Here is a 144,179-nt window from a genome sequence, read left to right on the forward strand (position 1 = left end):
ATATAGGGTGAGAAGCTTGACCATCTGGGAGGAGCTCGAGTAGAGTCCCTGCTCCTTCCCATGAAGAGGAGTCAGATGACGTGACTTGGGTATATGGCCAGGATGCCTCCTGGACGCCTCCCGACGGAGATATTCTGGCCATGTCCATCTGCGAGGAGGGCATGAGGAAGACCCAGGACACGCTGGAGAGACAAAGTCTCGAGACTTGGGCTCCCCCCAGAGGAGCTGGACCATGTGGCCGGGGAGAGGGAGGTCCGGGCCTCACTACTCCGGCTGCTGCCCCCATGACCCGACTGGATAAGCAGTGGAAGATGGATAGATGGATAGACGCCTTCATGAAGAGGTTTATTTATACAAGTTATCCCCATGGACAGCTCTATACATTGAATAGGAACTAGTGAAATAAAGAAAGGAATCTATGTGAGCCAATCATCCAGAGGCTGCATGTATACATCGCATTTATTGAAAATGAATGAAAGTCGGTTGAATTTATTTCACAAGGCTATTCTGAGCTCTGGCTCCACCGAGTCACAGCAGAAGGGGACAAAATGCCAAAGTCACTTGTGAGGTAAGGCCACTTTCTGAAACCATCTGTCATATTTGCGTTGTCACTTTTCCATGTGAAAGATCAAGTTCACTGCCCTATGTAAGTGCCTAGATGGCTGGCGAGATGGTTGCAAATGGTTCTCATGAATATAGTCGAATCGACTGTTCCCTTTTCTCTGATCATGCAACGTGTCTTCCTCAGTTAATGTTTACAGAGGAAATGGAAATGGTGTGAATGCGATGTGGTGGAGGTGCAACAACAACAACAAACCCCTTTTTGGGTCCAAACACTTTCCTTCCGTGTGAAAGGATGAAAAATAGAACCAACCAGGGTGCTGGAAACACTGAGGATGGATGGACCAGATCGCCCCAAACGCTGCAGATAAACGGTTGGGCCTTTTACACTTTATAGATTGTGTTATACAATTATGAGAAATACTTTGTGTGTGTGTGTGTCCGTCTGTGTGTGTGTGTGTTAATGTGTGTGTGAATCCAGCAATCTGCAATACAGCTGACATTGACATTTTTTAGCATTGTGGTGGGGGCCTTTTCTACTGCTGGATTCAAAACATGTTTCCAGCTCCACCTCATCCCCACAGCAGCCACCAAACTAATGCTTCAACCTTTAGTATGGTCATTTAGTCCAACTTAATTATCAAATCCATCATCCAATTTGTTTGTAGTCCTGAGGCAAACCGTTACCTAAAGATAAAAGTTTTACATCTGGGTTTGAAGTTCCATTGTTTTCTTTTTCTCTTGGCATTTTACTTGAGGCATTTTAAAACGTCAAATGTTTCAACACACAGATGAGGGTTATTCTACAAACAGTGGATTACTCCTTTTTCCAAGAATATCTATCTCATAGCTGCCCATTTATTTTCAATAATCTGAAAATATGTATAGCTCAATGAGTACCTCCTATTGAGAAATATTGGTTTATCCTTATTTTTAAACAGCAGCTCAGTGCTCCTGGCCTCTGTATTATGTGGTTTTCACACAAGCTTTTATTTTTTTAACTTTAAATTGTGCTCTGGATTCAGGTCATTACAACAATTTTTTCACCCCACAGAGGACCAGATAAATCATGGTGGCAGTTCCAGAATTGAGACTCAAAATTTGCTGTGACCAGTGTGTTCCCACCCTTATGTTTTTTTTTCATCTTTGACTTTGCTATTCTATCACAAAACATCCCTTTTCTCTGAAGGGCCTGTGAGTTTATCGGTTTCCCTGGCAATGCCGAAAGATACAACGCCCACCCTTGTCAGCCTATCATTAATTCCAACTGTGCTAATGAGTTGGACCTTGAACATAATGGAGAAGAGGTGTGCATAATAATTGGACTTCCTATAATACTTGTGTGCGCGCGTGTGTGTGTGTGTGTGTGTGTGTTAGAGTGTGCGCGGGTCTAGGAGATCGAAAGCAATTAAACAAGGGGGTGTCACACTTTGGTGTCAACTTTTACAGAAAGGAAAAAAAGGCAGAGCAGTTGGTTTGCTTTTCTTTAAAACTTCAAAACTGAAGTTGAGATTGAATTCTCGAGGCTGTGTCCGAAGAGCATTATTTTTTCAACACACAACCATTACATGCACAATGATTGCACGCAAAACGTGATGCACTAATATCAAGGAGAGGGTTTCCAGAACAAGAAACAGAAATGAATGCAACATCAAATCTCTTATACCCATGCTCTCAAGCTTTTATGGAAAGTCAAAATTTTAACATGCAGGAGGCTACTTTAGCTGCTATTGGGCAATAGACAGGGTGCACCCTGGTCGCCAGATAACCCTTGTGTTGTCTTGCGGGTCAAAAGTGACCCACTACCATGTTTACCTGTAGAAAAAACACCGTAACCTATTTTTTTCCAACTTGAAATTTTATGACTTTTATGACTAAAGAGACCCCATAATTAGAAAAAGTGATACTTCTTTTTTGTTTATGTTTCCATGTGGGCTGTACACCACTAGGGTACAAAGATTGTCTTATGGGTCATTTTTGACCCGTAGGACAAGGGGAGTAAACACAATGTTAAGATCGCAGGAGGGTTAATCACAGAGCCACATGTAGAGACAAACATTCATTTACTGCCTCATTCACACATCTGGGTTTTTTGACATTTTCCAATTAATGTACTGCATGTTTTTGGACTGTGGGAGGAAACCCACGCAGACATTTGGAAAAACATGCTATCTCCACGCAGAATGGTCCCCTGTTGGATCTGAACCGGGTCCATTGTGTTGTTTAGGCCCTTATGTTTAGACTATGGGATCCTGAAAATCAAATGTTTTTTATTTACCTTTTTCATTCATTCAATCATTATAATACTTATTCTGCATTCAGGGCTGTGGAGGGATGTGATTCTTCCTCAGTCATATATTTGACTATGTCTTCATGCTGTTGATGTTTTCTTTGCAAGATCTTCAAGGACGATCATTGTCAAACTCTCCTTGTCGTAAAGACCTCAGGATGACTAACATGCATTTGTGTTTGAAAGGCAAGACTGATGATGCCAGAAAAAAAGGCTTCAGTTCTTCTCAGTACTATTTGTTCCAATCTAACATCAGATAATTGAGATTTTCTACTTCATGTTTTCAAACAGCTGCTGAACTGGCCACATTGCCAGCCACAAAGTTTTTTCTTTTAAACCACAGGCCTACAAGACAACACGGTATTAATCTGTCAGTGGTTCAGCTGAGGGGTGCAGGATGATCCATTTGTAGTACCTCATTTCAATGTCGCCAAGGCAACGAGTGCTCATAAATTCTCAACAAAGGCGAATTAAGGGCAAACTTAGTATATTTTTTGTAACTGAATTACATTCTTAACCATGATGGTGAGACGGGAATCCGCTGCTCCTTAATGGTCATAATTTCGTTACAATGTTTTCCGTCCCATAAATACCACTTTTGCCGATTATTTTCAGCGCAGATGATTTACCGCCTAAATTTATCACTTGGAAATTGATGATGATTTTGCAATAAATATGAATTGTTAATTGCGTCGACAAGGACATGGTGTTCCTGACCATAGAGCTGATTTGTAGTTCAGTATATTGAAAGGGGCCTTTCAGGAATTTATTTGTAAGAGAAACGTCCGTCTCTGCAGCCAAAGTGCTTGACTTTGTGACTTTAAGACTTTAAGAATTGGAGTAGATGAGTGTTGGTGTATGGATGAAATCCTCACTTGAGTGTCAGGAACATGTTAGAGTCCCGAACATGGCTGGTATCTCACCAGTGCCAGGCTGCTGCCCCTGACTCATCCTTACGGTCAAGACTCCTGTCAGCGGTTTCGTTTCAAAGCAATTTACACTCTTATATTCACCAATTCACAGACACTCATACACCGATGGCGGCGGAGTTGCAATGCAAGGTACTAACCAGACTATCAGGAGCAAATGGGGGTTCATCTGACCGAAGTACAATTTGACATGCAGGCAGGAAGAGTTGGGAATCGCCCATCTTCTTCTGATTGGAGGGAGGCCCGGTCTATCAGCTGAGCCCTGCTGTGTAAGATTTCAGGGCTCAAAAGAAATCACATGAATGACACTAAAGCTAATGATCCAACTGACAGTCCTCAGCAAAAAAAAAAAAAGAAAACAAAACAAAAACTGAAATTTATGAGTTAATACTTTATGGATGATTCTGGCGGAGTGATGCGTTTTTAAATTGAGCTCACTATGCAGACATAAATGAAAATGCAAGATTCATATATAGCAAAAATATAGCAATAAATATGCACATATCCAAGCCCGAGCCAGCATGAAACAAAGCAGACTGCTGGAGGGAATTCAAGATGTGCCTGACAAGAAACAAGAATCATTTTGATTATTCCACTATTAGTACTATTTGGGTAGTTGACCTGTCAATCACAGGGCCACATATAGAGACACCCAAACATGCGCCACCCCATCCACAACTATGGGCGATTTAGAATCTTCAAGGAACCTACCGACATTTTTTGGACTATGAGAGGATGACAGAGACCATGGTGAGTACCAAGGCAGAGAGAAAACCTGGGGAAAACCCAGGAGAACCCGGGCAGATGGAGAACCTGGTCCTCAAAACAGAAAGGCTACGATCTGAATTGAACCAAAAAGTGTACTTGCTGTGAGGTGCTGCTTTAAATCAAAGAAGTACTGATTTTTGAAACATATCACTTGTAAGCTGCCCGGTGATTGGACCATAATGAGCCCCTAAAGTAAACAAAATAAAGTCTTTTAACTAATTAAAAAAATCACTGTATCAATAAATTACTCACTTAGAACAGAACAAAAAGACTCCAGCATGCCCAGTCTTTTGACTATCAGATCCCACAGCAGCCGGCGTGAAACACCCACACAGGAAACCATTGCCATGTGTTACATGTACATGTAACCATGTATTTAACAGGATCATGTCAGTGAACGCACCACTGTCTACAATCAAGTACACAGACCTACAACTGAACATTGGGGACTTTATTCAATTACGTTTCAGCCCTGAACTCTTGCCTGCAAAAACATTGAGGTGCCCTGGATAAAGCGACCAGACCACCTCCCTCCAGCTACTGCTTTCAAAATTAAAGCCTTTTGACCAGGCACTGTTGGATCTGTGGACTCCTTTGAAAAACAAAACACCTCTGATTGAGTTCTTGCAGAATAACCTCCATAACCGAACCCTTTCACAGTAAATACTGATATATTTAATCATTTAAACTGCTGGATAAATAGCTGTTTTGTCACTGGAAAGCTCTGACCATGAAGCAGAATTGGCAGAACGGTTTGACAAGGGATCAAGGAAACCAGGCTTACTTTCTATATATACAAACAAGACAACAGGACAAACAGCATAAGCCGAAGTCAACTTCACAAGGAAGCAGGATGTGGCAGCATAGATTACTATGTTTATCTGCAACTAATACACTGTAAGGTAAATTAGGGGAAATGGATAAGCTATAAACACTAATTAATAATAGTGGAACTGCATTTAGACTAAATCAGTCACAGCAACAGTCCATTATTTCCAATGACTACATGGGCAATGGGATAGGGGCATGGGATATTTCATTTATTAATAGAGATGCTTGAATGTCTCAGCAAAAGAAAAAAAAAGGGCCAATTTATTGATCAGCGACAGAACTCTAAAGCCTTCACTCTGGAAAATCAGAGGTTGGAAAATCAGATGCTGGGTGAAAATCATACATCTCCCATGCTCTCTGTGCATGAACCCTCCGGTGCACTTCAACTCTGCGAACTGTTCATAAGCTTAACAATCTGCTTTTGTTATTACTATACAGGCAAAAAACTTTGCTTTTGAAGGGATTTTATTTTTTAATGACAAGAGATAAAAAATAACCTCAAGATAGTTTTGATGCACGTATTGTAGCATGAAATGGGCGAATCATAGATTAACAGGGAACATCCCTTATGAAATGTGATGAATGAGCCTGAAGCCCAACGCTTTGGGAAGCATAGGAGTGTCTGCAGGACACAATGAGGCTCTGGTGATTTAAAATGAAATAGTAAGATCACATTTACAGAGATGACACACACAAACAGACCTGATTATCTAGAGCAGGGGTCGGCAACCCGCGGCTCAACCCATGAGCCGTATGCGGCTCTTTCATCCTTACACTGCGGCTCGGAATGGCTTGGGAAAATAAATTATGAGTATTAAATTGAAGTGTGTTTTATTTGTGTTAGTTCCCTTTTTAAATTTTAGTTCTGAATTGGAAGATTATTGTGATCTTGAAATATTAAAATAAAATTATATTTATTATTTTTCGACGCTCAAAATATACATCACACACAATACCCGCCAAAATGCCATCAATTTGTCGAGACTTTCAACCCCAGGTAGCCAAAATATGAAAAAGACAAAAAGTAATGGCGGCTCCCAGTGTTTTCTTTTCAGTGGAAACCAGGTCCAAATGGCTCTTTGGGTGTTATAGGTTGCCGACCCCTGATCTAGAGCCACCAAGGAACCTGTTCCTGTCACAGATCAACCAGTGCTTGTGATCTGAAATGACGATATTATCAGTGAAGCCTGATTGGTCTAATTTCTAACATGAAACTGTAAAGTATCGCCAGTAACCATGTGTTCAATAGGTTTATATGCTGAAAATACGCAGTGTTTTCAAAGACAGTTGGCAATGAACATCAACAATGCGACAAATAAATCAACTTAAATATAATACAAGATGCTCTTTGAATTACAGCAAGTCAATACTCTTTTCTCTTTCAGTATAAATATGATATATCCTGTTGGTTGATTTTGTAAAACATGGTACAAACCTTTTACCTTTTACTGCAATAAATCAATGCAAGTTTCTAGTGTATAATGTTTGTCTTCTCTCCAAATGGTTACTTGAATGGTTACTGGAAAAGAAAAGGTCGAAAAGGGGGTGAATGGCAGCTTTTTCCTCAAAGGCTCCACCATCGAACTAAATAAAGTGGTTGCACAACTGACCCGCAGGCCCAGACACCACGTGATTCTGATGCAACTTTTCATTGGCTGTTACATTCATCAAACAGGAAATTCAATTTGACTCCACAAAAACAGCTGCATCATTTAGTTAAGACTGTAAACACATTTTGAAATATGAAAAACGGATTACGGTTTTATTCCCGTTCCCACAAAGCAGTCGACATGGCTTGCAACCTCTTCATATGCAGAACCATTTTTACCATCACAGAGAAACTAAGCTTTGCGAAAACCCACATAGGTGAAGAATGGGAAGGTAACAGTTTTAGTGGACTCATTATTGGACAAGATGTAATATGTGCTTAACTAAATTAATCATGTAAACCCGAAGTTATGAGACAGTAGGGTAGAGGTCAAAGATAGTAATTAAGCTGTTATAATTTACTCCAGCCAATGCCTTCACCAGTATTAATCACTGTGATACAATGACGCTAGCTGTGCAGCTTCTGAGGCTGGAGATATATTCACGTGCTATTTGACGACAAGCTGACAGTATTTCAGTGTTCCGTGGAGATATTTATATCTTCATTTGTATGTTGTTTTACATCCCTTTGTCAAAGAGACAAAACAAGACAATGGCAAGTCATGGTTACCCTTTACTAGAACCGCAAAATCATGAATAACCGCCGAAGGTTAATCACTGCTCCTTACCTCTCTGCCCACTTTAACCTCAGATATTCTGGACTGCATATTGCTTTCATTCAAACGCTGCGTTGCATCTGATAAAAAAACAAAACGTTCCTTGAACCTCTTCAATCTGCACAATGGTCCCACATCTTCAAAATGCACAGCATTCTATCATATCAAATTCATTTCTTATCATCCTAGGACATCAGATTAATTCAGATTTTTTTTCATTCAGCTTGTTTTGAAGAAGCTTTACTTCACTACGACTGTGACTTTAACTCTCAATCTAACATGTAAAGTAAGCATATGTAGTAAACTATAAATGTAGGACAGGCAGATCCATGCACTGCGTCCTTGGACTCCTAGGAATTTGCGGACTGCATAGGTGAATAGCCACATAGAACATCTCGGAAGCAGCTAAGAAACCTCGAAAGCGTGGTGACAACTGGAGACAGAGGACAGCTTGGAGAGGCGGCAACTGGGGCAGGGAGGGGTATTATTCTGAGCTGCAGCTCCAGCAAAGGAGCATGCGAACAACTCTCAAAGAACCCTAAAGAGTCATACCCCCAGGGGTGCCCAAGAGGGGGGGGGGAATGCGCGCCCCAAACAGACAGATTTTTTGGTAACAACCCTTGCAAATCGACCATGAGTGCAGTCTGTAAATGTGGCGAGGTCTGCAAAAATTGGACAGGTCTAAAGATACATCAGACCAAGATGCCCTGCCTAAGAAGTCCAGTGGTGACACACAGTGCCAGTACCTAATACAGCATCTGGTGAGACAAAGGAGGATGCAGGCCCGGAGAAACCCCACAGTGCCCACAGCATCGGCGCACTACCGGCAGCACCCCAAAGCAGACCATCAGAACATTGTCAGATTTTGTGACCCGCTGCCAACAAGGAGTCTGAGCGGCAACAATTTGATGAAGATGTTGATTCAGCCCTGGAAGTAACAGCAAAGGGTAGAGCGGACCAGAGCCTGAAGACAATGAGCACGTTCATAATAGACATCACATCAGACAGGTTTGGCATCAAAGAACTTCAAGCCACCAAGACTACAATGTTCCAGCAGGCAGGTAGTGCTCTACGACCTAACAGTTCCCTGGGAGGACAGAATGGTGGAAGCCCAGGAGAGGAAGTGTGTGAAATACACAGAGCTCTTGGCTGAGTGCCGAAGGAACGGTTGGAATATCCACTATGGGCCTATTGAGGTGGGCTGCAAGGGCTTCGCAGGCAGGTCCCTACATCTTGTCCCTGGACTCCGAGGAATTTCTGGTTCTGGTCGAGGAGGGGTCTGGTTGAGGAGGGGGAGGCGTGGCGTGGTGCGCTACCTGGACACAAGTCGGGGGACTTATCACCCCTGGTTGAGTCGCCCAAGTGACGGTATATGACTAAGATGCGAAACACCCAGTGATCTCAGGAGAGTCACTGAAGATGTGTCCAGTTTGGACCACCAGGTGTATTGCACATCTAGGACACATTTTCTTCATTTTTGCAAATACAGAATTAGAAATACAAAACAAAAGTGCAAACACAGATTGATAAAGAGGAACTGGTATACTGATTCTTATAACTTTAGTAAATACACATTTCCGTTCAAAATACAGGACTCAGGTGCAGTCAGAATTAACTGATTTCCCAAAGGTCTCAAAATAGTGAGTGGACCCAATGATGCTTGCATCAGCAAATCATCAAAATAAACAGCTTGATTCATTCCAAAATAATGTAAAGTCTTCACATAAACTGCAAAGACATACATAAAACATGTAAAGATGCGATTCCACTGAATATATAGGGGCAAATTTAAACATTGATTCCCAATGGTAGCTAAAGAAAAGAAATGGATAGGAAACCTTGCATCAAGCTGAAAGTCAGAGTTGTTGGTAAATACACAGTGGGCAGGTGTACTGTGTGTGTGTGTGTGTGTGCACACATGGTCGCCATTGCTGAACTACTAAGAGCATTAGAGAATCAGGTAACTATACATTAAGACCATGAGAGTAATATAGAGGAAACCTATGACTGTGAGTGGAAGTGAAACAAGAAAAAAAATATGAAATGTCATTAGGGCAGGTTAGGTTCAAACTAGAATAATGGTAAACCTCCTTCCTCCTCCTGAAATGGAGCTTTAAATTTGGTTTATTGCAAGCAGCGTAACCCTTGACAATGATATCCATCTCCGTAGATAGCCATGGGTCTCATTTCCTACCAGTGGGAATGAAAGCTGTGCTTTCCCAGTCCGCCTGAAAAAAAATGGCTGCGGTATTTGAATCAGGCTTTGTGAAAGGTGGCAAAAGTCTGGATAAATCATTTGCGTCCCAGTAGGAGTCTGGTTCACTGTATACGATATCATATGAGGGGTCTGGGAACAGCAGCTTTTCTTTGGCACAAGACGAATGGGTGGGGCTCATTGTCGCAGGCACCGTGTGACAACATGAGCCATCTTGTGCACAAACCCAGCGTGTCCCCGCGGTGACCTCAAGATTATCACTGTGTTTCACTGCACATTTCGATCACAATCCTTCAATTTGCACTTTTCGTAAACCCACATCAGAAAATAAATTTCAACATTGGGTTTCTTTCTTAATCTGCAGTTGTATGTCCCTGCTGCTGCACCCCTCTGGCCCAGATTACCATTCAGATATTCATGGGATCTGAGAGAGATGAGTTGATATTTAACGCAATATTTTGAGATGCCTCGGCAAACTGGACCATTGAGTGTGACGCACTGAAATCCAATGAAGTGAATGTCAAAATCTGCACATGTAATAAATGAAATAGATACAAGTCCACAAACGGGTCAGCAAAAAAAATAAAGATATTTTTGGGGTATCTTCTTGGTTTAGTTATTTAGTTGGTGATCAAAATGCCTTTATGCATTTGTGTGAAAGGTTCAAGTGATGTGATTTTGGACCTTTGGGGGGGAAAAGAGCAAGATGAGGTCATCCAGGATCCAATGGGTTCAAAGATGAATTAACTTGCAAAAAAAAAAAAAAAAATTGAAACAGGAAAAATATTACAAAATGACACAACAAGAGACAAGTACAAAATCAGGGGGCACGACATGGCTTGCACAGATGAGGATGGGTCCAGGAGTGCATTGTTAGCAATATATTGTATCACTGAGCAATGGCAAAGAAGCCTGTCAAAGTAATGAAGTGTCAGGTAAATTTCCAGAAGACCTGGCTAGAACATACAGAGACAACATGGTTGATCATCATGGTCAAACCTGCAGTACCTTCAGCGATGTAATCATTTGTTATTAATAATCTATCCTTAATTAATCCCTGTGGAGAAATTTGTACGCCGCTATTAACCCATTATGGATGAAGTATGAGCAGTAGGTATTCCGTCCTCTAGCGCCAGGGGAGCAGTTGACACACGCGTAGGAGCTGGGAATCAAACCGCGAATGTTGGGTTCCAAAGATACTTTCTCTCCCTCCTGTGCCACGCTGCTCCCAAAGGGCATGTATATAATACTGTATGCTTTGTTACCGCTGTGTTTATAGTAACTTCGCATAAATGGCTAAAAGTAAAAGCACTGTGTCCTTAAAGTTGGAGACATCCCAAGTCACTTGAAGTAAAATGATTCAGTGGCAAGTTTATGGGGAAGCTGGTGGAATTTGTTGTAAAGAAAAGAAGATAAATATAGCAAAGGATATTGATGGGGTGATATCCTGACAGAGGGCCAGGTGGAGGATCGATGGACGCCATTGGGCTGAAGAATGGACGCGCGAAGTTGGGCTGATACGGTGGTAAAATGTTAGGCTCACTCTTCAATGTCCCGCAGGATAAAGTGCAGTAAAAGCCTCACCAGGGAAGCAACTGTCAGAAAGGGATGTGCTGTTGATGCACGATGCCTTCAAACAGCCCAGGACTCTCAGGTGGCGGTTTGAGGATAAATTATGCCTCTTGGACGAAAGTTGCTTCTCAGGTTAGGTGATATAATCTACCAGATCTACCTGTCAGAGCATCTGAGAAGAGGGTGGACGGGTCAGGAACGGGTCCCTGTCAAGGTCCACCTTTGATCACTGTAGAATATTAAGAGCTTCATTGTCCCAAATTATTCTCATTCTTTTAATTTCCACTCCTAATGTTCACTCAAGTGACATATGAATACAGTGTAATTCCATTAAATGAATTAAAAATGCAAGGTAAATGCATATGAGTGTGTTCACACTTAAAAGTAATCATTACCACCACTCTAAAATGAAAGGGCCATGAGATGCACCAGGTAGGGAGCATCATGTTGATGTAGCTGGAAGGAAACTCTGGTTATTGAAAATGTGAGTGGTTGTGGGAGGCTCTTCAGCCACCCAAAGTGAGACATTGTCATCCTCACTTTTGGATTTGGTCATGAATGCAGTCTGAGTGTTCCTTTACCAGTGTTGTAAAATTCAGTTTCTTGGAAAAACAACAATCAAGATTGCAAAATCTCAAGCAGTATCGATTTTTTCCCAATTTTTTTTTCACTTTTTTACAGCGCTGACGTGCACCTGAGAAGAAAAACACTGCAAGTGATAACTGATTCATCATACATATCTAACAGTCCAGTTGAAAGGGTTTGGAGCAGCAGGGCTCAGTGATAAAGATAATTATGTCACCCCCATGTTTGAAGAACTGTGAGAGATGTTTGAGATGGGACACTGTGTTTGTGTGTGTGTGCACGCGTGTGTGTAAGAGTCAGAGCTACACATGGAACCCAGTTTGGCTCATTGCTCAGCAGTGATAAGTGCAGGCTTAGTATTCCAAAGTATTTAATTTGTTTATAGCATCTTGGAGGATAAGACAATCCCGGCAGGTTGACAAAAATGCTCCTACGTTGTTTGCGTGCAAAGTCAACAATTCCTGCTTGGAAACAAGAGAATTTAAATGTTTGTCCAGGAAAAGAGCCCAGAGAGTTTTTTTTTCAGCCTGGTGAAAATTCCGTGAACATACAAGCGTTTTGGTTAACTTTTGCGCATTTATTCCAGTTTGCTCCTCCCGGCTTTCGGGGAGAGTGGACGTTAAAGACAAATCTGAATGTTGCTGTCATTACTGCAGCCAAATGACACTGAAATGCAATTCATTTTTTATTTGAGTAATAAAAAGAAGAATAATAAAACCCACTGGCGGAGAGTAAAACTGTCAGAAAAAAAAGAAATATCAATATTGGCACATTTTTTGGCATTTGAAGATATATGTGAAACAACAGTGAAACTACACTCCTTGTGTTGCTCCTTTTTGCTTCATGTGTGATTCATGGTCAAAGAAAAGAAAATGGCTCTGAGTGTGAAACTAATCCAGGGGCTCAAGGATCAGCAGCTCTCAGTCTGTGTTTCCAGCAGACCTTTTTATATGAGGACCACCGGCATCAATTTGATGGCTTCCTACAGCAGCAGCAGCCGGGCTAAATCAAGGTTAAACTCCAAAGGAGGAACAATGATAAAGTGGCACTCTCAACACCAGTGACGTGCAGTCAGTAGAGGCAGGTGAGGCTGGCATAATGGAAAGAAAAAAAAGGAAAATGAAAAAATAATTTGAATGGTTCTATTTATTCAGTGATTCGTACTATAAAGTTATTTTCAACTTAACTTCACCATTTTTAGTCATTTTTTTCAAAATAAAAAAAAATCACATTTAGCGTTTAAATATGAAGAAAAGATGTGCGGTGACGCGGCAGCCAGCGGAGCCCGCTATGGATTGTGCAATAACTGCGCTGCCATCCTATGCGGCTGAGACCGTATTGCCGTCTCTGTGGATGTCACTATTAAATTTTCAAACACTTCAAGCACTAATACATGAACTAAATTTCCATACTTTAGCATATGTGTATAATTTTTTTCGTCAACAACTGTAACATGTTTCTCGTGCCGAGCGATCGTACATCGGCAGCAAAGACACACTAAGTGAGGCACGCAGTGACAGTGCCTCATGGTAGGGGGCACCGGTGATCCCAGGGATCCTTTTTACTTTTACTATTCTTACCAAAGAATAATAGAATTTTCAATAGCAAGCTACTGTAAACAGTTAGCAAGTGAAGTGCAGCCATCCAGTTATTTTTTCCTCTGGCGTGGCTTTATTTCCAAAATGGAGGATTACATAAATAAACTGAAAGAATTTTCTAAACTGGACTTTCAGTCGAAGCAAGAGATAATAAGTAAGGGAAGACCGACACCGGCCCTAATGGATTTGCTTCAGACTAGGAGAGTGGTGCACTCGAAAAGGCTGGCTGTGTGGATGTCCAGTAAGAAAGCGCCTTTTCTGCTTTTCCTGCATTCTTTTCTCAACTTCTGACAATCAAACATGAGCAGTCGGCCACTCACAATCAAAGTCAAATTGCGCTAAAACATTCGAGATGCCAAGGATAGATTCGGCTTTGAATGTACAGCAAAGACTCAACATCAGCATCCACAATTCTAAGCTAAAGGAAAACCACTCAGCGCCGCTCAGCGGCACATGGACTTCCTTTATAAAAGTAAAGGTAAGAGATAACAATGTTTTTTTTAATGTGCTTATTTCTATGTTACAGTTTGTATATGTAAAGAATGCTGATATGATATTTTAAACAAAGCACGTTAACTGCTGCCAATAAAATGTTGAATAAGCTGCTCCGTAGGGTTCATATGTTTGTAAATCCGACTGATGACGTCAGTGCCTCACCAGCCATGAACCTCACCGCACGTCACTGCTCAACACGGACATTAGGGAAACATCCTTGCAACAGCAACAAGGTGAAGACAAGTCAAGTCAAGTCATTTCTATTGCTAACTGGGAGAAGGACTGATTCTCCCGAATTCTACATTCATTGTCAAACATGCATGATCAAAATTTTTCAGTGTTTGAAATGCTGCATCCTCACCCGAATGCCCCTAACACTTAATTAATGTTTTACCGGAAAAAAAACAAAGAAAGAACTCTCGGTTTGACACAGATATGGGTCATCAATGAGAAAACATGGTATCCTTGGAGACAACGGCCTGCGTGGAGAACACAAAGCTACATCTGTATTTCTGCTTTATCGTCACAAATGACGCATTATTCCAAACACGGTTTTGCTTCTGAGTGGTCAGATGGCACAAAACAAAACCTTGAAGATCCCTGATAACAGCTTTATTTCTTTCCTCGATTACGAAACAGTCTATCTGTAAGCAGTTGTTCTTCTGCTTTCATCACACTAACTTGACTGTGGGACTCAGCAGACAGCAAACACACCCAAACGACAAGAAGATGTCATTCCTGGAGCCTTTACATGCAGTTTCAGGATTTAATTTCAAGATTTTCTAGATTTGCAACACCAAAGTATCATTCACTCATTAGGTAGATACTTGAGAAAAGTAGTGAAAATGTATGGTAACTGAATACTTGAGTATTTACAAGAGTAACCCCTCTTGGGATACAAAGGTAAGCATTTTTTATTGTTATTACACCATGTTTGTTTATTAACTGAAAAAATGACGGTGAGTGCACACTACTACAAGTAGTATGCACGTTGTCCGCCATCGAGCTCTATGCTTGTTCCGTCTCTGCTTGGTAGTTATTCTACAACCGTAACACACATAATGGAGTGTATAACCCATAATTAACTGTGCCTTTTCATACTCTCAATAAATGATGAGAGAGATGGATCACAGATCGGACCCGGAGGGCAAGAAGCCAGTGTTTTTATTAGATGAAGCGCAGTTTTACATTTAACCAGACATAAGAACCTGCTCTGTTCTATAGTCATAGATATGTCTGCGGAGGTTCCCAGTCATCCAAGTCATGCTGTTTTCCTGTTGTAATATTATTGTTGTGACAACTTGACTTGAATCTCTTCATTTGAAGGTTTTTAACCCCTCAGTTGAGAGGCTTCTTCAGTTCTAATGACCTATGGGGAGTTTCCAAATATAACTGCCAGGGTTTTGGGCAGGTCTAAGTTATGGTGGCTTGTTATGTAAATGTTCAAAGCATTTATTGTCACATGCACAGTGTAGAAACGTGTTTCCCTGTACAGTGGAATTCCTGCTTTGCTTTGCATTTTGATATGAATTGAGGAGAAATAATGATAGTAAACATTATTAAAACTATGAACAGTGTAGCAGTGCAATAAGATATTTGAGTGCAGCTTAGTGTGCAACTCACAAAGTGCAGGTGCAAGGTTGAGTGCAGTTTGAATGGGCGGTGATTACATGTGCAAATGAGCGTAGCACTGGCAATGCTGCATGTAAAGTACAAAAAAGAAGAATGAATGTCAGCTGTTTAGGAGTCTGATGGCAGTCGGGTAGAACGAACGTTGTTCTACATTTCACACTCCTGTACCTCCGTCCGGAGGGTAAGTGTGGGAAGAATTAGTGTTGAGGGTGGGCATGGTCTTTGGGGATGGAGGCAGCTCTCCTGTGGACTCTGTGGTGGTAGATGCTCTGCAGAGAAGGCAGTAGTGCTCTGGTGATCCCCTCTGCAGTTTTTAACCACTCTGCGATCCAGAGCAGTGGTGCTCCTGCACCACACAGTGATGCAGCTGATCAGGATGCTCTTGACAATGGTTATGCTGACTGAGGTCCTATTCCTTATCCTGACAGACTGGGATCTGCCAGTCAGGAAGTCTCAGAGCCACTGACAGAGGGTCAGGTGCAGGCAAAGGGTGGAAGTTTTGTTTGTTAGTTTGTGGCGTATGATGGTGTTTAACGCAGAGCTGTAGTCCACAAAGAGCAGCCTGATGTAGGAGTCTGTTTTCTAGGTGGGAGAGGGAGTAATGAAGTGTCGTGGCTATGGGGTATGAGGTGGACCTTTTGGACTGGTAAGCAAATTGAAGGCGTCAAGGGTTTCCGGAATGTTGTGCTGAAAGTGGGCCAGCACCACTCTCTCGAAGCACTTCATGGTGATCGGAGTGAGTGCTACTGGCCTGTAGTCATTCAGCCAGGTGCGGGAGCTCTTCTTGGGCAGGAGGATGATAGTTGTGTTCTTTAAGCAGGTGGGGATGGAGCTCTCCATCTGGAGAGAAGCTTTGAGAACACAGTCGCAGGTCCTTAGGAAGTTGTGTGCATCCACAAGCAATTTCCCACTTTCTTCTCTTGTCCCTCAGAAAGCTGTGTGGACCAGCAACAGTCTCTTTGTTTCCGTTGGGCCGGTAACTACATCCAAAAGCAGCACAATGTGGCATTATTATTGTATGTACCAGACCGAGCAAACACCAACATTAAGAAAGCTGAAATTAACTTGAGCAACCTCTATAAGTCATCAACCCAGCATGAATTGCACCAGTAGAACAATGTTTGCACCCTTCGGTTAACAAATTTAGATTTTTAAAGAAATAATTCCTCACGCTTTCCATGCATAGTCTAGTATGAGACAAACTGCATATTTATGCCTATTAGTCCTACAGGTGGGGTTCCCCTTAAAAGTTGGCATTCTGATACAGATTTCCTTATCCGTTTGACTTCTTCTCTTTTTGGTTTTTCCCTTCATGGGTCGCCACAACGAATTAACTCTCTCCATTCAACCCTATATTCTCTGTATCATCCTCTCTAACTCCATCCATAAATCTTCTCTTTGGTCTTCCTCTAGACCTCCTGCCTGATAGCTCCAATTCCAGCATCTGTCTACCAATATATTCACTATCCTTCCTCTGTAAATGGCCGAACCATCTCAGTCTGGCTTCTCTGACTTCCTGATCCTATCCATCCTGGTCACTCCAAAAGAGAACCTTAGCATCTTCATCTCTGTGACGTCTAGCTTTTTCCCCATGTCTTTTTGTCATTCAACGTTTTCTAATCCATGCAGCATCGCTAGTCTCACCACCGTCTTATACACCTTTCTTTTTACTCTGTCTTCTATGTCATAATACTCCTGACACTTTCCTCAACCCATTCCAACCTGCTTGAACCTGTCTCTTCACCTCTTTTCCACAATATCCGCTACTCTGGACTGTTGACCCCAAGTACCTGAAATCCTCCAACTTCTTGATCTCCTCTCCCTGTAGCCTTATCGTTCCACCCGTGTTCCTCTTCCTGTTCGTATTCACACACACATACGCTGTCTTGCTGTGACTAACTTTCATTCCTTTCCACAGCATACCTCCACCTCTCTAGATTTTCCTCAACCTGTTCCCTGCTCTCACTACAGCTCACAATGCCATCTGCAAACATCATGGTCCATGGAGATTCCTTTTAGCCTGTCCATCACCAATACAAACATGAAGGGCCTTCGAGCTGGTCCCTGATGGCGACCCACCTCCACCTTGAACTTCTCTGTTACCCCTACAGTACACTTCAACATTGTCTCACAGCCAGCATACATGTCCTACAACAGTCTAACATAATTCTCTGCAACTCCAGACTTCCTCATGCGATACCAGAGTTTCTCTATTGGCACCCTGTCATATGCTTTTTCTAAGTGTACAAAAATGCAATTCAGCTCCTTCTGGCCTTCTCTGTACTTCCCTATTGGCACTCTGAAAGCAATTACTGCATCTGTAGTACTCTCTCTAGGTATGAAGCCATACTGCTGTTTACAAATGCTGACTTCTGCTCTCAGCCTAGTTTCCACTACTCTCTCCCATAACTTCATTGTATGGCTCATCAACTTTATCCCTCTATTGTTGCCACAATTCTGCATATCCCCCTTTTTCTTAAAAATGGGCACCATCACACTTCTTCTCCATTCCTCAGGCATTTTCTCTCTCTCTAAGATCCTGTTAAATAAGCTAACCAAAAACTCTACTGCTGCCTCTCCTAGACACTTTCACACCTTCACCTCTTCAATGTCTTCCTCACTTCACTTCTACTAATCTCTCCTACCTTAGGGTCTACAATAGTCACCTCTTCTACCCTTGCCTCTTTTGTTTTTGTGGGTAAATTCACTCTCTGCAATTAATCCATCATGAATGAACCATGAGCAGTAGGCTGCCATCCACCAGCTCCAGGGGAACAGTTAGGGGTTCAGTGTCTTGCTCAAAAAGCAGGAAATTGAACCAGGAATGTTCGGTTCCAAAGATGATTGTTCTACCTCCTGCGCCACGCTGCCCCAAAGATAACTCCTACTCCATTTCTCTTCCTGTCAGTACCATGATAGTAGAACTTAAAGCCTGCTCCTAAGCTTCTAGCCTTACTACCTTTCCACCTGGTCTCCTGGACACACAGTATATCCACCTTCCTTCTCTGCATCGTGTCGACCAAAATTTCTAACTTTTCCTGTCATAGTCCCGATATTCAAAGTCCCTACTCCCAGTCCCACTCTCTTGCCTTTCCTCTTCTCTCTCTGCTTCCAAACACACCTTCCTCCTCTCCGTCTTCGACCCGAAGTAGCCCAGTTTCCACTGGTACCCTGTAGGTCATTGGTACCAGTGGCGGTTGTTGTTAACCTGGGCCTCCTGAGATTGTTCGGTTTAATTTGCATGTTTTGTTTTGGCACAAGATTTACTTCGGATGCCCTTCCTGACGCAACCCTCTACATTTACATGGGCTTGGGACCGGCTCAAGGAGACACTGGGCTGTGCCCCCCTGAGGCCGCATTATCTGTGTGACTATCTGCTGATTTGAGCTAATTCTTGTCTCTTTTCTCCAGGGCCCCCATAGATTCATAACACGAGCATCACAGTGGAGCCCATATCTGCCATGACGCACGGTTATATTATCTTTATATGAAGGAAAGGCTTTAGCACTGAATTGACAATTTATTTCCCCCAGAATAACTTCCATATTCATTAAAGCAAAGATAAACATCTTTTTTCCACAGGACTTCCGGTGAGGATTTGTGAGCCACAGATAACCAACTGTGGGCTTAGCAGTGTGCCGTATTTATTTTGACAATGGTTTCGTTCTCCAGCAGCGAGGACTTGAGTACAATTTTGCTGGATGACTGGCAAAAGGAGATGCAATGCAGTGCCCTCAGGCTCTAACACAGTACTTTATTGACTGCGCATGTATGCCGCCTGCAACCCACCTCCCATCAGATGTTCATTTTTCATTCTTGTCTGCCCCAGACACCTTGCACGATGTTTCTCATCATCAGCCCTTTATCAATCTGCCTTTGTTTTTCTATTCGCCTCAAACCACACTCATTTGGACTTCTGTTGCAAAGAAACATGGCATCTCAGATCCAGGGATTAGACAAGTTTAGCAGACAACAAGAGGCCTGATGCTCCATCAGTCTTCCTCCACATGTTTCATCACTGTCCATCACTTCTATCATCTTCACTTGCTCACAATGCCTATCACCTTCATTGATATCCGACATGGATATCTTTGGATTTTCATCATAGCTGTGGAGAAAAGCTGCTGTATATTGAATGTAACGTGGCAGACATGCAAAGTGCAGTTCTTCTTATCTATCTATCTATCTATCTATCTATCTATCTATTACCAAGACCCACTGCCACAGGAGGTCTTTCCTACCTGAGGCTGTCAGACTCCTCTTCTCTTAGCCGCAGGGAATCTTCAATCTTTGTAGTTACAGCTAACAGTTAAGACAATTCATATTTCATTGTATTTTTTATTCTTCCTCCTTTCTACTATTATCTATTACTGTTATGTTTTTTACTTGAAACTCTGGCACAACAATTTCCTTCGGGATTAATAAAGTTGTTCTCATCTCATCTCATCTCATCTCATCCCTTTCTGTCCAACCTGATCAAGACATAAAGGCACCCACATTGACCGAGGATCTGTCCAAGGTTTCTGCCCAGTAAGAGGCAGTGTTTCCGTGCACTGGCCAACATTACCTCAACCACAAAACTTGTGGGAATGTTTGCTTTCTTAAAATCCTTTTTAATACTGTGGTTCAGACTTGCCTTACATGGAAAGTGTCATTAGACAACTGCATTTTGATTTGGCACAAGATAAATAAAGTAATGCTTGACTGACTTCCACCAACACAGTGCTATCTGATCAGTACAAAACAGGGAATTGTCCCTGAATGTGATGAAATAAACTGATTTATTGTTCTCTCACATGTGCCTTCACAACTAATCAGCAGACCTTGAGGATAAGCCACAACAGATAGAACATACAAATCCTCTGACCTCACTGAAAAATACATTGGAGGTTGATGTTTGAATTTATTTTTTTTTCTTTGTCCTAAAAGTTGTTTGAAAACAACAGTGAAAATCGCTGACCTAGTGGTTCTCTTCAGCTCTTGCAGTGACGCCCATTTGAACAGCATCTATAATAAGAGAGAGGGTATGCACTGTGTTTTGACACTGATCCAAAAGATAATTGCCCTCCTGCTTCCAATTAATTCTGATTGAAATGATGTGTGAATCATGTTGTGTTGGCATAGCCTAGCTCTAATTGGGCACCTGCAACACCACGTTGTGTCTGTCAAGGAGGAAAACGCTCTGCTGAAATCTGCAGTAAAAACACCCATGAAAATATTTACCTGTAGTTTTTCAGCTATAGTAGAGAGTTATAACAGGCTTCTTACATTCTAGTACATCAGGATTGACTCAATTCATTGGTTAATATCAGTGGCCTTTTTATAAAATCTTCTCATTTGTATGCATACCAGTTTAAGATATGAGCTCAAGTACAGGAGGGTCATCCCCAGAGTTTATCCACCGTATCACATAACCAAAGAAGTTTTTACATTTTTTTATGACATGCTGCTCCTGACCTCTGCTCAATGTATATTCCCCGTGTGCAATATGTCATTTATTACACCTGTAGAAACGGGCGTCGTCTGTTGTGAGGACAAATGATTGATTCTTAATGTTCTGTAGATGCATAGTTTTCTTACAATAATTTCATCTTTTCCTTAACTGGTCGGCTGGACAGAGAACATGAACACAACAAACCCAGTCCTTTAACCAGAGGTGTTCAGTGATGGCCTAATCTAATAAAAACAAAGAGGAGTTGAACGCAGGTTGAAACACAGTTGAAACACAGAGTTTAAGAGGGAAGAAAAATGAATTCTTGGAAAACTTCTACCATATCCTAGATCGCTCTGCATGCATCCTCCCCCGTGGCAATCTCTGGGGCGGCACTGAGCGCACTCCAGCTCAATGACTCTCTTGGGTTAAATAAAGGTTGTGCTGAGGAAAGTGCCATCGTTTGTTGATGCATTCCAGTCTGTATAGACTTTCTATACATTTGAAATGCCTATGAGGTCTTTGCAGTGGAGGGGGGTAGGGTGGGGGGGCGTGAGCAGTGACTTTACTGTACAATTTAAACTTAAACAAGGCAAAATGCCAAATCAATACAAGGCGGAAAGAGAGACCTTGAGTGTTACAAGGCATCCCAATGCTGTCTGAGTGAAATCCTTGGAGAAACCCCTTCAATGTTACCCAGCAGCGACAGCTCAGGGAAAGAACCAGAAAAATTGAAAAGCGGAAAAGGCTGCAAGATGTATTAAGGTAGTTAAGACGTGGTAAGATTGGAGAATAAATGGCTTTGTGATGAAGTGTGAATCAGAGCTTGACAGTTCACTGTATCTGTGATATGACAAGGTATTCTGACAGTGACAAAATGCTGCTTTGTATCTGGACCTGTGGCTCATGATATATCCATCAAATATTCAAGGTTCTCCCGTGATTCTCTCAAAGCCCCCCCCCCCCCATCCTCCAACAGCATCTTGATGATTCTCCTTTTCTCAGGGGTTCCTCGCTTGTCAGCTTTCTGAGAGCCTGTCATTTGATCCCCCCTCTCTGGGGGTGTCCATGGCAGAACCACATGACGCTGCTTCCATGGATCCGGATCTTTCACTGGATTTTCACCATCTATCAACTAACCCACAATCCTAAATCACAACTTTAGTACATTCAGTTTCTCCGTTTGTTCTGCCACACTCCCCTGACCCATACAGAAACTGTGCATTTGATAACATCTGTGTGTGAGACACACTGTGAAAGACACAAACTCATTGTACAACTCAAGCCTGTTAACTCAGAGAATAATAACGCTGTGGTTTTGTGTAAATAAACTACATTGTGTAAGAAATTTAAAAATGAAATGTATTAAACTGAATTGATTATGGTTGTACAAGAACAGCATTGTGTTGTTGTCAATCTTTTTCTCAACCTTTTTTTGATCATGTCACAGCTATACGTTCCCAAGAATGGCTAATAAACGTAATTAATGCCTTGGAATTATCATTATAATATCAGGCCCCCGGCCCACCTGGGGTATCCGTCTGACAGCTCTGAGATTAGAACCGAGCAAAACAACAGTAATACCTTCAGACGGGACATTGAAGACGCTGAGAAGCCGGGAGATGGAACAACAGAAGTTTCATAAATAATAAACCATTTTTCTCTGGATAATAGACAGAGCAAATGGCACTTGGTTGTCACTGATGATATGTCTCACTTAGAACAATATGTTTCCTTCATATCTCTATAATGATGGTTAGTGCTGGTGAGTGTTGGCCACCTTTGCAGTTTGCACTCACACTGCCATACGATTCCAGACAAGGTCTCTGACTTGTTGTGACTAACACTGCAATCCTTTTCACCCCTTCCCGTATCCTAAACACGTCTCCCAAAAGTGCTCAGACAGGGCGATAATCTTCTGCCATCCCCTAACATGATAACAGCCCCCCCCCCAGATGGAGTGTGTGACTTTGGCCGTACTCTGGGGGAATGTGGTGTTTGGGTGGGTGCTGGTAGGAGCACTGCTTATGTTAAAAAGTCAGGAGATACAATTGAATGAAATGAAATAGCTCCCATATAAAGCTGTGCTGGCAGTGATCTAATATTGACGCACTGAAACACACTCTGATACAGAAATTGAGCTGCTGGGTCAAAATGCTCCAGGTGAAATCCTGGTTGGAGCCAGGGGCATCTGCAGAAAATTTTCTTTTCTCTAGCTGATGTATCATCATTGATATATTTATAGTTGTGTGGCAATGTGGCGCAGTGGTTAGCACTTCTGCCTCCATTCCCACTCCCATTCTCTCTGTCTTTGTGGAGTTTGTATATTCTCCCCCGTGTCTTTGGTTTCCTCCCATAATTTAAATTGTCCAGATATGTGAATGAGAGAATTAATGGTTATTTGTCTCTATAAGTGACCCTTCGATTGACAGGCGAGTGGTTCAAGGTGATCCCAAGCTACTGTCCAGTGGCACCTGGTATATGTTACGGCAGCCCAGTGACCCAGAGTGCAGAACAAGCGTTATAGATAATGAATTAATGTTTACCAACGATCTAGAAACGTCTGCACATCACCCAGGCTTGTGATGAGATGAAGCACAAATTTAATTTTTGTATACCATAATATTTCATTCAGTTAATGAACCAAATTTACTGAATAGAATACTTTTCTGTTGTTTGGTTTTGTGTGACAAAAACCAAGAGATTAAGCTGAGTTCCCTAAAGTTTAAAAAAAAAAAAAAACTTTCACATTCTTTGGATGAAAGACTGAAGCCGATAGAATGGCTTCTTAGCTCATATTTCTATGACAAATGTGTATTTTCACATAAAACAAGAGAAATTGCTTCAGCTTACAAAGCATGAACAGTTTTACAAAAAAAACTCTTTTTATACAAAGGATAATAAACTGGGGAAGAAGTAAGTGGCATATCACTCCGATTAGGACTTAATAAATGGGGATTCAATGTATTCATTCAATTTGTGGTCACAGTGGTTCAGACGGGATTTAATAATAGGATCACTTCACCAATCCTCACCTTTACTGACTAAAATAGATCAGTGAAAGCTTATGCTTTCATTCCCATGCAATATTCAAATGTCTAATTTGTAAAATATTGGTTAAGACTAACATTCATTTGTGTTTTAATGGTAAGACTGTGAAAATTGTTGGGAGAGAGTTTGGCAAGGCAGTGATATAAAAGACAACCAGAATGTTCTCAAGACTTTGTTTTGACTAGACTTTGCATTATAGAACAATGAAGGGATATTGTTTACCTGGCTGATGACCAGTAAAGGGGCACGCATGAGAATCTGTCGCCAGAGGTCTCGGTAATCTGACACTTGATCAATCGCAGCTCGGACCACCTGCCAGTCTGTGTTTGTTCGCACCACACACCCTTTGTAGCCACGGGTTGTCATTATACAGCAGAAGGCAAGAGATGAGGTTTTCAAATCAAGTAAGCACACGGAATGGGCATCGGTGCGGAGGGAAATCAAGCTCATTGTTGGGATCCGGGGCTCGGGCTCTGGGTAAAGCCCCCGGCACCAATGAGCCTGATTGACCAGGTGAGTGATTCTAGCTGGGGGTGCGGCTGATCAGGCCTCGAAAAGCGGAGGATAAGAGGAGCCGGCTGCCAGCCCTTCGGTGCCAGATTTTTCGTTCTCCCTCGCTTGTTTATTACCCCTTGCATTCTTTGGCTTGCGCTTTCTCACCAGCTCCTAGTTCCTGACACCCCCCAAGAGGCAACCTAGTCCCTGCACATCTCCCCATTCACCTCCCTTGCCAAATAAACTCCTTAAGACGCTCTATCTCCTGAGAATCCTTGGGTCAGGCTTCCTTCCTCAACATTGACACTCATCTCTTGGATCAATAATTCTGATCTTAAACTCGGTTGTGCCAGAGGCTTAAACTCCCCTGCCTGCTCTATTCCAAGTCAATGGAAAAACATGGATGAAGGTACTAGTGTACCAGTACCACAGCAGACTGCAGCTAAGACTCATTCTGATGCTATTTACAGGATTCTTTCTCTGCTGGAAAACATCATTATGTCGAAATTGAAAATTGAAAAGTGGCCATGTGTAAACAAACAGCAACAAAAAAAATGAACAATTTTAACTTGTTGCTTGTTTTTGGACGGCAGGCGGAAACCCACACAGGGATACTAACATACAAACATACAAACTCCAAACAGAAACATCCCCTGTAGGAATTGAACCTGGGTCTTTCTTGATGCAAGGAGTAACCACTGTGCAATTGTTACCACCCAAAAAAAAAAGAATATTAAAGTAAATTAGAACGCTCACAGGGTTATTTCCTCAGACGGATCGTTCCAGACCCTCTTTGCTGGGAGCGGAAACGCAGTATTGCCTGTCGTTTTTGGCTCTGGATCAAACAAAAGATCTCTTTGTGGGGATCTCAGAGTTCTTATTGGCTACAGTAGCTGGGAGAGACACAATGAAGGAGCTTAAAAGATATCAGCATGACCTTTTAGTCAAATCCTTAACATACCTGTGGCTGCTGCAGAGGGTTGGCTACTTATAAAAGTGTCAGGACCCTGATAAGACGATGGAGATGATTGATAAACTTAATACACTGGTGCATGTAGCATGATGAAAGGGTGTAAAATTGTCTCTATCTCTTAGTGTGAAGACAAATATGTTTCCAGAATGATGCCACAAGGTTTTTATTCTGTCATATGCTGGTATCCAGTGAAGAGGATGTCTAATCTCTACCGGGGAAAAAATACAATGTTTTATGTTGTGAATGTAGTGGTCCTGGGCAGGCGGAGGCTGATACAGCTGTTTTCTGTCAGAATAAAGACCAGAAGAGACTACATATCTCTCACTGATGTGCCAAAGGGTGTAACTAAGGTGAGACACACAGATGAGAAGAGGAGCAATTGACATGTTGACCAGAATGCCGCCAAAACAAGATGCAGTGACAGACAGTCTCTTCGTCGTCGGTCATTCCAAGGTCATGTTAACCTTGAGCAAGGCCAAGCCGAACACTGATAACTCGGGCTCTCTCATTTTGCAGGTTCCCAGGTTTGATCCACGATCATTTCGGCCATTCCAAGGCAGGCAAAAGCTAAATCTATACTTTTCTTGTCTGAACATGACTGTCCCCACTCCTAAACACTGCTTCCTTATTAGACCTTAACTGTGATTATTTGATCTCCTTGGTATGTCATTTATGTTAATTTGGATTTTTGTATGTATTTGGAGTATCTGGGAATGCAATTTCTCCATTTGTGTATGCAGTATCTATATCTGTCCGGGCTTCTATTATCTCTGTCCTTGAATTGAATTGCAGTACTTTCGCATTGCATATAAATATATATGAATATTTTTTTTACATTTTTATCTTTTTGCCGGTGTTCTCTGCTGCATTGTAAGAGTTACCGAGACACACACACACACACACAAACATGACTTCTATGTGTAGCGCTAACTAGCAATTAAGGGTGAAGTATTTTTCTCAAAGAGGAGGTGAGTGTTACTTGCGCAATTTAAGATGTTGAGTTACTCAGGGTGGCTGCTCACACATTAAGGCAAACTAGAATTTGTACTTTTGAGATACATAATTGTATCAGTTGTATATGCGGAGAGGTTTTATGAACATGCCCGAGGTCTCGTTTTTTCTGAACTGCAATTGCTTTTTTTTCTGGTCGGTCACGCTCACCTCGATCTTGTTGTTAATCACTTTGAAAAATGAGTCTGCTAATCATTTCTTACTCTCTTCAATTTCTGTTGCAGCCAACAGTAAACAGGATTTAGACGGAGCTGAGGTGCGGAATACAAACAACCTAGATGTTGGGATCCGGTGCCAGGAGTCTGTGTGCGGTTCCTCTTACCTCAGTTCTTGTAGTTCTCCACCAGAGGGCTTTATAGAGCAGCAGCCGTGCACGAGGGTGGACTTCAGCAGGTGTGCAGAGCACACCTGTAGATTATCTTGTCTCCTCTGACTGAGGATAAGAGGAGTCTGTTACCATCCTTTCAGAGGCCTGATCTACAGTGGTTATTGCTTGAGCTCTCTGCGTGGAGTCAGCTGTTTCTTCTCCCTTAACACTCCTCTGAGCCACCTCCAATGAACTCCATGGCTTAACTCTCTGAGTACAGGATTTGGCTGTCTCCTCTCACTAGACACCTCCGAGCTACCTCCACATGGATTCATTCTCCTGCATTCCATTCATCCCTGCCTCGCGGGTCTTCATTATCTCCACAGAACAATCTTTTATCTCCCTATTTTTCCCAAGTCCAGAAATCCATCACCTTTCCTTGCAAGTTCCTGAGACTCCTGCAACTCCTATTGTTCCCAATTCCAGGAATCATCTCCACATTCCTGTGACTCAGGGAACAACCCGGACCCACCACAATCATCATTCTTTACTTTGTAAATAAACTCCTTAAAACAACATACCTCCTAAGTGTTCTGCCTTTGAGTCAGGTACTTTCCAGAAAAACATGACATAAGGGACATCAAGTATCTCCACGGACAGTCAATTTATCTTTTAAATATGTAAACATTCAAGTTGTGAACCCAAATCCGGTAAAAAATAATTTACAGCTGAACAGAAGCCAAACCCTCTGACTTTTGTCCTTTATTTACTTGCTTTTTTTTTGCATGTACTGTATTTCTCATGGACCCAATTTAGTTCTGAGCCGACCTATGTGGTGACTTTTGTCCCCCCCTTCCCGCAAACGATTTTAAACATTTTGAGAAACATTTGTAAGGCTGCCTGCTGCATCCATCACGATCTCTGGTCTACTGGGACATCTGGTTGACTGATCAAAACAAACGTAACCAGTTCTATAAGGGTTTCTCATTTATTCCCCTGCATAATATAACCTCACCCACTATGTGTTGATTTGGTTTGGACCAGCTTGTCCTCCTTGATGCATCTCAGAAACCCATTGGTTCTGCAATGCGTTGTTTGATCAATAGAATGAGCAAAGTTCCCATGAGGTCGGTCATCACTGGCCAAGATATTTTGTCTCTTACTTGCATCGCTGACTCTGTGGCACGAGGATCAGTGTATTGTTGTCACGCCCAGTATCAGTGGCTGCACCTGCCTGTAACCTATTGATTATTGAAGATGAGAACACGGACTATTGAGTTGATCTCTTGATAAAGAAAACACGGTATGACGCGGAAGGAGGGTGAATACATTTGAATTAGCTCTTGTTTTTAGTCAGCCTTTGTTACAAATAATTGAAGCACTGCCCTCAATCAGTGACAAGAAGAATCCATGAACAGAAACTATTGATGCCAGTTCGGCTTCATGTGAGGCTGCGTGTGTGGATTTTTTTTTCTCTGCATGTGCATAATTCACAGTTCTAAACAAACATTTTGTCAAGGTTAGCATTCACCTTCAAACACTGGTTTCCCTTGGGTGTGTTTCTTAGTCTATATTCTTTCTGAAATTTATGCTCATTTGTAAACATCCTTCACATATGGTGTAAAAGTTTTTTTTTTACTCAAGACTTTGGAGATGATGGTGGACTTCAGGAGAAGCCCCACGCCGTTGCCCCCCATCTCTATCCTAAATTGCACTGTGGCTTCTGCAGACACCTGCAAGTTTCTGGGAACCATCATCTACCAGAACCAGGAACAGATTTTCACCCACAAGCCATCAATCTGCTAAATGCATAAATCCCAACAGCACCTTACATACTATCTAATGCACTAAGAATATCCACACATGATTGTAATAGGTTATCTGATTGCTTCATCTTTGTGATAGTTTGTCACTGACCGTAATATTCATGTAGATCATCAACCTATTACTTAAAGAGACAATACACTCTGTATTTTGTATATTTTTTGTCCAGTCAGTGTTCATCTCCACCTCAGTACGAGCTGTAACTGTCAACTGGTGCCAAATTCCTTCTGTATGTCAACATACTTGGTCAATAAACTTGATTCTGATTTCAGTGACACTCTTTAGGAGATTTCATTATATATTATTCTTTCAGGTTTTTGAATGCTCTTAATTTGGGATAAGATTAACAGTCAAAACACTAAACCCATTCATTCAATATACCTGTTATTTGATTGTAGCCAGCTCCGAGGCAGTTGTGGTGTAGTCAATTATTACACATTTAGCAACTTATGACTTTAACTCTGCAATCAGTACAAGATCACAAAACACTTTTTTTTTCCTCTGGTCAATTAACTTATGTCTTGCAATTCACACAGATAGAGTAATAGGTCTCATGAAGAACATAGTCTTGCTACCGACGACTAGCAACACTAGTGAACAGGTCAACTAAAGGAGACTAGAAAATCTAGTGAACAGGCTAACTAACTGAAGGCGACTAGCTTTAATGCTAGTGAACAGACCTAAGTGGCGATACAAACAAACGTTATCAATTATCGAACGGGCTACGAACAAACAGGCGAATGAACAAACTAGCAAATTTAGTAAGACAAGGATTCCTAATCTAAACGATCCTACGGTACTCAACTGGTGGGAAAGGAGTGAGTCAAGCAGGGTGTTCCAGGCAGGCAGAGCACGGTGTGTGGCGGTGGAGTTGGATGACGGTGTAGCAGACCGGTGGAATGATCCAGGGGTTCTGACGGACAGAAGCTGAGCTGGCGAGGGGGAACTAACAAATCTAGTGGGTGAACAGTCCAGGTAGTTGCATGTGTGGCCCAGTGGTCATCGTTGTGGAGTGTGACGTTCCAGCGATTAGACATCCGGTGTGTGCGGCTTTTAAGCTGCACAAGAAGGGTGTGGCCAATCAGCTGCGCCTTGTTTATTGATTGTCAATTGCTTCCACCTGTCTGTCTCACCGCCACACAACGTCACATGCCCACCTGGAATCAGAGAAGGGGGAGGGAGGAACAGGGAGAACACAACAGACATTGCTTCTAGCGAACATTCCTAGTGGACGTAACAGCTATGCACTGAGCCAGATGTTTGTTGTCGAAAAGTTTGTCACTCCATTACAACTTTAACTTTGGGTAAGAGGTGTTTCTCCAGCACTGTTATATTGACCTAAAAACTTGTGCCTGTGTCCGGCAGTGAGCAGAAAATCCTCTGCCCCTCATAGGTGGGGTTGGAGGAACGTGCACAGGCATCTTGTCGGAAAAAATTGAAATCTTTGTCACCAGATTGTGGTTTAGTCAGTGATAAGGACAAACCTAGCAACTTATAATATATTTATTATATCCATCCATCTTCTGCTGCTTATCTTGCACTCGGGCCACATACAAAGACAGACAACATTTACTCACTCACTCACTCATTCGGGGCAATTTTTCCCCATTTTTTTCCCAGGTAACCTGCTTCATGTTTCTCGAATGTGGGAGGAAACCATAGAGCCCAGGAGAAACCCAGGTGTGCTGAAAACATACCTCTTTACTAAGCATTACTCTACTTATCGCACTTACCCCCGACCCCCTTGGAAAAAAAGAAAAAAAAAGACGAACCTTAAAGTTTAAATTCATGTATGTATGTATATGTTTCTGAGATGGCTTTTTGGTTGAGTGGTCACTTTTGACATCCGACTACTGGTACTTTGGATCTTCGGTGACTGAATTGCACTTTTTGTAAGTCGCTTTGGATAAAAGTGTCAAATGCCATATGACTGTAATGTAATGTAATGGAAACCCACACAGACACAGGGAAAACATACACACTCCACACAGAAAGGTTCCCTTGTCGGAATAAAACCAGGGTCCTTCGTGAGTAAATATATTTACTCTGCACATCTGCTTGTATGTCATCGCAACACACTTCCCTCTCTTTTTGTGCATACCTACATGTCCCTGTATTATTCAATGGTGTCTCATAGCAGCATTTTGTTCTATTCTATTCTATTCACTCCAAAATAACAGCATTCCGGAACATTACACCTATCACAGCTGTCATTGGGCTTGAAGCAGGGTTCACCTTAGATTTGTTGCTAGTCGATCAGAGGGCCAAATATTAAATGGATACAAACAACCGTCAGTTCTATCATTCATGCGTCTGGGCAATTTACCTCCTGCATATATTTGGACTGTGAGAGAAAAACTCATGGGGAGAACAAGCAGACTCCAGAGTGACTCCATGTAAAATCAAACCAGGGACCTTTTTGCTGTTAGGCAGAACTGCTGACCACTGTGTCACTGCTGCCCACAAAACACTTTATTCGCAAAAATAATGTCAAAGCAATGGTCCTTTTACACACGCTGTCCACCATGCCCTTGCATTGTCCTCAACATTAAGGTGGTGGTGGGAGTCATTATTAAATATTGATTTTAACCACAGCCCACAGAATGACCGGCCAAGGGTTTTCAGTGCACCTGCCTCCTCCTATCCCGCTCTCATTCACCTGTCAGAGATTTCATGCCCGACAAAGACTCAAGTGTAGTTTCCAGCCAATATGCAGGTCATTAAAATACAAATTAGTTGGCAGAAAAGCCCATTGAAGGCTGGGAGACTTTGACGGCTTGGAAAGCCGCAACAGCAACCCCTCACTGGTGAGTCAAGGACATGCTGTCTCAGACTTGGTTGCTCATGTGTTTCTGCTTGACTCCAGGTGTATTCCAATGTCTCTGTGATGCATCATGGCAGATTTTTGGGATTTGATAGTCCTTGTTAAAAATCGGCCCAGCGAGATCTGGCCTGGCTGGGAGCTGTCAGGATGACCCTGTAAACTGTCTGCAGGGTGAATGAGGTTCTTGCTGCACGGCTGAAAGAAGGAAATGTTTGGGGAAAACAAAGCTGGAGGGGAGGCATCTTCAAGGAAATGGACATATAAAAGCTTTTTGATTCTGAAAAAAACTAAACAAACAAACAAAAACATTAACTCAGTGCTCACCAAAGATAAGCAAACAAAATGAGAAACAAAGAAATATTAATGTGGAAAAAGACAATGGCACTCACATTGCGATCGCAGTCGAAAATGATTATGGGGATACACGGAGTTCACATCACCACATAGAAATACAAACACAACACTAATACACAGTAAAGTGTCACCATGGACTTCCCTAACTCATCAAAATCAAAATAACAATTCTTGTAATTACATATATTTAAAAGGACAACGAGTGCTTAGAATTTGCCTGAATGAGCCATGCGGTTGCAGCATTTTGGACCAGTAAGTGTTGCCGTGCCGGTCCTTTTCATGCAAATCACAACTTTGATTGACAGAATCATCGGCTTGTCCAACGTTGCCGAATTCCAAATAAAGCCACACTTGAGAGGAAGACTTACATCAAGCTGAGTGGGTTTATTTGTAACGAGAGTGAATGTCAGTTATTTTGATATTTGCTAAGTACTTTGAATTAGTGGGATTAATAAATCAAATAGTTTGTATTGTGTTCTTTTTGCATTTGATTTCTAGATATAAAGGGAAGTCACACGTTAAATCATTTCAAAAAGCTTATCACTGTGCTGTTTATAGACACCGTGGAAGACTGAATAACTGACACATTATTCTAACTGAGTAGAAGGCACTCGGAAGCTAATAGCGGGCCCCTTACTGGAATTATAGCAAAAGACTGCGGAACACATTATTGTGTAAACTTTTATGTTTTAGTGTGACTGCAATCAGTTATTCAAAGGAAGGTCTGACGATGCAAAGTAAAGCCGCCTCATTTGCATCCTATAACAGTGAGCCTCATCATCCAGTTACTGCAGGTTAAAGTTTGTCACAACGGGGCTTTACATGACCGCCTCCATGGGAACAGAATTCATCGACACTATCAGCAGCAGGGTAAGCACAAGATGGCACTTTTGGCTCTATCCCATATTATTATTGTCCATTGTTGTTTTTATTGTAATAATGACATTGCGTTATTAATTGTTACTGAGTATGTTAGCAGGCCTGTTTTGTCTGTCTCAGCTCATAGTAGAATATGCTTCACATTATGATTTTCAACCCCAAAGTGTGCTATGGAAAGACAGGCGCTCAGGAATTTAGTTTTGTGATCAAATGGATCTTTTTTTGATGGTAAAAAAAGAGTTGAAGAAGAGCTGATTCATCTTGAAAAATGCCTTATGAATTCTGTTGAACAAAGATCAAATGAAGTGAAGCTCACTGGAGCTTGTGACAGCATACAGAACCATTGTGTTAATAAATGGTATAAATTGAATAAATATTTAATTGCTGCAAAGAAAGTTCTTCTTGAATCATGAGTTCAATTCTCTTACATATTCAGTGAAAAATGGAAACTGGGATACACAGTGGGAAGGCAACTTAACAAAAATACACATGCCAAGTTGAGAAACGAGAGAGCAGCAAGTGTGAACAGACCATAATTAGATTCGCTGCAGGATTACAACAGCCCGTCATCAATAACCAATTATGTAAATCTGATTGTTGGGTCATTGATCAGATGCTGGGGTTCTGAACTTGTTTCTGACATGCTGTGTAACTCAGCAGGCCACAGCGGATCTACTGGTCCTCAGAGTTCCTGATAATGATCACAAAATACAGGGTATGAGGAATTATCTGTGGAGATGATAGACAGAGATTTAAGTTCTCCTTCTTCTTCTCCTTTCAGCTTTTCCCTTCAGGGGTCGACACAGCGAATCAACTTTCTCCATCTAACCCTATTTTCTGCATCCTCCTCTCTCACACCAACTTTCTTCATATCTTCTCTTGACTCATTCCTGATCCAATCCATCCTTGTCACTCCCAAAGAGAACCTCTACAACTTCTTCTCTACGACCTCTAGCTCTGCCTCCTGTCTTCTGGTCATTGTAACTGTTTCTAGTCCATACAGCATCGCTGGTCTCACCACTTTCTTGTACACCTTCCCTTTCATTCTGGCTGATAGTCTTCTATCACTCAGTATCCCTGACACTTTTTTCCATCCATTCCAACCTGCTTGAACCTGTCTCTTCACCTCTTTTCCACACTCTCCGTTGCTCTGGACTGATGACCCCAAGTACCTGAAATCCTCTAACTTCCTGATCTCCACTCCTTGGAGCCTCAACATTCCACCTGAGTTCCTCTCATTAACACACATATGCTCTGCCTGGCTGCGAGTTACTTTCATTCCTCTCCTTTCAAGCGGATACTTCTGCCTTGAGATTTTCCTCAACCTGTTCTCTGCTTTCACTACAGATCGCAATGTCATCTGCAAACATCTTGTTCCGTGGAGATTCCTGTCTGACCTCATCTGTCAGCCTGTCCATCACCACTGCAAACAAGAAGGGCCTCACGGCTGATTCCTGATGGACTCCCACCTCCACCGTGAACTTCTCTGTTATCCCTACAGCACACCGCAATACTGTGTCACAGCTAGCATACATGTCCTGAACCAGTCTAACATACTTCTATGCCCCTCCAGATTTCCTCATACAATACCAGAGCTCCTCTCTTGGCACCCTGTCATATGCTTTTTTCTAGATCTACAAAAGCACAATGGATGTCCCTTTGGCCTTCTCTGAAGTTCCCTATCAGCATTCTCAAAGCAAATGCTGCATCTGTTAGTGATGCGCAGTCAGTAGAGGCTGGGGAGGCCGGCCCTCACCTGTCATCATGGGAAAAAACAAATGCAAAATGAAAAAATTAATTAGATGGTGATGTTTATTCAGTGATTTGTAATATAAAGTTATTTTTCACGTAGCATCACCATTTTTAGTTTTTTTTTTTTTCAAAATTGTTAAAAAAAAAATCACGTTTTCCATTCAAACATGAAGAAGAGACGTGCGGTGACGCGGCAACCAGCTGAGCCAACTATGGATTGCGCGGTGGTTCTGCTAACTGTGCTGTCATGCTGTGCTCTGAGACCGTATTGCTGTCTCTGTGGATGTCACTATTAAAAAAACACTTTTAATATATGAACTAAATTCCCATAGTTTAGCTGATGTGTCTAATGTTTTTCGTCAACAACTGTAACGTGTTTCTCATGCTTCTTGTAATCATAAACGAGCGTGAAGAGACATTACCAACATCACCAACATGCCCATTGAAGTCTGCACCAATTACTACTCTCTCATCTCTGGGGATATTCTACATAACTTCTACATCTACATCACCTCATTCCAGAACCTCTTCTCCTCAAAGTCACATCCCACCTGTGGTTATAGCCACTAACAACAGTGAGCATCACACCTTCAATTTCCAGTTTCAGACACAAGTCTATCCGATATTCTTTTCACCTCCAAAACGTTCCTAACAAACTCATCCTTCCAGACAACTCCCAATCCATTTCCCCCTCTTGTCGGTACCGTGATAGTACAACTTAAAGCCTGCTCCTAGGGTTCTAGCCTCACTACCTTTCCGCCTGGTCTCCTAGACGCACAGTATATTCACTTTCCTTCTCTGCATCATGTCGACCAACTCTCGACCAACTCCCGACCATGTCATAGTCCCAATATTCATAGTCCCGACTCGCAGTCCCAGACTCTTGCCTTTCCTCTTCTCTCTCTGTTTCCGAACACGCCTTCATCCTCTCCTTTGACCTACAGTAGCCCAGTTTCAATTGGATCCCGGCGGGTCATCGGTACCAATGGCGGTCGTTGTTAACCTGGGCCTTGACCGAGCCGGTATAATCTGGTTATTATGGTTGATTCACATGTTTGGTTTCGGCAAAAGTTTTATGCTCTTCCTGATGCAACCCTCCGCATTTATCTGAGCTTGGGACCGGCTCAGGGAGACACTGCCAGTGCCGCCCCAAGGCTGCATTAGACAGAGATTTAAAATATTGCAGCATTTTCTTTTCTCCCCCCAATTATCACCTCTTTCCTCTCAGAAAGACTCTATTAACCAAGTTAATCCTGAAATTAAGTATTGTGGGCTTTTTCTTGTTCGTTTGCTGGTTATTTCAGTGATATAACAGGACAAGTCTGCACAAGAAGGTAAGGAGATTCAAGGATGGAGTCAAAGAAGACATGAAGTTAGTTGATGGTGGAACAGAGGATACAGAGAATAAGGTTAAATGGAGAAGGTGATAGGCTGTGGCGGCCCCCGAAGGGAACAGCTGAAAGTAATGCAAACTCAAACGATAAAGTTTACACATTTAACCACTGAAGTGAAAAACATTGACTTTGGTATTTGAAATTTGAGATTATGAAACAGACTTATCTTCATTAAAAGGCATTGTCGTGAACATTTGTTGTTGGAGGTAGTATCATAGATTTTCCATTTGTCTTTTGTACTGCTGGAGTTTAGCCTTAGTTAAACAAGCTGTTAAAAGATGTGGTTTGTAGAAAAGACCACAACATCTGGTGGCAGAAACGCAGAGAGAGAGGGAGTCAATGTCTCAATGTTGGAGTTTCCATTTTTCATCACAGGACTTTCTTGACGCGGCATCATAGAAACAAAATACAATTAGCCGTCTGGCAACAGATGTGCAAATTAGCTCTTGCCACATTCATATAAGTAATCGTGGCTTAAACTGATCTGCACTTTTTCAAGACAGGCTAATGGTGTGACATATGAAAGCCTGTGAAGATTGCATTGGACATTATATGATCTTTAAATATCAGCTCCCCAGCGTGATATCTGATTGTACCATAGCACATCTTTAGATTCAGAAAGGGGTGTGCACTTACGTTTTAATGAGTCTATCATTCAACCGGTGGAAAATAAAAAATGACATTTACAGTCAGAGGAGGAAAAAGATGTGGAAAATATCTCACTGGAGAAATTACAAGAACCAGGAAATGCTTATGGTGCCTATAAACAAAACCGTGTTCGGGTCCCTTCCTGTCCCAATGGCACTGCTCTTTTTATCTGACAAACAAAATCTACCGCTGTGTTCTACATGTGTGAAAGATCAACACCGGCCCATGCTTGGGCTTGATTTTCCGTGCATTGATCGAAGTTTATTTTTTAAAGGGGCTGAACAATGTCACCGCTTCCTTTCACATCCAGCTAATGAATGACCACCGAGTCATCCCATCTGCAGGCCACAGTGACCTGGATGGTGTGTAGACGGGCAACTGCCCAGAGCGGCTACTGAGGTTTGTTTGGGACCATCTGTTGGCAGGAGAGACAATAACCACCCTGCTCGCAGAAAACACTTCGGTTTGTTGAAGTAGGAGAACTGCAGATGGAATTAATTCATTTAGTGAATAGTGATTTTGGTGCCACGGCGCCAGACCTAGTCCTCTGGTGCTGTAGAGTCGCTGTCTAACAAGGCCCATTAAGACAGCTAATGGAATGCATCCATGTTAGAGCGGCACCATGTTTTACCTGCTCCTCGAATCGCACACATCGGAGACGGCCCTAAACTTAAATGAATGACATATTATACAATACTAAGTGATGCTTTTATTTTGTCAAGCTATGCATTGAAAAACAGATTTCATGTGACCGATGTTGCTTAACAGATGAAATAAAAGAAGGGCCGAATGGATTTCCTGCCCTGTTTTGATGACTGGCAAAAACACTGACAAAAATGGCAAAGGCATTAGGAGGATTCAAATGCACAAATTCAAATACTAACTTGACTTATGGTAAAGATGTTCAGAGGGTAGGGAGTTGACTCATTGGGGTAGAGAACCTGAGACATAAGCAATTGCAGGAAAATAAAAGGGAAACAAAACAAAGATGGAGAGTTAAATAGAATATGGCACAAAAGAAATAAGCAGTTGAAGTGAAAGACGGAACTCAACAAAACGAGGAGCGACACAGAAACACAAAGGGAATTACACCGCAGCAGAAAACATGGGGTGACAACGCACGGAAAGTCACGGCTGCCACAAACACATGCTCAATGACGTAAATGGGGTTTGACGCCCGATGTTGCAGGGCAGACACGCTGAGAAACACCAATATCACGACAAGCTACAGCATAGAAATGTACATAAAGGAAGGAGAAACAGGCATGGTTTTGAGCGCCATAGTGTGTGGCATTTATCCCCCAGAGGCCTTTGCGTCAACTTTCCATACAATGTGGAAGACAATGCCAGTTGGCAGTTAGCAGTTGGTCCAATTTTCTGAAGTCGCATTCGTTCCAGAACAGCTCGATATCGTTTGTGTTCTGTGATCTGAATGAATAAGTAAACAGCTTCTTGTAGATATTCCACATTTGTCTGCGGTCAGGCACTCTTCGCCCAGCTGCTGGTCCAGTGAGTGTGTGGAAAGTTCACTACGGTGAAGCAATTACTATCAATGAGGATTGGTGTTCGCTCTCCCTCCCTTACCAACTCAGTGACAGAGACTACAGGGAACTTCATGGATTGAAATTCCCAGTGGATGTAGAGCTACTTTGGAAGGGTAACTGTACCCCATTGCTGTCTGGATGTGATGGGGTGCAGATAATGATGGGATATTTGAACTTGGGTTGTGTGATTTGTATGAAATAATGCGGGAATGGTTCTGTCACTGTAGGCATCCGCTACCCACACACACACACAGAACGGCTGTCATTTATACATGTCATTCAGGGGGAAAGGATATAAAAAGGAAATGTTTCCTGATGACTTGTGCCAATATTCTACTATCATTTTTCTGTTCTGTTTGTCTGTTCCTTTTTTGGCATTAAGGAGGAGATAATCACTTTTATTTTCATAAGGTTAGTGAAGCGTATGGATTATGAGGGGCCTTCTATCATCTACTATTTGAGTTTTTGGAGGAAGTCATGCAGAAAATGGAAATATCAGCTATGGTTACATTCCATCTCATATAATGAGTTTTCGAGAAAATAAGATTTGACAAAGCAAATTAAAATTCTGACACACGACTTTTTGGACTTTTGCAGAGTAATTGTCAGCAACATCAAAGTCTTGGTTTGCTTTCTCTGCTTTCAGACGGAGTGAAAACTTGTCCAGTACACATCGAACTGTTGTGTTCCAGGCCGACTCATGAAAACGCTCTTCTGCAGTCTGTATAGACCAGTTAGAAATGTTCTTTTGTTCGTGACCGGACCTTTCTATCCGACCGCTTTCCCTCATCTGTCCGACTGCAGTTAATGAGTGTGACGGCTCCCTCATGGAAACCTGTGGGAAAGCCATCGCTAAGCGCCTGTGTTGGCTCTAAAAACAATCTGCTGTGCAAATTCCCAGAGATTGGATGTTGGTTACCTCCTGTGTTGGTTTACCTACCTCCAGTGACTGGGCAGTAACATACTGTTCATACGCATGACCAAAAACATCCCTCGCTCTCTCTTTGTCCCACTTTCTGTCTCTCCCCCACTGTCTGGTTCTCTTCCTTTCTGTTTATCTGTCCATCTTTCCTCTTTAAAGACCCACCCATGATTTTCTTTATACATTAGCCCCGAGCCCTTTCTCTGCTAGAATTTTTGCCTGAACGACATACACACTTGTGTCTCTACAGAATTTTGCACTTTTCCACTTTATATTGTAACTGTAGGGAGTCAGTCACAATTTAAATGGCATACTGGGGAGAAGATAATGGACCCTGTGTTCCTAGGGTGTTTGTTTCTGTACCCACGCTGTCCTATGATCCTGTGTTAGCAAGCTTTACATCAGATAAAGGACACAATTTCCAGCACTAGCAATTCACAGAGGGCTAGATTTGGACCAAGCATAGGTTCAGAGAAGCGTGTCTCTTTCACCGCCAACGGTTGCTTCCATACTGAATCAGACATGGAAATTACAGTTTGTGTCAAAATTTACTCGCGCTGTAACTGATCTAACTGAACATTTGCGGCTGCCCGCAATCTCAATGCCAAGTGACACTTCAAACTTTTATCAGCTGTGAGGAGATGGAATGATGTCTCTTAAAATTGTATGTAAAATGTATTGGATACATTATACATGATTAATTTGCACCCGTAAGAATATATATATATATATATATATATATATATATATATATATATATGTATAAATAAAACAAATGTCAAAAAATGGAAAGTAGTTATGTCTCTATTTCTTAGGATTATGTGACTGGAAAACCTGTCAAATTAACATTAAAATATCCCATTGCCTTTTTAAAGGCGAGGGGTCTTGATGGGCATTGATGATGGACAAGTTGACAGATGAGGTTAGACCGCAATCTCCAAGGGCCATGATGTTGATGATGTTGTGATCTGTAGTGAGAGCAGGAAGCAGAAGGAGGAAAATCTTGAGAGGTGGAAGTATGCCCAGGAAAAGAGAGGAATGAAGAATTGCGGCAGCAAGACAGAATACTTGTGTGACTGAGAGGAACTTGAGTCGAATGGTGAGGTTACAGGGCGGGGAGATGAAGATGGTGGAGGATTTTAAGTATTTAGGCTCAACAGGGAACAGAAAGAACAGAAAGTGTGGAAAACAAGTGAGGAAATGTGTGCAGGAAACATGGTATGGTTGGAGAACGTAACAGGATACTGTTAGATAAAAGAGTATCAGCCACATTGAATGGAAAGGTGTGGAAGACAGTGGTGAGCTGATAAACTATATAGTTTAGAGAAAGTGGCACCGAGGAAAAAAACAGGACGAGCTGAATGTAACCGATAAAATTGTCTTCAGGGAGTAAGGAGGAAGGATAGGATCGGAACTTAGTCAAACAGAAGAGCGGCACATTTTAGATGTTTTGGAGATAAAGTCAGAGAAGCCAGACGGAGATAGTTTGGTCATGCACAGAGGAGGGATAGTAAATATATTGGTAGAAGTAGTCTGAACCAAAAAGGAAAAGAAGGAGGATGGTGTGCAATCAGGCATGTACTCATTGAAAATGCTATTAGGGTTTATCATTATGCAAATGAGTAAAACATTAAATGGATGTGGACATTTTTGATAATAAATTCACTCAGTACACTAAGAAATTTCTCTTACCTGTTTAAACTCCATGAATTCCTACATAGTCTGAATTTTTGTAACTACACCATAACCACAGTTATGCCATATTTTATTTTGCCCCTCTTACAATGTGTTTTTGACACATTTGATAGTCAAAAAGTCATCCTCCGAGTTGTACAAGCAACTTCTACAAACCAGGGCTACATTTCAATACCCTGATTTGATCTGATTCTGTCACTTTGTTTCAGGAAATGAAAATCACATTCATGTAATAATTTTTGACAGCAGCTGATAAGATAATAAAGACATTCTCATTTAATTCATTCCTCAATTTCTCAGGAAACCCAGCCTTTACTTCAGAGTAACCTTGCCGCCGGGACGACGGAGAGAAAGAGGAGTGTTACGGCTCATTTTGTCAGCAAATGGAGAGGGAATACAGCCTCCAGCTAGTGCAACCAGGTATGCATCCCTGAGTTTGAGTGCAGCATCTCAATTAACATTAATTTGGATAAATTACCCAAACAGTGGCTTCAGTGAGAAGGTATTTTGATTTTGAATATGTAGAACTATTACGAATTGACTGTGGGGAAACACAGACACGGGGAAATCAAAGAATGTGAAATTGCTGCATCGAAAGCAATCATGGGGATTTTTTTTTGTTCGAGTTTGATTCCGGTACAAGGTTTGGATGGAAAATTGATTATGCGGGAAAACTAAAGCAGGGGTCACGTAAGCCTGCAGGAGTTTGAGGAACAAGTGTTGCACTTAAAGTTTTCTTCAGGCCTGGGTGTAAACCAGTCCTGTCTTTTCACAGCACGAGTCTCCGTGTCCAGATTGGTGCCGCTGCAGGGTCCCCGATATCCTGAGTTAGCCGTATCTGCTGCCTTTGGAGTGCTTCATTCTTCAGTTTAATGAATTTCCTCGGCAGCAGATGTTTTTATTTGCTTCCTGTTGCATCATAAATAATCAACAGGCAACATCACCACAAAAGAGTGGGGAAACATCAACTCCAGTACAGCTGGCTACAGACTTTGTACAGCTGGTTACTTTTTGCAGATTTTTCCGATTTGCATACTACTGGTGTTGAATTTCTTGTCCCCAAAAGAATGTGGATGACTCACTGACATCTTTTTTAGCAGAAAAGCCGCATTACTAATTGGTGTGAGGTTTGATGATTCGTTTGAGACATTTACTCAAATAACGTTTGCCCTCTTCTAACAGATCAGCCACCTTTAGGTCAAGTCAAGTAAGAGAGATAGCAACATATCCCAACATCGATGTCTCATGACACTGGACTACACTCTTTAAAATGATTAGCAGTAACCCCCCCTCAATGAGCAAGCATTTGGTGACAGTGTCAAGGAAAAACTTACTGGGCAAAAATTTTGGATGGATCCCAGCTCAATGCGGATGGCCTTCGATTGCAGGGACATGAGTGCAGACTGGAGATGTTGGAGGAATGAGAAAGGTGCATCATGTGAAAACACTCCGAAATATTGTTCATGATCAGCTTCATTTTCACGTTGCACTCTTTCTGAATTTTTCAGGATTCATCTGGTTAGTCTGTGGAGAATTTCCTGATTTACTGCCATAGTTTCTTGAGTTTCAACTGTTGAATTGCTTCATGTCTGCATTCTGTGTTTTCCTACATTCTGTCAAGCCCGGCCTGCCTGGCAAGTACAAGTGCATGATCTACCAACACAGCCTGCTTCCGAGACTCAAGTGGCTTTTCACTGTGTATGAAGTGCCTCTGTCAGCTGTTGAAGGAATGGAGAGGAAGTTCAACAAGCCCCTTCATAGATGGTTGAGAATGCATCACGTTCTTGGGGCTCCACATAAAGTTGGGCCAGCTCCTGCCTCCCCAGTCATCGGTGGTGGAGTTCAAAGTTACCAGTTGCAGACTGTCCCTGACATATCGGGACTCTCAAGACCACTGCACTGGGGAAGCTGCAGTCAGAACAAGAGCTAGCTGCAAAAGAGCCACCATGATGGCAATCAACCAGGCAAAAATGTTCTCTCAGGACCATGGAACATGGAAACATTGGAAACCCGAACTGAAGAAGCCTCTCGGATGAGGGGTGAAACGTCTTCAAGTGAAGACATTCAAGTCCAGTTGCCAAGACAAGAAGATTTCAGCAAGGATTCACCATGACCTGGATGACTGAGAACCTCCACAGACAACATTTGAAACCCTTGCACTGGAAGATAGGGGCTGGAAAAAGCAAATTTCCTGCAGTGGTCTAAGTCCCCCGTAAGGAGAAAAGAAACTTGTTGATTGAGGAAGTTTGAAACTGTGAAGAAGAAGAGAAAGAGAAGAGCAAAATCCCTTGAGCTTGCGACTCAAAAAGCCTGGGTGAGGTGGAACCACCCCAAGAGATCATCACATGGATCACATGTCCATTCTATTACGAGCAGTGTATGACTCCTTACCGAACCAGGCTTTTTGCATTGGTAATGTAACATTGCACACACTTTGTTAGGGTGCTCGCAGGCGTCCTGGAGCAAATGAGGAGTAAACATCCAGCCAAAGGAAGACCATTGCTGAGCACCATTGCATTTGTGAAAGGGCCAAAGACCTGGCAAATGTGAGGAAACTACAGAGAGGAAACTAGAGAGGAAACTCTTATTCCCAGAGGCAGTGCTGTCCATTACTCGAGGACCTGACATCATCATGTGGTCTCCTGAAGGGAAAAATATACAGTCATGGCCAAAAATTTTGAGAATGACACTTTCACAAAGTCTGTTCCTTCAGCGTTTTTAGGTGTTTGCCAGATGTTTCTATGGTTGTGTCATTCTCAAAACTTTTGGCCATGACTGTACTGGTGGAGTTGACGATGCCATGGGAGGAGGGGTGTAAGAAGCTGCAGAGAGGGAAAAAAACAAATGCCAGCAACTTGTTCAAGATTGTTGCGATATAAGGGTTGGACAACACGGTTGATGACTGTGGAAATGGGATGTCGAGGATTCCCAGCCTGATCTGTGTGGAATCTAGTGACAAAGGTTGGACTGAGAGGCGACTTGTGGAAAGCAGGGGTTCGTAAGCTGGGAGAGGTGCCTGAGAGAGCCTCATATTGCCTCTGGCATAAGAGAGCATAGATTGGAAGTCTGGAGGACCCTCCCGGCCTGGCTTCGTGTTGCCTCCAAACATTGCATTTGTACTTAGGAACCCCTCTCCGATGACAACGTAGTCCCCCTGAGTTTCACATCTGGTTTGTTCATTTTCCAAGAATGTTTCCCCTGTTTCATTGGTCCTCAGAAAAGGATTTGTAACCTCTTCCTGTGACCTAGTTTGGTTTTGTTTTGTTTTATAGTGAATCTGTGTTCTCAAAATGTCTTGCCTACTGATGTTTTCCTGCATCGAGGCCTCATTTTGTACACACACCCGTCCTGACACAGGAAAGGGGTTGGAGAGAGGAAGGGTGGAATGCAAGCAGGATCCAGGAAATGTTTGGGAACAGCTAAGAATTAAGAGTTAGACCAGTGGATTTCTAGTTTCCCTCCCAGGATATTGCTGTGTGCTATAGGTAGTGCGACATTCTTGGGTGTTTCTTTGACTTGATTTATATATAGCAAGTGACACACAAGTCACACACTTCAGGCTACATCATCGGAGAGCCCCGGTCATGGCTGACCATCGATCCATAAGTAATGCCTTGTAGAAGAAATATATAGAGGTGAACCATTGTCCAAGAATTGATTTTAGACATCTAGATCCCATATTTACCTCTTCTTTTATCTGGCTGAGATATGAAGGTATATTGTTCCTCAAGAGAACAGACTTGAGGAAATTCCACTATTTAGATTTTAGATTTTTAGAACAAGACTGTAAATCTCTGATTTGAAATTTGAACAAGTTCACAAAAAAGTCATCTTCAGTAATTTTCTATCATGGGATGAAAAGTTTCACTTCAGCTACTCATGAATATAAATCAAATTTTGTGTGTTGAAAGTGCTATAATGGTCATGGTTCACAATTTCTTAAGCAATCGATTTTGTTGTGGTTTAACTGGCGGTGCAGTGGTTAGGTTTCCCACCTAAAAGCATGAATTCCCACTGTGGAGTTTGTATAGTCAAAAAACAGGCAGATGATTAGTTTGTAAAATTGCCCACATGTGTGAATGAGAAAGTATATGATGCTATATATCATCTCCCCGCTGGAATGGGCTGCAGTATCCCTGCAACCCTGCATGCAGGACAGAAGGTAGATAATGACAAATGTTTGCTATTACCAGGCTCACTGTTTGGTTCCTGGTGGCCACATTTTGTGGGAGCTTTCTTCTAATCAAGGTGGTCATGCAGCATGTAGCCATATTGCTTTAGTTGCCGACAACACATGGCCATATTTATATTGTTTACTAGTTTGCTACTGGTAATATAAGTTTATATTTCAATCTCCAGTTGGGTGAGATCACTTCCTGTGCTGGCTGAGATTGCACTTGCATGTTCCTGGTCCCGTTTCACTGCCAGTCAACATATTCAGTTCAAGGTTCCTTCATCCATTCTTTAATTACTGTATGAAAATATTGTGAACCGCAGCTGGTAAAATACAAAATATCCCGCAAGTCTAACTTGGACCCTGTGTCACTTGGATGGATGAGGTTGACTAAACAACGCCACTCTGCCTTGCAGGCTGCAATGCATCGTGAGGCTCCCATCTCATTGTCTGCCGGGCGACAACCAGCTGTGCCCCCCCACCCACTCGACCAAGGGAACTGCAGAATAGCTCTCCCACAAAGGCGATGTGTTCAGGTGAGTGACAGACCAAGGAGGGAGGGATTACAGATTAGCCTATCCAGATTTATGAGAAATTGGGTTCTTCCCAAGGCTTCAAAATCCTCAATTCCAATTTTCCCTTAGTCTGGATGATTCAAAATTTTCTTGATGGGGTAAATTGAATGCCACTGCTTTTATTCCACGGCTGGTCATTAAAGGGAATATTTTCACAGATTTAGGTGATGCATGGCCTAGTTGGTTGTTCTGCCATGTGCTTACTTTTCCACTGTGTGTAATAGAACAGTAATGGCAGGGACAAATAAGCATAGATGTTTCTACCATATGCCACAGGTCCATCGACAGGCTTTATGGAATTTTTCTTTCTGTCCATTAAATATATAAAACACACTTTCTAACATGATGGAACATTCTTGAATTATAATACTGGAATAAAAACAAATATGCCTGCTTGTGGGAATGTTCGTTGAATATGACCTCTTGCATATTCAGAATTTGCTGCTGCATCTGTTGTGGCCAGGACTCACAAATCTACCACAGCATAACCTGCATTGTATTCAAGGTATTTTCAGCATTTTGGATGAAATGTTTAACATTAAGGTATTTTAATGAATGTTGAATGCTATGAATGATGAAGATGTTCTTAATGAGCTGTTTACTTTGGCTGCATCATGATGACTGGTGATGGCGGTTTGTCATCAACGCTTTATGTTACCAGATTACCAGATATGTTACCAGATTATTCAACATTAAACTACTAAGATATTCATTAAAGCACAGAGTGAAGCAAATTTAAAGTAGAGTGAGGCAAATTTGTAAGTCGAAGAGAGCTGAGGTCATGAGGATTTAGAAGTGGACCCACTCTCTCCCTAAACATTTCATTGTTTCTCTAACAACACACCCCTTCAATATTGATTTTCTTGACTGTCCGAGACCGCACGCCTAAACCATATATCTTCCCCTAACACCAGCCAAAGTCTTTCCTTCACTTTTTTATTTATGAGTAAACTCTCCGTCAGGTTTGTGCCTCTCTGGACAATCGTAGGTCACAGTGGATAAAATACAGCTGCTGCTTTTCGTGCCCCTGAGGCAGCGAGATTCCCCAAATTAGGCTGCCGATTCTCTTCGTTTTCTTCCCCTCCTCAAAAGAATTCTGTGGAGGTGTTTAATTTTCCATTTTTTTTTTCCCTGCGGCAACTGATGGGATTTGACAAGGAGTTAATTACAATGTAATGAAAACAATTCACAAAAGATTGAGTAATCTTTTTCTTACAGCAAAAATGATAAACTACAGTAGTGCAAGTACTGTAAAAATAAAGCCCACTGTCAAATAAATCCTTGTCTTTTCAAATTGAACATGAATAATATGCCAATTCATTATCAAGAAGAATTTATATTTGAAAGGTACAAAAACTAAACTCTAAACTTGTATAATTACAAATGTCGTTTGAACTGACGGTAACCGGCCCTGTCCTCCCATCACATATCGCCTCCTTTTGGTTTTGTGTGCAAGCCAAGCTAAAAAGTCTCCAGCTAATATCAGAAGTGTATTTATGTGCTACATTGCTTCCCAGACACGCACAGTATGTGCCAAAACAATCTGAAATTATCCACCTGCACCAAGCTGATGAACTGTGCTCGACCCTGATATTTATTCCAGTCAAACCCGTCCACCGCAGGAGTTGGAACCTTCACTGGCCAACATGCCGTGTCCCCAATCCAGGCTGATATACAGACAAACAGCCACCGAAATGCTGTATGTATTATGGTCTGTCATGGGGTCTGATTTCCTGCGTCACAAAGGAGGACAGTTTTACTCCAGATTATTTCTCAGTAAACGATGTAAGTAAGACAAAGGGGTGGTTTTATGAGGGTTTCTGTGCTAGATGCGCCTGTGACTGACATTTATCTTTAAACCCGCAGCTATCAATTGACATGGGTGTACATTAGAAAAAGGTCAAGCATGGTTCTGTTAAGTGCTGTGCCGTATGTGTGTGTGTGTAAGTGTGCGTGTAATCATTTCATTGTCTGAATATTCCTGGATGGTTGTGAAACAGCTTTTGTGTAAAACTCAGAGGAGGACAGACAGAGGAGACACATGGCTCAACCAAAATATCACAGTATAATACATCTTTTATTTATTTTCTTTTTCTGTAATGAATTAAAATCAGGAGGAACACTAGCCGTATGTTTAAACAGCAGATGTATCATCAGGTAAAATGAATTAAATTAATTTACATACAGTAAACATTCAACACATTCATGGTATAATACCTCCATTCACAGACTGTACTGCAAAGCACAAAAAACAGAGATTTTACAGTAAATGCCCTTAGGAAAAGTTGGAAAAATGAAAGGGCTATAGGCTTGAATTTTTTGTTCAATATTTTGCAGCCTGTTTGCACTTCATCAAATCTGATGTTTAGCCAAATGAAGGCTATATTACACATACATGACTTAATAACAACAAGACCAAATCTATAGAATTGCAGAATATTTGATACAAAGCACAGCTACTCATTGTCAATCAACACATAATACATTCTTTGACTTTTTTTTAAAGAACAATCATAGTCACATGAAAATAACAGACTTTTACCGAGTTCATAGTTTTCTGCTATGATATGTGATGAAGAAGAGCGTCAAGTGGTCTGATACAGTTAACAGTAACTAACAAAACTAAACAGTACTGCGACATTGTTGTTTGTTTCAAATTTTGAATGAAATAAGATATTTCATATTTTTTCTCTCAACCTGAAGATTATAACTGTATTGACATATCACCAGTTTTTTCAGTGTATATAATGGATAAATAATGACTGTAATGTCCTGTTGTTTTTTTCCCGATCACTGCACGACTGGTAAGTGTTCTCATCTGAGTGTGTATTCTAGCTGAAACTGTGATGTAACTGAGCGATGCATTGTTTTGTTCCTCACCAGTGGAAAACAGTATCCCGGGGAAAAAAGGGGTTACAAATCTCACTTGAAAACACAGAAATGCACACTAAAGCAATGCCATTAGCAGAAACACGTCTGTGACCAGCACAAGTCATGTGAGTCCTCACGCTGTACAAGCTGTGCACATTGACGGCCACAGAAACAGCCATTTATTAGCTTGAGAACATAGCATTTTAGCAATTTTGCTAAGAAAAATCTGATACTTTTTGCTTGTAGAGTGATCAATACTGGCAGAAAATGGGAACAAAGACTGAAGCAACGATGACAAATAGAAAAATGAAAAACAACAAAACACGCACAAACATTTTTTTACTTCAGGTGTTCATAAACCCTCAGGAGTATGTTTGTGACTTGTGTAACATGAGAGAGCATGGAAAATAAAATCACAGTTCGGGGAAAAAAAAACTGCAGTAAAGGCAAAATTATGGTTCAAGATCTCTAGACAAATGTATGCATTGTATAAAAATACTAATAAATATAACATCAGAATATTGTGTGTTAAGAAGTTGTTGAGAAGACAAAACAAAGATTACCACATTCAAACCCTTTACCACCTGCCCCAACTTTTTCCCTTACAATTCAATATCTATATGAATATGAAAGTATTCAGAGGTATGTACTTTAACTGCTGAGCACAAGATGTCCCCAGCTTCGCTTCAAAGTTCCTTCTAAGTCCCTGTGACCTGGAGGCTTTGAGTCTCCACATCTTAGTTGATTGCCAAATACCAGACTGGGATTAACTTTCGGAGCATGATGTTGCATATCCTAGATGTAGGTCCGTCGTAAGCGCAAGAGGAACATTCCGCTTTCATTGAATTTGAAAGCCCCCTTTCGTCGAACTCTGCATTCATTTAGTACACGGTGAAGCTCAACCATTTAGCTACAGGGATGAGTAGGAAAACACTGGGAGGTGCTTTAAGGCATCAGTATGCTTCAAGTGTGGCTCTTGTCAGATCACTGAACAGCATGTGCCCACCTCCACATCGTTCCTTCATCATAATTTGGTGGGCTGCATCTGACAGTTCCTTTTCAGAGAAAAAAATGACAATGACAGGCATGTCAAGAAGTCATTGGAGAGGTTTACTGAGGTAAGTTGTCCATGTTTGAAATATGACCCGTTTTACTATTTGAAAGAATTCCTATCCTTTCTATATTGAAATACTGCCAAATCAGGGCTTTTGATGAAAGAAAATAGTTTGCCTTTATCGCTATTTGACCCCTATTTCTCCCCACCTCTAACTCCAGCAGGTCTTGGAGACCATAAGCAAACACCATGCACACTTGCACAGTGCAGAACTTACTGGCCTGCCATCAGCTCACACCCCTGGGTAAATTTAAGGTATGCTCAAGTTGAGGGAGCGTGGATTATACCAAACGCGGCAGGTCTGCTTCGTTGCATCTCAACATCATGCAAAAGTACAAGACGACAATGGCAACCAGACCCAGTGGAGATGTTGCTGTTGTTGATTAAGTTATGTTTTTAGATGAGACTTATTTACTTCATGTTCAGGTTGGTTATTACATAAGGCTAGGGATGAGGCTCAGATTGTTTACAATGCATTTTAAAAAAGGTAAATGTAGTCGTCATCGCACCAAAGTTCAATGGTTCAATTCTTCGAAGTGTCTGTCTCCCCCGAATGAATTATTTGTCAATTTTCAGCAGCATTTATGTTACCCGATGACTCAGACTTCCAGCCATAGAGTTAATACACAGTGCAAAAGATACACTGCTTTCTGTGTTGGTATTTTGACATTGGTCATCATTTTCAAGGGGACAATCCAGTATTGACAAATCAATTGCAACCGGCTAATATTAGCTGGGTGAATAGCGTGAAAATGCCCAAAGGTAGTGGATTCAGATTATTTTCTGTGAATATTTCATGCAATAACAGCCTATTGGTCCATCTATCAGGGAGAAACATCTCACCCACTTTATAAAACCCAGTGTGCAGTGAGTGTGATGTTTTATTTTAGATTCTTATCGCTTAAGATGATGTTGGAATCTCCTGATTACCTGTTAACTTGGATATTAAGCATGGAAATATGAAAAAGACCCTGACAGGAAGGCTTAAAGGGCGATGTTTACCATGGTAACCATGCATGGGTTAGTCATGTCAAGCCAAATGATAACCACTTTCCAAATAATCACTTTGAGCTATGATTGAAAGTCTGCACTGTTTTCACACTCCACGGACATTCATGTTTTGCAGGTACAAGGTTTTACGCGATTATTCTGGCTTTCTCTGTACACACATTTTGTACAATGAATGTTAACAAAGCCTTCAATGGAGGCTGAAGAGGCAGTGAAGGAGAACGGGCTTCCACCTGACGACTAAAAAAAGACTCGATCTTGCAAGACACCACAGCTATGGACTGACCTTTTGGCTTTTAAGGGGCGAATAGATAAAAACGCAGCAACAGGAGAACCATGTACACCATTTTAAAGCACCAGTCCCACATCTAGAAACAATATAAAAAGCATTTACACTTCAGCTATGTTAAAATGACCACATTTTCTCCACATATTTCCATCATCGTGTTTCTTTGTTTTCTTGATTGCACAACTTGAGGTTAATTCGTATACACGGGAAACAATAACTCTCGATCACACTGGGCTTTTAGCCTCCCCTTTTAAAATAATCGGATAACCGATCACCCAACCCACAGAAAAATTTCCTATCTGTTTTGAGTTGTTGAAGCCCAACCGTCCCCCCCCTGCAGTCTGCTGCAATTAGTACGCTGTCTCCTTGATGATGTTGGTAGAGAGGGTGTGGTTGCTGGAGATGCTGACTGAGTGGCGGTTCAGTGGATGGGGGTGTCTCCTCGGCGAGCGACGACAGGGGATGCAGATGTAGCGCAGCATGGAGAAGAAGATCTGGCGGTAGGTGGTGGACACCAGGTTGTAGAGGAGCGGGTTAATGGCTGAGCTGACATAAAATAGCACATTGGTCAGCATGTAGAAGTAGTGGTAGAAGTCATACAGGTCACTGCAAGAGAGGAGAGGAAGTGTGGTTGAATCCCAGGACTCATTCTATCTTTGATAAATTTGAAGTTGATGGTGAATGTTTTTATCAGAGGACCATTGTCCAATGTTATTGCAACATGTAAAGACGTAAACCATGTGCACAGTTCAGTTGTGCCGGCTAACAGTGGTATAAGGCGGCCATCTATGAGAGGGGCTTACCACCCCTTGATTAATGAAAGGTTTGACCACCATTTCACTGCTTGTGTCTTTCGCTGGTCCATGAATATTTATAGCAACCATATTTAATTTTGGTTGAGCGTCGGCCATTAAACGATCGGGCCGAATCACCGATCAGAACATTTACAAATGACAAATTGAAGAACCCTTCATTTCTCTCCATGTATAAAATAGATTGATAGGCTTTTATGAAGTCACACGCTCACCCGTGGCACAGAATCTTAATGACATTTGTTCTATTGAGGCAAACATTTGAAAAATATAAATCAGTTTCCATGCAGGTTTTTGGAGCCTTGCTTTCACTGGCCTTGCTGACTTGTGTTTCACAATTTGCTCAAGCGAATGTTTCTCCATGTAGTAAAATTTATAAAAGTACAACTTAGGGATGAATAACTCACTTCACCATCTGTGATTGGCTCCGGGATTCATTATGCATATATGTATTTTTACATATTATATTATATTATATTATATTATATTATATTATATTATATTATATTATATTATATTATATTATATTATATTATATTATATTATTGGTACTGTGGTTGGCACTTCTGCCTCACAGCACAAAGGACCCTGGTTCAACTCCGACTAAAGAACCTTTCTGTGTGGAGTGTGCACGTGTTCCCCTTGTCTGTGTGGGTTTCCCCCCACCGTCCAAATGCATACAGCAGGTTATTTGGGAAAATTACCCAGATGTGTGAATGAAAAAGTGATGGTTGTCTGACTGTGCTTGTGTCCCTGACTGGTCCAGGGTTGCCCAGTGAAAAGAAGATGAAAGAGTTTCCATCTGTTAAATCCACTGTAAAACTTAAAAAATATACCTCTCTCTTTTCAAGCTCTCGGAAGGATAAACTTGATTAATTAATATCTGTCTGGCAGATCAATGAGCCCATAATATCCATGCTAACAATTCATTGATGTGATCAGCCCTTATTTATAAAATTCAAACCCAAATCTTTAAAGAAATTTTATAGCCACAAGCACAGAGGGAAATGCTGTGACGTAGAATTTTTTCAATTAATTCATTCTGGAAAAAAAAAAGGCAGAGGAAATTGTTTAAACCACTTAGGCAGTCAGACAAATTTTTATTCTCGTGGACATAATCATACTGAATCACCCATCAGTAAGTTAAATCTGAAAGTTTAGAGTTGGGTGTTACATAAAGAATGACAGTGTGCCCTTACGTAGGGTTTTTCTTGGAAAAAGCAGCTACGCCATCTGCAAAGCCATTCTGAGGAGCTTTATTCCGGGATGCCTTAATGGATGTGGCAGCTGATTGCGGTCTGTTTAAATGTCGGTGGTTCGTAAATCAATTGCCATCGTTCGCTCGCCTCCTAATCCTTCTTCAAATCTGACCACCCTATGAATCCCCATAGAATCATGTAACCTTACACCCAGACTTAAAATCTTTTTTTCCAACCTGTAATAGCATCTGAACTCCCCCCACAGCACCCTAATAAAATCCTTCATTATTGTATTTGTGAAGAATATCATTACTATTTGTGGACGATGAAATCAATGGGCTTGCAAAAGCACATGTTCAGACTCACCACACTGGAACTGACCTGAAGAAATACACCTCCAAAAAATATTGTATTTGCCTTGCAAACCCATCCTTGCAGGCAGAAGGACAACATTACTAAATGAATCCTTCAAAAGAAAGGGGTTTTAGGTAGAACGTGAAGGTGGGATGAATTGAAAGGGAGTGATAAGAAGGTCACAGGCCTGTTTGGGAGCATATTACTGGGTTGACCCTCAAGAGACTGCGTCGGCCAGAAAACGCCTCTGTCTGCACGAGGAAATAACCTCGCCTGCCTTGAAACATCTGAAACAAATAGTTCACTTACCCGCTAGGTAGTACAAGGCCCCTGTTTGAACCCCCCCAACTGAGCCAGCTGTGGAGTAAGGTCCACGCACACACACACACACACACCAGTTTAAATTAACTGCATGGTGTGATGGAATAAAGACTGCAATAAAACTGGATATTGTCTTCCTTTGAATAACATTTCGGCTGTCTGTATTTCCCAGTATAAATCATCTGATATAATGAGATTGCCAATCATATACTGTGTTTTTTCATGTTTTTTTTTCCAGTAAACAGACACTTAAGGCAGGCTAAGGAGATTTGTCTGGCCTGCCACCGAGCGGGACGCCTGATGTGCACTAATGAGTGGAGAACATGATTTACGCTAACCCACTAATCTTTTCTCGGGATGTCACTGCTCATTTTAGGTCTTGTTTTGCACGGACAGAGAAACATGAACGTCATCAATGCACCCTAATGCTGAGGGTCTGCCGGGTGGCGAGCCAGGACCTCGGCCAGTTTGTTAATGCTGGAGAAGCTACAGTAAAAGGTAGCTGGCATTTAAGGGTAAATAGATGAAGTGTGCGGAGGGAATTGAAGTAATAAGGGCTAAGCAAGCTTTAAAAGAGAGGGTGAGCACTCAGGGAGGGGAAAAAATATAGTGGAGGATAAGACGAAAGCCAAGAGGTATATATACCGAGCATTCTGGGTTCAATTCCCAGCTCCTCCTGGTGTGTCGATGTGTTGTTGAGCAAGTCACTGACCCCCCAAATGCTCCCCAGGTGCTGGTGGATGATAGCCTACTGCTCATGGTTCATCCATGATGAGTTAGTAGCAGAGAATGGATTTACCCACGGGGATTTACAAATTTTTACTATTATTCATATTATTATTATTATATATACACCTGCTGTAATATGAATATATGAGATGATTATGCTCCAAAAAGGCATAACATCTCAACCCGATGTATCTTTATGATGCTGGTTGCTGTACTCCTGACAGTTGGTTATCGACTCCCTAGCCTGAAGAGCTAATGAAATGAGCCAGCCCCTTGTATTAATGACTGATGAAATTACTTTTTTTTAAAGTAATCCATATTCTAAGGAGGTTGTGTCACTGCAACCTAGGAAGAAATATTGCCTGGTATTTTTGTATATCAGCTAACTGACAGATTTTTCCATGTACAATAAAAAAAATTGCATTATCAAAACCTGGTGGTGATAAATTGTATCTGTAGATCATTTACCCCAATATACCCTGTACACCAATACAACATCAAAATACTTACAGACGCTGACTGTGTGCTGGACATATAAGAACACATTGACATCAGTACAGCGTATCGATATGTCACGTTGAAATTACGGGTCGTTTTCCAACACATCGTCTGTAATATTCATAAATCTTTTACTACTGCACTGTGGGCCTTACAGAAATGCAATTTCAATCGTCTGTATGTGTGAAACATATGGCAGTATTGATAATAAAGTTGACTTTGTCTCTATTTGAAAAAATAAAATAAAGATGACGCACTGTCATAGGAATTCAGAGTTAGTTCCCATGATGTGCAGGCAATTCTGTTTATCTCACCCCTCAAATAGATTTGGTTTCTTTCAGCCTGGAATGTGTTTGTAATGAAATTGACCACAAAAGTGGCCATACTCAGACAGGCTGTCAGATGGTTGCATAAGTCTGGCAGGATAAAAACACTTAAGTGTACAACATATTACCCAAATCAGCTTAATGAAGGCACTTCTTTCCACAGCTCACAAACATGCAATTGGGTGATGGACAGCTCCAAACTGTTCAAAAGTATAAATATGAGGCTGGATGGTTATGTGCGTCAACATGTGGGCCTGTGATCGAAAGGTAACCAGTGCACGCTCAAACCTGCGTCTTGGCCAATGTCTGCTGGGATTGGCTTCAGGCCCTTGCTTCCAAACCGGATAAGCTCTATAGAAAGTGAAGACTGAACAAATGCCCAATAGGAGAAGGAGAGATTTCGCTCCAGCAAACAAGGGGCTTTCACAGGCAAAGTAAAAGGTTAGAAGTTATCAAACTTCACCGCAGTCCTGGTATTTCTGTCCATCTAGTTGGTTACTATATCTGGTATATTGATCAGCTCCATTCCCCAGGAGACCAGAGATAAGGGTCACTGAAGTGTGTACCGAGTCAATGATGTGTGTGTCCATCGGCATACAGGGACACCATCAAAGATGAATGAGGACTGGGTTAAGCCGGACAACAGGGGTGGTATTGACCGTGACCTTTTCATTATATATACTCAGGTGATCCGTTGGTCTGTTTATGTAATGGAGGCTGACACATGAGCCGTGTTCTGATCGCTTGGGTCTGACTGTGAGCGGAGTGCCTCTGGAAGGAGACGTTTTTCATCAGGATAGCATACAGAAGCGGCGAATCAGTAGACCACAGGTTTTGCATTAAAAAGAAAATAAGAAGTGAAATGTTGACTTAGTGGCTCCGAAGGATCAGCCTGTTTTCTTTTGTGGTAAATTAAGTCTGGAATAATTCTACCGGCCTTGACATAAAGAGCGAAATATATGACTGACACCAATTACAGAGACGTCCAATGTTTCTGTCTAATCTTTCCTGGGATGAAATTAGAAAAAGTGTCTTTGAATGAAGACAGAAGAAGAAGAAGAAGAAGTCTTTGAATGAAATGACGAGCCTCAGAAAAAGAAAAAAAGAGGGGAGGATGAGGGAACGGTTGGAGAATTTTCATGTACGCCTATTTCTTTCGGACAGCTTCACAAAAGGAAATGAAAAAAATTGTCTATAATTTTTACATCCAAACTTAAGAAGAACGTCCCCTTTTCGCTCACGCTGCTTTTCTAAGTGCCTTGGTGATGCGGAATTCTGCATTTTCCGAAAAAAATGCTCTCTCAGCAATGACTCCTCTGACGGCACAGTCAAAAAACACACACACATTAACCCACCCACACCACTGAAATGTATCTGTAAAATAACTAAATACTGTAATAGACACAAATGTTGAGGTTAATGTTGATGCTTGTTTTCTGTGTGATTTTGGGGTTGCTGGGAATTTTGTGGGTGTGGTTTTGGATGCAAGGAATTCTGTTTTTTTTTTACCTGGAATTAAACGGGAACAGTTAGTTGTATTGCCGGCTTGTGTGGCGTGGCTGGGTCAAAAATAGCTATTGCTTATTAAACGTAAGTTTTACAAAAACACCACAATATTTTTTCATAATTTTGAAATTTGGGTAAATCATAGGTTCACAACCAAAACAACAAAGAAAAAAAGAGTGTTCCTCAATGGTCTTTCACTTGAATCCTGAAAATTAGCAAAAAAATGCATAATCTTTTCAGTGATAAATTCATGCAACATACAACAGCGAAGTTTGATGCTTTTTTTCTTCTCTCTCTTTGGCAGTGAAGCCTTATAGATGGGTATTTTTAGATTTTTTTTTTTATCTCTATCATTTTCCCATTTGGCATTGAAAAATAAAACAATCAAGTCCTGATTTTTTTTTCTTTTCAACAACGGCTGGAAGACGGGAGCCTGTCACATCAGCTCCTACTATCTGTAACTCTATCTCTTTACTTTCTTGACTGACTTATTTACCTGTCCACTCTTCTTTCACTTGTATATACTGTTTCTCCGGTGCACTGTGTTGTTTGCCACAGTGCTCCCCCTACTAAGGAAAATGATAATATACAGCCAGGAGGAACTTCTCCAACTGAGAAACAGAGCCTGACTCCCTGTTGTGAGCATCCCAGAGGAGATATGGCGGAGTACCCGCTGGGGGAGGAAAGTGAGGCAGCGGGCCGAGAGAAACTGGAGATGCAAGCCCTTCCTGCCCTCGGTCATCATGGGGAATGTGGGGTAACTCTCCAACAAATCCGACGAACTGGCAGTCCTCGTCACAGCCAGCATGTCAACAGGGAATGTAGCATGCTGTGCTTCACAGAGACCTGGCTATAGGTGAACATACTGGACAGTGCCATTGATCAGCTTCACGCTGATATGCGCTGACAGGGGGAGGCAAAACAGCAAGAAGGGAGGAGGAGGGTTTGGCGTCTATGTTAACAAGAGATGATGCAACCCCGGTCATATCACCGTGAGGGTCTGTGTGAACCCCTGATGTGGAACTCATGGTGGTAAGACTTCGCCCCTACTACCTCCTGTGTGAGTTTTAACATTCTATCCTGGTGCTTGTCTACATTCCTCCATCTGTGGCCACAGCCTGCGTCATCCAATTGGCAATCATGGAAATGCAGACACACCACCCCAGTGCTCTCACCCTGATCAGTGGGGACTTCAACCATATCCCTCTCACTCCCGTTCTCCCCTACTTCACCCGATTTGTAGACTGTGGAAAGAGAGGGAATAAAATCCTGGACCTCCTGTATGCCAACGTTTGGGACGCATACAACTCTTACCCTCACCCCCTTCTGAGCAACTCAGAGCATAACTTGGTACTCCTGGACACAGCCTACACACCAGAGGTGAAGTGGAAGGGGGCTAGTACCTCCTATGTGAAGATTTGGTCCAAAACCACAGAGGAGGCATTGCAGGAGTGCTTCGATGTCACAGACTGGAGCCTTTTTGAAAAGGACTTTGGTGACAACACCGGGGGCCTCTCCTGTTGCCTAGCAGACAGGACAACAGTCCCATCAAAAAAGTTTTATTGTTTCAATAACAACAAGCCATGGATCAACGAGGGCATCAAAGGGCTTCTTAACAGGAGAGCATTCATGGCTAAAGACCACCAGATCCTCAGGGCCGTCCAGAGGGAGCTGAGGAGGAAACTGAAGGAAGCAAAACTCAGCTATAAGGAGAAAGTTGAGTCCAAGATGGAGCAGAGTAAAACAAGGGAGGCTTGGAGGGAGTTGAGGTCTTCCAGCACCTCTTCAACCTCTCTCTGAGGTTGCTGAAGGTGCCTGACCTCTGGAAGACTGCCTCCATTGTCCTAGTACCCAAGAAGGGACGTCCAAGTGCTCTCAATGACTACAGGCTGATGGCACTAACATCATATGTCATGAAGTCGTTCAAGAGGCTTGTACTCCAGCACCTGATAGACCAGCTATCTGCTTCTGCGGACCCTCAGAGTTTGCGTACAAGCAGCACATGAATGTGGAGGATGCAATCATCCTCCTCACTCATAGGGCCCTATCCCATCTGGAGGGTACAGGAAGCACTGTGAAAGTCACCTTCTTTGACTTCTCCAGTGCCTTCAACAGCATCCAACCCACCCTCCTCAAGGACAAGCTACTGAGTGCGCAACTTCACCGTGACATCACTGCCTGGATCCTGGACTACCTCACGGCATGGCAGCAGTAGGTCAGGGTGGATGACTGTGTTTACGAGGCCGTGGCGTGCAGCACACGGGGTGCCTCAAGGTAATGTTCTGTCTGCATTTCTCTTCACCCTCTTCCCCTCCAACTTTCGGTACAACTGTGGTTCCTGCCATCTCTAGAAGTTCTTTGATGACTCTTCCATTGTTGGACGCGTCAACAATGATGACGAGGAGTACAAAGGTCTGATTGTTAGTTTTGTTGAATGGAGCAACCAGAACCACCACCTACTCAACATCAAGGAGGTGGTTGTGGACTTCTGGAAGAATTGGAGGAGACAGGTACCAATCACCATCCAGGGTGAAGACGTGGAGATAGTGGACCTTGAGGTCCACATTAACAAAAAATTGGACTGGTCACACAACACTGATGCACTCTACAGGAAGGGTCAGAGCAGGATCTTCTTCCTGAGGAGACTGAGGTAATTTGGCATCTGTAATGGGCTCCTCAGACCTTCTACCAGTCTATGGTAGCCAGTGCACTCTTCTTTTGGTATAGTGTGCTGGTGGGGCAGTGCCAAGACTGGTGAAGTCAACAGGCTCAACAACATAGTGAGGAAAGCTTGCTCGTGGTGGTGCCTAAACTTGGACCATCTTCAATCGGGAGCTATCCTGGACAATCCTTCCAACCCGTGCATGACAAGCTGTGGCTGATGGGTAGCTCCTTCAGCCAATGGTTCATCCCACCTTGGTGCAGAGCTGATCGCTTCATACGCTCGTTTATGCCCATGGCCATCAGACTGTACAACAGCAGCCTGGATGGCACACAACTCTGACCGGCCTAAGGTGCATCTGTGCTGCTTCCACAACCTCACTACCTCACTCATTCACATGTCATGCCCTAACTCTGCTGTCTGTCTTATTCTTGTTGGTCCCAGCCCGCACGCATCCTGCCTAATTTTGTTTATTTATTTTATTCCTCTCATTGCTATGTCACTCTATTAATATTGTTGTATAGATATGGTCGGCTATTTTTCACCCTTACCGTTACAGTCTGTTATCCGTTATTACCCCGATGTTTTTGCTGTTATTGTTCTCCCTGCAGTCTATTTATTCGAGGATATCCTGCTATCTTCTGTTTTCTAACTGTCTCTCTATTTATATTTATATTCATATTTATTTTTGACATTATAACTGTTATGCTGCTGTGACAAAGGAATGTCACCAATCGGGATCAATAAAGTTTTATCTTGTCTTGTCTTGTCTCGTCTTGTCTTATCTTATCTTATTCAAGGCCAGCAGATCACAAATCTACAACTAAAGCTATTTTAGTGTGAATAGGTCTTAAAAATGATTATGCCAGAGCAGAGATTTTAAGTCAGTCTTAATGAATTACATTTATTATTTTTTATAATATTTTATCATACTCTTTTAATCCCTTGCAGGAAATTATTTCCCTGCATTTAACCCATTGTTGGCAGTCACTTAGTGGTGCCAGGGGAGTGGTTGGGGGCTCAGTGTCTTGCTTGAGTGTCTTGAATCAAACCAGGAATGTTCAGTTCCAAGGATGACCATACATAACCCCTTAATTAACCAAGAGAATTAAAGGATTTGAAGCAGTTTACAAAAATACATTATTTATGATTGTTATTAGTGTCGCCAAGGGGAAACAAGGAGTTATTAACGTTAAAATCAGGGTTTATTTGCGAGTCTTAGTTTGAATGGATTCTTCCGTCCTTTGATTTGTCACCCGGATCCTGTCTCTGTGCTTGTCTTGTTTGGAAGCCTGTGCAGATGATTTAAATTTCTATTTCATCTTCTATTCAAACTTTGGTCCTTATTTATGCACCACACCAAAGACAATATATATATATTTATATATGTACACATGAAACGCATGAAACTCTGAATACTGCGTTCTTTATCATTGGCACAGTCTGATGAAGCCTATTAGTTGCAACATGATCTGACTTTGTAGGAATTAACATTTTATAAAGCCGTGACACATAACTAAGAGCTCTTATTTACAGAGCTGGAAGATCCTTCCTCTTTAATGGCAAAGGGCGGGGGGCTGTAACATCACATTCAGCCCCAATTGGATCAAAATTGATTCACAAGAAGACAAAAACAAAACAGTTACAACAACATAATTGTTGGCCTTTTTCTCTCAGTAAGGAACTTTTGTTTGATTTAGCAAGCCGCTGGTTTTCCAGCTAGTGAGGAAGAGCAGAGAAAAAGTATAAATAGTCATAAGGGTTATAACAGGGTTATTTGTGTGTCATAGCTCTTTTGTTTTAGAAACAGTGTGCGGGCTCAAATCAAACCAGATACCTTTTGATTGCTAAACAGCCTTTTGCCACTGCACAGCAATAGTGGCATGAAGCCCCTTCTCAAAATTGCTGTGGAAAACCGAGTTTACAGGTCTGCCTAGCTCTGACTTTCAATAAATGAATACGGGACTCCTGATTGAATTAGGGAAATAATGAATCTTTGAGATATAATTATTAAAGAGATAGCGAGGCAGATGGTTAGACAGTGAGAACGGGAATGTGAAATTAAGTCGGGCTAATCTCAAAGATGCATCTGTCCTGCATCGTTGTCTCTGATGGGCCTATAAATCATGCCCGTGTGCCAATACATGCGTGGCAGTTTAAGTGCTTGCATGTGTGTGTGTGTGTGTGTGTATTTTTACATGCATGTGGGAAAGGTATCGCACGGGTGGCAAGAATCTTTACTCACTCAGACCACTCGGAAATGTAGCAGAACATGAGGCGGCGAGCATTGTAGGGCAGCCAGCAAACCACGAAGGCGATGACTACTGCTCCTGAAAACAGAGAGAGGGTTAATAAAAAAACACTTATATTCAGTTGAAAAATCAGATTGATGTAGACAGTGATTATTTTCTAATTTCTTTTTGAGAAAGCTTATAGTCAGGGCTAGGGTAGCCCTTAGCTATGCTGTCATAGGCTTACTCTGCTGAGGGACATCCCATAATGACCTTCTGTCATCAACTCTTTACCCAGTCCTCATCTCCCTCTGTCAGTGCTTGACAAGTCGGAAGTCTGTCAATTCGCGAGTTTCCAGGGGGCGAGGGTTGATTTACTGCCTTTGCCAGGTGTTAACCAGTGTTATTTCATTCATGATTATTAAAACTTTCATTTTACCGTTTCAACTTTTACAATGTAACTGTCAGCACTCCTGTTACACAAAGAAAAAGATCATTTGTGCCCGGGCCGCCTACCTTCATAACCCCCCTGCAAAGTGTGGTTGCCAAGCGATGAAGGTTGGGTTTTAAATAAAATCCAAGCAAAGAAACTCTGCAAACTCTTGACAAAATTGAGTAAACCCTGAACAAAAACCATAAATATTGTATTTAGCTGTTTTAGGAAAAACTGAAATCCGCTGCAGGACAGGCCACTGTTGAAGAACAGTTGCTATGACAACTGTAGATCACATCATCTATAAATTGTAAGCATCAAGATGTTGCGTCATTGACTTGTTTAAAATTTCAACATTGTGTGTCACATTTACAAAACACTCCATTCCACTCTGCCCCCAAAAATACGACCAAACTTGGTAGAACCGGAGGTTGGATCATCCTGTCGTTGAAAAGATTTCAAAAATAGAGTAGCTTTTATCCTGACTAGAATGAGTTCAGAGGGGCGCCAATCAATAAAGCATTCAGGTAGCTGGGATTTAGTTTTTGTATCATAATAATTATCTTCCTCTCCTCAGTTCTCCTTTCACGAAGCCTGATGTGGCTTTAAATCCCCTCAGCGAGCTGAGCTCTGTGTCCTTTCCATCCAACAACTGCAGTAAATTTCAGTAGGGCCCCTTCTTGCCCTTCCTTTTTACATGTCCTCTTTTAAAGAGCCCTTTAATAACCAAGTCAAACTGAGCCTGTGGAGTGGCAAATTCAATCATTCTTCCTAATGTTGCGTTTCACCAGAAGTCACTGGAGGAACTAACCCAGCACCAACTGCGAAATAAAGTCACCTGCCACCAGATCAGTCAATAGCATTCAGATGTTGTAGCTTTCCTTGGTTCCAAACAATGGATGTCAGCTAATTCAACACGAGGGTTCTATTTTGGTTCAAGCTCCGCAACAATTGAGGCAAGGCGAGCACCGCGGCGGTGGCTAATATGGCATAAAGTATATTTCCCTCCCGTGATTGTTCAGTTGTTCAGGGGAGCACGCACTTACATACACACACACACATACAGACAAACACATACAGACACACAAATTCACATGCAGACACTCCTTGGCATTAAGGCAGTTCACCTAAAAACACATGCCTATTTCTAAGTACGGTAGTTCTTTGCTGATAGAATAGCAGACTGCATATCTGTAGTTCAGTGACTTTTTAAATCAGTAATAGACCATAAAGTACACAGTAATGACACGTCTTGCTGCTCTAAGGGTAAACGTTGATGATCTTCTCTGGAAGAAAATAACTGAAATTCCAGGAGGAGTAAACTGATTGTGCCAGAATTTAGTTTTCATTCATAAAGCTACACAAACACTAGCATCAACACAGCCCTTCAAATTAAAAATTACTGTCAATTCCACCATCCGTAATAAAATATACAATGAAATATGCAATTGCTGTTATGAGGAATCATTGTAATCGAGTATCATTCTAGAGATTATGCAAAAAGCAGTCAAAAATCTGCCATTAATCACATGCCAGATTTTGACTGAAAATACATTTTAATCCAGATATTTAATTTTTTTCTTACCTTTGGAGAACAATTACTATGTGGCTGCTTAGTTTTGATTGTGATTTCGGGGCAAATCCTGCTAAGATGATGTAACTCCATCATAAAGCACTTACACAAGGTGTAATAAATGGTCACACACTCGCCTTAAAAGTCAGATTGGCTTCGTCAGGTGCTCATAGTATTGCAGATTCTGGATGCTGATCTCACAGAGAAACACTTCTCAGAATGTCACATATCTGTTTTCTCTCCTGCTAAGAACATTGACAGAACGCTGGTGATAGAAGAAGGATTAAATCATTACCTTTTAACACGGTTAAAAAGCAAAGCCAGTGTGAAAGTGGACGGCAGGCATGGCTCTAATGTATGCTGAGGAGAGATTGTTTTGCCTGCAGGCACTCCATTGGCCAGCCGATGGATTACATTTGTCAGGAGCCTGTTCCAATATGCCAGCTCCATCCCCGGCACTCGGACATACGCCCTTTGTCAATGTCGGGCCTCTTTCTTGGTCAGTTGACCATCCAATGTGCATGGCGTCAACTTTCCCAGGGCAAGAAATACAAGAAAAAGAAGTAATCCATCCTTGGCTGTCAAAACTACTATACACCCTTGCTTCGTCATTGACATAGAAAAATCAGTCTTATGTATGTTTGTTTAAAATCATATATAGTGGTTACACATGTTACATAGCATAAGTGCATGCAAAACAAATTCTATGTTTTCTCCAGTAAAGGATAATCCAGTTCCAGGGTCAGCCATGCCACAACTTGATGTGACTCCCACTGGCCCAAATGACATTTTCCAAATTACACTTTTCTGGATTGTTTTTTTTTTTCTTGATGTCACTGTTTGATTAGTTTAGCATGCCAATCCTAGAGTCCCATTTTTGGATGAGTGAAATGTTTGATAATGACAATAAAGCGACGTGTATTCTTGCATATAACAAGAACGCAGACCCCATTTCATATTTCAGATTTTTGTACAAGTGCATATCACTCTTCAACATCCTGACTGGTTCCGGATCTAATTCTATGACTTTTAGCTCCAACCATCAGCTAACTGTCCTTCCTCCATGAATCCCAGAAAAAAATCGTAATCCCTGCTTGTTGCTAACCTCTCCTCTTCCCTCCATCGAAAAAACCAAACATTCATAAGACCTCGATTCATAGCTTTCCATTAAGGGACCACTAGCAACGAAATTATTAATAGTTTTGAGGTCTGGCGGACTCACTCACCTCTAAAAGGCATGAAATCATGGCACATAGTGCAGAATTAGTACATGAGTGCCCACAACAAAGTGTCTCCTCTATTTACAGGAAGCAGTGAAAACATCTTCTCTAGTTCTTTATGGTTTACTTGTTCCTGCGTTATTATAGAGCAACATGCGTCTCATCTGACCGATTTCTTTGCATGGGGAGGGGGTGAATAAGGCATTGGCCTGAAGAAGCTCCAGAAGAAGGGAGACTTTTTTTGGCATGCTTGACGAGTCCTAGTTCCTTCTACAGTGACCTCGGAGTTGCAAGAAGACGCAGAATTGAATTAAACACAGTTGATTTCCTATGATTGTTATTATAGGTATTAGTCCCAAAGTGGGTCAATTCACAGCACAACTACCTGTGGGTACCTTTAGTTCTGGGAACTCGTATTGCATCTGCTTCCATTTCTACTGTGCCCTCGTCCCATTATCATTCTGGGATTGTTTGTGGGCGTCGTCTGCTGTCCCACTCTGAGTCTGCATCGCCCGTTCTGTCTTTTTTTCCCTTGGGCCAGTGACGGAGTTCACTCCGTGCCAGACAAAACCTTCTGAACCTCAGCATTCTCCTACCTGGGCTTAGGGTACTTGACAAGCTCCTCCTGAGTCCCCGTGACAGTGGATACTAGTGCCATCCTGCCTGGCCTCCCTTTACTGAACTTGCCCTTTCGAGAGCCCTGCCCCATCATCAGACGCCTGCAAGTCCCTACCTGATCCTGCCCTTGCCTGTTTTTGAGTAACTGTTCACCTGCTGCTGGATACTAAGTTCACTTGTTTTTTCTCTCTCAGTGGGTGCAGAGTTTTGTGTTGCACTTTGTTCCAAATGCACCCTCAACCATGACAAGAAGAACTCACTAAGCATGAGAGGCTTGTGGAGGGCTAAATAATGAAGTGGCTGCAGCTTTCTTGTACGTGCTATTACACCCCTAATATTAAAAGTCAAAGTAAGTCAAAGGAGGACTGAGTAAGGGGTAGGGGGCTATTACAGTATTACAAGTCATTGGTTAAAAAAATAGTTTCCCCCTTTTTATTTCTTGTGATCCTATTCAATTAGAAAACTCTATCAGGGAAATTGAGCCATCATATTGACCCACCAAAGAAGCGTTTTACCAAAAGACATACCTAGATAACAACTCCATAATGGCAGTGAGTATCTAGAATCTTCAAGAGGAGTTTATATCATCGACATCCCAAGGTTGCAAGATTAATGGATGAGCAATCAGTGATTGTGAAATATGTAATCATAATCAATCAACCACATCTGGATGTGGACAGTGTTGCAGCTGAGTGAAAGCGATCCGACCGATGTAACGGTGAGAAGAGGTACTAGACGCACAAAGTGAGTCGGGAGGGAATGGGGGCCTTGTTGTCAAACACCAGACTGCAGTTGTTTTAAACAAGAACTTTCAGGAAGAGCGTGACGACAAGCAGGGTGTGGCTGCTCACGGAAATTCATGTCCTTATTGCATCCCAAATAGGATTTCAAGAACATGATGTCATTGATGATTTTACCTGGTAAATTTGCAAAATCTGTGTGTGTGTGTGTGTGTGTTTACTTACGGAGAACAAGTACTCCGTGGCGAAGGGACTGAGCACGGTTGGGCTCCACGGTAACGTTCAGCATGGTGCGGTTGCCGCCGATGATGCAGACACGGTTTTCCTGCTCCGCTTCGCGGAACATTTGCATCAGCTGGTTCGCTATGACCCCATTCAGCACCGATATGGCTACCATGGGAACGATGAAGGACAAAAATGCGTTTACCTGTGAGGACAGGAAAGAGAGAGGGTAGAAAAAAGGTTAGCCCCTGATAGGATTTTAAAAAAGGCAGACATTAAGATGTTCTTCCCATGGATCTGCTCACCCCACTGAGAACCCTGTGATTTTTTATCTATTTTATTTAAAATATCCTCAAAAGTCATGAAATCTTCAATTATTTCAGATGGGAGTTAAAGACAGGCGGGGATTTGAGTGTGAAGCTGACTTTTGTAGATATTTTCCAAGTTTGTGTACTAGTGACTGCTTGTACATCTCCTCTATCCTGCGGCATTCCCTCACTGTCCAAGGCACACTCCCCTCCCCTTTGCATGTGTGCGTGCATGAGTGTGTGTGTTTCTGAGTGTGTGTGCATGTGTGCAGGGCTGTTGTTTTTTTTTTTTTTTCAGGGGATAATCTCGGGATGAAAAATGTTAATGGATTTAATGAACAGGCTGGCTGACTTTGGAGGGTCCCCTGCCTCCTAGACATCGATGACTGATTGAAGTTGAAACAGGGGAGCAGAGGAGGTTCAGAAAGGCAGAACCCAAGCTTTGCTGGAACAAAAAAGCAAAATAAAAAAAAGAAAACAAATTAAGACTAACAACTGTCAGAGGCACAGGACTTAATTAGAAGTGAAGTGCAATGATAGGAATTAGTTGTATTAGAGTGAAAGGTGACAGTGGGAGAAGCAAAAGAATTCATAAGCTCTTTTGTAATCATGTTATAAGTCATGAATAATGAACAATAGTTTTTGCAAGCGTTACAATGAATGCAGGACGTTATTCACCAGGCGCGCGCAGGTTGGTGCCACTATGCACAATACATCGGTCTTATTAAGCATGGAGAAGCCACTTGTCTAATTTGCCTTCTTGTCACCGCAGATTAACGACTATCGTTTGTTGCTGTTGTTGTCTGTGGGAAGTGACTGAGAGTGGGTGATTATTTTCTAGCAGCTTCCAAACACAGATAAGACTATTTTCTATATCTAAAGAGATTTTGTTTTTTCTGGTTTGGGATTTAAAAATCTCAGGTAAAAAAGAAGAAGTATAAAACATCCTGCTATGTTTGTGGGCACCAGGTTACTGAGGCATAAAGGCTTGGCGTTGAGATGCTCACCGGGAAACACAGCTGTTTTTGTGAACACATTCAGACAGAGCCTGTGTTGGAGAGCGCGTACTTCACAAAGAGTTTCGAGGTGCATGAGCACACACACACACACACACATACACAAACACACACACACACACACACACACACACAGACAACGCGGTAGAAGCAAATGTGCCTGTTGTGTAAATGAATTTTTAATCCCTTTCTCGCTTGAGGGTTCTGATGTCAGCAGCTTTGTTAGATTGTAGTTTTTCAAATCATAACAAACGTTGGGATCATGGTCTGCATCTTTTTCTACTGTTGGAATGAAAGAGGAATGTCATCAACATAAAAGTTCAACTTTAATACAGTGGGGCAAAAAAGTATTTAGTCAGCCACCAATTGTCCAGTGACGTGCAGTCAGTAGAGGCAGGGGAGGCTGGGCCTCACCTGATATCATGGAAAGAAAAAAAAGTAAATTAAAAAGGTAAGTTAAATGGTTATGTTTAATCAATGATTTGTAATATTAAGTTATTTTCCACTTAATTTCCCCATTTCAGTTGTTTTAAAAAATGATTTTTTTTTTCACATTTACTGTTCAAATATAAAGAAGAGATGTGCGGTGACACGGCAACCAGCTGAGCCCACTATGGATTGCACAATGATTATGCTAACTGTGCTGGCATGCTGTGCCCTGAGACTGTATTAGCGTCTCTGTGTATGTCACTTTTAAAAAATACTTTTAATATATGAACTAAATTTCCACAGTTTAGCTGATGTTTATAATGTTTTTCGTCAACAACTGTTACGTGTTTCTTGTGCTGAGCCATCATAAAACGACTGTGAAGAGACAAGTGAGGCACGCAGTAACGGTGCCTCGTGGTAGGGGGCACTGGTGATCCAAGGGATCCTTCTTACTACTGAATAATATAGTTAGCAACAGGAAGCTACAGTAAACACTTAGGAAGTCAAGTGCAACCATCAAGTTATTTTTTTTCCAAATCTCATCGGGCTGTATAGCTCAGAAACAGTGAGGGATGAATGTAAATCTTCTGGGCAGCTTCTCAACTTTTTGGGCCAGAAGGGTCTCATTCAAACTGTTCCTGAGGCGACAAAGTTGCTCCAGCTGGTGGTCACTGTTCCAGCTACGACAGCATCGGTGGAGCCCATCATTCTCAGCACCGAAAAGACTCAAAACATACAGTCGGAACAGGACCGGTCAAGGACGACTGTCTTCACTGGCAATGATTTCCATTGAGACAGAGAGACTTTTAAAACTGAAGAAAGATAAGGAAGACTTCTACAAGCAAATTATCGATGCTTTTCTTCAGAAGGAGTGAGGCATGGACTTCATTTATAAGTTAAGGTCAGAGATAATAATGTTTTTTTTTTGAAAGTGCTTTTTTTCTAAGCTACAATTTGTAAATTTAAAGAATGCTGATATGATATTTTAAACAAAACTGCTGCCAATAAAATGGTGAATAAACTACTCTGTAGGATTCCTATGTTTGTAAATCTGACTGTGATGACGTCAGTCCCTCACTAGCCATGAACCTCACCGCACATCACTGCAATTGTGCAAGTTCTCCCACTTAAAAAGATGAGAGAGGCCAGTAATTTTCATCATAGGTGCACTTCAACTATAAAAGACAGAATGCAAAAAAAAAAAATCCAGAAAATCACATTGCCTGATTTTTAAAGAATTTATTTGCAAATTCTGATGGAAAATAAGTATTTGGTCACCTACAAACAAGCAAGATTTCTGTCTCTCACAGAGCTGTAACTTCTTTTGTAAGAGGCTCCTTAGTCCTCCACATGCTACATGTATTAATGGCACCTGTTTGAATTGGTTATCAGTATATAAGACACTTGTCCACAACCTCAAACAGTCACACTACAACCTCTGTTATGGCCAAGACCAAAGAGCTGTCAAAAGACACCTGAACAAAATTGTAGCCCTGCACCAGGCTGGGAAGACTGAATCTGCAATAGGTAGGCAACTTGGTGTGAAGAAATCAACTGGGGAAGCAATTATTGGAAATGGAAGACATACCAGACCACTGATAATCTCGCTTGATCTGGGGCTCCTCGCAAGATCTCACCCCTTGGCGTCAAAATTATCACATGAACGGTGAGCAAAAATCCCAGAGCCTCATGGGGGAACCTAATTAATGACCTGCAGAGGGCCGGGACCAAAGTAACAAAGGCTACCATCAGTAACACACTATCCTACCAGGGACTCAAATCCTGCAGTGCCAGACGTGCCCCCCCTGCTTAAGCCAGTACATGTCCAGACCTGTCTGAAGTTTGCTAGAGAGCGTTTGGATGATCCAGAAGAGGATTGGGAGAATGTAATAGAAGTTTTTGATAAAAAACTTAACTTGTTGTGTTTGGAGGGGCAGGGATGCTGAGTTGCATCCAAATAAAATCATACCTACTGTGAAGCATGGGGGTGGAAACGTCATGCTTTTGGGCTGTTTTTCTGCAAAGGGACAAGGATGACTGATCCGTGTGTGTGGCTTCAAAAGAAGCGTTTCAAGGTCCTGGAGTGGCCGAGCCGGCCTCCAGATCTCAACCCCATAGAAAATCTTTGGAGGGAGTTGAAAATCCAGCAACAGCCCCAAAACATCATTGCTCTAGAAGAGGAGGATTTTGGCTCGTGGAGGAACGGGTCAAAATACCAGCAACATTATGTGAAAACCTTGTGAAAACTTACAGAAAATATTTGACCTCTATCATTGCCAACAAAAGGTAGATAACAAGGAAATGTAATGAAATTTGGTTCTTGACCAAATACTCATTTTCCACCATCATTTGCAAATAAATTATTATTATTACTTAAAAATCAGACAATGTGATTTTCTGGAATTTTTTTGCATTCTGTCTTGCATAGTTGAAGTGTATCTGTGATGAAAATTACAGGCCTCTCATCTATTAAAGTGTGAAAACTTGCACAATTGAATAAATACTTTTTTGCCCCAATGTATGCATTTGAGAGCTGCCAAACATTGTTGTCCATCCTGTCATTATTATAAGTCTTCCACAAACGGGCAACAAATATTAGGAGAAAAAAAAAGAAAAAGAAACAATCAATTTTCTAGGTGGCATGGTGGCGTGGTTGATGACCATCTTACAGCAAGAAGGCGCCTGGTCCCATTCTGATGCCTCGGATAACTTTCTGTGTTGAGTTTGCATGTTCTCCCCCTATCTGTTTTTTTTCTTGGGGTTCTGAGGTTTCTGCCTGCAGTCCAAAAACATGCGATGGGTTCATCATTGGAGACCCTACAATGTGATGATACTGTGATGACACATGTCAGTGGACAATATCATCACAGTTATTTATGGGTAGGACTTAATGTTATTAAAATCTCTGTCATTTTTGCTTGAGTATGCACACATCCTGGGAAACCAGATTGAATTTCTACCACATCCATACCCGTAGTGACACCCAAAAAGGGCAGAATATTGTTCTTCATCGTCTGTTTATAAGAATGATTATAGATGAGATTTAATTTTTTCCTGGATTGATCATTCATCGCTGAAATACCAAAACAAAGGCACCTGACACTGCCATGATCACATTATGTGTGTGTTTGTATCTGTATGCTTTTAGGTGCAAACACAGAACTTTGGGATAGATATTGAATCCCGGCAACGATCGGGGCAACTGGGGCAACAGAAAAATGCATCCCCACACAACCATGCCACACCAATGTCCAGAGCAGAGGGCGGCTGTTACTCTGCTGGCGGAGCAGAAAGCAGCCTCTCTCCCTTTTTTATTGGTGGTCCGGGGGTTAATTCTGTCCACTGAGAGAGTAGTGTTCCGTCGCATTTTCACCTATATATTTCTTATGACCCACTTTTCTTATTTGCTTAAAGATTTATGGCAGCTGTAAATGTGTGAAGTTAGACTCCGGCGTCTGTGGAATCTCCATCGTTTGTTATGTCAACATCTGTTAGCTCAATCTGGAACAGTGGCTTTATCAGTAGTATTGGTGTGCCATTGTGGGTATTAATAGCAGGCTGAGAGAGAAGAGACATTACAGAAGGTTTTGACTGATCTGATGAGAGAATCTGTTTTCTTTTGTTATCTGATTCCAGTCAAGAAAAATTTCAACATTTAGAGAACTGAGGTGTTTTGATGTTTTTTTCCAGAAATGGCTGAAGCAGTTGTTTGGGCAGTCGGTTTACAATGTTTAACGGTTTAAACGGTATTGGGCCGACTGGGTGAAAGAAAAGTCAGATTTAGCCAAACATTCATCAAAAGTCAAGGTCAAATAAATGGTGGAAGAACCTGACGATTGTGGAATACAAATGCAAACCTTATAGCAAAACCACTGTGATAAGCATGTTATTATGGGTGATGACAGTGTGGTGTGACCGCTATCAGACATGACTGCCTTTGAGGTTTGATGATGAACGGCATGGTGGGAGATTCTCGGACTCTCGGAGTCTCGGAGGAGAGTCGCTCTCATGATGAGGGTGACAAAAGCATTTGCAATGAAGTCGAGTTGAACCTCCTTCCTCTTCCTCCCCGAGTGGAATACATGAAAACTTCACTTTGAAACCACTCCGGCCATGGAAACCTCTGGAATTCCACTGAGTGTCTTGTGAATTTCAATCCATTGAAATCCTTTAGCAATGCTGTTGTTGCTCCTTCCGGCGCAATCAGTGCTCAGACACTGAAACTGGCCCGCTGCGCGGAGTGATGGCCAGAGTTTGACTTAAATCACACGGTGGAATTACTTAGGTCCTGACTTTTTTTATGTATACCGGCTCCTCTAAATTGGCCTGAGCAGGGGCACTCACGTTTATCATTTTTGCACAGAAAAAAAAAACTAAATACCCAGAAATAAATGTGCAAAGTAATATCAATATCCCCAAGGCATGCATTAAATCGTCTGACTTTGACTGTCAAAAACTCATGTTTTGGGTGGAAAAGCTAACTAATATGCATACAATTACAATTATGATTACTCAAATGCCGTTTTTTTAATTACCATCATTAAATCACATTGAGATGTAAAATTCATCTAAAAGTTACATGTTCCAGCATAGACCTTTCCACTGCAGCACATAAATGATGAAAACCACAAGGGACTTGGCTTTGAATCAGATGAAATTGATAAATTGTGTTATGGAGCATCTGCGATTTCCATTGGCTCTGCACAGCAGTAACTGCAAGAATCAAAGAATGTCACTTTGACAGTACTAAGATCATCATGACCTCTGCCTCTGGTGAGACAGAACTGGTTACCTATAATAGATTTCTTATTTTGTAAGAAAATAATCAAGTGGTGGGCCTGCGATGGCCCATAAAGCACCTCATTTCAATCACCCGAATCTTGTTCATGGTTTATTGTCATTTTACAGAGAACGAGATTAAACCCTCAAACCATCTAATTTATGTTCCATGCCACCCAGTGTTGCTTCACCTCCTTTCACACATGCACAATAGGCGGATCATAAATCGCTAAACATGCAGCAGGTAGGACAGCAGCAGCAGTATTCTCATCAGCTCTTCCATCTTCACCCAAGTTATAAAATCTTGTGTGGCATGATTATGCCTTCTGTAGTGAGGACTTTGTCATCAGGATGTGGTCACCTATTAACCTTAGTTGAATCCGCTCTGTTTTTTCCGGCAGTGTTTCACAATTTCATTAGGATTTTTGACACGCCATTGGGTATTCCTTTGCATAGGTGATTAAAGTAATTATGTGTGAGATTATTTTTTCAGGCCAGCATGGTGGCAGAGTGGTTAGTGCTTGCTCCTCACAGCAGACACTTGGTCTGTGTGGGTTTCTCACAGGGCTCTCAGTGTTACTCCCACTGTCTTGAAAGTAATTGCTAAAAAATGGAAAATTGTGTGAATAGTTGTATGTCTCTAAATGTGGGTCTGTGATTGACCGGCAGCCGGTCCAGGGTGTGCCCTATCTCTTGCCCAATGACAGCAGGGATAGGCTCTACTTGGCGTGTCGTCTAGAAGGAAAGTAGATAAGGGGTCTTGTTGGTGGAAAGAGGAACTGCTGGATTATATACAGAGAAAGCGGTTAGCAAAGACAGAGTGGGACACTGAAGGGACTGAAGAGAACAAAGAGGAGTACAGGGAGATACAGTGCAAGGTAAAGATAGATGTAGCAAAAGCAAAACATCTAATCTGTGCATCTGGGGCAAAATAGTGACACCTGCATGCCCCCTGTGTTCCAAGGTAGGGACAGTGGAACACATCTTAAGCAGTTGCCCCAAGACGCTGAATGAGGGCCATTATGGATGTAGAGACAACCAAGTCTTTAAGTCCACCGCCATGGCAATAGGTAGTGGGATAAAGGACAGTTGATACAAACAAGCTACAGCCAAGGCCATCCAGTTCATCAAGGAAGGACAGAGGCTAGAGAGAACATCTAAGAGCTGCGCCGCCGGTTTGCTCTCCACAGTGCGAGACTGGGTGATGACAGTTGATCTGGAAAGGCAACTGAAAATCCCAGCAGACATCACCCAGTCCAAGTTGGGACCGGACATTATCTCTGTCTCTGAGGTGTCAAAGCAACTGGTCTTGCTGGAGCTGACAGTTCCCACGGAAGATAGAATGGAGGAGGCACAAGGGAGAAAGAGGGAGGAACACCAGGAGCTGGTGGAGGACTGTCAGAGGTTGGCATTTGGGAATTTGTCAGCCCCTCCCTGGGCGAGGCCTATGGCACACTGGGCATGACAGGTGGGAGGCAACAGAGATCTATGAATAACATTGCAGAGGCTGCGGAGAACACATCCAGATGAATCTGGCTGAGGAGGGGAGAGCCGTGGGGTGGTAGAATATCTCTTGGACAGGCTGGGGTCTGATCAGCCTGGATGAGGGTGTCTGTTGTGAGACCCAAAACACCCAGTGATTCCAGGAAACAATACTGTGGATGTGTCCAACAATGTGCATCAGAGGATGTTTGAAAAACTGAAATAGAGGTTGGCAAAAAAGAGATATAGAGATGGAAAGGATGTACAGAAGGTGCGGCGTGACTAAGGATAGAGAGAAAAGTATTGATAGATGCTAGAAGAGTGATGGGAAGATGGAAAGAGTACTTTGAAGAGCTGATGAATGAGAAAAAAGAGAGGTAGAAGAGGTGACTATTGTAGATCACAAAGTAGCAGAGATTAGTAAAAGTTAAGTAGGAAGGCATTGAAGAGGATGAAGTGTGGAAAGGCAGTTGGTCCTGATTATACACCTGTGGAGGTATTGAAGTGTCTATTAGAGGCAGCGGTAGAGTTTCTGACTAGATTTTTCAACAGGATAAACAGGCAGTGAGAAGCTGGAGACGAAATGTGATATTGCCTATTTTTAAGAATAAGAGGGATGGCCACAATTGCGGTAACTATAGAGGGATAAAGTTGATGAGCCATGAAGTGATGGGAATAAGTGGCGGAAACTAGATTCAGAGCAGAAGTCAGCACTTGTGAGTAGCAGTATGGCTTAATGCCTAGAAAGAGCACTACAGATGCTGTATTTGCTTTAATGCTTTAAGAATGCTAATAGAGAAGTACAGAGAAGGCCAAAGGGAGGTGCACTGCACTTTTTGTCGACCTAGAAAAAGCATACGAGAGGTGCAGAGTGAGTGGCAGAGAAGTATGTTAGACTGGTGCAGGACATGTATGCTAGCTGTGAGACAGTGATGAGGTGTGCTGTAGGTGTAACAAAAGTTCAAGGTGAAGGTGGGACTTCATCAGGGATCAGCTCTGAGCCCCTTCTTGTTAGCTGCAGTGATGGACAGGATGACAGATGAAGTTAGACAGGAATCTCCATGGACCATGATGTTTGCAGATGATATTGTGATCCGTAGTGAGAGCAGAGAACATGTTGAGGAAAATCTAGAGAGGTGGAGGCAGCTCTGGAAAGGAGAGGAATGAAGGTTAGTTGCAGCAAGGCAGAATATACGTGTGTGGAAGAGAGTGAGACAACAGGGAGTAGAGATCAAGAAGTTGGAAGATTTTATGGACTTACTGTAGGGTCAACAGCCCAGAGCAAGGGAGAGTGTGGAAAAGAAGTAAAAGAGAAAAGTGTCAGGGGTACTATGCGACAGAAGACTATCAGCCAGAATGGAAGGAAGGGCATACAAGACAGTGGTGAGACCAGCAATGCTGTATGCTGTGACAATGATGAAAAGACAGAATGCAGAGCTGGAGGTCACAGAGATGAAGATGCTAAGGCTCTCTTTGGGAGAGACGAGGATGGACTGGATCAGGAATGTGTCCATCAGAGGGACAGCACATGTTAGATGTTTTGGAGAGAAAATCAGAGAAGCCAGACTGAGATGGTTCGGCCATGTACAGAGAGGAGGGTGAATATATTGGTAGATGGATACTTGAATTGGAACTGCCCGGCAGGAGGTCTAGAGGAAGACCAAAGAGAAGATTTATAAAGGTCCTTCTCAAAAAATTAGCATGTTGTGATAACGTTCATTATTTTCCATAATGTAGTGATAAAAATAAAACTGTCATATATTTTAGATTCATTGCACGCAACTGAAGTAGTTCAGGCCTTTTATTGTTTTAATATTGATGATTTTGGCAAAAAAGTAAAGAAAAACCAAAAATCTCTATCTCAAAAAATTAGTATATGTCATCCGACCAATAAAAAAAAAGTGTTTTTAATACAAAAATAGTCAACCTTCAAATAATTATGTTCAGTTATGCACTCAATACTTGGTCGGGAATCCTTTTGCAGAAATGACTGCTTCAATGCGGTGTGACATGGAGGCGATCAGCCCTTTGGCACTGCTGAGGTGTTATGGAGGCCCAGGATGCTTCGATAGCAGCCTTAAGCTCATCCACAGTGTTGGGTCTGGTGTCTCAACTTCCTCTTCACAATATCCCACAGATTCTTGATGGGTTTCAGGTCAGGAGAGGTGGCAGGCCAGTTGAGCACAGTAATAACATGGTCCGTAAACCATTTACCAGTTGTTTTGGCACTGTGAGCAGGTGCCAGGTCGAGCTGAAAAATGAAGTCTTCACCTCCATAAAGCCTTTCAGCAGATGGAAGCATGACGTGCTCCAAAATCTCCTGCTAACTAGCTGCATTGGCCCTGCCCTTGATAAAACACAGTGGACCAACACCAACAGCTGAAATGGCACCCCAGAGCATCACTGACTGTGGATACTTGACACTGGACTTCAAGCATTTTGGCATTTCCTTCTCACCAGTCTTCCTCCAAACTTGGGCACCTTGATTTCCGAATGTCATGCGAAATTTGCTTTCATCCGAAAAAAGTGCTTTGGAGCACTGAGCAACAGTCCAGTGCTGCTTCTCTGTAGCCCGGGTCAGGCGCTTCTGCCACCGTTTCTAGTTCAAAAGTGTCTTGACCTGGGGAATGCGGTACCTGTAGCCCATTTCCTGCGCACGCCTGTGCACGGTGGCTCTGGATGTTTCTACTCCAGACTCAGTCCACTGCTTCCACAGCTCCCCCAAGGTCTGGAATCGTCCCTTCTCCACAATCAGGTCGTCAGGTCGGCAGTCTTACCCATGATTGCGGTTTTGAGTAATGAACCAGGCTGGGAGTTCTTACAAGCCTCAGGAATCTTTTGCAGGTGTTTACAGCTAATTCGTTGATTCAGATGATTAGGTTACTAGCTCATTTAGAGTACCTTTTCATAATATGCTAATTTTTTGAGATAGGACTTTGGGGTTTTCATGAGTTGTATGCAGTATTAAAACAATAAAAGACCTGAAATATTTCAGTTGGTGTGCGATGAATCTAAAATATACGAAATTTTAATTTTTATCATTACATTATGGAAAATAATGAACTTTATCACAATATGCAATTTTTTTGAGAAGGACCTGTAGATGTAGTGACAGAGGATATGTCAGTTGGTGTGAGAAAATACAGTCATTTGGCAGACGCTTTTATCTAAAGTGATAGCGGAGATAGAACCCAGGACCTTAGCGATGCAAAGCACATGCTCAACCACTGAGCTACATACATCACCAGAGAGGATGATAAAGATAATAGGGGTAGATGGAGAAGGTTGATTTGCTGTGGCGACCCCTGAAGAGAAAAACTGAAAGGAAAATAAGAATAAGGGTCAGAAGGAACAGAAAACTACAGTCAATGCCTAGTCTTTTTTGAGCAAAAAGCCATTTGTGTCCATTAATGACTTTCCATGTCCCCTCATATGTGGGTCGGTTATGATCAACAAAGGGTTTACAGGATGATGCTACAGTCTATGCTGTCTGCACCATTTTTTCAGAAACTTCATATTTCATATTGTTTTCATTTTAAACAATAAAAGGATGCAAAAATCATTTGTTGTTTTAAGTAGTGGGGCCATAGCTAATCCATGTGTGTGTGTGTGTGTGTTTGTGTTTAGGGGGGTTGAAAATATATGAACATTAAAGTTGTCAGGAAATGGTTGTGCACGGCCTCAGGATTGAACATAAAACAACTTGATTTTATTTAATAGCTTTTGCGCAGCTGCCCCATCACAAAGAACAATTACTTTTCTATTATACAAGGCAGAGACGGGGGTCTAGTAAATAAACAGACTGTGCAGCAAACATAACACTATACAAACACACATTTCACCCGAGAAACATTTATTGAGATCAAGCACAGTCATATAAATTGTATTTTTTAAATCATGCATTTGAATGGAGCTACCTGTTAACAATGACCACTAGCAAACCAAAGTATCACCGTGGAAATCACAAACACACACACACGCACGCACACGCACGCACGCACACGCACACACACACACACACACACACACACACACACACACACATCATAAAATGCTGGTATAGTTTTAAAGCGAATAACATCTTAATTATTGAGTAGCTGCTTGGTCGAGGACACAGAAAGGCAAATATTGGGAAAGCTTTAAAAGCCAGTCTGTAATATTTGAAGTTTTGTTAAGGGAATAGAAGTGCAAAAATGAAGCTAAACAAAAAAAGAGAACTCACCCGTCACAATACAAAACAATATATATGCAAATATTTTTTGTTCCACAGGTTATACTCTCGGTCACACAGTGTGTTCTGCTTTACTGTGAAGCTTGGTCTTTTGTTTGCAGTATACTGAAATCTGGACAACGTTCTCTCAAAGACAACAAATCTCAGGACATTTGGCCTCTGCAGAGGCAGCAGAAAAAAAACAAACAAACCCGAACAAAACTATATTCCAAAAATCACTTCTGTACAGAGGTTGCTCGAGATAATCCACAGATATCATATCAAAGCGTTGTCAAAAGGTTTTCCCCCAGTCACGCTGCAGACCAAGCAAGCCACATGCTACTGTTCAAAGACATATGGTGAATTTGTTGCCAATGAGTGAAAAAAAAAAATGAAAAAAATAAAAATAAAGAATGAATAAGAGAAGCTTCTTTGCACATCTAGACTTGGCCTCCAGAACTATGCCGGCTTCACATATTAAAATATTGAGAACATCTGCCAATTTCAAAATTACACTGTCACTTTGCTGGGCCTGGTGCTTGTTTACTTGGCCTTGGGTGCTGCCTCTTTTTCTTTTTTTCATCTTTTGCAATAATTCCTGACTACCCTCAACATTCTGCCAAACACAATTACAATTATGTTTTTACATCACTAATCTTACTGTAGATCCTTCTGTCTGCAGCAGCACATCTTGCCATCATGTCAATATGTAAACGTCGTTTCTCTGTCCATTAAATGAACCAAGTGAGCCCAATGGATGACAAATGCATGCATTTACTGTAAGACTATGACCCAGGGCCATGGCCTTGCGGAGGAAGGGATTATAAGTTGTTGGAAAAAAAGTTTAAAAAATCCTTGCAGAGTGATGAAACATAACAGATAATCATGACTGATCATCAATAATTGTCATGGAATAGATTATAATTAGTTCTTTATTTTGGAGTTACAGTGAAAATACGAATAACTAGGGTTCGGTTCCTAGTCTCAGTCCCAGACTCTTGCCTTTCTTTTTCTCTCTCTGCTTCCCAGGGCACCTTCTTCCTCTCCTTCTTCGACCCACAATTCCACTGGTACCCTGTAGGTTATAGGCACCAATGGCGGTCGTTGTTAACCTGGGCCGCGATTCTTATGAGATTCAACTTTCTGTATTTATCTGGGCTTGGGGATGGCTCAGGAAGACACTGGCTTGTGCCCCCCTGAGGCAGCACAGTGTTCTTTCATTGTATTGATTTTATTATATTGTCTCCTATGTAATGGTGGGCCATTTAAATCTCTTTATATATATATATATATATATATATATATATATATATATATATATATATATATATATATCTGTGTGTGTGTACACACACACACACTCATTTTGCATTGCATTGCTTGTATGTGCATTGAGACCGCTTATATGTAATGCCTTTGGTTGCTCCCTTGCTTTGACAAATAAATGTTAAGAGAAGGTATTAGGTAATGCAATGGAATAAAATTATAAAATTTTGAAAAAATTGTGGAACATCAATACTTTCAAAGCTTCAACCATGGTATCGTTTCATGAAGAGCTTATTCATAATAGTTCACATTGCACCAATACCAACATCAGAATGAACAGATGCTGAGATTTACACTTGAAAAACGCATTACCTTCAGTGTTAAGTTAAATTATATTTCAAAAGACAACACCAAAAAACACTCATCATACATGTATATGAACCATCTACTCTTTTTTTTTTTCTTAAAGAAGCTACATGTTAGGGGCTGGGAGAGACTTGTCGACCTCCATCTATTATTTTACTATGATTTCATCTCGATAAATGGATTCAAACTATGCTGAAGTAATGACATCACGCGTTAATCCTGTCAACCTGGATGTAGTACCAATTTATTAACAACATATGCTACAGAAACACGGGGCACTTCTTCATCCCTCAGGGACCAACCCACCAATGGTTATTCCAGTGGGAGGTCACCCCCCCCCCCCCCCCCCGTTTCAATGGGGTGGGTGGATGGGTGGGGGGTTCAGCGGGGGAGAGCGAGAAACGTGCAAATAACAAGGATGATGAATGATAAGTGAAGAACAAGCAAAACTGTATATGGAAAGACTGATGTTGGGGCTTGAAGAATGAGGCGGGGGGGGGGGTATCTTTGGAAAGTGAAAAAAAATCCAGGATTTTACTTTTCTTTTGTTGCTTGACCTTGTTTTGACTCTCAACAATGCAATCCAGCATCACCGGGTTTTATTTCATTGTGTCTCTTAAAACCACTTTGCGTGGATCACAAATAAATAAAAGTTTCTTCAGCCTGAAATGAGCTGAAGTGTGAAAAATAAAATCTCTCTTGCGATCATACTTCATCCTTTTCTTACTGAGGTCAAGACATAAGCCTCTTGCTAAACTGTCTCAAATATATCCTGTGACTAACTAACTTCCTTGAGTTATTACTGCCAGAAGCCTCTTCATCCCTCTGCAGGCACATTGCTCTTGTAATTACTGAAGCGCTTCCCTCATATCTAAATAAACATCAGTCTTACTTTCAGCAGGGAATCGTCCAAATATTTGCATGCCTCGACACTGTTTAAAAAAAGGAATGAGTGGGATAAAGGGGTGGGGGGGTTCTGCCAGGGCCACTCGCCATGAGAGACATGGAGTTATATAATCACATACAGAATACAGTGAGTGATGAAAATCTCCTGGTTTCATCTCTCGCAGACGTAGGACAATTTTACAGTGTTGTGGAGTTTGTGTGAAAAAATGGTTTGAAAAAGGGATATGAGAATTTGCTAGGGTGCATTACTGCTTTTCTCCATGATATTTTTTATTTACCGATGAAAAACAGGGTCAGAATTATAATTGTGTCTGTCCACACGGTTCACATCCACACTGACTTATTACACCGGGCCAGTCTGGGCTGCCTGTTCGAGGATACTGCAACAAAGAGGATGCAAATATTCTGTAAATATCACATTACTGTTAAAATGCCACATTTGATCGGGACTTTTTAAGTTAGTGACCATTAAGATTATAGAATTCAATTAAAGGACATAACCAAACAGGAGGATCTCTTATTTAAATAATGTCTTGCACTGGGTTTGGAGGGTAAACGTCACTGCCATAACTCCACATCGAAAGTCTTTCCAAAGTGCGTGCTAAAAATCCACTCCCAGTCTATTTTTCAGTCAAGCTGCATCAGTTTACAGACAGCGAATCAGTCACAGCTAAAGATCCTGACAAATATGTCACACTTACTGTCCGACTTTCACAATAAAACCTACTCCGCCTCAGCCATCTCTCAAAATATATCAGTATAATTACAGTGTTAGTGTCGGACCAGAAATCAATTGGTCAGATGATCTTCAGGAGGAGCACCGATGGCTTAATCTTGGATGACAAATTAAGCTTGGCTTTCGCTGCAATAATTTTGTTTGCTGGTGACAGGAAACTACGCAACAAGGGCAGACGGATTGAGCGACATCTCAGAAAAACAAAAACAAGACACCCAATAGCCGCATAGCTGAGGGGAATCCTATGAAAACAAATTCAATGTAGGAAATAGAGATTACATGCTAACATCCTAGTCATACACTCCAGGGAGATTCATTTTGTAAATTGAGACTGCAAAAATAGACTGATGCAATAGTTGAAATGTTATGAAAAAGAAAACTCTCAAAGAAACAAATTTGGGTTTGTTATTCAACAGGGGAGCCTCTAAAAGAAAAAAACAGAAAAGTCAAAATATACTTGATGTGGGGGATCTTGGCAGCTGGATGTGTCAGGCGGAAAATGGGGAGCAAAGCTGTGCAGGGCGTGAGATACACCCATGGCAAAAGGCAGCCCAGCGGGGTCTGGTGGGAGCACGAGAACGCAATAAATCACCTGATGAAATTATTTGGAAACGATTAACCCAAATGGGAACCAAACCTCTCCAACCATCAGCGAGTTTCCTCCCAGGTGGGAGTGGGTGAGGAGTTGTGAAGATGGAGAGAACAAAGAGGGCGAGGCTTCTCCTGGAGGTGGGCGTGCACGGTGCTAAATAAGCAATTTGACTGCTTTCAGGCTCTGGATGATGCCGGTGTCAGGTCTGCATCCAAATGTATCTCAAAATGTAGCCATAAATTCAGAATGTCTTCATCCGGACATGCATAAATATTGACTTCCTGTCTCCTCTATTTCAACCACACACTGATTTGTTTCAGTATTTCTTCACATTATTGAAGATTTCGTGTCCAAATCCAGGAATAAGTTAGTAGTCATGAGTTTTTGGCAGATCGGTTGTTTCATATTCATTTGGTCTTCATTCATTTGATGCCTTAACTTCAATTCTGATTTCTTCACACGCAAGACCGGTGATCAGATAATATAAAACGGGTGAGATGCTCTTCAAGAACTTGATTAATTAATTCCCCCCGCGGGAGGTGGGATATCAAAAAAAACGATATCCACCTGCATGCAGGTAACATTAAAACTGTGAGTTACCGGGACTTGCGTGTGGCTGGGATACTCAGCTCCCCTCTGAGTGTGCTGCTCAAATTTAACCTCAGGGGCTTGTATTTAAAAAAAAAAAGGCTTGATGGAAGAATTAAACAGCAGTCGCATTGCCTGAAGTGCCACGTCACACTTTGTTTCGCGTCAGAGGCCGAGCTGGTGGCTCACCTGGATGACTGCACAGCATTTTTTCAAGGCTGAGACCTTGACACACACCATCCATCCCCTGCTTTCTGGGAAATTTTCACACTAAGCAAGCAACTGATTGGTGACAGCATACTGAGGAGAAGTAAACCACATGCGGGCAGCTGACACAGTAACTGATTGGAGGAGGCTTAGTTTTAAGGGTTTATTGAGGGGTTTTAACTGCGGTAAATCATCATCATTTAAGGACAACAGGAGTGTCTTCAAACACTCATTTTCCCAATTTTTCATGTGATAATTAACTCCATTCCGAGGACGAAGGTTGAGATGCCATTAAACTGTGACCTCTGATCACGATGGGATACAGCAACGATAATAATAAAATTACCGTTTGTATATTAATGGGCCTGACAAGTGAATATGCAGAAACTTCACATTAATATGAGTGTTACATAGACAAACAAACAAATAAGCTATCTATTTTTTTGACGTTTATAAATGGAAAAAGGAAAGCGCTGCAAGGTATGGAAATGTTTTCCTGGCGGCTAGGGAGGAAAGATTTGTATCACAAAGCTCAGCTATTTTTTTTTCTTGGGGGTGAACATGTCTGACATGTTCAAGTATTTTTGGCGATTGGTTGCTTACCTCCTTCAAACAGGACTTCCTTTTTAAATTTGTCATATTTAGCGGCACTTTTGCTAGCTTTGATATGAAGCAGCACTCTTGACTATTTTGACTGATGAGAACAGGACGTAAGCACAGTTACATCAAGTGTGTTATGAATGATTGTTGCAACATTTTTTTTTTCTTTCTCAATACGCTTCCCTGAGTTTCACAGGAAAATCTGTGATGTAGTTATCAATGAATTGTATTACAACATTCTACACACAAATTTGATTATTTAAGGGTGCAAATGTTCTCTCCGCTCATAAACTGTGAAAAATTCATAACATCAAAGTGTTTTTGATGTCATGAATCCTGATCCCAAAATCAATAGGCCTAGTCTTAGATGGATTTCCCCTGCATGATGCAACGCAGCTTCCTTAAGAACATGCCAGGATTTAGCTAAGTACAGAATTACGTGGGTGGATCTTTGATCTGATGCTGAAACTTTTTTTATGGAGGATAAGAAAAAAAAAAAAAAACTACCAGAAGCTGTATTGGAGGTGATACGGATCCCGGAGGGTTACAGGGTCTGCTAATCGATCAATAGCTCTAAATAACTACAGGTTTGCCACGATGAGCTCTGAAAAATATTTTGCTCCCTCTCCTTTTATTTCCCCGCTGTATGACTGTGATAAGAATTCCAAATGTTCAACTGGTGAACCGAAATCCTTGATTTTCTTTTTTTTCCACACCATTTGGAGGACGTTATCCAACCTCCTTTTTTTGATTGCTGATTTTTTTCAGCAATCCAAGGTTATACAGAAGAACTGGCTCAAAATAAGGGCTTTGGCCTATAGTAGAAAATACATAGAATTGACATTCTGAGCAGCTCCCAACAATTGTACGAGATTAAGAATTAAATAAATGAGGGGGGAGTTATATGTCAGTATTTTACCGTTTCTCGAGTACTTCCTGAGAGTACTTTGAGAGAATGGCTTTGGATTACATCTCTTTACAGGTATGTGCACAAACACGCACATACATCACATTATAACACACAAACTGATGTTCAGATAGTGTATTTTTGGATAATAATGTTATATTTATAGATGGAATAATGCACTTATGACCAATGAATCCTTATTCAAAATTTTTACTTATAGATTTGAATAAACAATTCAAACCAAATGGGAACAAGGCGATTTCTGTCCATCCAATCCGAGATTAAATGCACATATCATTGCAGGTGCAAACACAAACTGTATCTTCTGTGCAATAGTTTCGAGTGCGTTACCATTTTGTTGTTTGCTGTTGCTGTTGCTGCTATCTTTGCTTAAAATGTTTTGTGAAGTAAGTTAGGAGTTATAATTCTAACTCACATAATTAAAATCCCCCGAGCCCTCAAAAGCAGAGGTCAGTGACAATCCATTTGCCTCAGCTTTGGAGCAATTGCTGTAAGCAAACTGCCTTGCACCATCATACGACAAGCTCTTTGCTTAATGCCTCATTAAAATGTCCATTATAATGTAATGAACATTTTATAAACATGTTTGTGGAAGAAGAAGCCTCGTAATCTCCCACACGTAGGCGAGACAATGCGGAAACACTTTGTTGGATTTCTGTGTACCGACCATTAAAAACAGCCACACAAAGCTAACTAAAAGCCATTCATTAATTCGGACACTCTTTCTCTAACGCAAAATAAAGATTTTCAACAACAATGTATGATTACTATCACAATTTAATCCCCTAAGTCCAAGCAGTCTTGGATCTGTGATGTGGACAGTGACATGTATCTGGCGAAGTCAGTTCATCCGTGTCACCTTTTAGCACCCGTCCAATTGCTCCATCTGGTCCGGCTGTTATACTGGGATTTATGTTTCTTAGGCGGAGTTTTACTTCATGCGTTCTCAGGACTGAAGCGGACAGCTTATCGTCAGACAGCTGACGAGAGGCTGTTCAGAATCCCTGCCACAACTGTGATGCATTTAAAGCTGAGGCAGATATCAAGAATTGATAAAGAGTGGCATCAAGCAAGCTCAATCTGAGATGAGCTGCTCAATACCAATCAGGTCTGCTACAAAGAGACCCTCCATCACTCTGGAGGATTTTGCCATCACCCCGTACAACACACCAGTGGCCATTACAGATTTATGAGCCAAACCCCAGAAATCAAGACAACCAAATATAAAAGGAAAATAAGGGAGAATCATGGCGAAGAATAGTGAACCTGACAAGGCCTTGCATAAGTAGTGTAAAAGAAACACAAGGCTTCAGTCTAGACACACGCACACTAAATCAGGATAGACAATCAAAGTGGGAATCCAAACAAAGGCAGGACAGCATTTATCACACCAGACTTCAACAAGTACAAACACACAAATCTGCCTCTACCTCAAGTGGAAACAGAAACTCCAACTTATTGTTGGATGGAAGAAAAAAGGCTAAAAAATAATTCAAAAAATATCCATTGTTTTTTTCTCCCTTTTTTTCTTTTCACTGCTGACAGTCTCTGAATGATCACATCTGTCTCCTATCTGAACAGATCCCAGGGGTCCCTGGAGTGATACACACTCTATCATTAAAGTGGGGAGGTGGTTAGTTTTATTTGATTCATTGATTGACTGTCTTTAAGAGCACAAATGATAAACCACACCAAAACAAAAGAAAAAAAAGGAGGGAATATATGCTAGATGCTTGAAGATTCAGTCTTTCTTTGTTGAAAATAAAACCTTGGAGGCTCAGTTGTTTTCCTTCGTGACAAAAGGATACAGGTATCCTGCTGTTTTTTGTTCAAGCATTTCAGTTAAAGTGTGAAGTGCGTCATTTGGAAATACCCACCTGAAAGATAGCTTTTTATTTTTTTGTTTTTGCCTTGAGAACGCCTTGGGCATTTTCACATTCAGACAGGAACTTGAGTTTAAATGACAGGGTTCAGGACTGAAATACAGTAAAAGTCAAAAGTCCAACAGTTCACACAGGGTCCAGGGAGAAACATGTCAAAGATTCATCAAAACTAAAAAAATGACATCTCACATCAACTCTTCTATTTTAGCTTTCTCGATGTAACAACAATGTCTTGATGGACAACTCTGCCATATACTTTGTTTTAACCTGTTGGCAGGTTAAGATATTCTACATTTGATTTTGTTATGAAGGGAATCCAGCTGTGGAAAACATTTAACCACTAAATTAGCTGAGTCAAATTATGACTTCTAAACAACAGAAATTGATTCCATGGGAATTTTATTTCAATACAATGTTCACACATGGATCCAGACAAAGGATTGAGTTCCGCAATAATTTGTTCTGAAACTTTATTCGAGGCTCCAGTTATTCCAGAAGTGTTCGATGGATAAAAATACGGAGAACTGAAACACACGAACGAAAGTCATGAGATTCGTGTCCTCCAGCTAAACTTCAGGAACTTCGGGAGATAAAGACTTGCAGTCTCTGTCAGCAGCTGAAGCCTGCGAGAATGTCCGAATGATTGACAGCTGCATCACTTCCAGTGGCACAATGACACTGGGCAGCCAATGGCCAAATTTGTCTTATTTCTGATGGACATAAGTTAAAAAGTGAGATGAAAATTCGTAATATTTAATAAAAGTACAGGTTGATCAAAGTTGACTATTTATTTAAGAGGACTGACGTTTAAAATAACAAATGGTTCAAAAATGACCAGACAGCTTATACCCTGCCTTAAAAGAGTAAAAATAACGGTGACAAAGATATCATCTTCCAGTCTACTTTTTGAAGTTGAAATCTTCATCTATAAAGTTTCACTCAAATGTTTGAAAATGCTGTTTTAAGTATGCCAGGTCAGGAGTTGTAGGTGTGGTTTTGCAACACTCCAAAATAAGTTCCGTCACCTAATGCTGCAAGGACATATCCAAAGAAACACACTTAACAAACCTGTCAACCTTGTGTCGATAGACTGAAATATTGAAAAAAAAACAACAAAAAAAACATCCAAAACCATAAGACTGGAGGAAAACTTCACTTCCTCTGCAAGCAAATGTTGTCACATGCACTACACCAGCCTTAATCCAAAACTTAATCAGCTCACAAATAAAAAAAGCAAAAAAACTAATACTAATTCTAATTCCAATACACATGCCAATGTACCAATACCAATACCAATACCAATACCAATACCAATACCAATACCAATACCAATAACAATAACAATGATAATGATAATAATAATGTTGAAGGTAAAGGGGGTAAAGTTCAGCTCTAAGAACATTTACAATTTGTCCCTTTTGACGCTCATAAAGTCCCTACAAGAGCCCCGTGATGTATGTGTAGAGCAGACCTTCATTCCCAATGCGTGACAGTGTTTTAAAAGAAAGAGTGAGGGGTTTTCCCCTGAGAAAAATAATGTCATAAAATATGTAACCCCACTGAGCAAGCAGATGAAATGTATGTAGTAATTAGATGTTGTGATGTTGAATTTCAGAGATGTGATGCCACGATCAAATATTAAAGTCTTCAGGGCGAGTGCAGGGAAACTGTTGGACACACTTTAAAGTATTACTAGTTCTCCTCCTCCTCCTCCTCCCTCGATGCATCAGCCTATTTTGCAGTTCAAATTTATTCTGCTCCACGAACAGTACAGCCTTGCGCAGCCCAGCAGGAACCTCAGCTGGGACCTCAGACCAGCGGGGGGGCCACTCAGGTGAACCAAACAGTCAGTAAGAACATGCAGATTTACTGGAAAGATCTGGGCTGACTTTCAACTTCCTTTTCAGTTGGCTCACATCCTGCTGCCTTGACGAAATACAAACAAATCCTCCCCTCTGGGCGGCCTCTTTCTCCTCCTCCTCCTCCTCCCAACTCCAAACTAATCTCTAAAAGGAGAATTTAGAAGTTCTGCTAACAATTCTTGTCATTATCGATCCCTTTCCCTGAGGTTAAGTATTCGTTTTTGAAATGAAATGAAAATATTTTTTTATAATATACCTTGTGAAAAATTACGTCTGGTGTCCTTCATTTCAAGATATCCAGGCTAATTTTAGAAAGATCAGAAAAGCAAACATGGCAGCGAGAGACCAGCCGTAATCCTGGAAACATGATCACCTGAAATCACTCATCCTCTTTCATTCTTAACAAATAACTGATGTAATCATGAATTCAATTTTGGAAAAGTGGATTTTGAATTTTTTTTTTCTGTGTGCTGCATATGCAAAGTTCCCCTCACAAACGTTCTTGGATCATCATTATTGATACCATCTCTTTTGCATTATTGATCACAAAACTGCCTGTATTTGATTGCAAGTATATGTTATAAAACAGCCTCATTGTCATTAAAATAGTTGAAACAGTTTATTGAACTCCAGATCGGGACTCCAGATAGCTCGTACAGCCATTGGATAACATTCCCTTGGTGACATATGGACCACGAAAGTGATGTTGAAAGTGTCGTCAGACTGAGCATTATTAGAAAGATCGACTTTTATGGAACTGTGAGCAATGTCTTGGCTGAACTTTCTGTGTGTGTGTGTGTGTATATGTCAATCACTCTGATATTTTGGCTCCCCTGAGTAAAAATAGGGTCACGATAGGAGTTTCCCACAATTCTGTGTTTTAATTTGTACCTCAAATATTTCAAGTACTGTGACAAAACAAAACATGGGTGCACAGGTTCTATTATGATTATATGATCCATTATGTGGGGACAAAAAAGAAAAAACATCTCATGACAGTGGATGTAGTGGCTCAGCCTCTTGCGTGGCCATCACTTTTGGGTTGATGTTGTTGTGTTCTATGGGAATTCAGAGTGAGGGTCTCCTTGCATAGATGTAATTTTCCTCAAAAACCACATTGTCGGTGTTTAGTTTTTCTTCTTATCCAGTCCAGAGAAGCCCATATAACAAAGAGAAGTTTAGAATACATGCCAAAGAGCTTGAGTTTTAGAAGGTGAAATGTTTTTTTAGAGTTTTAGTCTGTGTATAAATTAATGAGGATTCTTAAAGCTATCACTGCGGCATGTGAATGTTATCCAGGACACGTCGTCTTATATGGTAAAGATGCACTTGAAAGCTTCCAGGCAGGTGGAAAATCTCAACTCCTAATTCAACCACTATATTCCATTTCACCTTTACTACATATTGGGTTCACCTCAGAGGAGCCAAAAAAACAAACAAAAAAAAAACAGGGAATCCCAGAAGAACTAAAGCTGACACACGTCTGAGACTCGGACTCTGAACAATTGATCTGACTTGGACTGAAGGGAACGATTGGTCTAATAAGACCGGGACCATTGAATGGTCAGACAGGAGGGTGAGCAGCTGATTGATTGGGAACAAGGCAGGATAGACAGGGGCTAATTATTTAAAGAGACACAGGTGAAGAAAACCAATGGGCAGAAACTAGAAAATCCAGACACCTACCCGAGAAATACAAGTCAAAACACCCTCACAATTCATCGAAAATATGGGTTCAGTCCCACCATCACTGTTTCTCATAAGTCCCTGCTGACCCAAGGCTGCCCCGCCATCCGAGATAACCAGGAACCCTGAGGGATCCCTGAAAAACTGGCCTCCTCCCACCCAGAACTGAAGAATCCCGCTATTTCTAATAGCTCAGACGTTCCATGTTCAAATGAGTTTCCACAGAAACATAAACCAAAACTACATTTTCTGGCTAGGAGAGCCAGACCACCTGATTGAACTAACATCAATACCAGTTGCTGTGCCATTTTGATAATGCTACCACCTTGTGGCAGTGGATCTCCCCACACTGACTTTAGGAGCTGTTTTAAAGCTTCACAAAATCTCAGTACTGTTTGCTAAAAAACGAGTGTTTGTTGCTCAACACTCCCAGAATGGATTTTGTGTCCTGGTTTGTAAATCAATGTTTGAGTTTTTTCCTTCTTTTTTTTTTAAAGATATTCTTAATTTTTCATGGTGTGAGTTTGGCTTCCACTGTAATCGGCAGTGCTGCAGCTCGCATTTAATTCTGGTTTTGGAATTAAATTGCTGGCAGCGCCAATGCTATGCTCCTTCTATTAATCGTGACACACATGCATGACAACACGCACTACTACACAGACACACACACGGGCTATGTTGATTACACACACTTTCATTCTATATCACCCCTCTCTCACTCTCTGGCCTCCTCTTCTCTCCTCTTTATAGAAGTTTTCCCACAGAAACCCTCTCTCACACAGACACACACACACACACACGCCCGCACACACACTCACACACACACACCCAGTGCTCTAACTGTTGTCAAAACACTGCTTGAAGAGCGAAATGTACAAGTTGAACTGATTTACGTAAAAACAAACACAGTGATATTTTAAAATGTTATGGGAGTAATACAATTGCCTCCCCCATCTAAGAATATAGAATTTGATCCCCAGACAGGAATGTTCTACACGTCGTTTTGGTCTTACGCTAAAAAACAAAACTAAGTCACAAGTCCTTTGCACAGCAACTGCCCTTTACTGTGGGAAAACATTTGTACTGACAGTTTTATACTCAAAAATTCCAACTTGTTTTATGGAGCATCAAATGATAAGAACTGTTAGCATCGTCGCTGCTTGGGCTGCTAATTTTGTCTCTGGAGTAATGATTAAAAGAGTCAAAAATACAAAGAAATCAAGAAAAAAACAGTAGGAAAGGCAAAGAAGAGACCGGCCAAGACCGCAGCAGAGGAAAGGATGGAGAGTGGGGATGGTAAACATGGTGAAAACAAACGAAAAAAAAAAGAACGCTACTGACAGTTTACAATAATGCCAATGCGCCCCAAGCTCTAGTCTCAATCCAAGAGTCCTCTCATTGCTGAGGGGGGACACCCAGTCATGCCATGATCTCTTACAAAACCTCTTTTGTGGTCTGAGTTACATCCAGGTATGTAACTTGTAAACCCTGTCGTGGGAGATAGTCATTATCATTCATGTGAGTGCCAGAGCCACACCATTTATCTTGAGAGCAGCAAGAGAGTGGAAGGCCTTGAGAAATAGCCTTTTCAGTCTGAGGGATGCTGTGTTTAGAAATTAGCAGGCGTGCATGAATGTGTGTGCCCTCCAAAAAGCTCAAGAAATCCAATCTTTCAAAAGATAAGTACAAACTGGGACATTGTATTCTGCAGCGGACGTCATCTCAGTGGCCGAAACTCAAATGCTGGGTTTTTACCCGGAAATGTGAAAATCTAGAATTGGTCTGAAGAAATGGCAACATCCCACAGGAAACCAGTGAAGGTCACCGCAGCCAAGTTCATCTGGCCCATCACAATGGGTGACGTCTGTAATGAGCCGCCAAACAAGATCTCCATTTTTATTTCTGAAAGGAATCAAAACCAGCATCACGAGGATGCTGATGTGCCACCAGAGAGACCTGAATTCACATCTTCTGAGCCACCTTTTGTCTGGTCCTTCACCTGAGACCTTTTTGTCTTGGGCTGACCAGGGGGCATAACGCACCCAACGGATATTCAGAATATGAAAAGGTAAAAAAAGAACTCTTGCTTTGCATCCTCAACATAAGTGCGCTCGGAGTCCCTGTTGCATTAATGGGTGTCCCTTTCCCCTAGAAGAGCCTGTAAGACTTCTCAGCAGAAACCATTGCAGAGACATGTGAGAATACTCTGCAGGGTCCAAGAAGGGGTATGAATCAAAGCCCAAAATCTGGGATTGAAATGGCGGACTCGTTCGGTTCTTCGTTTCTTTTTTTTGTTGTTGATCCAAATAAAAATAACCCTCCTCAAGAGGAAGCACAGTGGTTGAATCATGTCCCTCTGGAAACAGGCAAAATCACTGATCACACCTTTATTGTGAAAGGATGGTTGTAATTGTGCTTTCTCAAGACAGATTGGATGGAATGCGCGCGTGCGCGCACACACACACACACGCACACACACACACACGCACACACACACACACACACGCACACACACACACACACACACACACGCGCACACACACACACACACACACACACACACACACACACGAACGCAGGGCACCGCAGCGTAAAGAGACACCCGTGCGTAAAACCCGACGCGTAAAACCCACCCACCTGCATGACCGCCTTCACGGTTAGCGGGGACACGATGGCGGTGCAGATCTTCTCGCCCCTGCGAGTCTGCTGGCCCATGGTGAAGATCATGGGCGTGGCCAGCGCGAAGGACGCGCACCACATGGCGGTGATCAGCTTCTTGGTGCGGCTGCGGGACATGATGCTCTTGGCTTTGAACGGATGGCATATTGCCATGTAGCGCTCCACGCTCAGGCTGGCGATGTTGAGCGCCGTGGCGTAGGAGCAGCTGTCCCTAAGGAAGTAGTAGCCCCTGCAGACCGCGTCCCCGAACACCCACGGGTGGTGGAACCAGATGAAGTTGTAGAGCTCGATGGGCATGGAGAGGATGAGGATGAGCAGGTCGGACACGGCCAGGCTGGCCAGGTGGTAGTGGACGGTGCTCTGGAGGTTCTGCAGGGTGGTCTTGGTCAGGAGAGTGTAGAGGGTAATGGAGTTGCCCAGGGAACCCACGGCGAACAGGGCGACGTAGATGACGGTGACGATAACTTTGGAGTACACGTCCGTGTTGACCTCCAGGTCTTCCTCGTCCGTCCGAGGATCGCTGGCGTTGTTGTTCTCGAACGTGACGTTGCCGAGGAGCCGCTGAGCCAGCGCGCCCAACTCGCGCCCGGAGAGAGTCAGGCTCGAATCCATGTTGCGTTTGACGCGTTGGATTTAAAAACCGCGCATCGGTGATGTTCACTGGGCGAGCGCGCTTGTGTGGGTGTGTGTGTGTGTGTCTGTCTGTGTGTGTGTGTGTGGGGGGGGGGAAGGAGTGCTTTCCACACGCACACGGAGCGGGGAGACCGTGAACAAGTGTGTGAGAGCGATTTATACAGTCACGCAGGAGGCGTGTTCGCCGCGGTGACGCACAGCGGCTCACCGAGTTTCCTCCACCCATGCTTCACCTTGGAAACCTGAAAAAAATAAATAACCAAATAATACACATCACTTTTGAAGAAATATCAAGCGCGTTTTCCGCGAGTCGCCATACCATCCCTCGCTCTCTTGCAAACGCTCAACTTTATTTACACTTCAAGCATGAATGGACCTCTCTCCTCCCCCGACACACTCCCTGCACCCGCATGCACCCCACACTCACGCGTGGATACACAATAACGTACACACGCACGAACAAAACCCTGCACCCCACAGCGCACACATATACACGCCCGAAAAGCGCACGTCCACACAGCTTACTCCCCACACAACAATACATACACTCACACGTACTCTCCCCCTGTCTCTCACACGCATACAACGCAAACACATTTGCACTTGTAACCACTTCAGACACACTTGCACAAACACCTCTCTCCCCCTCTCACTCACACAAACAAACAAACAAACAAACAAAAAAAAAAACAAAAAACGGGCACGCACGCAAACGCTCAAATTTGTTTGTCCAAATTGTGAATTGTGCCAAATTTCCAGCTTAATCTAATTCACATCAGCATTTACAGCTTAATCTCCGGGAATCTGATCACCATCCCATATCCAACCCAAAGAACACTGCATGCATTGATATATTCGTTGTTTTTGTTGTTGTTTAAATAATTTCCTGTGTATGATAAGTGCAAATAACATATTCGATTTGCATATGTAGATGAAGATAAAGTCAGGTGGTGATGGTATGGACATGTAGAGCAGAAACTATCTGGTAGAAGGATGCTAAGGTGGGCTAAAAGAGGACCAAAAAGGAGATTTACAGATGGCATGAAAGAGGACATGAGTTTAGTTGGTGTGAGAGAAGAGGAAGCAGAGAATATGGTTAGTTGGGTGATGCAAATGATATCAGGTATTGAGGTAACATCTCAAAAATTGAATTTTCCCTGAATTTGCTATTGCTTCGGGTCTCAAGCTATTTTTTCAGGAACCCCGTTTGGCAATTTGGTGGCGGTTTCCAAGGATGTTTAAAATCAGTGGCAAGGACTTCCTGGGAAACGTGATTAGCGCCGCTGGTTCAGATTGGTAGGTGACGGGCCGCGGCTCCGTCTCTGGCCAGACTCTCAAACATGCACAAGTGCAAAGACAGCTGGCGTGCTGCAAGTGATCGGATTGCGTCGGCGGCCGCAGATAAGATTGTCTCTGGTGCTAATGATCCAGTCAAGAAAAATAACACCCCTGGACAGGAGAGGAAATGTACCCTAATGGTTTCTTCACCACACTGGTGGGTCCAATCTCCCAGCAGCCCCCTTTCCTTTTTCACAGATAGTTTCACGCCCAGCGGCCCATCGAAAACATCAAAAAGTCGATGTTGCTTTTATTTGTTTCAGCTCGGCGCTGCATCTAATCATGTTTGTCATTTTTGTGCGTAGTTACACAGCTATGATTTTAAAAGCAGGAATTTATATGCCGTCCTATCATAGATTTCTCCTTGTTTCCAATTCCGGGGGCCAGCATTTATTTATTGAGCTGAGTGACGATCACAGGGTCGTAAAGAGAAAAACCATCAGTTATAATAATTGTGAACAGCTGAACAGGAAGAAAAGGGCAACACATTTTCAGTACCTTAAATATTAAGCTTACAGCAGGGGCTGGAAGTCGGTTTCTGCAAAGAGGTTTTCCTTGATCCTGTTCCCTTTCCACTGAGGGCAAGGTGTTTTGGAAGTGAGACAAAACAAAACTGATTGCATCAACAAACATGTCTTTTAGATTAAAATAAAGAAATATGAAAGTGTTAATTATTACTTGACCAAAAGACGCATTGTAGAATTTGACTTTGTGAGTGACATCGTGTGTCAGTGATTTTGTACCTTGGTGTGATGAGATGCTGGTGGTTGGGTAAAACTACCATTGAGCTGTGCCATAAGTTGCGCGCCCTGCAGGAATGAGGCCAGCTGCTTGTATTTTTCTTGTTTTTATAACATTTTTCCCTGACTCCATCCTTATGTTTCTTGCAGGGATCAAATTCTGAGCAACGGAAACAAGCTCACACCTGAAGACAGCTTGGTGACAAGCGCAACAGGCAGCTGGTCAGAAATGTGATTTTGTTTGAAAAAGCTAAGGTCACCCTTGAATTTGATTTACGGACAAGATTGTCAGTTGACGATTAATTCTATCAGGACAAGTGATTTAAGGTATTGTTTGTTCCTGCTGTGGTATGTGATTGATATATTTTACACCAAAAAGCAGCTTATCTGCTTATGCCTGCAATTTATCCGTTTCCTCTGCAACTCCGCATTTCATCTTAATTTCTCATATCGTGATATTTCTGAATATTCTTTTAATTTGCAGAGGTCGGAAGACCCAAAGCTGGGCTGAAATCCTTAAAGCCTGTTTCTATTGAATCTGCTTGAAATGGTGCCCATACATGTGCGTGTGTGTGTAATCCTTTCAGCGGTAACCCTATGTGATATGGTTTGGTTCTGCATTATTTCGTCATTGCTCATTATTCATTAATAACAATTGTGGTTTTGGTTCAGTTTGATGCCTGTAACAATTCAGACTGATTCATATATCCATTGATAGATAGATCATTCTCTGTCTTGATTCATTTCAAAACAAAGCAATTACCAAACTGTTGCAAGATATTAAACTGAGTTTAGTCGGAGAATATTCGTTCTTTTTATCAGGTCAAATGTGGACTCCAGAAACAAAACAAAACAAACAAAAAAAATAAATGCAGAGAAATTATTTAGTCTCCTAATTATCTTTGTGAGATGTCAAGATTTTATTGAATGACATGCATCTTATTCCTCTTTGGAAAAAATATTTTCAGCTCTTTAACTAGAATTGGACACTGGACGAATTCCAAAGAAGTTAAGTCTAGGTAAACTTTTTGGTGAGAAAGACATAGACTTTGACAGACGCATTATGGCATTTATGCCCCGTCCATTGAACAGTTTGTCAGTGAAGATATTCAATTCTCTCCACCCTTTTCGGACTAACCTTTAAAGCATGACCCACTGCGCTCATGTTAAAATCCCTCAGAAAGAAAAAATGTAAAATATTGGCTTAAAATGAGTGGACACTTGTCTCTTGACAAACTAATCAATACCCAGAGCCAGCTGCCCCGTTAGGCAGTCTCCACAGGCTGGAGAGGTGGACTCCCCCTTAGAGAAAGAATGAGAAGTTTGGCCATCCGGGAGGAGCTCAGAGTGGAGTCGCTGCTCCTCCGCATAGGGAGGAGTCAGATGAGGTGGCTCAAGCATCTCTTGCCTCTCAAAAGGGAGATATTTTGGGCATGTCCATCTAGGAGGAGGCCCACGATGGAGAGAATATGTCTCTCGGCTGGCCTGGGAACACCTTGGGATCCCCCCAAGAAGATCTGGACCATACGGCTGGGGAGAGGGAAGTCTGGGCCTCTCTGCTCCAGCTGCTGCCCCCGCGGCCCGATTTCAGATAAATGGAGGAAGATGGATGGATGGCATGTATATTTTGTTTTATATTTTCTTTGTTTTTATTTCAAATTTGTAAACATGTAAATTGGGTGACATGTAATAGATTGAAGACAATGGTAAAAACAATACCATTCAATTTTTTTTGTGAGCATTTTCAAATTGACGATGGAAAAAAAACTCACAAAGGGAGTCACATCGGGTACTGTTCAGGATCCTTCATTGGGAGTTGTACTTCTCTCCATTAACAATTAGTCACAGTTGTTCTTTCTGCGAGGGCAGTGTTCATATTTATTTCAGAGTCATGCATTAAAGTTCCAGGGTAACACTTCAGACTTTGTAGACACTGATTACATGGCTGTCAGCCAGTGAATGGGTGTTTGAGTGTCAGGATTCTTTAAAAACCTGTATCCAAACTCATCCATTACTTTCAGTCAGTACTATGTCCCACACTTGAGACAAAGTGCCTGTTATTATGGTCTTCAATGCAGCCTCACGGCGGCACAGGCTGGTGTGAGGGGTGGGGGGTGAGGGGTGGGGGGTGATTTGAGGCCTGATCGCCTGAACAACAACCGCAATTGGTATAGATGACCTACAGGTAACCAATGGAAATTGGGTTACTGTAGGTCAAAGAAGGAGAGGAGGAAAGCAGGTTCGGAAGCAGAGAAAAAAGAGGAAAGGCAAGAGTCTGGGACTGAGAGTAGGGACTTTGAATAGTAGGTGAGAAGGTAGTAGTGGCAGAGAAGTATGTTAGACTGGTGCAGGACATAGACTGGTGCAGGACATGTATGCTAGCTGTGAAACAGTGTTGCAGTGTGCTGTCGGGGTAATAGAGAAGTCCAAGGTGGAGGTGGGACTCCATTGGGGATCAGCTCTGAGCCCCTTCTTGTTTGCAGTGGTGATGGACAAGCTGACAGATGAGGATAGACAGGAATCTCCACGGACTATGACGTTTGCAGATAACGTTGTGATCTGCAGTGAGAACAGAGAACAGGTCGTGGAAAATCTAGAGAGGTGGAGGTATGCTCTGGAAAAGAGAGGACTGAAAGTTAGTCACGGCAACGCAGTATATATGTGTGAATGAGAGAGACTAGAGTGGAACGGTGAGGATCAAGAAGATGGAGGATTTCAGGTAGTTGGGGTCAACAATCCAGAGCAACGGAGAATGTGGAAAAGAGGTAAAGAGACGTGTTCAAGCAGGTTAGAATAGGTGGAGAAAAGTGTCAGGGGTACTACAATAGAAGACTATAAGCCAGAATGAAAGGAAAGGCATACAAGACAGTCATGAGACCAGTGATGCTGTATGGCCTAGAAACATTTCCAATGACCAAAAGACAGGAGGCAGAACTAGAGGTTACAGAGATGAAGATGTGGAGGTTCTCTTTGGGAGTTACTAGGATGGATAGGATCAGGAATGAGTCTATCAGAGGGACAGCTCATGTTAGATGATTCGTTGTGGTAATCCCTGAAGGGAAAAGCTGAAAGGAGAAGAAGAAGAAGAAGGTTGTTAGTACGGTCTTCATGACGGATGTTGTCTAGAATTCGCAGGCAAACAAGTTATGAAAGGAAATTGTTAACCTCTTTTCTCCTCTGTTTATGCATGTCCTCAAGATACACTCCTTTTCTTTTCTCCTCTTTTGAACTGAAAGGCAGGGTTGGTCTGACGGAGCCCCCAACTGCAAGAAGAAAAGTTCACCTGTGTGAGAAATGAAGTTGTGAACAACACTATGAGGGTTTAGAAAATCATAGTGGTGACTCGGACATGAAAGTATGTCGCACATCAGCCCAGGCACCACTGCTGATGAAGCAGATCGCCTGCAGATACGCACATTGATATTTCTGTTGGTGTCAAAATCCAAAAAAAGAAAAAACAAAAAGGGAAGAAAAGCTATGACTTCTTTTTAATGCCCAGCAGGCCCCTGGCTGTTGCGTGGCAAAGACCTTATTTGAGTAAGCCCTATAACTGTCAAGAAAGTTTTTGAGGCTATTAACAGTTTTGAAAACAAATCTTCGATGTGACACAAATAAGAAATGCCACAACTCTAGCAAGTCCTTCTTCAGACCAAAAGACTGAAGTGGATGTAAAGTGCCAATTCAGAAAGCTCCCCTGGGCACGTTGCTTCATTTCCATATCTCCCTCTCCTGGAAATTGTCTTCAAAGCCCTGGAATCACACTGGGGCGATAGCATGTGAAAAAATAAGCATGGGAAATGGCAGTGGGACAGAATGCATTTCTCAGGAATGCTCTTGTGCTTTAAATGCCATTTTTTAACCAAGCATGGTAAAAAAAAGGTTTTGGGTAAAGTAAATAAATATTATTTTGTGAGAAATGGGATAAAATGGCATAATGCAACCTCAGGGCAGCACGGGCCAGTGTCTCCCTGTGCCATCCTGGAGCCGTGATCAATGCAGAAGGTTGCGTCAGGAAGGGCATCCAGCATAAAACTTTTGCCAAACCAAACATGCGAATCAATCCTATTAATCTCATACTGGATCAGTTGAGGCCCGGGTTATCAACGACCTCCATTATTACCAATGACCTACAGGGTACCCGTGCATATTGCGCTACTGTGGGTCTAAGAAGGAAAGGGGGAAGGAGTGTTTGGAAGGAGAGAGAGAAGAGGAAAAGCAAGAGTTGGACTGAGAGAAGGGACTTTGAATAGTAGGTGAGAAGGTAGTAAGCATAGGATGGTGCTTTGTAGGATGATTGGTGACAAGAAAGATCAAGAGGACAAAGGCACTGCCGAGGACAAAGTGGTGGAAGCTACAAAAGGGAGGCATGTTGTATGGTTTTCAGGGAGAAGTTGAAAAAGGCTCTGGGTGGTCAGGGAGAACTTCCAGATGACTGGACAACAACAGCTAATGTCATCAGGGAGACAGGTAGGGGGGGTACTTGGTGTGTCATCTGGGAGGTGGTGGTGATGGGATGAGGAAGTGCGGGAGTATATACAGAGAAAGTAGTTGGCAAAGAAGAAGTAGGACACTGAGCGGTCTGAAGAGAACTGACAGGATACCAGGGAGAAACTGCGTAAGGTAAAGTCAGAGGTAGCAAAGGCAAAACATGTAAGCTCAGTTGGACAGTAAGGAAGGGGAGAATGATCTATACAGATTGGCAAAGCAGTGAGGTAAAGGTGGAAAAGATGTACAGCAGTTCTGGTTGATTAAGGACAGAGGGAAATGTATTGACAGGTGCTAGAAGAGTGATGGGAAGATGGGAGGAGTACTATGAAGACCTAATGAATGAGAAAAATGAAAGAGAGTCAAGGTAAGAAGAGGTGACTATAGCAGACAACAAAGTAGCACAAATTAGTAAAAGTGAAGTGAGGAAGGCATTGAAGAGGATGAGGAGTGGAAAAGCAGTTGGTCTTGATGATATACCTGTGGAGGTATGGAAGTGTCTAGGAGAGGCAGCAATAGTGTTTCTGACTAGATTTCAACAGGATCTTAGAGAGTGAGAAGACGCCTGTGGAATGGAGACAAAGTGTTATGGTGCACAATTTTAAGAATAAGGGGAATGAGCACGAAATTGTGGCAACTAAAGAGGGATAAAGTTAATGAGCCATACAATGACGTTATGGGAAAGAGTAGTGGAAACTAGACTGAGAGCAGGGGTCAGCTTTTTTGAAAAGCAGTATGGCTACAGATGCAGTACTTATCTTGAGAATGCTAATAGAGAAGTACAGAGAAGGCCAGAGGGAGCTGCATTGTGTTTTTGTAGACTCAGAAAATGCATACGGCAGGGTGCCAAGAGAAGAACTCTGATATTGCATGACGACGTCTGGAGCGGCAGAGAAGTATGTTAGACTAGTGAAGGATATGTATGCTAGCAGTGAGACAGTGGTGCGGTGTGCTGTAGGGGTAACAGAGTAGTTCAAGGTGGAGGTGGGACTACAACAGGGATCATTTCTGAGCCCCGTCTTGTTTGTTGTGGTGATGGACAGGCTGACAGATGAGGTTAGACAAGAATTTTCATGGGCCATGATGTTTGCAGATGATATTGTGATCTGTAGTGAGAGCAGAAAACAGGTAGAACAGCTTGAGGAAAATCTAGAGAGGTGGGGTATGCTCTGGAAAAGAAAGGGATGAAAGTTAGTCGCAGGGAGACATAATATATGTGCGTAAATGAGAGGAAACTGGTTGGATCAGTGAGGCAACAGGAATTGGAGTTCAAGAAGTTGGAGTTTTTTTTGGTATGGCTCAACTGTCCAGAACAGCGGAGAGTGTGGAAAAGAGGTCAAGAGATGGGTTCAAGCAGGTTGAAATGGGTGGAGAAAAGTGTCAGGGGTGTTAAGTGATAGAAGACTATCAGCCAGAATGAAAGGAAAGGTGTACAAAACAGTGGTGAGACCAGTGATGCTGTACGGCCTGGAAGCAGTAGTAATGATGAAAAGACAGGAGGCAGAGCTAGAGGTCACAGAGATGCACATGCTAAGGTTTTCTTTGGGAGTGACCAGGATGGATAGGATCAGGAATGAGTCCAACAGAGAAACAGCACATGTTAAATGTTTTGGAGAGAAGGACAGAGAAGCCTGACTGAGATGGTTCGGTCATGTACAGAGGAGGGATAGTGAATATATTTGTAGACATATGCTGGAATTGGAGCTGCCTAGCAGGAGGTCTAGAGGAAGACCAAAGAGAAGATTTATGGACGTAGTTAGAGAGGATATAAAGGTAGTTGGTGTGAGAGAGGAGGATACAGAGAATAGGGTTAGATGGAGAAGGTTGATTTCCTGAGGGGAAAAGCCGAACTGAGGAGAATACAGGATACAATGGCATGCACAAAAAAAACCAAACAAATAAAAGGTCAATAAACATAAAGAGCCCCGAGGTAACGTATAAACACAGAGAATCACAATGGAGTATATATTGCTCGAAGCGTCAGGCCTGTGGGTGCTTGGGCTGCCAGGAATTTCCTGCAAAGTCCTAAATGGCTGTTGAGCCATCCAGGAAGAGAAACCGGTTTCAATGTATGTCCATTTGACGCATCACATTTATTCTTCTTCAACCAGAGGCAGCATGTGGAACCTAAGGCAAGATTGACGATGCTAGTGGCGCCATCCATCCGGAGGGAGCCATAATTGGGGAAAGAAAAGCTTATATAAAATCAATAACTGAAATGTATATGATTATATAGCGAAACCTATCAAATTATAATCATGATAATTCTTTCCCAAGGGCAATCCCCCCGTCCAAACGATCGAAGCTGTCTGATGCCCAGAAAAGGGAAGAGAAGAAGAAAAAGAACAGAAGAGGGGCAAAAGAGCACACCGACAGCAGTATATCAGTATATTAAAGATAATGTGATGAAATTATTTAGCTGTGTAGCAGAGTGTATTTAAACTTTTAATCACAGTGAGAGTGCCCAATCATTTAATGCTCATACCAAATACTCTATAACTCATACTGCACTTAACTGCTACTTTGCATTCTGGTAGTCAGCATTTCTCTGCAATGACAAGACATTTCAATCCAAACCAATTTGCATATTAGAACAAATACACTGTATACTGTACATGTATTGTAGGTTTGAGTTAACATCCTGCATCACTTATGTTTTTCATTTTGATTCTTCATCCTCCTGCTCTCTTCAGGTATGCTGTTCAAATATAGAAGCCCCACCCTTGGGCCATCTACAAATATACTGATTTAAACATCAAGTGGTCCTACCATCCCGTCCACCTAAGGAGAGCCCAGCAATGCTGCATCAGAAATAGAGCTTAACATTCCCTAAACAAAATGAAGGATTACCGTGTCACAATGAGTATTTTAACACTCTTGGTCAGTGGTGAAAATCTCCTTTTAATTTAATTTTTTAAACACAGTTATTGGCTGTAATTAAACTTGATGCAAAATCACACTTTTAAACTAATAGAATGACTTAAGTAAATAAGGCAGAAGTATTTGATATCTTCTTTTGTGTGGTGCCTTATTTTTATTGTATTTCATATGTATTTAATGTAATTGGCGCGGTGATTACAGGGGTTAGCCCTTTGGCCTCACAGCACGAAGGACCCTGGTTTAATTTCGACAAGGGGACCTTTCTGTGTTTGCATGTTCTCTCTGTGTCTGTGTGGGTTTCCTCCGGGTTCTCCGGTTTCCTCCAACAGTCCAAAAACAGGTTAGCTGGGAAAATAGTCCCGAGTGAATGATTGTTTGTCTATATATGTGGCCCTGTGATTGACTGGTGACCAGTCCAGGGTGTACCACACCTCTCTCCCCATGACAGCTGGGAAAGGCTCCAGCATCCCCTGCAACCCTGAGTGCAGGATAAGTGGTAGCGGATGGATGGATATATTTAATGTCATTTGTTTGGAGATTTTATTTTGAAGTAGTGACAACCTAATATTTTGTGCTGGAAATTTATAAAGTAAATACATTTTTTATCTTTCTTTCTTTCTTTAGGAGCAGGTGTGCAAGAGGGAGGATGAGATTGAAAGCACTTTTTTGGACCATTAGGGCCTCTTTTTCGCTCACCTTTTTACACACACACATATATATATATATATATATATATATATATATATATATACACACACACATATATACATACATATATATAAATATGTATATACATACATATATATATACATACACACACACACATATATATATATACATACATATATATAAATATGTATATACATACATATATACATACACACACACACACACATACACATACACATATATATATATACCTACTTGTTTTTCTGTCTGACTTTTTTTCATTAGTGAACAACTGATTGCCTCATTGGACCCCCATCTCTCTGGCACGGAGTACAGATAATGCTGCCTGACAGCCCAGTGTTTGCTATGGGAATGATGCTTTCAGGCAGCGAACAGGTGGGACATGAAAATCTGGTGTACGCATCCAGAATGGGGTTAGGGTTAGGGTTAGCAAGATGTAGTTGCCTTCCTGAGGTTGTAAGCGCTCATCCACCAGCTCATTGCTAGTGGTGTGGTCATTGGTGATACCTTCGTGCAGGTATCCCCTTGTCTGTACCTTCGACATGGATCGCCGTCTCCAGTGTACCCTTGTTCATTCCAAATGGACTGCTGCCAGGATCGGCAGCCAGGGGCTCTGGGTGGAAAGTCACCGAGAGGTGGCAGATCGGAGGGGATGGGTAGGGACATGTGGCTTGACCATATCCTGGGGATAAGACGGGGCTGTCCCATTCACTGCCCAGTAGGCGAGCACCAGGATCTTGAACTTGATGTGGGCGGCTACCAGGAGCCAGTGAAGGGACATAAGAAGGGGAGTTGTGTGGGAGAACTTGGGATAGTTGAACACCAGGCGGGCTGCCGCTTTCTGAATAAGCTCCAGACACCTGATGGTCACCGCTGGGGCACTGGCAAGGAGGGAGTTGCAGTAGTCCAGACGAGAGATGACTAGAGCCTGGATGAGTATCTGCGCTGTATCCTCCGTGAGGAATTTGCGAATCTTCCTGATGTTGTAGAGAAGGAATCTGCAGGAACGTGCGACTGTTGCGAGAATGACAGTTGGTTGTCTAGGACCACATACAGATTTATCGCAGTTGTGGTTGGCCTTGCTGATGGTGATGGTCAGGTCTCTATGCGGACAACTTTTCCGCGGGAGAAAGAGCAGTCACCACTGGAAAAATTTGCAGGTGACCTCCAGTGGAGGATTGTGCATGGCACCATAGCCACAAACAGATATGGAGCACATTTTGAGCCCCTTTGGCGACGGGGAAGGTTTGTTTCGTTCACACCCTGAAACCCTGTCTTATTTGTGTATTGAATGCCCTAGGTTGCTACCACTGTTTAGTTTCTTGAAGGGTTTATTTCTTGGTTTGAGGGTTACCTATACTTTCCATTTATTTATTTTTGGTCAAAAGTATTTAAATGGTAACAGTCAGTTATGGATATCAGTTATGTTGAACTTTTTATGTTAAAATTAGCCATTTGGCTGACCTGTAAAAATAAGGCTTAGAACCAAGGAACTCACAATCCAGAGAGTTGCTTAAAAGTGGAATTTGATTTATTTTCATTAACAGACAACCTCAGGGATTTAATTCTACTTTGGTGGTAGGAGTCATTTTGTGTTCTGTTAACAACAACAGGAAGTGGATGTTCACATTTTAAGTCGATCCTCCTGCCACTGCCATTTACACTGCTGTGACAAAGGAATTTCCCCTATGGATGTCAATAAAGTCTATCTTAACTTATTAAGTTCACCTGAGTATCTTCAAGAATGTATTAAGTCCTTAAATACCATGGTTTGAATAAACTTGATAATAAACTCTTAAACTTAATCTCTGTCTTTCTTTCTTTTTGCTAAGTTGTTTCTCAAATTAAATATTTTTTTTCTATGTGGATTAATTGGAATCTCAGAAACCCCCACAGACACTGGGATAACATATGAACTCCACACAGAGAGGTCCCCTTGTTGGAATCAAACCAGGGTCCTTCATGCTGTGAGGCCCAAAGCACTAACAACTGTGCTACCATGCCGCCAATGTCCAATATATCTTACCATTAAATCTTAGGCCACTAAAGAAACACATTCTTTTTCTCAATTATTTACTTTTAGTGAAATTAAGTTGATTTTCCTTTAGTAATTGGACTGCAACTCCAAATAAATAGATGACTGTGATAGTACAGTCATAAGGCTTCAAGTAAAACAATGAATAAATGTTAATTCTGTTTTTTTGTCTCTCCCTTTTTCTCTACTTTAAAGAAACTATAGCAGGAATATGCTACAGCTTATTCCCTGTGTACCCAGAATTTGCAAATTCACCAATAATACTGAAGCATGTTTCAGAAATGGATATTGTCATAACTTGAGGTCCGTTGAATATCAGAATTTGCACAATTACTTCCTGCTAAGATCCAGATCAATAATGAAGCTAAGAACAGCTGGCTTGATACACAGATATGGGGTATTAAAAAAGTAATGAACAGACACTCTTAACACTGAAGCACCGAGTGATCGTCATAGCAGCCTTTACATACCCTATTCCATTTACCTCTGCAACAGTAAGTAAGAGAGCTTCTTTTCTTTTAAGTGTGTATTATTCTCAAGTCCCATATTTATAGAATAGTTAAATGTTCCTTTAATTATCCCGCAATGGGGAAAATTCAATTCACACAGCCATTCTCCTGTAACCATAGAAACAAAAATTGAACAAGACCAGGTACTGCAGCGACAACTAAAGTAGCAGGACTTCATGGCAAGCCTTCACTCCAATGCATTTTTACAAAGAGAGTGAATTACAGGTATGTTACAAGTACTCGGGCCTGTCAGATTTTTGTTGAGTTGGTAGTTCTTCATGCAGCTAATTGTAACAAACCTTCTGTTGGTCTGCTAATGTTTGCTATGAAGTCAGTAAAGTACACTAAATCAGTTTGATGGACTGGTGTCAACATTAAGACCAAACAACAGCGGAGGGGGGACTAACCAGTGTCTCTCTGCGCCGGTCCCAAACCTGAGATAAATGCAGAGGGCCGCATCAGGAAGGGCATCTGGCGTAAAAACTTGTGCCAAAACCAAATTTGCATATCGAACCTATGAATCTCATATTTGATCTGAATGATTGCCATTGTTGATGATAACATACAGGATACCAGTGGACAGTGGACTGTGGTTGAGGAAGTAGAAGAAGAGGACATATTCGGAAGCAGAGAGAGAATAGGAAAGCCAAGAGCCTGGGTCTGCCATCAGGGACTTTGAATATTGGAACGACGACAGGAAAAACTGGTTGACATAAGCGCTGGTTGGCATGTTGCAGAGAAAGAAGGTGCATAAACTGTGTGGTATTGACAGAACGATAAATGGAATTGGAGTTATCTTGAATGAGAATTTCCTTAGAAATGTTCTGGAGGTGAAAAGAGTGTCAGAGTCGGAAACAGGAAATTGAAGGTGCTCAATGTTAATAGTGGTTTGCTCGAAGGGTGGGATGTGAGTTAGAGGAGAAGGAGAATATCTGGAATGAGATAGATGAAGTGTAAGCAGAATATCCCCAGACGTGAGAGAGTTGTAATTGGTGCAGATTTCAATGGACATATTGGTGCAAAAAATAAGGCAACTTATGAGAGCGCGGGCAGGAGAATGCAGGTACACTACGTCTTGCATAGACAATGTAATCCGAAGGAGTTCAGTGTGGTAGGTGAGAGTGAAGTCCGACAGCATAGGACAGTGGTTTGTAGGATGAATGAATGACAAGGTCAATGAGGAGGACTAAGGGAGAGCAGAGGACCACAAAGTAGCAGAGATAAGTACAGCTGAAGTGAGGATGATATCAAAGGAAATGAAGAGTGGAAAAGAAGTTGATCCCGATTGATTCACCTGTGGATGTACCTGGGGAAGTTGGTAGGGGAGGCAGCAGTAGAGTTTCTTGTTTTTTTTTTTTTAGCTGGATCTTAGAGAGTGAGAAGGTGCCTCAGGAAATGAGAAGAAGCATGGTGATGCCCACTTTTAAGAATAAAGAAGTTCTGCAGACTATAGAAGGATAAGGTTGATGAGTCATACAGTGGAGTAATAGGAAAGAGCAGTGGGAACTAGATTGATAGCAGAAGTCACCTCTGGTTAGCAACAGTATGGCTTTGTGCCTAGAAAGAGCACTACAAATGCACTATTTGCTTTAAGAACATCAGGGACCAGCTCTGAGCGGCTTCTTGTTTGCAGTGGTGACAAACAGGCTGACAAATGAGGTAAGGTAGGACTATCCATGGACCATGATGTTTACAGATGACATCGTGATTTGTTGTGATAGCAGGGAACAGGTGGAAGAAAATCCAGAGAGGTGAAGGTATGCTCTGGAAAGGAGATGAATAAAGGGTAGTCGCAGCAAGACCGAATACATGTGTGTGAATGAAAGATGTTCCAAGTGGAATGGTGAGGCGACAGGGAGAGGAAAAAAAAGAATGTGGAGGAGAACGGGTGGAGAAAAGTGTCAGGGGCACTATGCGACAGACGTCTACCAGCCAGAATGAAAGAAGAGGCATGCAAGACAGCGGTGAGAGTAGCGCTGCTGTATGGATTTGAAACTGTGGCACTGAAGAACAGACGGGAAGCAAAGCTGAAGGTAGCAGGGATTAAGATGGTGAGGTTCTGTTTGGGAGTGAAGAGGATGGATAGGATCATGATTGAGTCTGTCAGATGGATAGCGCATGTTAGATGTTTTGAGATAAGGTCAGAGATGGCTAGAGGAGGACCAGATTTAGATTTATGGACGTAGTGAAATAGGAAATGAAGTTAGTTGGTGTGAGAGAAGAGGATAGGGAGAATAGGGTTAGCTGGAGGTTGTTGATCCACTGGTGACCCCTGAAGGGAATAGCTAAAAGGAAAAGAAGTAGAGTAAGAAGTCGGAATTAACATACTGATTTGCTGTAATCTGAAGGTGATTTCTGAATTTAGGTTGTCAGTTGTATGAAAAGCTTTGTGGCTTATCGCCAATTTTGCCATTATCTTATCTCTTCTGTGTTCACACTTTCACACTCACACTCACTTCTGTCAATACAAAAGCAGAAGATGCTTTCAATTGGTGTGTTTTAACATCCAGGCATGTAACGGGAGGTTGTCCTGACTTGAAAATAAAAGGACGCCATGAAAAAAAATTTGAATGGAGGGGGGAGGGAGAGAATGAAGTATGTATCAGGGTTGGGCACACACCTACCTTGGATTGCCGTGTATTCTGAGCGTACGGCTGGCCCTGGTTACCTGCAGTGAATGAGAGCTTAAAAGCCAGATCCTCGAGTCTCACAGGTTGCTGGGCCAAAAACATGGAGACGGTTAATTGGAAAATTGTCCAGTTGTCTAAATGAGAGAAGGGATGGTTGTCTCTATATGTGGTGTTGTGATTGACTGGCAACCGGTCTAGGGTGTACCCTGCCTCTCAGCCAGTTACAACTGGAATAGGGTCCAGTATCCCTGCAACCCTATGTGCAGGATAACTGGTAGGTTATGAATGAATAGTCACAGTTATGAGAGGATTCTCACCGAAACTCACAGTAATGGTTATCAGTTTGTATAAAGTGGCATTACTTAATCAGCCAGGACTTGTCTTATTTGTTTAATCTTAAAAATGGACAATTGCGTTAATAAAGCCAAAAAGTTTGTGCTATCAGTTGTCCATGGCGATAGCACTGAGGCTGTACTATCTCTCTCAACCATAAAAATCAAATTCAACCGTGCTGTATGTGAAGATGAGACTCAATAATCACCGAGAGCATATCTTATTCTCATAACAGCATCCCAGCCCTGGCCCCTCACATCCCAGCCTTGCACTCCCCCCCGACACTTATCGGATGTTTTTGGTGCATTACTCCCCCTCAACTGAATTTGGCTATAGCCAACGCGGTCGGCTGGCTTGCTGGCTTGTCTATAGTGGCCACTGGCATGTGATTTCTAGAAATGGAATCCCTCCAAATTTAATTTCTGTGCACAACTAGCTCCACGAGCAAGCTGCTGTTCAGTTGGATGTAATTCTTAAATAAACCATTTCAACCAAAAAATAAATTACACCGATGGGTGAATAAATGTATTTTATTTGAGAGAGGAGGACATGCTGAGCCTATCTGAGTTGGAAGTAATGTATTAAGTGATGTGACTGTGACTGGAGTGCAGATGGGGGCACAGGCTAATTATTACTGGTAACTGTATTAAAAAGCACCTGAAAATGCAAATCTGAAAAAAGATTTTATCTACTGGCGCAATAGCCCAAAACTCCCTGAGGTTGAGTATAAGTTAAGGTCACAGTAACTAAGCTTTCTTCTATCAATATTAAATGAAGAAAAGTTCATTCACATAACTATTGTAGCAAGTTATAATGGTAACACAAGGCCAAGTTTGTAACTCAGTAAGTGAGATTCACTTGCAGAAGAACAAATAATTCTGCGAGGGCAAACACAAATCATGTTTGTATAAACACAAATTACAATGAAGTTGGGATATTATATAAAACATATGTATAAAAGCAGAATACATTGATTTGCAAATCACTATCAACCCATATTCAGTTGAATACATTCCAAAAACAATATATTTAATGTTCAAATGGATAAATTATTGTTCTTTGCAAATATTCACTCATTTTGAGTTTAATGTTTGCAACAAATTCCAGAAAAAACAGGGACAGAGGCAGCAAAAGACTGGGGAAGTTGAGGAATGCTCAAAAAAAACACCTGTTTGGAATATTTCACAGGTGAATTGGAAATTGATGAGTGTTGTAATTGGTACAGAAGGAACATCTCCGGAAGGCTATGTTGTTAACAAGTGATGATGGGGCGAGGTTCACCACTTTGTGAACAACAGGGTGATCAAATAGTGTAACAGTTTAAGAAGTCTGTGGAGGTTCTCAGTCATCCAGGTTCATCATGGTGAAATCTTGTCGAAATCTTGGCAACTGGACTTACAGTTCTTCACTTGAAGACGTTTCACTCCTCATCCGAGAGGCTTAACAACGATCAACCATTGGTGCCAGTAACCTAAAGGATACCATTTAAAATTGGGCTACTGTAGGTCAAAGAAGGAGAGGAGGAAGGCGTGTTCAGAAGCAGAGAGAGAAGAGGAAAGGCAAGAGTCTGGGACTGAGAGTAGGGACTTTGAATATTGGGATGATGACAGGAAAAGGTAGAGTTGATTGACATGATGACGAGAAGAAAGGTGGATATTGTTCATGTCCAGGAGACTAGGTGGAAAGGTAATAAGGCTAGAAGCTTAGGAGCAGGTTATAACTTGTACAATCACGGTACTGACAGGAAGAGAACTGAAGTAGGAGTTATATTGAAGGAAAAGTTTGTGAGGAATGTTCTGGAGGCGGAAAGGATGTTTGATAGACTTATGCATCTGAAATTGGAAGTTGAGTGTGTTATGCTTAATGTTATTAGTGGCTGTGCCCTGCAGCTGCGGGGATAAGGTGAGTTAGAGGAGCAGGAAGTGGAATGATTTAGATGAAGAGATGCAGAATATCAACAGGGATGAGAGGGTGGTAAGTGGTGGAGATGCCAATTGACGTATTGGTGCAAGCAATAGAGTAGATGAAGAAGTGATGGGCAGAGGAAGAGAGACAGATGATGGTTGACTTTGAAAAAGGATGCATATGGCTCTTGTGAATACTTTTTTTCTGGAAAAGCCAGGAACATAGGGTAATTTCTTCTTCATAGAAGACGTATGGACAAGGTAATCTGAAAGAGATCAGTGAATGCAAAGTAGTGGTAGGTGAGAGTGTAGCCAGACAGCATAGGATGGTGGTTTGTAGGATCCCTCTGGTGACAAAGAAGATCAAGAGGACAAAGGCAGAACAGAGGACAAAGTGGTGGAAGCTGGAAAAGGAGGAGTGTTGTATGGTTTTCAGGGAGAAATTGAAAAAGGCTCTGGGTGGTCAGGGAGAGCTTCCAGATTACTGGACAACGACAGCCAATATAACCAGAGAAACAGGTTGGACAGTACTTGGTGTGTTGTCTGGAAGGAATATAGTTAAGGCGACTTGATGGTGGACTGAGGAAGTGCAGGAGTATATACAGAGAAAGCGGTTAGCAAAGAAAAGTGGGAGGGTGGGACACAAGAGGACTGAAGAGAACAGACAGGAGTACAGGGAGATACAGTGAAAGCAAAAGCTTGAGGTAGCAAAGGCAAAACAAAGAGGAGGAGGTGACTATTGTAGACAACAAACTTGAAGTGAGGAAGGCATTGAAGATGATGAAGAGTGGAAAGGCATTTGGTCCTGATGATATACCTGTGGAGGTGTGGAAGTGTCTAGGAGAAGCAGCGGTAGGGTTTCTGGCCAGATTATTCAACAGGATCTTAGAGAGTGAAAAGATGCCTGAGGAATGGAGAAAAAGTGTGAGAGTGCCCATTTTGAAGAACAAGGGTAATGTGCAGAATTCTGCTAATTATAGAGGGATTAAATTGATGAGCCATACAATGATGCAATGGGAAAGAGATGTGGAAACTAGACTGAGATCAGAGGTCAGCATTTGTGAGAAGCAGTATGACATGCCTAGAAAGAGTACTACAGATGCAGTGTTTGCTTTGAGAATGCTAAAAGAGAAGTACAAAGAAGGTCAGAAGGAGCTGCATTGTGCTTTTTTTTGAACTGGAAAAAGCATACGGAAGGGTGCCGAGAAAGCGATCCTGTTATTGTATGCAGAAGTCTGGAGTTGAGGAGATTATGTTAGACTGGTGCAGGACATGTATGCTAGCTGTGAGACAGTGGTGAGGCGTGATGTTGGTGTAACAGACGTTCAAGGTGGAGGTGGGACTCCATCAGGGATCAGCTCTGAGCCCCTTCTTTTTCACAGCGGTGATGGACAGGCTGACAGACGAAGTAAGACAGGAATCTTCATGGACCATTATACTTGCAGATGACATTGTGATCTGTAGTTGGAGCAGAGAACAGAACCCTGCTGTAGAGACTGAACTGCCTCCACGGCCAATGATAGGAGTTGACTCAACAGCCCACTTCTTTGTAAATCTGAAATGAGCATTAGTTTTCCTCATATTTGTGAGTAAAGTTATCTGTATTTTCACTGTAACTCCAAAATGAAGAACTTTTTATAATTTATTCCTTGACGATTATTGATGATCAATTAAGTCACTATTAACTGATCTTATGTTTCATCACTGCAAGGCTGTCTGACTTTTTCCAACATTTTTTTCACCAACTTAGAATCCTTTCCTCTGCAAGGCCATGGCTCTGGGTCATGGTCTCACAGTAAATGCACAGATTTGTCATCCAGTGGGCTCTGTGGTTATATATGTGTTTGTGTGTTTGTGTGTGTGTGTGTGTGTGTGTGTGTGTGTGTGTGTGTTTTGTGTGTGTGTGTGTATGACAATGCTCCTTGTCAGCCCAGGAAGCAAAATGTGCTTACATTGCTTAATACTACATTTGCGTTTTTATATATTTTTAAAATGTCATCAGAAGGACATGTATGCTAGCTGTGAGACAGTGGTACAGTGTGCTGTAGGTGTAACAGTTCAAGGCGGAGGTGGCACTTCATCAGAGATCAGCTCTCAGTCCTTTCTTGTTTGCAGTGGTGATGGACACGCTGACAGATAAGGTTAGACAGGAATCTCAATAGACCATGATGTTTGCAGATGACATTGGGATCTGTGGTGAGAGTGGGGAACAGGTTGAGGAAAATCTAGAGTGGCGGGGGTATGCTCTGGAAAGGAGAGGAATGAGGGTTACTTGCAGCAAGACCGAATATATGTGTGTGAATGAGAGGTACCCAGGTGGAACGGTGAGGCTCCAGGGAGTGGAGATCAAGAAGTCAGTGGATTTCAAGTACTTAGGGTGAACAGTCAAGAGCCACGGAGAGTATGGAAAAGACATAAAGAAATGGTTGAAGCAGATTGGAATGGGTGGAGAAAAGTGTCAGAGGTACTATGTGATCGAAGACAGAATGAAATGAAAGGCATACAAGACAGTGGTGAGACCAACAATGCTGTATGCTGTGACAATGATGAAAAGACAGGAGCCAGAGCTGGAGGTCACAGAGATGAAGATGCTGAGGTTACCTTTGGGAGTGACCAGGATGGATAGGATCAGGAATGAGTCCATCAGAGGGACAGCAAATGTTAGATGTTTTGGAGAGAAAGCCAGACTGAGATGGTTCGGCCATTTACAGAGGAGGGATAGCGAATATATTGGTAGATGGATGCTGGAATTGGAGCTGCCAGGCAGGAGGTCTTGAGCAAGACCAAAGGTAAAATTATTGATGTAGTGAATGACGGTAGTGGATGTGAGAGAGGAGGATACAGACAATATGATTAGCTGGAGAAGATTGATTTGCTGTGCTGACCCCTGAAGGGAAAAGCAGAAAGAAAAAGAAGAATGTCCTCGGGGCCAAAGAGGAAAAGGACCATCCAGATTGTTATCAGCGCAAACTTCAAAATTCAATGTGTGTGATGGTATGGGGAAGTATTAGTGCCTATGGTTTTGGGGAACTTACACATCTGTGAAGGCACCATTGATGCTGAAAGATACATACAGGGTTTGGAAGTACATAAGCCGCTATCCAAGCGGTGTCTTTTCCAGGGATGTCCCTGCTTATTTTAGCAAGACAATGCCAAGCCACGTTCTGAACGCATTACAACAGCGAGGCTCAATAGTAAAAGAGTGTGAGTACTAGACTGGCCTGCCTGCAGTCCATACCTTCTCCTATTGAGAATGTGTGGTGCATTATAAAGTGCAAAATATGACAGCTGAGACCCTGGACTGTTGAGCAAATCTAAAATATCTATTAAGTTTTGTTAAAAGTAAAAGGTTTATGTAGCACAGTGGTAAAAATGCCACTGTTCCAGCTTTGTTTGGACTGTGTTGCAGGCATCAAATTCAAAATTAGTGAATATGTGTAAAAAAAACATTGTTTATTAGTTTGAGCATTAAATACACTGTCTTTATTGTGTATTAAACTGAATATTGTTTGAAAATGATTTGCAAATCATTGAATTCTGTTTTCATTTACATTTTACACAATATCCCAACTTCATTGGAATTGGGGTTTTTACATGGGGAAGAGGACGGGAAAAGCAAGAAATGGATAAAAAAATGTATAGTTTTGTCAGGTGCTTAGTGACTTTAAGTGTTTCCCCTTGACAGACAGAGAACATGAGGCTCCTCTGATGCATCGCAGCCATAGTAGGTGGCGAGAAAAGGATGTCTGCCAACATACTAAACATTCTCTTTCTGACAACTGGCTGTGGAATCCACTCCTCAGGCTCTCTTATGCAAGGGACCTCGAACAGGGTTGTTTTTCTCATCCCTTCAAACCACCTCCAACATCTTCCATCTTCAATGTATGCATTACAAAGTAATTCTAAATCTATTGTTTGTTCTTGCTGCATCAGGATGCATCCTTTTAAAAACAAAAGGAGTGCTATCTCCCCGGTTAATTACATCGTATCTTCAATGATTCATAATTCCAAGGTGTCAGAATCTGGAAATCCCTGGTGTATTCAGAACAGTTGATATCACTCATAGGCATACTGCTGATGTTAGCGTTCTTCAGCTGCACTATGGGGATTTTGAAAAATCACAATTAAAATGTTGTGCAAAATAAATTCCAAAGACTCAACTGTTTGGACAGACCATAAAAACTGCATTCAATCACAGAGGCCTCTGGACCTCTAGAGATCTCTTGACTGCGTCTTTTGTCAATTCATCTTCACTTACTTATTCTCCTGGCTGTTGTTCTGTTCCTGGCTGTTTTTCAAGCCTTCTTTTGCCAGCAAGTTGCTGAAGAAATTAAATTGTGCTGAAAAAAAGGACTTACCTTCCCATTGCTTTGGCAGCCATTACATGTCAGCTGGATCCAGAAAATGTTCTTCCAAGGTGTCCACTTTGCTTCGGCTCAGTTACCTTGTTCGCCCCATGGTTGCCTTGTTTCCCTGAAATCTTCCTCGATACTGGGTCACTTCAGATGCCGTTTGTTTCTGTTGATCAACCTGACTGTGAAAATGACACAAATATTAATTAAAGTTTAGAATTAAAATATAGGTGCCATGAAGATGAAGACCGAAGCTATTTCCATGAGTCTCCAAGACTAAGACGAGAATAAGGATTTTACTGCAGTAGAAAATCTGAGAGCATGGATTCATGACAGTGGTGTGTTTGCAGGGGATGTAACCGTGTGTTCTGTGCACAGATGTGTTATGTAAGTCAGTGGATCATCTCGACCTAGTGTATAACTGACCACTTCAGATGCTCCTTCATGCCCACTGCTATCAGACTGTAAAACAGCAGTTTGGACAGCACAGCTCCGGCCTGACTGAGCCACATCTGTGGTTACTTGCCACTACCTGCATCTTGTCACTTTTGTATCTGTTCTCGTGCAGCATTTCCTCATGAATTTTATCCGTTTTATCTATTGTTGTCCCTGTTCTACTTAATGCCTTTATCTTTTGTCTATTTTCCCCATTCTTTTAATTTATTTTTGTTCCTGTCCTCTTGCCCTGTGCTACTGTGGCACTTATCTTATCTTATCTTATCTTATCTTATCTTATCTTATCTTAGCTTAGCTTAGCTTAGCTTAGCTTAGCTTAGCTTAGCTTCCCTGTTTGAGCCTGTATATTCCAAATTAGCCCCTGGATACAATCGAAGTTTAATATAGGCTTTCATTTTTTTTCCAATCACCTGACTGCTGTGTTACCAGGATGCAGCACCAGGCACGGTTGCTTTGAAAAAGGAGCAAGAAATGTGAAAATTGCAGGTCAGTACCATTCATTCATCCCTTTTGGGTTTCATAAGTATGTGTTTGTGTTTGTAAGTCCATCCATCATCTGCCACTTATCCTGCACTCAGGGTTGCGGGGGATGCTGAGCCTTTCCCAGCTCTCATCAGGCAAGAGGGGGGGTACATCCTGGACGTTCACTCACTCACTCATTCAGGGCAATTTTTCCCATTTGTTTTTCCAATTAACCCGTTGCCTGTTTTGAGGCTGTGGGAGGAACGTGCTAACTACACACAGAAAGGTCCCCTTGTCAGAATCAAACCAGGGTCCTTCATTCTATGAGGCCAAAGCGCTAATCACGGTGCAACTGTGCCTGTAAGTCATCAAACCAGATTTTATTGCCTCCTTTATCCTGTCTCCACCAATTCTTTCAGCCTTGACCACAGTTAAAGAGTGTCTACGAGCTAAATTCCAGGAAATCAGATGACACAACTAGAACTCAACTGCAATAGAGGACATTACCTCTCTTGTCCAATGAACACTTTTAGTAGCATGCCCCACTCCTTCTCTCATAACCCCTTTCAAGGTCTGAGCAGCTGCCACTGTTCCCTTTAACTGTCGCTGCCTGCTGCTGTCTTCAATGGTTTGCAGAGATGTCAGTTAACAAAGTTTTAAAGGCGCCAGCTGTAAATTAAGAGTGGGCTCATCTTCAAAGTGCAGATACAGAGTAGATAAAACCTGACAGTTGCCTCTGTCATGTAATTTTGCACCTAATTTTTGTACTTATATACATGTATTTATATATATATGCCAGAATACATACATCTGGCGTCCATACGAATGTGTTTGCATTTAACCATAAATCTTCTCATTTGCTCAAAAGCAGGGAGCTAAATTGAAGGTTCAAGACTGCAACAAGTGTTTTCTGTCACAGATGTAATACAACTGATGACTATGCATTAGCACCGAGGGTCACGAGTCAAGGACCTCAAGAGTGATGAATAACTAATATATATATATAAAAAAAAACCAAACAGCAAACAAAGTGAATTGCTGTGCTATTTGTGTAATGTGCCTTGGTTCCTATAGCCCTGTGTGTAGTGAGATAAATGTACCGCTTAGCATCACAAAAGAGCCGGAATGCAATGAATGAAATTAATGGTCCCAAAGTAAACCAACCGTTGAACATGTCCATTTCTCATCATCTTATTTTTATGAAATTAATTGCAAAGTTTTTCTTAGAAAGATGAGGATGCACAGTCATCCCCTTGGCTGCAGAGACGCATTTCAAAATGTAAGTTACCATTATGAGAACTCTTCCCATGTATTCATAGTTTTTTCTCTGCATATAACATGCTTATTCATCCCTTTAAACCTCATCATGAATATTTTGGCCTCGAATTAGCATCATACTGTGGAAGATATTATTGAATAGCTGTCTGAGTATACAGCTTCAGGAAAGCTGCATACTTCAAATTTTAATTTCAGGGAAATGCATTTATGTATCGGAGACGATGGGATATCAGAGAGTGCAATTCATTATGTATGCAACAGGAGAAGCACAAATACTGGTGAATGAAAGCATCGGGCCTCCCGCCTCAGACGCCGGTGACCTCATAGCCTCAATCAAATGCCAATTCCAATAATAAAACATCCATTTAGATATTTTCCTCTATGATGGCTGTGACCTCAGCACAGCCATCTGTGCCGATATTTTAGGTAAAACTTTCGAAACAATGGAAACATTTCCCAAATGTTTGCTAAAACTGATTTGTGACCAAATAAATACAAATCTTACAAACCTTAATATTAACTTTGCGTTAAAAAAAGAAAACACATTTTGGACCACAAGGCCTCATGGATAGACGGCGAGGCGGCCTAATTACTAAATGAATACTTTACAGCAACTGTCGGATGCCAGATGGTCAACGTGTGCAGTCGTGACCAAATCCTCTGTGCACCCATACATTAGTATCCAGTCGGCAGTACTTAACATTCATCACTTAGAATTGTCCGGTGTTGTGGAGCAGATTCCTTTCAGCTTCTCTCAATATCTTCCGCCTAGAATCATTGAACCTGTGAAAGCAAACAATCATGGTGCCCAACAGGAGGTTGTCATGGAGGAAGTTGTACTGGTGTGGGAGTGTGAGTGGAGAGAGGAGGTGACCACGTAGACAGCAGAAAGACTCAAATAAAAAAAAAAAAAAAAAAACCTTCTTATAATGTTTCCAAACATAGAACTTGCTTTAAAACTGTCACTGAAAATGTCATGTGACCGGTGAGAACTGTTTTTTTTTTTTTTTTGTTTATTTTTCAAAACTGCTGTTGGCCAGTTCTTGGGGTGTGAGGAGCATACAATCTGTAGTCGGCCACCACTGTCCATTGAATGTGACATTCTTCATGAGTTGGACTTCGAGGACATTATTGAAGCCAAGATCTTATTTACGTTTTTTTGCCAATACCTGTTTCTTGGAGCCTGCATGTCACTCTATGTGGGGCTGAAACAGAATTGGGCCCCACTGAGGCCATCATGTTTTCATGTGCTGTTATTATTGTGCCCTCTATTGAGTTGGAGCTTATGTTCAGCCTTTACAGGATCAAATATTTGTTTTTCATTGAGTAACCATCTTCATCTAGTCTACTATGTTCCTTATTTTGTCACCTGCGCAGGAGATCTGTCTCCTGTTTCCCTTTTGACTCAAAATTGAAATGGTTGCCGAGCTGCATGGCCTGAGGGCCTAGAGGCAGGTTAAAGCAGCCCAAGATAGGAAACTTCATAAAGCAAAGAACAATGTCACATAAAGAGGGTGGAACTTTAAATTTAAATAAGGAGGGAATAAGTTTGATCAAATAATCATCACAGAAAGAACAATGCTTGAAATGATAATGTGTCGTTTTCAGAGTGTGACATATTGGGTTGTGACATATTGGGTTGTGTTTGTCTGCTCTGATCGTTTCCCCCGGATGCCACCAGGGGGCGATCATGTTTCTATGTGCTGTGGTTAATGCTCTATGGTTCGTCTTTCTCCCGCGTATGAATAAAGTTCTTCTGGAATGGCAGCATGCAATCATGGCTTCACCCCTGTTATTCTTGGATACGTTCAGCCCCGGCAGTATATGTACTGAGGTGCATTCACTTAGGGAACATAACCCGGAGTCCCAAATGGGTGCAACTGGTGGTGTGGCGCAGGGGGTTAGAGTGGTCATCCTTGGAACCAAACATTACTGGTTCAGCTCACAGCCCCACCTCAACACTTGTTGAGCAAGACATTGAACCTCTAACTGCTTCCCTGCTGTGGCTAAGTGGCAGCCAACTGCTCATGGTTCATTCATGATGGTTTGAACGCAGAGAGGAATTTTCCTGTGATGGAAAAATAAAATGATAAAAGAAATAAAAAAGAAGCCAATTCAAGGTACCTTGACACTACCGATGGAATTCCAGGAATAGTATGGTGACTGTACTGTCCTACTTGTCAATTCAGACCACACACCACACAGGGGATATCTCAGATACAAATTAAAGACTTTACTGCACATGCAGCTATTCTAGTATGAATAACAGTCTGACTAGTAGTGATTGTGTTTTTCAAGAGCCAGAAAGGTGGCTATGGTATTAACAGTTATTTCGCATGTCTCACACCACCTTTGAACGTGATTACATTCCTCAAGGATGTCCTGTGAGCATCCAGACCTAAACTTAGAGCAGCCGGATGTTATTGCCTCACTGAGGACTGACTTGATGCTCGGATGGGCCAGTGCAGTCGGCCGGGTCCGAGGCAAGATAAGCAGAAATCTGTCCACATCTGGCTTCTTCATATTCACTGGATACAATATACAATATTCTGCCTATGAGCTGGGCAGATAGAGGTCTGGGTGAAAAAAAAAAAGTTGTATGGAAAACTTCAGGTGAAGGTATTTGAAACTCAGAAATAGACCACTGTGACATAGAAAAGAAGCTTCTGGCCTTCAGAATGTCTGAAGTTGTCATGGTAACATTTGTGTCATGTATTACACCGTTTGCAATGAAATCACATTCCCATTTTTCAGGGTGAAAGCCTGGGGGAAGAGGATGTGCTTTGACTGGAAAATACAACCAAATTTACAGCAAGACACATTCGATTTTGTCATTGAGAGATCAAAATGAATTCACATCTGGTCAAAAATAAAATAGCCTAAAGAAAAGACAATATGCAGTGGTTAGCGTTAGCTTCACAGCACGAAGGACCCTGGTTTGATTCCGACAAGGGGACCCTTTCTTTGTGGAATTTACGTTCTCCTCGTGTCTGTGTGGGTTTCCTCTTGGTTCTCCGGTTTCCTCCCTCAGTCCAAAAACAAGCAGGAGGTTAATTGGCAAAAAATTGCCCGGAATGAGTGACTGAGTAAATGTTGTCTCTCTTTGTATGTGGCCCTGCGATTTACTGGCGACCACTTCAGGGTGTACTGGCCTCTCGCCCAGTGACAGTTGGGATAGGCTCCAACATCCCCCGCGGGGTGCCACAGAGAATCAATCTTCTCCATCTCACCCTACTCTCTGTATCCTCCTCTCTCACACCAACTACCTTCATATGCTCTCTCACTACGTACATAAATCTTCTCCTTGGTTTTCCTCAAGACCTCCTGCCTGAGAGCTCCAATTCCAGCATCCGTCTGCCAATATATTCACTATCCCTCCTCTGTACATAACCGAACCACCTCACATGAGCCGTCCCTCTGATAGACTCACTCTTGATCCTATCCATCCTGGTCACTCCCAAAGAGAACCTTAGCATTTTCATCTCTGCAACTTCTAGCTCTGTCTCCTGTCTTTTTGTCATTGGAACTGTTTCTAGGCCGTACAGCATTGCTGGTCTCACCAATGTCTTGTACACATTTACTTTCATTCTGGCTGATAGTTTTGTATCGCATAGTACTCCTGCATCGTATCATTTCAAACCATCGCAACCTGTTTGAACCCGTCTCTTCACCTTTTCTCCACATTCTCCATTGCTGTTGGACTGTTGACCCCAAGTACCTGAAATCCTCCAACTTATTGATCTCCACTCCCTTTAGCCTCACCGTTCCACCCGAGTTCCTCTCATTCACACACATATACTCTGTCTTGCTCCGACTGACTTTCATTCCTCTCCTTTCCAGTACATTTTACCACTTCTCTAGATTTTCCTCGACCTGTTCTCTGCTCTCACTGCAGGTCACAATGTGATCTGCAAACATCATGGTCCATGGGGATTCCTGTCTAACCTCATCTGCCAGCCTGTCCGTCACTACTGCAACCAAGAAGGGGCTCAGAGCTGATCCCTTGTGGAACTTCTCTGTTACACCTACAACACAGAGCACCACTGTCTGACAGCTAGTATACATGTCCTGCACCAGTCTAACATACTTCTCTGCCATTCCAGGCTTCCTTATACAATACCAGAGCTCCTCTCTTGGCACCCTGTCTTATGCTTTTTCACGGTCTACAAAAACACAATGCTGCTCCCTCTGGCCTTCTCTGTGCTTCTCTGTTAGCATTCTCAAAGCAAATACTGCATCTTTAGTACTCTTTCTACCATTGACGGGCCGTGCATTTCACACCTAGGCCTTCAGTAGTGCTCCGAATCTATCAGTCAGAGGGTGTGAATATGCTGACGTTGCTGTAGCCTGCTAGAAGACTTTGATGTCGCCAACTCAAAATCTGATTGGTTGAAGCGACAGCGTCGTCAACACTTTTATTTTTTCATCAAGTGCTTGCAGGACATCACCCTTATTCTTTAAAATGGGCCCCTTCACACTTCATCTCCATTCTTCAGCCATCTTCTCACTCTCTAAGCTCCTGTTGATAAACTAGTCAGAAACTCTACCGGTGCCTCTCCTATACACTTACAGTCCACACCTCCACAGGTATATCATCAGGACCCACTGCCTTTCCACTCTTCTTCCTCTTCAATGCTTTCCTCACTTCACTTTTACTAATCTCTGCTACTTTATGGTCTACAAAAGTCACATCTTCTCCCCTTGCCTCTCTTTCATTTTCCACATTCATCAGCTCTTCAAAGTACTCTTTCCATCTTCCCATTACTTTTCTAGCATCTGTCAATACATTTCCCTCTCGATCCTTAATCATCTGCACCTGTTGTACATCCTTTTCATCGTCATTCCTCTGTTTTGCCACCCTGTATAGATCATTCTCTTCCTCCTTACTGTCCAACCGAGCATACAAGTCACCGTACTCCCTTTGTTTTGCCTTTGCTACCTCTATCTTGACCTTATGTTGTATCTCCCTTTACTCCTGTCTGCTCTCTTCAGTCCTCTCAGTGTCCCATTTCGTCTATGCTGACTTCTTTTTCTGTATATACTCCTGCACTTCCTCATTCCACCACCAAGTGTCCTTATCTACTTTCCTTCTATATGACACACCAAGTACTCTCCTACCTGTCTCCCTGATAGCACTTGTTGTAGTTGCCCAATCATCTGTCTTTTCTGGAAAAAAAGTGTTCCCTACAGCCATTGCCATCCTTTTTGCAAAATCTACCACCATCTGTCCCTCTGTGTTCCTATCCTGTATACCAAATCTGCCCGTCACTTCTTCATCCCCTCTATTGCCTGCGCCAAAATGCCCATTGAAGTCTGCACCAATTACCACTCTCTCATCTCTGGGGATATTCTTCATCACTTCATCTTGCTCATCCAGAACTTCTCCTTCTCCTCAAACTCACATACTACCTGCAGGGCATAGCCACTAACAACATTGAGCATCAAACCTTCATTTTCCAATTTCAGACTCATAAATCTATCTGACATTCTTTTCACCTCCAGAACATTCCTCCTTCGAGATAACTCCTACTCAATTTCTCTTTTTGTCAGTACCACGATAATACAACTTAAAGCCTGCTCCAAAGCTTCTAGCCTCACTACCTTTCCACCAGGTCTCATTGACGCACAGTCTATCCACTTTCCTTTTCTGTATCTTGTCAACCAACTTGCCTTTCCTTTTCTCTCCCTGCTTCTCTCCTTCTTTGACCTACAGTAGCCCAGTTTCCATTGGTTCCCTGTAGGTCATCTGTACCAGTGGTGGTCGGTGTTAACCCGCACCTCGATCAATCCGGTTGGATTTGGTTATTATGATTGTTTCGCATGTTTGGTTTTGGCAAAAGTTTTACTCTGGATGCCCTTCCTGACGCAATCCTCTGCATTTATCTGGGCTTGGGACACATGGGACCTCAGCAGCATTTCTCCTTTCAAATTTAATGGAAGAGAGCATGTGGAGAATCTTCTGATAAACTGGGCAGTGCCATTCAATTAACATTTCAGACTTTCAAAAGCTGCTTTTCAGGGGGTCTTTTTACCAGGAGGCTATTTCAAAGAAAATAGCAGGCAGTGCTAGGAGAACCACAGTCGACAAGGCTCCAGGCTACTAACTGTATAACCTACGACGGTCATGTTCCACCTTTACATTATTGCTTAGTTGTGAACATGGCGATTCATATTTCAGACACTTTGGATGGGTACTGCAACTGGGTCGCAGGCTATTGATCCAAGCAAGGAAAAGTGCTGGAGGAATCAAGAGAAATATCCAAGTCCTAAGGTGAAACGTGAACAGCTCGCATTGACAAAAAACGCCATTTTTCTCAGTATGCAATCTTGAATCCTGGAGTATACAAATATGACACTGAGTCTTTGGCATGTGTGTATGCTTGTCAAAACCCATTACTCAGCAATGAAGGTTTGTTTAATGCTGTCGATGAATGAACTAGATGCCTCACAGTTTCAAGAGTTTAAATATAAAACTACGGGCAAAGAAGTCAGCATACCTTTTGACAAGGCCAAACAGAAACAGTTCTCAAAATAGAAACAATGAACTGACTCAAGCTTTTGATTATTCTGTGCAGTCCGTGCCCATCTAATTATGTAGTAGATCTGGTCAGCTCCAAGTGAAAAGATCCAGACTGCATAATTAACAGTGGCAGTCATGGAGGTATAATATAAGCAATATCTTTGGAGGAAGGATGTTTTGATGCTTCACGGACCCTGTTTGCACTGCTAGGAGCCCTGGATGATGTGTTGGCAGACAAAGCAGTCGCTACATTAGACAGGGCCGATGCTTTAGAGCAAAATGAAATTAAGATGTGTTTTTCCAAAGAGTACAATTCTATTTGGATTGGAGCCTTTTTTTATTTATCTTACCTGGGGTCAGCGTCATCTTTTTGGAAAGGAAAATCGGTCACTCTGCTGAATGAATGCCCACTGAATGATTCAAATGCTAACAGTAATTTTAAATTATTGCATTCTTTAGATTTTATATTTATATTTTAAGGTGCCGCAATGAATGATAGACCCCTCTGGATTATACAAAATTAAAAACGGCACAACTTTTTTGAGACAAGTTAAATTGCGGCGAGGATGTCAATGACCAGATCAATTGAAGAATGGCTTCTTGACCAAACTCCTGTGTTGTAATTAAGAATGTAATGATTCTCAGCACTGGCCTTTTTCAAAGAACTTAAACTTCCAAAAAGTTTGAAAAAGAAAATAAGCTTGAAAATATATCCATGTCATTTGCAGATTAGAATTATTTGCCTAAGGTCATGTTTTTTTCAAACAAGTGCAGCTTGTAGCATATAGTATAGTATAGAAATAGAAATCCATATTTACACAAATTAGAAAAAGCCCGCAAAACTTTTTTATTTGTTTACCGCAAACATTGCCTCTAGTTTGACTTTAACGGCTTCAGGGTAACATTAATAATGAAAAAAAAAATAATAATTTTTTTTTCCTAAATCATTGCTGTCTGATTTATTGGCTCTGTCTGCATGAATACATGAATAAAAGATTTGAGGTGCATCAAAAGGGCCAGGAGTTAATCCAAAATAATTCTGTTCTTCAATCACCATGTAGTAAATGAAAAACAGTGAAATATGGATTTTTTCAAGTCACATAGATGAAGACCTATTATTTATCAGTGAGGTTACTCTGAGTTTCAAATTGCCGAGCCACCAAATTTAAAACTCATGGTAATCTGCAGTGATTTGAACATCACATTGATCACTTTACCAGAAATAATGAATAGTATTCCTCATCATTATAATAACAGGTTACTTGACACAGGTTACTTGGGTGAGCGTGCTTTGTCTGTACTGCCTTTAAAAATGATTATTTGTTTTTTTTTTTTTTTTTTAGAGAGAAGGTGAAATCCTTTTATTAAGGCTAGATTTTTGAATTGCAGTCATATATATATGGAGTCCCTGCCACCTAGTGTTTTAATCTGTGAATACTTCAAATCACTGCTGTAGTGGGTCAATATGTTTGTTTGCCTGTTCCCTGATTTGAAGTTTTTACCTCTGAGGGGAGGTAGAATATTTTGAATTAGACTTTGATGAAATCACCTCATAAAAACAATTAATAACTAATGCTGTTATTCTGAACAAAGTATTTTCAAAACAGCGCAAACCTCCTTGTATAATTGGAATGAAATACACAGACATTTGTATTACATATTTGTTAAATTGCAATAATATCAGATGCAAATTTTATATTCTAATTACCAATCACATGAACTGCCCTCTGAACAGCTGACAAACAAATCAAGATGAACCTACTTTTGGTTCTTAAATTAATAGTTGTAACTTATCGTTATCTCAGTATTGGCTTTGTCAATATTTTTGTTGTTATTAAAGGGTAATAAATGTGTAATGATCATCATTGCATTATTCATTAATTCCTTATATATACTGCTGGTACATTGCAGGGGATTGGAAACCAACCCAAACAACCATTCGCTCTCTCATTCACACGTCTGGACAATTTAGGGTCTTCAATGAGACATATTTTTGGACTATGGGAGGAAAACAGTAAAAACATGTAAACAGCAACATGCAAAATAAAAAGCCCTCTTGGAATCAAACCAGGGACCTTCTCACTGTGCGGGGGAAGTGCTGACCACTATGCCTCGTTTGTGCAATCACGTGCCGCTCCAGCGTTCTCCGAACACAGCAAAAAAAAACCCCACAAAAATCGACATGAACGTAACAGTCGCATGTGGCTTGGGACCCACAGGTTAGCCAAACCTGCTCTAGAAAATGAATCACATCAAATTGTTTTGAGAGTGCAGCGCATGAAAATCTGTCACGGAAAACAAATCCCTGCAACCAACTCCTCATGCTTTTTAGCGATTCAATTATTTGATTGACAAAATTTTGCCCTGAGAACAATTGAAACAGAAATGAAAGCAGCCAGTGGATGCCAGAGAAAGAAAACCAACGTGACTGCACATGTAAAGTTGATCCACCTGCAGCCATTTGTGCGCTACATCCTTGTGCACTCACTGTGCATTACTATATGTTCCCTGAGTGTCGGCGGCTTGTTCTCCGTTTGTTTGTTGATGAGTTCTGTCTCTAGAGTCGGGTCAATGCTCTAATGAGTTGCCCTCTGCCACCACGGGAGGTGAGTAATTATGTTAACCGCAAAGAATGGCCACGTAATTACATGGACCTCTCATGGTGTTTCCACTTGTGATGAGGAAACATGTTTATATCCATTATCCATCAACTTTATAAGTGAACAAACGTGTGTGTGTGTGTGTGTGTGTGTGTGTGTGCGTGTGTGTGTAGGTATGTGCGTCCTGGGTTACTTAGTGGCTTTGGATGCTGTGAAGGTGAGTGAGTAAGTCACACAATAAATTAAATGCTCACAACACGTTAATTGAAAATGTTGTGTGCCTATTCCATCGAAAAATCAGCCCGTCATCACCTCACGTATATAATAGGAATAAAAGATAGATTTATACGCTCCATGGATGAAGGGCTATCTGTGGTTCCTAGAGTCTCTGAAAGCAGAAATGAAGCCATGTATTCAGTTACCCGTTCCTCTACAATGGAACCATCTTCCGATCTGCAACATATCTTTGAGAATAATTTATCTTTGTATTTGAACCTTTTTTAGGACACGCTACGCAAGCCTATAGTAATGCTGCCTAGTTGCTTGGTATGCTGTGTAGTATCCCACGATGCACTTCTCTCATTCCTCGCACTCTTTCTATCCAGTCTTCAAGCCCCACATAAACCTGCACCCTAAATCTTCTCAGAGTCCCTGGCTCGTAGCTTGATCTGCTGCAAAATTCCTATCAGGTGTTCTCAATCATTATTTATTTTATGAAAATTAAAGCTATGACTATACCATTTAAACTATTACCGTGTATTTGTCAGCACTACTGTTATTAATAGAGAACGATCCTTTGCACGTGTCCCTCCCATTCCCACACCACCTCTGTCTTTATCACACTCTTGCTTTCTCTCACTCTGTTCTTCTCTCTTTCTCTTTTTTACCCCAACCGGTCGAGACAGAAGGCCACCCACATTATGCAGGGATCTTCCCAAAGTTTAATTCCTGGTAAAAGATAATTTTTCCTTGCCGTTCCTCGCGAAGTGCTTGCTTAAGGGGGAATGTTGGGTTTTAAATAAAATTTGACTTGACTTCAGCTGACTTCTAAGTCATGTGGTTGATGGGTTTGTGCAAATCTTTTAAAAGAATCTAGCCCTGCTCTACCTGGAAAGTGTCACGAGATATTGTATCGTTATGTAAATAAAAGTAGTTGTTATGCACCAAAGGTGGTATGTGATTCAGAGGAGAGGGAGAAATTCTGGATTGAGTTGGATGAAGCGATACAGAATATCCCTCGAGGTGAGGGCGGTAATTGGTGCAGACTTCAATGGACATGTTTGTGCAGGCGATAGAGGTTATGAAGAAGTGATGGACATGGTTGGAATCCAGAAACACAGAAAGACAGATGGTGGATAAACTTTGCAAAAGGGATGGAAATAACTGTTGTTAATGCTTTCCAGAAGAGGCGGGACATTGGGTAACATAAAAACAGAGGTAGGCGCACGCAGGTACACAACATCTTGTATAGACAATGTATTCTGAAAGAGATGATTGACTGAAGTGGTAGGTGAGACTGTGTAGCAGAAAGCATAGGATGGTAATTTGTTGAATGTGTAGTAGGTACAGTTAATCAAGAAGGGAGAAGGAAAAGTATTGACGTGTGCCAGACGAGTGTTTGGAAGATGGAAATAGTACTTTGAGAGGCTGATGAATGAGGAAAATGAAAGAGGTTCGGGAGAAAATGTAACTATTGTGGACTGCGAAGTTGCAGTGATTGATAAATTGAAGTGAGGAGGGCATTAAAGAGGATGAAGAGTGGAAAGTTGTTGGTCCTGATTATATACCTGTGGATGCAGCAGCAGGAATAATGCAATAATGTTTCCGGTTAGATTATTCAAAAGGGTCTTAGAGTGAGCAGAAGTATGATGGGGCAGATTTTTTAGAAAAGGGAGCTGTACAGATTTGTGGTAACTATAGAGGAATGGAGTTAATCCAATGAAGTTATGGGAAAGAGTGGAGGAGAGGTGGGACAGGGATCAACTCTGAGGCCCTTCTTGTTTGCAGAGGTGATGGACAAGCTGACGGATGAGGTTAGAAAGGAATTTACGGGGGACACAATGTTTGCAGATGTCATTGGGATCTGTAGTGAGACCAGGTAGCAGGTGGAGAAACATTTCGAGAGGTCGAGGTGCACCCGTGAAAGAAGAGGGATGAAGGTTAACCAAAGCAAGACAGAATACATGTGTGAATGAAAAGAACACAAGTGGAACAGTTAGGCTACAGGGAGTGGAGAAAAGGAAGGTTGAGGATTTTAAGTTAGTCCAGAGCAATGGAGAGTGTGAAAAAGAGGTGAAGAAATGGGTCCAAGCAGTTTGAAACAGCTGGTGACAAGTGCTGGGGGTAATGTGTGATAAAAGATTATTAAACAGAATAAAAGGAAAGGTTAAGACAAGAAGCAGAGCTGAAGGTAGCAGAGATGTTGAGTTTCTCTTGGGGAGTGATGAGGATAGATAGGATCAGGAATGAGTCTCTCAAAGGGACAGCACAAGTTAGATGTTTTGGAGTTAAGGTTCGAGAAGCCAGACTGAGACGGTTTGTTCATTGACAGAGGAGGGATAGTAAATAAATTGGTAGATGGTGGGGGTGGAACTGCCAGGCAAGAAATCTAGAGGAAGACCAAAGAGAAGATTTATGGATGTAGTGCAAGAGGTCATGAAATCAGTTTGTGTGAGAGAAGAGGATACAGAGAATTGGGTTAGGAGGACGCTAATTTGCTGTGGCGAACCTGAAGGGAGTAGCCGAAAGGAAAAGACTTCGGTTAAAGTCATAAGTTGTTGATGGGAGTCCTGCCTATAGATGTGACTCATTGCTGTCTGCTCTCCAATTATTGTTTACCATCAGTGTGAAAAAAAAGATAAGGCATTAGTGATTAAAAGCATTAGCGATTTACCTTCATCTAAATGGAAATGCACCCAGCAGTAAGATAATCGTTAGGTCACGGAAAAAAGGGACGGAGGAGTCGGCTGTAAAAACATGGGCTCAAGAAGGGCTTTATATTCCACAGACACAATGAGGCGCACAGACCTCTAACAATTGAATGATTGTCAGCAGTCTGCACTCAGCGTTGCATGTATCTTTATTAATTAATGTATTTAGTTCAAACCACTCAGACAAGAGTTTGAGGTTGAAAATTGATTTTAATTGGGATGTTCAATGACTGTCAACAATCAGTAAAAGTGATTCATGTTTTAGGTTCAAGAAATGAATATGGATTAATTTTACAAGATTCAAAATTTCTTTGAAAATGACTTTGTTTTTTTTCATTTTGTAAAATCACAGAGCTCTTCAAGTGTTTGTTTTGCTAAGTTGAATGCTATTCATTTTAAGTTGATGTAGAATCAACAGCTGTTTCCTGTTTCCTCTTTCACCACCACCAATGATTTCTGCTTCGAAATACTAGTAATTATATAATATTGCCATCTCTTTAGCCTCGGAACCTTGGAAGACATTTGTGCATGTTCTTTGGCTGATTTCATATCCAGGTTTGCTTGAAAGGCCAAGACGTGTGTCAGGGACTCTTCTGACTTGGTCCTTGAAGCTATCAGATAAATGACATTAATTGTCACGTGAATGAGAAGTACACCAGCTTAAATGGAAAGGTATGGCTTGAATTATGTTCTACTGTGAATGCAAGTTATCCACATCTTCTTTATTTTCAACCGCACACTTAAAAAGCTGTTTCCAGGAAAGAGAGGAGGCGCAATGGAAAGCACAGTGGACAGAGGGGGTTAATGAAAATAGGAAGCGGTTTGAAGTTTTTTTGAGGAATCAGTGACTCCATTACTGATGATGACTGACAACCAAACCCTGTGTCAAAGGACATGGCACAGATTTCCCAGAGATTCAGCAAATCTCGCTGATAATTTGGTTTAATCTTACATTGTTTTAGTGTTTTGTGTCTTTCACAATGATTCACAGCATTTTCTTGAAACATTGTCTGTTAATAGAAGGACTTTTCCCAACAATTGGAAATCTTACATTTTGATTATTCAGAGTGTATTTTTGGTTACAGCTTTTCCATCCATGAGATAAAGAGAGCTTTTTCCAGGTGGTAAGCTGACTCCAGTGCTGGAGGAGGATGCTGGTCAGACCCAGCAGACCTGAATGTAAAGTACAGGTCTGCTGGGAACATCAAGCAGAGTGCCAGAGTTTTAACTACCACATCCGGCAGCGTGACAACCACATCCTGAGGAAGGCAGGGTGCACTGAGTCCAAAATGGCCTTGTTCTGAGCTTCCATTGTCAATGTGGAAGACTGGAGCTGTGGCCGAAAGGCACTTGGCGCCTGTCAGGGCGGCAACCCTTGAACCAGCTGGTGGACCCTAGCACTGAGAGATACCAACAACCTGAAGGAGTTTTATTGGGCCTTTCTGGACTTTGGGGCTCCGCTGACAGCTGACAGGTATTGGCAGGCAAAGCAGCATGTGGCTTCGGTGGTCCCCGAGGCAAGAGCTAAAGTGTACAGTAGGAGGAGTTTGAGGAGACCATGAAAACTGCATTCTGGTGGGCTTTGAGGACATTATGGTCCACCATCCGGCGCTCAGGAGGGAGAAGTAGTGCTCCGTCACCACTGTGTACAGTGGGAGTGGGGCCTTGCTGAACTCAACTTGAGATGTTGTAAATCAGTTGAAGGAATACTTCCGAGACCTCATCAATCCCGTCGAAACGCCTTCCACTTGAGAAGCAGAGTTGAGGGACTCTGGAGTGGACCTGCCAAAATCCATGGATGAAGTTGCTGAAGCAGTTGAGGCCCCGGTGTTTGATGAGGCTCACCCTGGACCAGCTTCCGATCGGAGGATTGGGGGAACGGAAGATGTGCTCCAACTACAGGGGGATCACACTCCACAGCCTCCTTGATAAGGTCTATTCAGCGGTGCTGGAGAGGAGGGTCTGCTGGGTCATTGCACCTCGGAGTATGGAGGAGTATGGAGGAGTATGGAGGAGTATGGTTTTAGTCCTGGTTTTGGAACAGTGAACCAGCTCTATACCTTCAACAGGGTCTGCGAGGGGGTATGGGAGTTATCGCAACTAGTCTACATAGGTTTTGTGGATCTGGAGAAGGCATTCTACTGTGAGCAATCCTGTGGGGAGTACCTCGGGAATATGTGGTACCGAACCCTGTTATACAGGCAGTTCGGTCCCTGTATGACCGGTGTCGGAGCTTGGTCCACATTGCCTATTGTAAGTTAGATTCATTTCTGGTAAAAGTTGGACTCTGCAAGGGCTGCCCTTTGTCACCATTTCTGTTAAAAACTTTCATGGACAGATTAGGGCGTTGCGGGGTTCCGGTTTTGTGGCCAGAGGGTGGAGTATCTGCTTTTTGCAGATGATGTGGTTCTGTTGGCATCATCAGGCCATGATGTCCAGCTCTCACTGGAGCGGTTCGCAGCTGAATGTGAAAGAACCGGGATAAGGATCAGCACCTCCAAATCCAAGACCATGGTGCTCAACCGAAAGCAGGTGGAGTGCCCTCTCCGGGTCAGGGAAGAGGTCCTGCCCCAAGTGGTGGAGTTCAAATATCTTGGGTTCTTGATCACAAGAGAGGGAACAATGGGGTGGGAGATTGACAGGCAGATTGGTGCAGCATCTGCAGTGATGCAGATTCTGTACTGATCTGTTGTGGTGTGGAGCGAGCTGAGCAAGAAGTTGAAGTTCTCAATTTACACGTTGATCTATGTTCCTACTCTCACCTGTGGTCACAAGTTGTGACCAAAAGAATGAGACTGCAGATACAAGCAGCAAAAATGTGTTTTCTCCGCAGGGTGGCTGAACTATCCCTTTGAGATAGAGTGAGAAATTTGTCCATCTGGGAGGGGCTCAGAGTAGAGTCAGATGAGGTGGCTCTGGCATCTAGTCAGGATGCCTCCTGGACGCCCCCCGGGGGAGGTATTCCGAGCATGTCCATCTGAGAGGAGACCATGGGGAAGACCCAGGACACGCTGGAGAGACTATGTCTCAAGGCTGGACTGGGAATGCCTTGGGATTCCCCCAGAAGAGCTGGACCATGTGGCTGGGGAGAGGAATCCTATCCTACTCTCTCACCAACAAACTTAATGTCCTCTTTATCCATAAATCCCTGCCTGGCAGGAGAGCGAAAATCATTACAATAACCTGCTGGTTTCAATGAACCTGGCTGTCAGACATTTCTCCTCCATTAGTATTGACAAAACAGCTTCTATACTGCAGTGTGTGCACGGTGTGCAACTGATACACACCTGCAGATCCATCTCAGTGAAGACTTAGTGGTCTGGCATAACCCACTGGTGACCAGTGAACCTGTATGTGTAGGCCTGTGTGTGTGTGTGTTTATATGTGTGTGTGTGTGTGTGTGTGTGTGTGTGTGTGTGTCTTTCATAATCTCTGGGTTTAGGTTTTTCAATTGGTTTCATATCTTAGAATTCAATATTTCATATTGAGATTGATATACTGACATGACCCGATTCTATTGATATTTTCAGGCCCTCCCTGGCTGAAAATGGCCATGTTAACTGTTTTTGTGTGGACAGGAGTGGAAAGCAGTCCCCTTGGCAATAACTTGAAGGGGTCTGTTTTTTGCTAAATGGCAAGCCATTCATGTATAACAACATATGCACACACAGAGTCACTCATGCTGGGTGAAACTTTGTGTTTCCTTCTATTTTTCCTATAACTGGGAGCTCAGGAACTGGGTTTGCTTGGTATACTCACAGACACAGACACACAGACACACAGACGCACAGACACACACACACACACACACACACACACACACACACACACACACAAACACGAACATACACACACACACACACACACACACACACGAACATACACACATACACACTTACACACTGAAATGCACTTCCTACTTTTGAATTGTATTTTACATGCTCTATAGAATTTGCATCTGATATATTTATTTATTTATTTATTTATCTGCATCTTCGAACACTTACATCCTCTGAGGTGTTGGGATTAAAAACGAAGTCGCTTGTGCCTGGTACCAACACAGACTCAAACCTTTGAAATAAAATGTATTACGTGATTTCTTAGCCATCCCTGAAAAACCATGTTTTCCTATGTAAACAAAAGACTGGTTGTTCATACGATAACTTCCTCCAGTGATGGCACTCAAACAAGTCATTAGGGAACTATTTAAAAATGCAATTGGGAGTTTTGATCCAAAGGCCAGACCAGACCAGAAATTGATATGAGCATTGAAGCACTTCTGTGAGGCGAGACCATTCTCAGCCTGTGAGGAACATCCTGGCCGTTCTGCGGCCGGATCCGCATTGTGGCTCCTGTAAATAATATCAATAAACTTAGCTCAATATTCTCACTCATTCAAACTTCATGTTGTGTAAAAGAGAGCATTTCCAACATTTCAAGTTGGAGAGCATAGCTTATGTATATGTCTTTCAAATGGTTCTCCCTTCAACCCCAGCTTGAGCGCTGAAGGTGCACCAGATTGAGCTCCGCTCTAGTATGTCTCAAAAGGGTGTCTTTGGTGTAAACATTTTGCACACAAAAAAAAACAGGATGTTGCTGTCTCAACTAGCGAACATTGGCAAAGCCCTGTACATTGTTGCAAGACATGAGTTTTGATGATAGATAGATAGATAGATAGATAGATAGATAGATAGATAGATAGATAGATAGATAGATAGATAGATAGATAGATAGATAGATAGATAGATAGATAGATAGATAGATAGATAGATAGATAGACTGCTCCAATTACCACACTCTCATCTCTTGGGATATTTCTTTCCCTTATTTTTCATGTGAGTGAATGTGTTGTGTGCTTGTTGTGTGTGTATTTTAATCTTTTTTTTTTGGCACAATTACAGCGATAAGATAATATAAGATAAACTTTATTGATGGCCATAAGGCCATTCATTTGTCACAGCAGAGTAATACATATAGTGTCAAAAATAGATATTAATATAAATATAAATAGAGAGACTGCTAGAAGACAGAAGATAGCAAAGGCATCCACGAATAGACAGCAGAGGCAACGGCAAAAACAACATCAAGGATAAGAATGGACAACAGAATGGAACAGTAAGAGTGAAAAATAGACAACCAAAACTAAACAACTATGTAAATAGAGTGACAATAGTAATGACAAGAATGAAATACACAATCAAAAATAGGCAGGATGTGTGCGGGCTGGGACCAACAAGAATAAAAAAGACAGCAGAGTTAGGGCATGGCATGTGAATGGGTGACGTAGTGAATGGGGTGAGGTAGTGAGGTTGTGGAAGCAGCACAGATGCACCTCGGGCTGGTCAGAGTCGTGTGCCGTCTAGACTGCTGTTATACGGTGTGATGGCCTTGGGCACAAAGAAGCGTCTAAAGCGTTCAGTTCTGCACCGGGGTGGGATGAACGATCGGCTGAGAGAGCTGCCCATCAGCCACAGCACATCAACAGGGGGTGGGAAGGATTGTCCAGGATAGCTCCCCAGTTTGTCCTTCACCCTCCCCACTGCCACTGATTGAAGATGATCCAGGTTCAATCCCACCACCAAGAGGGCTTTCCTTACTATCTTGTTGAGCCTATTGACCTCACCAGTTCTGGCACGGCCCCACCAGCACACTATACCAAAGAAGTCTGCTGGCTACCATAGACTGGTAGAAGGTCTTGAGGAGCCCGCTACAGACGCCAAACGACCTCAATCTCCACAGGAAGAACATCCTGCTCTGACCCTTCTGACACCCTGTAGAGTGCATCAGTGTTATGTGACCAGTCCAGTTTTTTGTTATTGGACTTTAGGAGTCCACTATCCCCACCTCTTCACCCTGGATGGGGATTGGTACCTGTCTCCTCCGATTCTTCCAGAAGTCCACAACTACCTCCTTGGTCTTGGAGATTTATTCTGGTTGCTCCACTCAAAAAATCCGCGATCAGACCTCTGTACTTCTCCTTGTCGCCATCGTTGATGCATCCAAAAATGGAAGAGTCATCAGAAAATTTCTGGAGGTGGCAGAAACCAGAGTTGTACCAGATGTTGGTGGTGAAGAGGAATGGAGACAGAATGTTGCAAATTCTTGAGCAATGACGATCACAATGTCCATTCATTAAGTCATTCATTCATTCATTCATGTATGCAGGCAAGAAGCCTGACTACTGACCGCTGTTTGATGCACTGTTGTGTCGAAGCAACCCCAATTATATTGCATTTTGAGCTTTTTGATCAGATAAGATCAGAGAGAAAAAATACAAAGAGAGAGACCATAAACAAAAACAGACTAGCTTGATGTTTGATGAAAAGCTCATAAAGCTATTACTGAAGTATGTTTGCATTTATATGCTCAGGGTACAATTGTGATGATTCAGATATCACGCAGTTCTCGTCTTCATAGGGCATTCTTATTCTTAGCAGCCACAACACGGGTTAAACATTCACGTGTCAAGAGTTCTTTCATAATGTTTCTCCAGCCTCCAGTCATATCACAACACCCATGAGTCTGCTTCTTCAAAGTCTATAAATCTTAAATAATTTCCATTTCCCTCATCAACCTCCCACCAGATATTTCATCTTCATTTATTCCCTCACAGATCACTCACATTCTTATCTCCTCTGCCTCTCCCAGCCTCCTGGATAACCCAAAAAATTGCTTTATTTACAAAAAAAAACAAGAAAAACTATGGCAATCATAGTAACAATGGAAACAGTGACATCTTCTCTGCGACAACAGAGAACACAGGGATTTTAATGATCAATAATAATTGTTTATCAGTTATCAATACCAGATGAATGAGCTAGATAGCCAATCGACCAAGAACATGCAAGACTGAATAAAACATGGGGATGAAAAAAAGAAGGCAAAAATGAGTTTGAAGTAAATAGTTATACTGTGTGGTGTTAAACCTTTAAATTAAAAACAAAATTAAAAAATACTGAAGTCAGTACTCATAGGTGGCACAGTTGTGCCATGTTTAGTGGTAAAGCCTCAAAGCAAGACCCTGGTTTGATCCCTGGTTCGATTCTGACAAGGAGCCTTCTGTTTGGAGTTTGCATGATCTCCCCGTGTCTGCGAGGATAAGCTCCATCCCCCCTCGCAGACCTGGTGCAAGATAAGCAGAATAGGTGATGACCTCAGTAAATACATTGTTACATTATTTTATGCAAGTTGGTTGATATGCACTGACAACAACCATTATATATATTCACGGTTGTTAAAACTGCCGGGAGTAGATGTGTTGCGTTGGTTGGACATCATCAGCAGAACCCTGCATCTCTGTTAAAAGTGAGGGAGAGGGAACAGGAAGTTCTGTGCACATTTATGATTCATCATTATTTTTGGAATATTGATATTGTGTTGAAAAATTCAAAAAAAGGAATACTTCAGAGACTTTGTTGTTTGCTTGTGCAATCAGACAAGGTTCTGCTGTTTTTTTTCCACTCGCTGCCGCTTGTGTTGCCTTACCAGACTTATAGGTGTGCTTGCTTTTTGTTTAATACGTCAGGCAGAAGTAATACTGACAGAAAATCCTGCAGCCCAGAGGCCCCAGTGAAATTTGAAACTTCTGATAAATCATTTGTTACACCCTCATAAGTAAATGAGAAGCTATCTGGTTGCTTGAAAAAAGGCATTAACAAAAATAACCGTGTTTATTTGGGTGAAGGTTGGGCTGGACTCCACACCAACCCACCAGCACCACAAAACCTCCAGCCGGCTGAATCAGGTGGGGTCGGCTCAATTCCTTTCATTTTCTGTTTTTTAGGAGATTCATTCTCAGCCCCTTCACAGAAGATTGGATTCACTTCTCCCTGCCACTGCAGCAGGACTCAAGAAAGGACCATCTGGAGATTGAGTGTGCAATTCCTCTAAACCTCCCCTACATCCAAGCAAACTCACAGCTACTCTTGTCCCTGTCTATATCTATATCTATAGTGCACAGTAATGCAGCAGTTAGCGCTTCTTCTGGCAGCAAGATGGTTCCTGGTTTGATTCCAACTGGGGGCCTTTCTGTGAGAAATTTGCTCTTTGTTTGCAGGGCTTTCCTCCAAGTTCTTGGGCTTCCACCCACAAACAAAAACTTGCAAAAGTTCAATTGGAAACTTTATATGGCAAAGAGGTTTGAATGAGAGGGTGAATGGTTGTATGTCTCTAATTGTGGCCCTATGATCAACTTGCAGCCTCGCGCCCAGTGACAGTTGAGATAGATTCCAGCCCCACTGACCTTTAGAGCAGGATAAGCAATACAGGGAATGAGTGAATGAATCATTGTTTAATACAGATCAAGTGAATAATAAAAAAAAAACACCACAGGCTCACAAGTCCCCATCATTGCATTGATAAAGTAGATGACAAAGTTCACTGAAGTTTCACTTGCAGACTTTGATACGGTGCAGTTGTCTGTCATGATATCTTGATAATAGCATTTGTTGTTGTCAACTTGTCAGCCAATAATAAAGGCATACAGGCAGAAACTCAAGGTGACTCCATCGGTCTGAGTCATGGGCCTGGCAAAAGAAATCTGACAAACCATGAGAATTGAGACAGAGAAGCTGACGGAGGAATTTATTGATTTGTTACGTAGGTGAAGAATTGACCAAGGAGGAAAAGACTTGTTGCAATTTCCCAAGGGAGATAAATAGGAAAGTACTGTACCCTCCAGAATAGTGGGCATTCCTACTTCTGTGAGTAACTTACAGCCAACCACTTGATATTTAATTTATTACTGGACTCAGGCCTGTATAGTTTCCTTTGTTTTAAAAAAAAGGGATGTTCCCTTCTGTTTCGCACTGTCTGTGTGTGTTTGTGTGGGTGTGTGTGTGTGTGTGTGTGTGTGTATCTGTGACTCTGGGGTAAATCAAACGGCAGGCAGGCTGCTAAGGGATTGATGTTCCAGAAGAGGGTCTCCTGTCTTTAATGGGTCAATTTCATGCTCCAGGTTTGTTTGGATGGGCGCGAATCGCGGCGCCATGATGGCATCCAGAGGAGGTAGAGTATCAGGCCGACAAGGTGACGAGCCAATCAACAGAAGGAAAGGAATAGGCAGTGAACAACAATAGATATTGAGAAGATGAAAGTTATTAGACCATTCTGCTAGTGTCCTTTCAGTCGTTTAGCCTGAAATAACCGGACATTTTTCACAGACACGGACGATCGCTTTTAAACTATATTATATAATTACTTCCAGCTTTACAAACACAAAGATGCTCTCTGCCTCCTCCTTGTGGATCCCTGGGTCTTCTCTTGTTCAGGAATTACATCCTCCGCTTGACTGAGGTACTCAGATTTTTCATGAAGGTTTGTATGAATACCTAAAATGTTCAATTCCATCTGCATTTTTCGTATTTGTGTTTTTGGATACAGTCAAACACTTTGGGGATCTGATTTCCAGCACTGTTTCAGATACAAGAACATCTGTCCACATTCATGACCAACAACTGCACCCAGTCATTGTGCAAGACACAAATGGGGTGTTCTTTCTTTATTTATTTACTTCTTTTGCTCTTTTGTTCTTTTATAACCTCCCAGGCTGGTGGAAGAGCCTCTGCTCTTCAAAATTTTTTTGGTCCGTGTCTTTATGTTCCATTGGCCTGTGTCTCAGCCACAGCAGGGCTGATCTTCTAAAGCTTGGTCATGTTTTTCAGCTTAACTTTTCTTCCCTGTAAGCTCAAAGGGAATCTGGATGCATCACCTCTGTTAGATGAACAGGAAATATGCAATGCCCTTCCACCCTACCTGAAAAGCTTTTTTGTGACTGATCAGGCCAACCTCCAGTCATTGAATGAGAACATCAACAAGGGGTTACCCTTGCTGACCACCCTGCCATTGATTGGGGAGTGTGAGGACAAAGATGGGTAGCCAATGACCTTCAAGACCACAAGCTTGAAGGAGTTTCAAGCTACAGATAAAAAAGACCTGTGTATAACTTGTGTCAAGGTTCTTAACCTTCAACTCCTATCGCAAGTGAAGATATCCAAGTGGTTTATCTTATTTGGACAAGATACCTGTCTGAAGGGGAGATGTGAGCCGTGTTCAAACCACCAAAAACATGCAAGTGACCTCCAGTGAAGGATTGTGCATGATGCCATAGCCACGAAGAGATACAGAGCACATTTTGAATCCGGGGTGACAGGAGAATGTTTTGAAACGTTGGCTCATTCACTTATTGAATGCCCCTGGTTGCAGCCACTGTTTAGTTTCTTGAAGGGTTTCTGTCTTGGTCTGAGGGTTACCTTTGCTTTCTTTTTGCTTATTTTGGTCCAAAGTGTTTAAGTGATAATAAGAGGGTATAAGTTATGTTAAACTTTTTGTCTGGCTCTGCCAAATAAGCCATTTGACTGACCAGGAAAGATAAAACTTATGGCCAAGGGAATGAGAATCCAATTTCTTTCTCTCTTTCTTATTTTTTCTATCATTTGATGTTTTATTATCACACACTGAAACCAGCTGTCAGTCACTCTGTTGCCTCCCAACTCTTCTATTCTCTAGAAATCTTCACATTGTTGTATTCCAGTATCAGCAGCGCCATCACACACACACAAACACACACTATGGTTATTGCTGTCATAACACAAACGATGATGGCTCAGCAATAAAAGCCCACAGACGTGTTGTTTCTCCTCCTGTTCCAATTACCTACACTTTTTCTTTTCATGTTCATTGTTTTTACGAGATCTGCTGCAGGACAAGGGATTTTCAGTGTGTTTGTGTGTTTTTTTTGTTTTTGTGGAGCAGAAAACATGTCTTATAAGGCTTTAATTAATGCACAGGGTCAACTTTTCAGTCCATTATATTAATGAAAAAGTCCTCATGAATCACCAAAACGCGTTCTGCACATCCGCTCATCCTCTCAAACATATTGATTGTGAGGAATAACAATATTCTTTTGAACTCTCTCCTTTCACGTGATAATTGCTTGCCAGCTCCTCTTGTCTAATAGTCTTGTCTATGTGGAAAGGAGACAAATAATAACAGTCATTGCATTAGTTCGCTCAAAAATGAAAGAACAAAAAAAGATCAGTCAGTCTCTTCTGTCTCGTGCTTCCGATCTTGTTTTCTTCAACTATTTCCTGTTTTCTATTTGGCCCTCCTCATCCTCTTTGCTTTTGTCCATCACTGCTAACTGCAACAACACAATTTTGTGGTGGAGTGGCAGAAAGGAGACATTCAGGGCATCATCAGGTCAGAGGTCAGCGTTGAGAACAACGATTGAACCTAAATTTTGAAACATGAATTCACACACCAGAGCGTATGGAAACCCTTCGTACACTGTCGGCTCACCGGCAGAAACCTAACAACGGCCCCTTTGAAAAATCAGGAGAACAACAGTATTCTTTTTTTGTTAAATAATGCTCAGGCAAAAGGTGGGCCTTGCCTCCTTTCTGCGAAAAGATTCAAACTTTGCTGTTTGTCAATATCGACAGGAGCGTCTTGCATCTGGTCTGCCCGACTTTGCACCAGATTTGGAGATGGGGTAAACACATAAAAATCATTACGTATTTAGAAAAGAGCAGGAGATGTTTCTCTCATTATCACTGTTGATTGGTCTCCGATGACACCCCTCCAACAACGCATGTTAAATTCCTTAACAAATGGGGAGAAAAAATGATTATTTTCACAAAAAAATTTCTGGGAAGCAAACAAAATAAAATAAGCATTCAACACATGGCAGCTGCACCAGAGAAAAAGCTCTGGCCATAAGCAGCGTCTCTCCTTATTTCCTCCCAATCTTTATGAAGACCCAGGGAATGCGAAAAGGCGAGCAACTTATCAGGAGTACGGGGAGAAATAATCACCCTGGTAACGGTGTGCACGAGAATGAGAGAAAGAAAAATCTCTATGGAGTGAAGATGGAAAGACGAGCAGTAAATCAGTAATGTCTGGCAATTTACTGGTCAAGATTGCTTCATTTTGAATTAAAAATACTATAAAAACTATATTAACTAATCAATTTGAACTAGTCTGCTATATTTCACTATATTTCATTTGACTTCATTTTTGAGATCAATTTGATTTCTCAGTGAAGCTCTAATAAATAGTCCTTATTTTTCATTATTTTTAATGGTATCATTGCATAATATGCATTAACATGTTCAAACTTGTAGGGTGACAAGTGTGTCATCACCTCATAACTCTACTAGGCTGCAGACACACAGAGACACACACAAATTATCTGTGAGTTTTCACGTATTGTAATGCCTCCTCTCTTTTCTTTGCTTCATTGTGTGTGTAAACTTGGAACAAAAAATACGCAGAATTTGAGCAGGTTTCCCCAGCTGGATCTCAGAAGCACATTTATCTCTTTTCCAATATAGTCATTTAGATGGACATCAAGTGACTTGAATTGTTTTTCAGCCCGGTCCTATTTTCCATCAAATTGGCTGTCTGACTCTGAAAAACTTTGAGCTTGCGGGTCAAGGTATGTGTGTGTGTGTCTGTGTGTGTGTGTGTGTGTGCGTCTGTGTCTGCGTGTTTAACTCAACAAGGCCCCCTCATCTGGATCTGCAGCAGCTGAAAGACCCTCTGCTGAGAGCCTGGATGTTTTCAGCAGGTGTTTTTCTTTTGCTTAAAACTTGTGAGACACACAGCATGGTGAGAGCACAATCTCCGAGGTCCATGAGGCTCCTTGAGTGAAACTGTCATTTTCTTGAATCTGGTTTTCTAGTTGCCACAGGCTTTTTAAATCTCATTTCTAGAAAGTCACTCTAGCAGGCATGTGACCAATTCTCCCACCTGTAAGGTCAACTAAGCTGAAATGTTTTGGCCTGAAGTGTATAGGCTTACATGTCCTTGTGTGCTGGTGTGTGTGTGTGTGTGTGTGTGTGTGTGTGTGTGTGTGCGTGTGTGTGTGTGTGTGTGTGCGTGTGTGTGTGCATTTCAGCTCATCGCAGTGTCACGATTGTGTGCTCATTTTCGCATTAAAAGTTTGTGATGTTACATTTAAAAAGAAATGATGGCAGCAGGAAACTGATTATAAAATGTTTATACTGTGCAATAAAATTTGCTCACCATTAAATCCAGCTCTCAAATGAGACTTCTTCTCCTTTCCGCTTTTCCCTTCAGGGGTCACCACAGCAAATCAACTTTCTCCATCTAACCCTATTATCTGTATCCTCCTCTCTCGCACAAACTACCTTCAAATTCTCGCTCACTACGTCCATAAATCTTCTCTTTGGTCTTCCTGGAGACCTCCTGCCTGGCAGCTCCAATTCCAGCATCCGTCTTCTCTGACCTTCTCCCCAAAACATCTAACATGTGCTGTTTCTCTGATAGACTCATTCCAGATCCTATCCATCCTCGTCACTCCAAAAGAGAACCTCTGCATCTTCATTGATCTCTGCAATCTCTAGCTCTGCCTCCGGTCTTTTCGTCACTGTCACAGTTTCTAGTCCATACAGCATCGCTGGTTTCACCACTGTCTTGTACACCTTTCCTTTTATTCTGGCTTATAGTCTTTTATCACATAGTACCCTTGACACTTTGAACCCGTATCTTCACCCCTTTTCCAAACTCTCCACTGCTCTGGACTATTGACCCCAAGTTCCTGAAATACTCCAACTTCTTGATCTCCACTCCCTGAAGCTTCACCATTCCATCTGGGTTCCTCTCATTCACACACATTCACTATGTCTTGCTGTAACTAACCCTCATTCCTCTCCTTTCCAGATCATACCTCCACCTCTCTACATTTTCCTCACCCTGTTCTTAGCTCTACAGATCACAATGTCATCATCATGGTCCATGGAGATTCCTGTCTAACCGTATCTGTCAGCCTGTTCATCACCACTGCAAATAAGAAGGGACTCAGAGCTGATCCCTTGATGGAGTCCCTCCTTCACCTTGAACTTCTCTGTTACCCCTACAGCACACCTCACCACTGTCTCACAGCGAGCATACATGTCCTGCACCAGTCTAGCATATGTCTCTGCTACTCCAGACTTCCTCATACAGTACCAGAGTTCCTCTCTCAGTTCCCCTTTCATATGTTTTTTCTAGGTCTACAAAAACACAATGCAGCACTCACTGGCATTCTCTGTACTTCTCTATTAGCATTCTCAAAGCAAATACTGCATCTGTATTACTCTTTCTACAGTCATGGACACAAGTTTTGAGAATGACACTTTCACAAAGTCTGTTCCTTCAGGGTTTTTAAGTGTTTGCCAGATGTTTCTATGGTTGTGTCATTCTCAAACGTTTTGGCCATGACTGTAGGCATGAAGCCATACTGCTTTTCACAAATGCTGACTTTGGCTCAGTCTAGTTATCACTATTTTTTCCCATAACTTCATCATGGCACATCAACTTTATCCCTCCAAAACTGCCGCAATTCTGCACTTCCCCCTCATGCATAAATATGGGAACTGTCACACTTCGTCTCCATTCCTCAAGCATCTTCTCCCTCTCTAGGATCCTGTTGAATAATCCCATCAGAAACTCTACTGCTGCCTCTCAGGTCATCGTACACCCTTCGTTTTGCCTTTGCTTTGTTTCACTTCTCAACTCCTCCCTGAAAACCATACAGCACTCCTCCCTTTTCAGCTTCCA

At 42.0% G+C, this 144,179-nt stretch overlaps 1 protein-coding gene across 1 annotated transcript; it reads right to left on the minus strand.

The window, feature by feature from the left end:
- Window positions 1-47,694: 47,694 nt before the first annotated feature.
- ntsr1 (neurotensin receptor 1 (high affinity)) lies at window positions 47,695-93,454 on the minus strand. The gene is made up of 4 exons (XM_086159485.1): window positions 92,801-93,454; window positions 66,323-66,524; window positions 61,528-61,612; window positions 47,695-51,481 (listed from the first exon to the last, which is right to left on the minus strand). Exons 1-4 carry the CDS (start codon window positions 93,452-93,454, stop codon window positions 51,226-51,228), a joined length of 1,197 nt encoding a protein of 398 aa, XP_086015611.1. The 3' UTR covers window positions 47,695-51,225.
- Between the last annotated feature and the right edge of the window lie 50,725 nt (window positions 93,455-144,179).

Source organism: Fistularia commersonii, chromosome 14, assembly GCF_037954325.1.
Source record: "Fistularia commersonii isolate RoL2024-O1a breed Wild chromosome 14, RoL_Fcom_v1.0, whole genome shotgun sequence".
Classification (NCBI taxonomy): domain Eukaryota; kingdom Metazoa; phylum Chordata; class Actinopteri; order Syngnathiformes; family Fistulariidae; genus Fistularia; species Fistularia commersonii.

Bases quoted from the DNA above. Each gene is read 5' to 3' on its own strand.
- ntsr1 (XM_086159485.1), bottom strand. From the start codon at position 93,454: ATGGATTCGAGCCTGACTCTCTCCGGGCGCGAGTTGGGCGCGCTGGCT. The intron at 66,525-92,800 runs GTGGGTGGGTTT...CTGTCCTCACAG, and splicing joins CCGTGAAGGCGGTCATGCAG to GTAAACGCATTTTTGTCCTT. The intron at 51,482-61,527 runs GTGAGTAAAGAT...CCTCTCTTGCAG, and splicing joins TACATTTCCGAGTGGTCTGA to TGACCTGTATGACTTCTACC.